The sequence below is a fragment of the Typha angustifolia genome, chromosome 15, assembly GCF_048772165.1.
Source record: "Typha angustifolia cultivar Huaian chromosome 15, ASM4877216v1, whole genome shotgun sequence".
In the NCBI taxonomy this organism is placed as follows: Eukaryota; Viridiplantae; Streptophyta; class Magnoliopsida; order Poales; family Typhaceae; genus Typha; species Typha angustifolia.
The window spans coordinates 20,411,292-20,528,148 of NC_133253.1; the positions used below are offsets into that span (position 1 = coordinate 20,411,292).

Genomic DNA, 116,857 nt, shown 5'->3' on the forward strand with positions numbered 1-116,857 from the left:
ATTTTTTCAGGAGGTTCTCTCTGTTCTTGATTCGGGAATTGGTAGAAAAAAAAAAGAAGAAGCAAATCAAACTTGCGGGATCTTCCACCCTCTCTGTCTTGCGTTCTCGGATAAAGAATAGATTGTCCATTTACCTAGAAAAAGAGAGAATAGATTCGTCGGCCGTCTATTTAATTCGAGAAAATTACATATGGCTTTCGTTTCTTCCACTGGATTTTCTTATAAAACGACAGAAGGCGGGGGGGTGTTTGTGGAAAAAGAGTTCTCTCTCTCTCTTTCTCTTTCTCTGTTTCTCTCTCTGCGTGTCTCTACTGTTTACTTTTTCTTCTTCTGATTTCAACATAAGGGATTTCCAACTGGCTCTTCTCTCTCTGCTTCCTCCTTGGCTTGTTCGAATTCATAAAGATCCATCTTTTTTGCGAACATGCTCTAGTAACAAGGCTTTTGATTTGCCTTCTTCGATTTTTTAGATTCGAAATCTGATTTGGGTCTTTGTTGGGATCTGCGGTTATGTGGGCTAAGGTCAGAATTGCTGGCTAGAAGGGCTTCCTTGGAGAGATTTGTACATTACCTTGTCGTACTTGGTTGTTGTTGAAGAAAGAGACTTCTTCTATTGCTTGGTTTGAAATACTCGTCAGCTTTAATCTGGGTCCCGATTCATTTGTGTCTGTGAATATAAATTCGTTAAATTTCTTGTTTCTGTGGCTTTAATTGATTTGGATGTGAGAGATCATGGAAAGTTGAGTTGAGTTGTGATTTAGGTCATCTGGTAGCGAATGATATGGCTGGAGAGGATTCAATTGAGCTCAAGTTTAGGCTCTTTGATGGCACCGATATAGGGCCGAGCAAATACGATCCTTCGACGACTGTGGCATCTCTGAAAGAAATTATATTGGCTCGGTGGCCCCAAGGTGAGAGCTTGATGGTGTTTGGCATATGGGAGTAGAGCTCATTTATTTTCTTTTCTCTTTCCATGATGCTTATTAATTTCAATTTCATTTTAATGTTCTTTGCCAGTTGAAAATTCTGTCAACCTTGGTTAGAACGGATAGGCCACTCCCTGATTTGATTAACTGGCTACGTAAATGCATTCTGCATAAAATTAAAGCTTTGGTATACCTTTGATTACACAGTTCTCTTTAGATTCTGAATGAGAAAGTCTGATATCTTCGAATTCTTTTGATGATCTTTATTTGCAGCCGTTACAATCAATATGCATATTTTCCTTTCTGCTCCATTAATATGGTTTATCTAACTTAAATTGTCCTTAGCTGCTTTTGTGAGATGTTGTCCCATTTGTTTTCTAAATATACTTGTAGATGGGTCAGCCATTCCTTCAGCTGCTTCTGAATTTGTTATGGTTCGTTGTGGCAGAGAATAATGGACCTTATCATTTTAGTGTTGCATCATAATTCCTATCTGTAGGTACATTTATATCTTCAGTCCAACTTCAGGTGATAGCTTTTCACTTAGGTTGGCCATTTTCTTGTCCTCCATTTCCTAACAATCGTTGCTAAAATCGATTGGTTAAAGCTCAACATCAACCTCAAACTAAATTATCTTACTATGAAATATATACTTTATGTTTATCCCATTGATGGTTTAATTGTGCATTATAACTAAAGGGGTTCATTTGCAATACTAATGACAGTCATCATGGTTGCTTGCTTTGTGGTTATTTTTCACTGCTCATATCTGAGTCATATTGAAATTAAATGCCTAGAAACTTACTCACAGTCAAAAGTAAAGAAAATGTTTTTCTCTGAATTTTTTGTTGATAGGAAAAGAAATAGCTCCAAGAACAATAAATGATTTGAAACTCATCAATGCTGGGAGAATATTGGAGAATAATCACACTCTTGCTGAGTCCAGGGTTCCAGTTGGAGAGCTTCCTGGTGGTGTTATCACTATGCATGTAGTCGTGCACCCTCCTCAGATTGACAAAAACAAGGGTAATTTCTTCACTTTCCATTTATATTTTGGGAATATTTTGCAACAGAGCACTGCATCCGTTGGAGTAAATAACATTTATCTAGTGTATGTTCAGTTAGATAATGCACCGAGCTATACTGAGAGATAAGTCATATTTGTGGGGTTCTAAAAAGTGAAGCAAAAATGGAAATTGATTCTCACTAGGTAGTTTGATTTTGACATCAGGTATTGCTCATCAAGCTATAATGTTGGTTAAGCTTGTTGTCCTTGACATATTAATTTATGAGAGTAGTGGGCATCTTTGATTGCTGGGAAAGTTGTCTTGGAATCAGCATAAGAACATTTCAGATTGCTAGTTTAAGGATGGAAGAGAAATTATATTCTGGTGGCCACAGTTAGCAGTGGAAATATCTTAGTTACTTCTTGAAAAAGACCTTCCTTTTTTCCCACTTTTGCAAAAAGAGGAACCAATAGCTCATAAGGAGGTTGTGTGGAGGACAAGACATTGGCAATCTTACACTCGTTAATGGAGACCTTTTTCTTTTCATCGCTTTTGCACATGACCACTTGAGTGCTGGGAAGCATGCCTTACCATAACACTTGGTAATGCCCTCTATATCTGACAACATTATAATGTCATAGAACTATGGTTTGCTTCATCACGTACTAGTTCTTTCGTTGCCAATAAGTTTTGGAGGTAACTGACATGTCAAATCATCGAGGTGGATTCTGTAAACGGTGTATATCTTACCAACTAAATAGTTTAACAAGTCTTCTGCCCCAAAAGTATAGTTGTCTCCTCCTTTTGAAATTCACTTAGTTTATGAGTAAAAGGAGCTTCTGTAGCAAAATTAACCCAGGTGCTCCAGTCAAAAAATATAATGGATTTGAAACAGGAAAATGATTTCTGGTCTAAAGTAGCCATTAGGAAGCATCTACAAATCTTTTAGCAGCACTGAAGGTAAATTTAAGACTATAGTTTTTTTTTTTTCCAGAAGCAGCACATCTCATGCTAAGGCATAAATGGATCCACTTAAAGAAGTTGTATGGTTTCAAGTCAATATGCCCTTATTTAGTAACAGAAAAACAGCTCAAGAAAGTAATTTTCTTTAGCTATAAGTAGGTCTTGTCCTTAGGAAACCCTGCTATGATTATAAAAATAGAATAAAATGTTGGAGGAGTAATTAGGTGGCATCCTGTTGTGCCCATGGAGAGCATGTAATATCACCAGATAATTAGAGTTACTATGTGTTGGATATGAACTGAAGCCTAACCCAAAATACTAGGTGGGTTTCAGGTATGTATAATATATTAGGTTTGACACTGATATCTGAACCAATTGACTGGCTAAATTGGGTATGATTTTGGAACGGATTATATTATATTTAAATGGAGATTCAAGTCTACTCATACCAAGAAGTGAACAACCATTAATGAGGATTTTGGAACTTATATGAGGAGGATAATAGACCACTAAATCACTAATATATCAGGGGAAAAAAGTTGTGGAAAAGGGAGATCAAATATTATAAATGAAGAAAAGGACAGAAAGGTCACGCTGATTTGCCTATCAAGTTGACATTTAGAGAAAGAAGAATTTGTTCACTTAGTATTGTGAGCATAGTTTCTCTTGTTTCTATTAATTAATCATGAACTGTGTCTTGTAACCTCCATCTTGTTGTAACAGCTCTCCTGATAGAATAAATCTGGTACAATTTTTTATAAGCAAGAATGCACTGCTTGATATTTTGCGCTTATGCATCTAAAAATTCTTCAGTGCTTATGGCATCAATGAGGTCTGCTCCATTAATATGTAATATTGTCTGAACTGGATGTAATGAAGGTTCAAGCCTCCACGGTGTAATCTAGCCTAAGATAATGTCCTATATTTAGGATTTCAAATGTTTGTGTCTACTTACTGATATTTTATATTTGCTAAACTAATTCCAGCATATGGTCATCTTCCCTTCAATCTGGCACTAATGTTGATATTTTTCTTTACAGAGAAACAACTGGCTAATACTTCAAACCAGAATAGATGTTCGTGCACAATCCTGTGACCCATAGGATTATTGTTCGACTAAGAATCTGATCCGAGTTGGCTATTGGTGTTTCTACTGGTCCTATTATGCTCCTGACCTTAAATTCAGTTGACAGCTTGCTCTTGCAGGTATCTGAAGCTTCTCTAAATGTGCTCATAGGTTGCTTTGCACGACTAAAGTTTTGCCATGGTCCCAGGTTTATTCTTCATTTATTTGTGTAGGATGAATTGGAAGAATATTGTGGTTGTGTAAATTGCAACGTTAACTGTACCTTTCTTTCTTGGCTACTTTTCTAAATGATGTGATTTGAATGATTCATTTCTCAAGGTCAGTACCAACTTCGTAAAACCACTACGATTAGTCATGTACAAAAACAGTTCAATTTTTGTAGCTTTGATAAAAACATGGATTGAAGCTGTAAGAAAGGGTTTCGAGAAGAGTTTTGACAACACTAGCAATTTAGGACAGGCAGTATTTTAATGGTGGTATTTTTTCCCCCCTCTATTTTGCATGTAATATGGCGGTTTAGATACTGCCCTTTTAGTATATTTTCAGTAAATTACTGAAACATCCTACTCAGGGTGTTCTTTTGCTTGCAAATTTAGTGACAAACGCAAGGCCTCCTTTGCTCACGGTGGATTTAATGAAATATATATATATATATATATATATATATAGGATCTAACTGAAAATAGTGAAAAAGACAAGGTGCAAAACACAATAAATACATAAAGTAGGGCTCTTAAAAGGCTATTTTATTTTCTCCTTTCTATGATGTTTAGCGCAAGCGAACTCCTCCTAATCTTATAGTCGTCGAGACAGCCAGACACGCTGTTGGGCTGTCCCAATCTACACACCGGTCCATCACGTGACATTAAAAGGTCTGGACAAGTAAACCCACCAACCAAAGAGATCAATAAGGGCTTTATTTTTCTATGTAAAATTTCCAAACCGTGGATTGCATACCGAGGGCACAGAAGATTCTACTAATTTAATTGTGAGATGGCAAGAAGTTGCAATGAAACTGATCAGTAGTCTACCAACCATGGGAAGTGGTAGCGAAGTTCATGCAAGGTTGTAGATAAAAAGGATATATCGCTCTGAAGAAAGGACAATAAAACATGATGATATCTTAGACTAAAACATCTTTTAAAGCCGAAAACAAACTTTTAGTAGTTCCTCTCTGATGCCATTAGATAATAGAACACTTACTCTGTAGGTGATCCACAGTGCCTCTAATTAAGAAGATAACTCTCAAAGGTAGGAGACTGAGACGAGGTGAAAGGAGGATGGAAGGATTCTTCTACTAGAACATGAGAAAACTAAAAAACTGGAATAAGAACCAAGGCCTTTCACTTCTTCCTCTTCTTCGGGGGTGGAAGTGCCTCTTCTTCGTCATCTTCTTCCTCTTCTTCGTTGTTCTCTTGATCCTCTTCCTCTTCTATTGCCTCCTCCTCATCCTCATCGCCATCGCCATCCTCATCGTTATCGTCATCCTCATCATTGTCGTTGTCATCATCATCATCGCCGCCATCCTCCTGGTCATTAGGCTCTTCACCCTCTTCCTCTCCATTCTCCTCGCCACCCGCATCGCCACCTGAACTTTTCTTGCCATTGTTGTTGTTAGGTTTCTCATATCCTTCTCCATCTTCCTCTGATAGGTCCTCCTCACCCTCCCCAAAGTCACCGTCTTCATCCCCATCACCATCTTCATTCCCGTCTTCCTCACCAGCATCAACAGGCTCATCAGTTTTCTCGCTCCCACCACCTCTGCTCACTAGGAAATCAGGCATATTATAGAGCGGATCCTGAACGATTATAAGACTCATAACGTCAGAATAACAAATTTTACAAACGAAAGCATAAAGAAATAAGCAAATTAGAGTAGACTCATCTAATTGTGAAACTACGGGCTTTAAATTTAAGTCAGGTAATGATAAGCTGCTGCTTGGCCAGGGGCAATTAATGGTATCAGTAAGGATGCATATATTTTTAAAATTCTTTCATTCTGTCAAAGTAGGTATTCAAATCATCAACTGCATTTGTACTACACAGACAAAATTTGGGATGAAACATCCTGAAGGCGAGCAGAAAACAAAGGTTCAGATTAATGAATCAATTGCAGCACGAAGCATATAATTTCCGGTGAGACTTGCAAATTTCCAAGTAAACAACGAAACCAGAACTGAACTTGGACAGCAGGGCTCACATCTTGAAAAAGGAGGAGAGAAAAGAACCATTGCCTTCCTCACAAGAAAGGGGGGCACGTGAGCAAAGTGACCGTTTGTCTTCCCACTCACGTGCAGAGGAATCCTTATTCTCCAACAGTGACGATATTTTATCCAGTCGTATATTTCCACTACTCGTCTACTCGTACTAGAAGAATCCGATTCTAAAGAAGGCCGAGGCACGTGTCGGCCAGCCGACGCGCCTAGCCGACCCGGTCAAAAGGCAGAGAGTTGTAGCAAAGGAGAGTGCAAATAATAAGAGTATAGATAATGGCGCATGCGCATATTCGCTTCCCCTCCTCATAACAAGTGCTATATGCGGAATGCTGCAATCCACATATAAACAAAAGGATGCTTTTATCCTCTTCGGAACTAAAATCCCGACAGATCCGTGACATAATCCAAGCTCAGTTCCGTAACTGATCCCCCACGCACCCGGCGTACAATAGCACCGAGCACGTAGAGGAGGGCGGAGCCTGAGAACGGAGAGGAAGAAATGTTTACCCGGAGTGGGAGAGCGGCGAGCAGCAGGGTGGAGATGGCGTCCCCGGCGCATGTTAGCGGGGTCCTTGGGAGCACGGGGGAAGGCATCGCGGTCTTCATTTGGAACCGCAGCTCAACTCTGTGTGGAGACCTGGGAGGTTGGAGGATGAGAGATGGAAAGAGAACCGAACCGCCAGATCTATCGTGTACGTTAAACAACAAAGCACGTAATATTTACTTTCACTTAAAAATAAAAATAAAACTTTATCCGAAAAATAAAGGAAGAGTAGCAAAGAAATCCAAGGGAGCGACGGAAAAAAAATTGAAATTTTCTTTCCGAAGAAAGCACAAACCCGCGAAGCAAATCGAATAGTAGGGGCACGGACGCACGGTGTAGAGAGAGGAGAGGAGGTACCTCGAAGTAGAGAATGGAGTGATCCGGCGAGCACTAACAGCTCATCTCCGACCGTCCGATCCCGATCTCTGTTCTCGGCTAGAGAGCAGAGCGAAGAAGAAGAAAGAAGAGGAAGAAGAAGAAGAAGAAGAAGAAGAAGAAGGGGAAGAGAAGTTAGTTGGGCTTCGCTCAGAGAAGAGAGTTTGGGCAGCTCGGGCAGGACGGGCAGAGCTGGACGGTAGGAATGCCGGGTTCCGCTGCCCGTAGAAATAGAGCGAGTTGGAGGGCAAGTGGGAAATTAGATTAAGAGAAATGTAAACTCTGATTAGAGTTAAACATGACGCCATTAGCCCTCGTAACTTTTTTATTTATTTATTTATTTAAATTAGCCCTCGTAACTAAGTAAGTCCTGGCTACGATTTAATGAGAGCAGTGTCGCATACAGACACAATGTAGGAATTAGCTGCAGTGGAGTACTACGCGGCCATTAGATTGGATGTCAGATCATTGATCTTTTTAACTCAGACAACCAATCACGGCTGGCTTCTGTAGTCGGGGCTGCAGACGATCTGCTCGCCTCTTTAATCGCTTTAAAGATCCACGGGTGGGCCCCACGTAACCAACCAATTAGTAGAGTGGATGGGAATAGGATTCTCCCTCCTCGCCATGACTCTCTTGTTTCGATGCGTGGTTAAGCCCAGTAAGTACGTGGGTTAACCAGACCCTAAAATTTTCCAACATTGGCCCTCGAAGAATGATGCCATGTACATAAATTTAACAACCCACTCAAAATTATGAATTGATTAATAATGAACTCACGAGTCACGAGGAATATCATGATACATAGCAGACCACCTCTCATCCTTGTGGTGATGTGGTCCCTTCCTGACCTGCTGTACTCAAGGGGCTATGTTATAACTTCCCTTGGGTTTTTTCTTTACATACGAATATGACTCACTGAAGTTAATAGTTGTACGTCTACATGCAAATAAAATACATATTACTTATTAGGGACTACTAAGAGATAAACAAGGTTGAAAATCAAAACATTCCGGAAACGTGACACTTTTCAAGTCGCCAATTTTTATTTCAAACTGTAGATGGCCATATGAAGGGACAGATCCATCTTGCAACCTTGTACAGGATCATAAGTTTTCGTACACTTTTGGTGGCCAAAATATCCTGTGAAAACTAATATTGACTCAGTCTGAAGAAAAGAAAGAAAACTAAATCAAGTTATACTTAAATTAGTTTTAATTTAAGTAAGGACTCGTTTGACTTTTGCACTGAACGTGGTAGTTACACTCATCCTTAAATTAGTTTTAAAAATTGACCACTTAATTGTAAACTAAAATAAAAGTATTAGTATTTCTTTTGACATGACAAATTAATAAAAATATAATTTTAGAGGGAAAATCGTTTGTCCACAATAGTCTACATTCATAAATAGCGATAAACATGACTCATTCGGTGAGTATTTGATTTGAAACTACACTTGGGATGAAAACCACACATGTTCGGTCCTCCTCTAAGTGAGTTGACTCTTACTATCTATCTCCCACTTAGGGAAGGACCGGATAGGTGAGTTTGGGCCCTACACCACTCAAGTCTGGTACCTTCAAATTAGTCTACAAGTTCCTCCATGACAGGGAGCCCTATGTGAACCCTCCTTAGAAGGGATGGAATAGCTATTTGGACCTTAAAGTCCCTCATAAAATCAAGTTGTTCATCTAAAAGATTTCGTGGAACAGAATCCCCACTAGTTTGGTTCGTCGAGCATAGAACTTGGCCATGCCAGAACGTGTCAAGTGTGTGGGTTGGTTGATGCAAATGCAATCATTGAGTATATGTTTCTTGCATATAACTTTGCTCGAGCTATGTAGGCCGCCCTAAACACCTTCTGGTCTATTAGGCTCCTCGAGCCTTCTTGGGTTGATGACCTGTTACCCTATGACATATATGAAAGCATAGAAGCACTATTTGCTTTGACAACGCTAGAGAACATGCCTTTTACCTTAGTTATTTGGGTAAGATCCCTAGCACTCACTTATGAATGTTTTGTAGTGTATACGCATCCTCAATGAAATTGCACCATTGCCTATCCGCTAGGAACCACCCAACTTAGGATTCCTTAAACTCAACACAAATTATTCATTTTCCATAAATAAGGATTGGTTTCTTCTTCAAGTCTCCTCAACCCTTGTCGTTGAAGCCATGGTGCTTAGCGAAGGTCTTTTGGCCATGGATGTTAGTGACGCCTACTGTAACCGTGGCGATTAATGAATCTTAATGCTCTCTTTCTTTAAAAAAAATTGATAACTATGCTTAAGTCCACAATAACTTTAATTCCATAATACTTAAATCTGCAATAGCTTGCAAAGAACAATTATTCATACTTAAGTCTACAATATGTAAATCCACAATAGCATGCAAACAACAGCTATACTTAAGTCCGTGATAGCTTGCAAGGAACTACTTTTAAGTTCACAATAGCTTTAGTCCACAATACTTATTAAGCTTTTGTTTGCGAGCATAGTAATAATAACATTAAAGTCTACGAAGCCTAACAGGGTTCGCAAACTTAGTGAGAATTAATATCTAATAAAGTTAGAAAATATATCATTTTATTCTCTTTTGTCCAATGCATTTTTCTAAGATAACAGCACTGACTTAGTAAGCATCTAAAGCAACAACGGTCCTTCCAAGATAGCAATATTGAGAGAAAACTTAAAATAAGAATGTCATTTATTACATTTGATATAATATTAAAAAAAAATCTTTCTTTTGGAAAAATATTGATAATATGACATATAAATCCACCAAAATGCTTTTTGTCGTTAAAAATGTGAACACCGACATATTATAATGAAGTTAAAGTTATCTTAAATATTGCTCTTTTATGAGTCAATGTGAGAAAGGAAAGAGAGAGGATATGGGAAAAAAAATTAAAGGTCGTGATTCACCTATAAATGAGTGACGCATACAATAAATGAGTCTGAATCAAAGACTCCTAAAGCAAGTCGTTTCTCCCCCGCCTCATTGTAGCCATACAAACCTACAAAGGAACCAGGCCTAAGGTCCTTAAGAACCCTGGCAGGTCAATTCAGGGTTTGAATTCTTCTAAGCAGGAAAATTAAAAAAATTGAGTGCGAGCAAATTATATCGGGCTAAACTTTGCAAACGCAGATGGTCCAGGTCCAGTCCGGCCCATTAGCAAAACAAAACGAAAGCAGTGTAAAGCACTTGCCTCAGAGTAGTATATTGTTCTAGAAAGCTGCCTTTCCTGTTGAACCTGAGTGTATATTACCCAAGCCCGGGCACTCACCTAAGCAAATTTAGAAGGAGACATTATCAGATAAACCAAAGCCAACAACATTGTCTCGGATGTGCAAAGGAAAACAAGAAGCTTACTTATGATCTGTAAACAATTGCTTTGGCAGCATAATCATCTGATGATATAAGGAAATCCTAGTGCATGCGAATTCAAGTCATTATCTCCTTCAGCTGCATTATCTAATGTAAATGTCATTCCTATCTGCCTTGATAATTTGTGAAGCAGCAGACATCTCCAAAGATCCACAAATTGCAGTGAACCAAAATCTGGGAGCTGTCAACTGTGTCAGAATGGGGATGACAAGAAAAACCTTGGCTCAATACATATTCCTGTTAATTTCTTAACATAAAAGGCTGCAGTACAATAAGAAGTCACTGTTTACACTACATATTTACATAAGAAATACATGGGCTTAAAAATGTGGCAATAAACAAAAATAAAAGCAACTTCCATTTATGATACAAAAGTATTACCCCTAAGAAGGGGTACGGAAATGACCTGACAGGATAGCGATACTAGATTTATGCTGTCATTTGGTTGGCTTCAGTCATCATTTATGGAAAATACCACATTAAATTATGCACTGGATTGATATAGAAAAATCTCTAATGAAGTGCAAGACTTGAAAAATATTTGGAACTACAAGTTCTAGATTATCATAATAAGCCAATGTTCCAAGACAATGTAAGAGTCCAGTAATTAATGATAATCTTGAATTAGAAGATTTAGGCAGGTTGAAGGTGTAATCTGGTCATAGTTCCTATGCACTCCGCGCACTTAGTATCCAGATGACCAACCATTGATAGTTATTTAAGGGAAACGAGAGCTATCTCAAAATGTGCAGCTGGTTCTAATTGATGTTATAATGACCAATAATAATGCTAATGAAATATGATAAATATGGTCCACTAGGATTACATCAAGTGTATAAATGTAGTATTCATAATTGAACAGACAGGTTAGCCTTCCTATTCAATACAAAGTATAGGCAAGTATACTTTGATTCATCACAATGGTGCCATCAGCATCCATACTTCAGACAACTATAAATCTTAGTGCTAATGAGGAGAATCATGTCCAAGGGTAGTTTGCATTACAAGCAAATAATAGCAAGAATAGTACTATTAACCAGCATCCAGATATTGAGGGAACAGTGGCATACAAAATTTGTATTGATATACTAAAAGGAATTGATTGTGATGAACCACCTAACAAATTAGCAAACATCCTTCAACAACAATGCACGCACTGTATTTACATTGTTAAAAAATTTGTACCTCGCCATGTCACGTTCATCAAAACTCCAGACCATACTGAAGGAGAAAATCACACTCATCGATCTCTTTCTCAATCATGATGACTTTACCTGCGCTCAAACTGCAGATGTCAATAAAACCCAACAAAGAAAAAGAAAAAGGATACTTAACAAAAGCACAAATCCATTTAAGGAACCAAACGACAATGCCAAAGAATAGAAGAACCCAGTGAAATCACTGGGGAGAGAGCCACGGCGAAGGGCAGGGCCAGCGGAGAAGCCACGGCGAAAGAGGACGACGACATCGCATTGTTCGATCTCTCCGTATCCTGCGAAGGCGGCGCGGAGGGATTCGGCGATGGCGTCGCACCCGAGGCCTTGCACGAAGAGCTTGCGATGCTCCGGGTAGGAATCGGCGAGGCCGGGGGGGGGGGGGGGAATTAGGAAGGGAGGAGGGAGATTATCTTCTCGCAGGAGAGAGCAACGACGGTGATCGCCGGAGCGCGCGAGGAGTCATCGGTGATGGGGAAAGAGAGGATTCTGGCGCCGCGCTTTGCGGGTCGTCGTCTTGGTCTGGCTTTCGCTTCCTGGACGCAATGATTTTGGAGGGAAAAAGCCCATTCGTCACGGGCTTTCGCACGAAAGTCTCAATTACGAAACGCCCAGTTCATTCTAGCAATACAATTGGGCTTTGGGCCATTCCATTGGGCCCAAAGCTAAAGATTTACAGCAGGCTGTACCTATGCCTATCCTCAATACAAGAATACTACCATTCAAAAATATAAAGCTACTAAATAAGCATTTAATACACACTGATTTACTTCTAAATTTGATAGCTGTATCAAATTTCGAAGATGACATAGGAGGTCACAGGTGGTAGGAAGCTCGAACCCTCCCTCCAAAATGGAGGCCAAGTCTTTCAAGTCAGTTTCCGAAGTGATCTTTCGGCGCTATCAAGTTAATAATTATTGGACATCCATATCACAAGGTCTTGTCCAAAGAAAAGGCGGGACACGATTAAGGTTCCTCTCTACGATCTTTAGGGCGAAATGCTACGAACTTGGATCTCTCGGCCAACTTATCCTTCTTTTGATTGGATCTGATTCACTTTAGTGGAATTGCAATACCTCTCCATAAATACGAATGCCTTACCAATGTTAGCTTTTAGGACAGCCATGAGAATCTTGTACAGCTAGCCACTTAGACAAAAGCACTTTAAAGGTCAAGCCATCTGCCATTAGTGGTGGGTTGCATGGCAATGGAGGGAAACGAACCTATCGATCAAAAAAGTCTCTATGATAGGCCGGCCATCATACCTTGTCTGGTCTTCTATCCATATTGGTTTGAATTTATAATTATTTGATTAAGGGGTCTGGGTTGTACTACAAAATGCTGCTCCATTTCGATGGGGGATGTAATATAGGACTTTGCCAAAAACAGCTCAATAGAATCAAGTGCATGCTCATCATTTGCACTTGTAGTCCTTTTAGCTACGGTAAGTTTGTTTAAATATTTGTTTAGGGAATTGATTAAGTGATCACCTTATCTACCACTTCTTTGTCTTTGGTGTGGTGCATCATCACCTTATACTACCTAATTTGCAGGACCCCACTAATTGAATCAATTCTATACAATATTTAGACGTATCCTTGAAAGAAGTTTTTGTTCCACACGGAACGCTTTCCATTGGACGGCATATCTGTATTACAATGATAGAGACAAAGTTATCACAAAAATTCACGAAGTAATCTATTATATTGATGCAAATCACTATTTTCCAATTTCATCACACTTAGTTTGATATATATATTATATGTTAATTTATGTGATTAAGATTTCCTATCGTTAAGCGTGATGATGATGTTGATAAATTGGTGACAATAATAACAGGCAAGCACTGGTCACGTGAGAATCTTAGTCACTCACCATTTCTAGCATTACCACTGAGTGCAGAGTGCCTCATACCTGGCCTGCCTGCCTTTTGGCAGTGGCTTTGCACTTTTCTTTGGGTCCAAGAAGTTGCATACCCTACCCACCAAGTAACTTAGATAGCTCTTGATGCATAAAAGAAATGGTAGATAATATGATGAAAAAGTATCAGCAACCATCTTTCGAATCAGAGGTCCAAGGAATCAACCAACCAAAGAGAGTAACATGATTGTTTATTTCATCTAAAAAGAAGGATAGGAGGGGCATATGCCTTCTTTAATTACGTTATAATTAACATAAGACCCTACATAAGACGCACTGAGGTTTAATAATGATGCATTATGCAAACAAAGTTAGTGCTTTAATCTTATCTTCTTTAAGCTAGCATGTGTAGCCTTCTAAAGGTCCTTCTCCTTTTGCACTAAAAGAAGCGGTAGAAGATGACACTTTAATCCCACTCAAGTGATCGGAGAGTTAGGAAAGATGGTAGCATTGCCAAACCATTCACTAAAGCTAAAAGAAGAAGAAGACAAAGAGGCTCTGATGGAGATGACGGTAAAGGAGTGTTCTTCTGTGGAAAGTTTCCTTACACGTCCATGAATCTAATGAGCCTTGCGTCATGGTATCTAAATCTAAACCTAAGTTTGGACAAGAATTATAGCTCACTATTGGATTCAATCTAAAAGACTAAACTGTTGCGATAGACTTATGGTATACATGCAATACATCGCACAGTCTATCTGCAGGCTTCATTGATTTCTTACATCCCGGACTGGGCCGATTCAGCTAAAATCTTCAGAAGAAAAAAACTCTGACAATAGTGTGGACATCTCCATTAATTTATGCACCATATATACTTATTACTATTACCAGTCCATTTGATTTGCATTAGTCTGGCTCTTACAGACATGCGTCTAATTTACGTCGAGATTTCAGTATATTATACAGTATTTAATTTGTAGAATTTGGAGCTACCAAACCCAGTCTACTTGCACCTTTTAGGTGGCAGTGTACAAGCACACTGAATTATTGTCTCCTAAGCAGTCTAGACTAATAATTAGTATCTTTAGTTTTATATAGGTAATTAAGCTAAGGGTTGCTGCTTCTCCTTATAAAACTTATCAAAGTTAAAAGCTTGGTGTACCTTGACCTCGTGGACATGGCCAAAGGCTTTATATCCAGCACTGTAACTGGTTCTTTTTTCTCTCCTTTGCTTCTCTAGGTTGCTTTGTCTTCCCTTCACCTCTTCCAAAACAAACACACACATCAAGATTAAGGCATCCAGGTACTTTTAATCCTCTTTCCTTTTCTTTTTTTTTTTCTCTCCAGGTTGCTTGAGTTCCATTCATACTGTCTCCTCTTTTCCCCATGCATGTCATATTCGGTGATTCTTGCTTTCCTCTCCGGTTATCAATGATTGTCATGAAAAACATCATGGTATTTACGATCATACATAAGATTTGTGCTTAACCATCATACTGTCGCTGTAGTCCACTAGTTAAGCAGAAATAAAGGTCTTATGGCATCTTAATGGAACTAACGAACTACTCTAAAATCCTTTATATATTTGTTATAAGCCAGCACTTAATAACAGGAAATTCGCGTGCTTATGTTCTTCATATTGCAATCATTGAAGAAGAAATACAAATTTTTATTATGTTAGCTGCATTCGATTAAGACTTTAGTTCCTCTTCCATTGACGTGTAAACTTTTGATAGCTCTACTACAACCGACTGTTCTCACTTCTAAGAACAACATGCATCTTTTGATGGTGATAAAGAACTGACAGTGACTGCAACGACAAGGTTTTTTTTTTTTTTGCTATTTAAGGAGAATTCAGAGCACAGAGCCTCATACTTTCAAAAAGAAAATTATTTCTTTATCTCCTTTTCCATACACTGCGTCTCTTTTCGCATCTCACCGTCGTGGAAAGAAAATGTACAGCAGGTTTGAGTGCAGAAGTAGAGCATCCATTTTAAAACCTTTCTGAGACTACTTACTTTGTGATTTCTCTTTAATATGAAAATATGTCAGTATCTCGAACTCGATAAAGTCGTGGTTTACGAATTCTTTTTTTTTTTTTTTTAATTCCTTTTAATTCCTTGGCACCTAATTTGGTGCTCACTGACAGAATTTAAACATGGTATGATGGAACTTTATCCTGGCTATCTCGAAGACCGTATCCATCAACTGAAGCCTAGGTGAGCAAGTCTTGCCTACTTTTTCTTCTCTTTTTCCTCAGAGATCATTTCTTGATAAGTTCCGATGGATAGAGTATGAGCAATGCAGTCAACTATTTTGGTACGACTTAATTCGCATTATTTCCTTCCCTTTCTAATTGCGCCTTCGCGTCGGGCCCACTCTGGGGCCCAGAGGCCCGAGCATAGAAGAGAGACATCGAGTGGGTGTGAATACCGCCCGCACGAGTCATGGGACTTTTTGGGCCTGACGTCATATCTGACGCCTAAACTGATATCACCGTCACTCCCCTCCACAAGATAACATTCTTTATTACCATTATTGGAGTAAATTATATTATGTTCCAAGTAGTGGCCGTCCGTGTCAAGTTTATGGTCACCGCAGGTGAGACAGACCGCAATAGCAAATGCGTGCTGGCGTAAGTACCCGTCTCTTTTTTACTTTCACCTCCTCTGATATAATATTTGTAAAATATTTATAAACTGTTTATGGGCATATTTATGCAAATAATCGCTTGATATTAACTTGGCTGTTTTTTTTAATTATTTTTTTTCGTACAAACTCTTTTTTCTCTGGACATTCAATTTTCGTGAAAAACAAAATTCCAATGAGTTTTGTTTTAGAAAAAAAGGGCCTTCAGCTGGGTCTTACCAAGAGGTATTTCAACCGAGGCGGTGATCACATCACATCCCAACCCAAGTGGCCCAACGCAACGGCCACGAAATGACGAGGGCTGGCGTCAACAGGACATCACCAGCGCTTTACTCCTGGGAGCATATTAAATGCTGCCAGGTGACTACGTGTAGTAATTTCGTGCAACCTGTCCTGTAGAAGATCCGATTCACTATTCAGCCTCCTCCGTTTCGCTAGCGGACGAGTGACGCAGTTAACCGTTGACGAAGCGGCGGAGATTTTCGTTCCAAGGCTATAAAGAAAGACCGCGAGAGTAAAAATTAAAAAGAACTGTCCAACTTTGCTCTTTGTAAAAAGAAAAGAAAAAAACTCGTCGTCCTCTTCCTCTTTTTCTCCCTCTTTTGCGGGGTTTTTGGACCGAGGAGAGCGAAGGAGGAGGTCGGGGAGGAGAGCCACGGAGTGGGCAGCGAAGCTAGGGTTTTGGAGGTCGTTAGTAGGGGTTTGTGGTGGATTCGTCTAGTTCGTGATTCTTCGTGGAGTCCCTACGCCGCGTAGCCATGTGCGAAGCCTCCGTATGATCTCGAGGTTCCAATTCTTCGCGATTTGTTTTCTTCTTGCGATGGACTTGCTTTATTGATCTTTTTTTCGCAATTCTTTTCATCTGTTCATTGCTGCGTGTGAAATCCTATCTCTTGATAGTTGGGTTTGTCGGAATTCTTTTTGGTAGTTTGTGGCATAGAGGATTTTTTATGGGTTTTGGAAGCAGTCAAAGTTGCGGTTCCTGTAAAATTAGGCAGTTAGCTCTGCGAGAGTTTAGAGAACTCGATGTTTAATACAAATAAGGCTAAAGGTGGTTTTGCTAGAATCAACCGACAAGTTTCAGTGGCCTCCTTGTTCTTTGTCTCTGTTTGAGGTGTATAGTTATAAGGTTTATAGAGTAAATAGGTAAATCTTTTATAAGCCTGTAGTTCACAAAGATTAAAAAAATATCCCCAAATTTGTTCATTTTTAACTTTATTCACTGGCATGTTATTCTGCGTTTACTCCTTGGTCTTCATGAGATAGAACTTGACATGCATGGTCTGATTTATCTGTGAGGAAGAGATTTCACATGAACTATGGGAAGTCTCCAATTTTTTCTTCCATCTCTCGTCTAAGTTTTGTGGTTTCAGCATACAAACTAATAAGTATCTGTGGACGGTGCCGTGAAGAGTAGATTATAATAAGAGTATTGGTAAAAGATGCAATTGGCGGTATCATTGGTTTGCTTCAGAAATACAATTCTAAAATAACAAATTTCTTAGTTTCTAAGCTTTTATCATGCAGAAAAGTGAAATAGTGCCTCTAGAAAAGATAAGATTTTGAAGGATCTCTCAAGTACCTGTAAAAAGCGCATAGGAATGAATGAATATGGAACTGTTAAAAGGCCACTGTGGGTTCATAGGTACTTTCCTAGAATTTTCTTCTTTTTTTTTTTTCCTCCACTGTGTTGATATCTGTTGCCATACCAATTATGCATCACTAAAAAGAGGGGCTTTTTGCTCCAAGATATGTGATCTTTATATAGTATCTGAAGGACAATCTTGCTAGGGATGTTTCTTAATCGGTCATTTCTATTTTCCTAAATATATTAACTTTCTAGAATACACACACTTTGGACCAGGGAGAAGTTTTCCTGCTATTCAAGATGTTTTCCTGTCAAAACAAAGAAAAATACCATAAGTCTCATTCTGATACTTAGCTCACTATTCTTTGTTAATGTTGGAAAACTTGGTTGATTTGCAAGTTCCAGAGCAGTTTGTAATGCAGATCACTTCTAGACTTTTCAACTGTTAATTTCTCCAAAATGTCAGTATATTACTCTAGAATATCATTCCCTTCCATCGTTCTTATTATTGTAACTATTCAATTTAGCAAGTACTCTTTCTTCTCTTTTTCAGTCCAGATAGTATGACATCTACGTCACCTCAATTTCCAACCTACAGAAGGATGGGAATATACGAGCCAAACCACCAAATTGGCATGTGGCATGACTCGTTTAAAACCGACAGCAGTCAAAATACAAGTGCATCAACAGTTGTGGAGGTAGATACAAAAATTGACAATAGGGTAAGGGAGTAGCTAAATTTTATTATGTTATTTTATTTGAAATTGCAAGCTATTCTTTAGCCTTTTATCACATGCTTATTTCATGATACTTTTGCAGTTGGAGGATGTTCCTCATGAGATGTTAGGACCATCAAAAAAGTATGACCAGGAAGCAAGCAAACCAGCTGATAAGGTAAAAAGAAACTTCGAATGATATATGTTTAATCTCTCCTCTTTGAGGCACAAATTATCCACTATAATAAAATGTTTCTCAATTATAATCCGTATCACTTGTATATTTACTATTGTTTCGGCACAAATCTCTTCATGTTTAAGGATTCTGTATCCATTTAATACTGATAAGACGCGGAAGATAATGTGGCTCGGTAACATGTTCAAGTTGGATCTTGTAATATAGGTAGCTTGCTACTGACAATACAGATAAAGATAGGATATTCCTATTTGGCCCAGAACCATGGAATTTGGATTGACTTAGGCCAATTTGATCTGGATTCTTAAATCCCTGATAATGACTTTCAGTCACCTGTTACCAATGGTTTTGGCAGCTCTTTTTAAAAAAAAATAAAAATTGGATGATATATTTTTGCTAATTGTCATGACATATAACATTTGGGCAGCGGTGATGGGACAGTTCTTTTTTATTTTGAACGATAAGCACATCTTTTGAGATTCATCATCAATAATTCAGTCATAGTTATGTGGAAAGTACTGTTTATGCCTAAATTCTAGATCTAGTTGCTTTTCATGTATGTTCTCAAAAGATAGTCATCTGAGTTGTTCTGATCTATATGTAGGTTTTAAGAAGGCTTGCACAAAATCGAGAGGCTGCGCGAAAAAGTCGTCTAAGAAAAAAGGTCTGATGGAAAGTTGGGAGAACTGCTATCCATTCTGATTGAATGTGGCTCATCATTTACATTGATCATCTTAGTTTCTTTAATAGGCTTACGTCCAACAGCTGGAATCAGGTCGTATAAAATTGGCTCAGCTAGAGCAGGAACTTGAACGAGCTAGACAACAGGTACAAAGACTGTCATTTCATAAATAAACTACTAACAGAACTTTCTTAACTGACTGGTGACATGCACTATTGAGTTGCAGGGTGTGTACATAGGTGGACATATAGCAGAATCAACTATTGGTTTAACAGGAGCTGTTAATTCAGGTTAAATACGAAATTATGAATCTTTTTTTGTTTCTTTATCATATCCTAAGTATTTTCTTTTTCAATGTTTGGTATGCCACGGTCGAGTGGTCATGCATTTAGATCTGCTCAGTTTTCCAGTAGGATTTGCAGTTCATACTCTCTTTGACTATTTAATAGTTATGGCAGCTGCTGTTCAACCTTTATTATTTCTAGTTAATATGGCTTTTGGATGTAACATTGGTACCACAAACTTTTTACCCTTCAAACATATATTGTAATCTTGTATATTCAACAAACTTGTGTGGTTGCCACTTTCTCCATTTGAAGTATCTATTTTAGCAAAAAATCAGAAGATCTATGTCACCAGTGTTAGATGGGAAAAGTTACAAATCTAGCTAAATTGATTGTCATATGAACAAGTTTTGAGTTCATTGGCAAGTATAGTAATAGATATATTTTTAATAGATTATATATAGTGATTGATTTAGAATGTGTTAGATGAATTGATGAATATAATGTTATTTACCTTGCACAAGGGAAATCATATACTGCTGTTGACAAGAACACAAAAATTAGATTGAAGTCTCACTGGTTGCACTATTATTCATGCAAATTACTATCAATCAGTTTAAGTATCATTTTGTAACAAATTAATATCAGCTACTTACACTTCAAATGCTACACCTCATTGGGTCTTCCAGGTGTTGCTGCTTTTGAGATGGAATATAGCCATTGGGTTGAAGAACAGAATAGGCAGACCTCTGAGTTGAGAGCTGCCTTACAGGCACATATATCTGATATAGAGCTTCGTATGCTTGTGGATAGCGGAATGAGTCACTATGATAACCTTTTCCGCATTAAGGCAATTGTTGCTAAGTCTGATGTATTCTATCTTATGTCGGGCATGTGGAAGACAGCGACTGAGCGCTTCTTCCTCTGGATTGGGGGATTTCGTCCTTCAGAGCTTCTGAAGGTGACCAAATTCGTTGTCAGATCTTCCATTTCTTGCATATAAATGAATTTTAATACTTGTTACTTCATGACGTCAGATTAGAGGTTTTCACTTTACCAGCTACTCTACCCTTCTTTTGATAATCTATTGTGTGATTGTGTCTTACCTTTATATAGTAGGAACTCTAGTAAAATGTATTTTCACATGTTCATAACATTAAAAAACTTATTTTAGTTTCTATATGTCGGATTGATGGATTCTGGATTGATATTCTTTTTGTGATGTTGCATAATATATGGCAAAATATGTTAAGCCTTTTTGGTAGTTATAAAATCGAGCAGATTACCAAGTGTGCCCATTTCTTCATGCCATATCATTTCATTTTTCCTTCTTTTGATTCACCAAGCAAGTTGATGTGCCCGACTCATTGAAGAGTTCTATGATACGTGGTCGTGATGCATTTTTGATGTGGACGTCACTATTCGTCACGTTTATTCTCATAAACACAAAATAGCTGCACTCGTGATCCTATGACTTAACAAGGGTTTTAAATAGCCTTATAAAATTATTTCGTCTTTTTATCTTTTACTTTGCTTTATCTATATAAAGATTTGGAATCATATTTTATTAGTTAATGAATATTTTGAGAGTTTTCACATATTGAATGTTTGTTGGTAGATTTCCAACGTCGGTGGATTTTAATACCCTGATTGGTGGATTCTTTGGATTTTGTTACTTTTTCGTACTTGTTTTTTTTTTTTTTTTCAAATCTGCAATTGAGAAATTATCCGGCATCAATCTCGAGTGTAGTTATCCACACCATCTATTTTACCTTTTGCGGTTTACAGGTTTTATCGCCACTGCTTGACCCTTTGACGGAGCAGCAAGTTGTGGCTGTCTGTAGCTTGCAGCAATCTTCCCAGCAAGCTGAAGATGCTCTTTCCCAAGGGATGGAGAAACTTCAACAAACTCTTGCTGAGACTCTGACATCATATCCCTTAGTTGCTTCTGATGTTGCAAACTACATGGGGCAAATGGCAAGCGCATTAGGGAAGTTGGAAGCTCTTGTGAGCTTTGTAAACCAGGTGATACTCCAATTCTGCTAACTATAAGAAGATTGTTGTGTTCTTTCTTGAGTTTCTTATGAAGTGTTTCTATAGTGCTATAACATACAATATACAAGCAATAGGGCTGAAGAATTTCCTAATAGACTTATTTATGAGCAAAAGAGAGGTGTCACTGGGAAGGGAAGGAAATTTTCTAAATAGTAGTTGGCTTATTGAGCATCATTACTGAAATTTTAACACGACAGCCTTTTTAATCATCAAGAACCCAAAGAAGAATTCTAGATGCATCCAAGTTGTATCAGCATTTGTATTTTGAATTTAGAGTATCAAATGCTTGATAGGGACATCTGATAGTTATCAAACGTGGACATGATTAGCATATAGAAGTGTTGTGCTTCACATGTGTCACCCTCACATTTCCTTGACTGCTAATGTCCCTGCAATATTCATTTTATTTTGCGGCATCGTGAATTACCCATTAATGAAGGATGCTTCTGCTGACCGGATATTATTCTGAGATCCTCATGTTTTTTTGTGCATAGTAATCCTACATTGTGAATTACCTACATTCAGATATTTGTTTCTTGACTATGTGGTTTGTGATATCTGCTTTATCTGACACCTGAGTAATCACTTGTGAGAATATATGCTCAATATTGCTGACTCTTCTACGTCCATCCAACAGGCAGACAATCTTCGGCAGCAAACTCTACAGCAGATGTACAAGATCCTAACTACTCGCCAAGCAGCACGCGGCCTCCTTGCCTTGGGCGATTACTGCCAACGGCTTCGTGCCCTTAGCTCCCTTTGGGCAGCACGGCCGCGTGAACCAGCTTAGTTATCTCTGAAGAAAAACTTATAAAATATTTTGATGCAAATCTGGCCAGTCATGGAAAATATGCTGCCAGCCAACTGGTAAATAACCAACATTGTGATCATTAAGACAATAATGAGATCCTTCCGATAGTGGAGATATGTACATATTTGTCTTAAGATTCATGAGTTCCAGTATCTGTAGGATGCCTTAATGGCTGTTTATAATGATGTATTTTGTATATCATCACATTCCTTACTTTCCTCGTAAGGACTGCGAATTTGTGGTCACGTACTATAGTGAATGAAGGCCCTTCTCCTGCAAGGCATTTCTTTCGCAGACCATCTAAATTTGTGATGGAAGAGGTATATAAGTATATTCATATATCAGGTTAATTGCTCCAGTGTCCATATGATATCAACAGATGCTCTAAAGAAAGCAGGAAACTATCTCATCAGAGCCCACGCCTCTTGCATGGTTTTTCCTCGATCATTCAAGGGAAGATGAGTACTTGACTGAGCTGCAGACTTATGATGTATAAACTGTAAGTCAATTTATTGGGCTTGTAGTATTGGTCAGCTGCTACTTATTTCCATGTTTCTTAACGTCTAAATGAAGCTCCCACCTATTGATGCTGTTCTATTGTTAGTTTGCTTGAGATGGGTAAAATACGAAAAGGGCATTTGACAAGAAGTCTCTCGAACGACCGATATTATTATGGAAGCTCCTGGGTTAGCCTAATTCTCACTTATTATAGAAATTACTTTGTGAGAGGAATTTATATATAAAAGGCTTACGTGGACCACGAGCGTGGATCTTACGCCAGCTGTGATCCCTCAATACACTGTACGATTGTTGCGCTCGTAGTCGTCTGTTGAGTAACTCTTATAATTCGATTCCACCGCATCTCTCTCGTACTGTGTTCTGCGCCTCGTTTATATACGTTTCCCTCGCTTCCTCTCACACTCGAATCGTCAGACTTTCCTCCTCGCCTGAAGCTCCCGTCGAGAAAAAGCGGTAAATTTCTCTCTCTAGGGTTTGTGTGGAACGTGCGTGCTTCCAGATAGATCGATTGGAGTTGCGATTTTTTTTTTTGGGTTTCTGGATATCTTTGTTCTAGATCATGACGTACCAGCAAATTATCGAGTCACCGATTTGTGGTAGAATCTTGAATCTTGAATCTTGCCGAGTTTTAATGAAGTACACGTAGCGTCAACGGAGTGCTTCGTATGAGCAATTATCTGTTCTTTCTGAAAGTAACAAACTTTGGAGCGAGTCCAATATATTTTTCGACATCTTCTGTTTGTCTATTTTCTCTTTTTTCTTTTTTTCTTTTGCCGCTTCATGTGAATATTAGTGATTTGTGTGTGTGTGTGTATGATCGATTAGGGAAGAGAGATGGCAAATCTTTCCAGTCTAAACCCTGCAGCGGCGAACCCAAATCCTAACAAATCTTTCGAGGTATATGAAATCATCTTTGCTTTTACCATTGTCACAGGGTTAATGTTTTCATTGTCGTTATTGATGACCCTTTTATAATTTGTCTAATTGTTCACTCAAAACAGTTGCTGCCCTCTCCCAGTGATTCTGTTTCTAGCCTCAGTTTCAGCCCTAAGGGAAATTATCTGGTGGCCACTTCTTGGGATAATCAGGTATGTTCCTATAAAAATTTAATTATCGTGGTAACAATAAAGGATTTGGTTGAGATGGTATTGTTATCTAGTAACATATTGAGATAAATACAGGTTAGATGTTGGGAGATTCTTGCTGGGAGTTGCCAGCCAAAAGCATCGATATCACATGACCATCCGGTATACAGAAGTGTGCTAATTATGTTTCCTTCACATATCCACTAATATTTGTGTACTAATTGGTTGATTTACTTCTGTAGGTCTTGTGCTCGACTTGGAAGGACGATGGCATGACCGTATTCTCTGGGGGCTGTGACAAGCTGGTTAAGATGTGGCCTTTAATGTCTGGTGGGCAGCCTACTACGGTGGCTGCACATGATGCTCCCGTTAAGGAGGTGGCTTGGATACCACAAATGAATCTTCTTGTAACAGGCAGCTGGGACAAAACTTTGAGGTGTGAAGACCTTTGACCTCTTCTCTTTTTGAAAATAGTAGCCTCGTTCTTAATGTTGAAGTCAAGCGACCACTTTGATAGGAATCATCAGCCAGAGGTAGGGGTGTAAATGAGTTGAGTTTGAGTGAGCTAGCTTATGCTTAGGTTTGGCTTAGCTCAATTCGAGCTGACTCGCAGCAGAGCTCAAGCTGAGTATGAGCGGTAAACAAGTCTGTTTTCAAGTTTTAAATGAACCGAGCTTAATTCAAGTTCATCAAGCCTTAAATGAGCCAAACATATTTTCAAGCATTAAACAAGCCAAGCTGAATAAAGCTTTGTTAAAGCTTGAAATTAAGATCTAATTTGTAGATTATAAAATCAATACAACTATAATACAAAAAAGAAATCATCAAAATATCAAAATAAAAATAGACATCACAACAACTTCAAATTTTAGATAGAACAAATTAATCATAATTTAGCTCAAAGCAACTCCAAATTTTGACATCCAAATTGTACGTTACTTGTCACTTGCCAAATATTATAATAAACATTCAAGACAACATACAACAAAATTGAAATCAACTGACTGATAGAGTCATAATCCTAAGACCATAATTCTTCTAGTTGCCCTACTCTTGGAGTCCTACACCAAATGCATACCGCATAGTTTAATAGTTAGTTTATGGACATTTTATGCTGTGCTTACCAGAGCTTAGGTGTGGGTATTATGAGCATTGGAGGAGGGTGACCGCGGGATGATAAATCAAAGATCACATTTAACAACCAGAAGAACACAAATATTTGAAGGAAAGCCATCATCTCTGAATGACGTCCATGCTTCATCCTCCATGCACCAAGACCTCATCTCATCATTGTGTTGTCTGATCATCCAACTTGGGTTGATCATAAACCTATGACAAAACCAATATTGACAAGTTCAATAACTACAGTACTTTCTAAGCTATACTTGATTATATTATTCCTTTGACTGATCCCAACACAACAAAGATAACCCAACAATCTCAATTTAGGATCTTGATGGTGCACACTATTGGAAAGTAATCAATCCTCAAATCTTGAAATTTATCATGTTTTCTAACCAAATAATCTTACCCTTTTACTCTTCAAACCATTAGTACTGCAAAAAAGAACTCAATAAAGATGGGAATCTACATATTTGAGCGAACCCAAGAAAGAAATTAATGGAAGCTAAATCTGGGTAATCAAATTAGGGAACAACCTGAAAGAAGACCAAACTGATGTAATCTAAACTGTGTGAATCAAAGCAAGGATGTAGGAGTAACTGGACGTAGGTACGACCTTTGTGACGAGGGGTCACAGAGCTGAGAAGCTAGCAAGCAAAGAAGCCCTTCCCCTCCTTTTCCTCTCCTCATCTTGCTCCTTCGTGTTGATAGTGGTGGAGCGTGGAGGTCAATTGCAAGAGAGATGAGCGTGGAATTTATGGTTTGACTGGGATTTAAGTATTTAGGATGTTGTCTCTCATATGGTAGTATTAGGCTATTAGGGAAAGATATGAGCTATTGGATTAAATATCTAATTATTATAAATATACATATAAGTAATATATATTAATATATTAATATATTATTAATAAATAATATTTTTGAACTAATTGAGTTAAATATGAGCAAGCTGGCTTTGGCTTAGGTTTCATGTAGTTCTATTTGAGCGAGCCGCAACTAAGCCGAGCTTGAGCTAAGCCATAGCTGAGCCTAGCCCGAACTGCTCATTTATTTTGATAGCACTAGCCAACAGGCAGCTATTTGAGAGAATTCATTACAAGATGAACCGTGTAGAAGAAATGTCTATTTAATGAAAAAGGAACCTGTGGGTACTCGGCCTGCTTATTGACAAATGCTGTATTATCAGGCATAATTCCTGAGTTGATTCTGTATTTTATACCATTAGACAAATAACTACATTTTCTATGTTTGTGCTCTTTCACAACAATGGCACCACAGTTAATACAGAACTTCCATGCCATAATTTAGTTGCTGATACTGACATAATAGTCGATATGTCTCTTCACGCCTTGCTTCATGCTATTGTGCTTAAGTTACTTTCTACTATTTATCTATTCTTACAATTGGAATTTTGTTTTGTCTGTTTTTTAATACCCAGGTAGTTGGAAAGCTAAATTTTTGTTGTTTGTTTGTTTTGTTTTTATGAACTTATTACCTATCTTTCTCATCGGTCTGCACTCTATCAGGTACTGGGATACTAGACAAGCACAGCCTGTTCATACTCAGCAGCTTCCTGAGCGCTGCTATGCTCTAACAGTGAGGTATCCTCTAATGGTTGTTGGCACTGCAGATAGACAACTGATAGTGTACAACTTGCAAAATCCTCAGGTGATTCGAGTAACCTTTGATGAGGAAGCTACTTTGTTGATTGATGTTATACTTTGTTATTTACATTGGGACTGTATGAACCAATACCATGGATTGAGTTTCATTTTTTGCAATTAATAGTTGCATTTCAGGTGTCACTTTGTTCTTTATCATATTCTAACTGAAGCAGTTAATAACTGTACGATGTCAAGAAAAGAAAGCATTTGACATTATGAGTTTCCTTTAGGATAGTCAATATTATAGGTTGTCATATCTAGTGCAAAGAAAAGGAACATCTATAATTTACTATTATTTGGATTTGGTTTTTATGACATGTATCTTCTTTAATGTTTTTCTCTTTTCTTCTTGCGCACTTAAACTGTTCTGTACTTCATCATTTTTCAAGAGAAGAATTTTTATTTTTCTGCCATTCTGTGTCTGTACCCAACCTGGTGATGCTAGCGTTGGCTAGACGGGAAGTTATAGCACTTTGGTCACTCACTTGTTCTATTGTGGTAATTATAGTTTATTTGTTGGATCTTTTGTAAGGAAAGAATAACATTGTTCTCAGTTAAATGTTGATGTTATTATCAATTCTCAGTTATTCAAGGAATATAAATGTCACATTGTTGATCTCTTCTCATGATGAATAAAAACTGCTTCAGTTAATAATAGCCATCATCTTCTTATTATTACGTAGTACATGTTTACTAGACAAGGATAAAATTACATGTATGCTTTACAAATAGTACAAGTAATTAACACAACCTAGGGAAACTAAGTTGCTTGGTAATTATAAACTTCTACTTCAGTTTATCTGTTATCTAGCAGTACCCTTTTCTTATGGCAATTTATTTTATCCATTTCAATGGAGCTCCCTTCTTTTACTACTACTACTACTACTACTACTACTACTATTTTATTATCCAACTTGTTACTGTGTTCAAGTTTATCTGTTATCTAATGAATTACTTCAGGTGGGTTGCTCTTCTTGTAACACCTTCACTTACCCTCCTCGTTTGAGATGGCATCTTTTGTAAAAATATTTGCAGTGTTTAATTTCTATGACCTTTGTATATCATCCTTTGCATGTTATCCTGAAGACAAATTTTAAGAAAATCATTCATTCACTTGTCGTGCTTTTAAGTTTATTTATGTAGATTCACTGGATTTAACACATTCATTGTTATATCAATAGGCAGAGTTCAAGAGAATCCAATCACCTTTAAAGTACCAGACGAGATGCGTTGCTGCATTTCCTGATCAACAAGGGTTTCTGGTAATGCTACTTATTTATATTTATCTATGCAATTGTGCATGAGATTGATGGTTTTGCATGGACTATTTCCAAGTATCTTTAATATCCTTAGAGTTGTCTTCTAGATTTGAAAATACATCGCATTGTCTTTGCTGTCTAGATTAGGGAGAGTTATTTGTTAATCTCCTTTTGTAAGACTAGGAGATAGAGCGGATCCTTTGTCAACGAATTAGCTCCTTGGCCATCTGGGATTTGGATGGATGTCATGCTTTCTGTCATCTAATCCTGTTTTTATCGCTTTTACATCAGAATCAGCTGCACTGTTTATATTAAAGTTCCCTCAGAAGTCAGAAATTAATAATGGAAGGAAACAAGATTCTTATTTAGTTTTATTTGTTATTATGCTATTCTACTTTTGGTCAGTCTTTTTTAGGCTTATAACGTTATACATATGGTACTACAAAGCATAAAATTTTGTTTGTAAAGTTCACTTCCAAGGAGTCACTCTGAATGCTTTTTTCAGTTCTGTCATTAATTACTATATTCCATAGTGCTAGTGCTAATGATGCATCATGCGTTCGGTATAAGCAACTGTTGATTAATGATATCAAGTAGTTTGATATGAAGAATTAAAGATTTAGTTTTTCTATGGATCTTTTATTGTTTGCTCCCAGAATAGTGGCATTTAATCACATTAAGGTAACAACTTTCACTTATGACTTATGAGTATTGCATGTATTAGATTTCATGTACTTGACTAGCACTTTAACTGTAATTTTTAGCTTATAAAGGAGGCGTGCATGTGTTAAACAATGTTGACCTTAATCTGTTGGTGCTCATGTTATTATATACTTTTATCATGTGCTTGTCATTTGGTTTTGCATTGCTTATGACTGTTCAAGCAATCTTCTGCAACCTGCTGTTAAGATTGTCAAACACCACTCATAATTTTTCCACGGTTCAGAAAAAACTAAAATTATATCTTTTTGGGTACTGTTCTTTCTACATTTTAGTGTATCATTCTCTTCCATTTTCAAGGTGGGTTCCATAGAAGGAAGAGTTGGTGTCCACCATCTGGACGATGCACAGCAAAGTAAGAACTTTACATTCAAATGTCACAGAGAAGGAACTGAAATTTATGCCGTCAACTCATTGAACTTTCATCCAGTAAGATTCTGTTCTTGCTTTTCAAATATGAAGTATGCCTTTTCTGTTCTATTTCTAGTTCATATATTTATTGGTTAACTGGAAGAAAATCAATATCAAGTGGCATGAGATTCATCTACTTGGTAGTACTCTGACCTATTTCATGCTCATCTAAGGTTCTGCCTGGTGAACTCACATTTCTACACGAGGATATTCTGTTGTTGTTGTTGTTGTTGTTGTTGTCAGTTTCTAATATATACAATTTGTCACAGGTTCATCATACTTTTGCCACTGCAGGATCTGATGGAGCTTTCAACTTTTGGGATAAAGATAGTAAACAAAGACTAAAGGTCTGCTAAGGACAATAAAAGTTATATTGGTACTATATCTTTGGTATTTCTCTACATAATGCATCCATCTATCACACAAAGTTTGATGATCATATGTTTTGACTTTTGAGAGTTCCTTTTCGCTTTTCTACTTCAGTATGTGTCTTCTCTTTCTAGGATGACCCACATAGATTTTTATAATAGTTAGTGTCAGATGAAGATGATGGTGACTGTGAAAGAAATGTATGCCTCGATATTGCAGTGACATGCTTACCATTGATGGACTGATCTGGAGAACATTTGGACCGTCTTCAGTTCAACATCTTTTGGCAAGTGTTTTTCTTGATTGTCCATAATCTTTGAATGCTATTTGCAGAACATTTTGACCGTTCAACATCTTTTGGCATTTTTTTTTTCTCTTGACCATCCATAACCTTTGAATGCTATCTAGTTATACTTCCCTAGTGCCTATGCTTCTGAAGTGCATTTAGGCTCCTCCTCCCCCTTTTAACTCTTGCAATTAGCACTGGCTACAAGTCAACCTATCATATATCAATTTATATGTTTATGTGGTTAAGTAATAAATGAAATAAACGAGCTACTCTTTTAGTTTCTGAATTCTTATACAGGAAATGACTCAAAAGTGATGTTTGGTCAATAGACTAGGATCTGAAAACTATGTTTATCTAACTTTGATTATCAAATGAAAGGGGAATGAAGGAAGTCAAAAGTACTTGTGTGATATGTCAAATCGAGCAAAGGAAGAATGAACTCGGTTTTGTTATTTGAGAAAAAAAGGAAAAATCTGCTGATTGATTTTTGGTAATAAGTCTTGTTCCCACCAGATTAGTTGTCTCTTAATAGGTAGTTGTGAAATACAGTATATCAACCATGTCATTTTAGTTAGAAAATTGTAAGTTGTAACTCTTATATTTGGGTCGCTAGGTGCATATTAATAGGTGCATTGCATCAGTAATGCCACAACCTAAAATTAAAATCATGAGCAATCATGTACCTCAATACACGAGATACAAGAAGTCTTAAGTAATACTTTTCTAAGTCCCAAAATAACACGAATTTAAATATGAACAATTAACTCAAATAAATATAATCCAACAATAAAGAAAATGCTAATGTCATCACTAATGTGTCTCCAATCAAATTAAAATAAAAGATGGTTTATAATAAAATGTCTAATACAATCGATGAATAAAATAATAAAATCTTAAGTGGAGGTGTGGTCCTAGTGCATCTCACTTAGTTGCCATGTTGACTATAACTTAAAATATTAGAAGATGAATTTTATGAGCTAACAATTATACCTCAGTGAGTAGAATCCACTCATAAGTCAATAAATTCGAAATTTATAACTTTAAATAAAATCTAAATCCAGCGATATAAAATGACAATTTTACTAAGCATGTTTTTAACAACAATAATAATAGTATAGGTAATAATAACGTATATTATAACTCATATCATGTCAATATGCTGAATTTATCTCAATATTAATATTAATACAATATATCTCAATTGGGATTGTGCCCGATAATCTGTATCAAACCGCAAGATATGCTTTAGTTATTTTCTTATAATTAATCTAATTAAGGTCACTAGGAGGTATCACTATGTGATAAATGCACTATGTCTCTTCCCCTAAAGATCACCAAGAGGTGTCACTATGTGATAGCGCAACATTTCTCTTCTACTAACTATAGAGAAATATTAGAGTCACCTCATAGAGATTTTCTGATCTAGCATGAGATTATTCTCTAATTGAACCAAAGGTGATTAAATAGATCATATACTAATTGAGAATAGGTCTGTCCCTTAGACTGTTCTCTGATCGCGTTAGAGTCATCTAAATGGATTATCAGCTGATCAGGTATAAGTCTGTACCCTGGACTATTTTCTAATCGTGTCAAAGTCACCTAAACGAATTATGTGCTGATCATGTATAAGTTTGTTCCCTGGACTTCAGGGTTCCTTAATCAAGCAAGGGTCATCTAAATGAATCATATGCTAATTAAATATTGGCGTATTTTCTAGACTTTAAGATAGATTTGAGTCACCACAGAGAGATACACGAAGAATATCTAGTCTGTGTCTGTTTTCAAAGTTATGACAAATATCAGTTATATTTTTTCCACTGATATTCACAATCATTAAAGTTTGTTAGTTGTAGAAATTATAGCAATGCACTGAGTCAAACATTTTGCACGCAGAAATATAATAATGTATTTGTATACCTAATTATATGTATCTAATAAAAAGCACAAAATATAAGATAAATAAATCGAATAAATAAGTAAATGAACTCACTCATCTGAGTCTAAATCAAATGATTGAAATCTCTACACCATGTGCTAAGAAAGATAAAATCACCACTTGCGATGCTTTTGGTGTGGTTTTCACTTTAGTGATTCCTCAATGTGCAAATTTGATGATGGTGTCTCCAATGAGGTGAGGATGTAAAAATGAAAGATTAAGAGAGTAAGTAGGAGTTGACCCTTCTATCTTTTTTTTTCTTTCCTCTCTAATCTCTCGTACAATATTTTTTCTTTCAGTACTGTAGCAATGCTACAGTTCCATCCCAACTCTCAATCTCTTAACTTCTCTCTCTAGGGTTTTCTCCTAAGCCTCCTCTGTTTATAGCTAAAAAGAAATATAATAAGAGTCATATTAGGATAACGATTCTAATATCTTTTCCTAGTTAAAGATATACCTAAAGAAATTAATTCGATTTAATCCAAATCCTAAAATATAAAGAATAAAACTAAATCCGTCATTATCTAAATGATTATCTCTAATTTCTTATTAATTTATTTATTTTTGAAATTCTGGGTTATCATATTAAATGGTGCTTTTTAATTGTGGATGGAGTTGTATGGTGGTTTGGACATGTGCTTTTGATTGAAGTCTTTTGTTCCGACTTCTGAGTTCTGAGAGGTAAAGCATATTCTCTCTTTTTATACTGTCAAGACTATGACGGAGGTTTATCTGAATGCAATTTAAACTGAAATTGTATTACCTTCTTTCAACTCTTTGTTCACAATATGCTTTCCCTCTCCTTTTGGTGTTATTGTCGCAACTAACCTGTCTTCATGTTTTAGGCTATGGCAAGGTGCCCCTATCCTATCCCCTGCAGTACATTTAACCAGGATGGTTCAATTTTTGCATATGCCGTAAGTCATATTTCCTGTCATTTGCACTGGTTTCACATCTAGAATATCTCACAAAAAGTTCAATGTTTCACATCTTGCTACTTTCGTATGTGATACCTATACCATGTCATATGTTTTGCTCGTTATGTACAACTAGTCATATCTTTCCATTGCGTCGGACATTGTTTTGTAATAGTGCTACTTTGATGTGATGGCTATTGATGCTATGCTGTTTGTTCCTAATTGGTAATCAATGCTTCAATTTCTGAATGAGATGATTGTAGTATATAGGTTTTTCATTCCATGATAATTTAGGACGAGACTTTGATGTTTTTAACTGAACACTATGTTATGCCTCCACATGCTTGTGAGTCTCTGTAGCTGTTCATGAGATGAAATTGCTGATGCCTCTGTAATGGACTCGGTCCTTAAGATTTAGGGATACTTGCTTTGCTTTGTTATTGTTTGTTCACACCTTGACTTTGGACTTTCTTAGTTTGATTATTGTATTTTTATTCTGATGGCTAAACATCATCATGAGTTTAATCTAACCTAAGAGCCACTAGCATAACAGCAAAACAAGGGAATTTTCGCTCTTTTAAAAAGTTAAATATGGAATTGACAAATGATGGTTAGTTAGGTCATTTTACAACTATAGTTAGATTCATCAAGGTTGATTGATTATACTGTGCATGTACGAATGATGAGAGGGTGTTTTGTGGGTACTAAAAGCAAAATACTGGTTGGACTGAGTAAATTCCAGAAGCAGAGTGAATAATAATTAATAATAAATGTTAAAATGGGGCATTAAGTAGAACTCTTCTCTGAGTATTTATTTATGTTCTACAATCTTTATATGAGTAATTTCATGGCGTGTTCCACTTCCTCATGCCCATGAGGATTGAATATCATGGCGTGTTCAACTATAGCAGATTGAAGAGTTTTATGGTTGGAGAAGAAATTTATATGCATAAGCGTTTATGCTCTGCAAGTTTTGGGGACAAAAATAGTTGGCAAAACTTCTTTTTTATTGCTGTGGATATGAGCAGCTCCTGACGTGAAGAGCTTTTTAGTTAAGTTACGATATGGTATGATCCTATGAGGCTGAATACAGTAATTTAAGTTTTCTGACTATTTGAATGATGTGATATTCTACTGCTTGCCCAGAAAATTCTGTATTACAACATGGTATTGTTCTTCTAGGATCACATTTCTTAATTGAAATGCACCTCTACTGTTTTTACCTTTTCTCTGATGAATATTTACTATGAATCGTGCAGGTGTGCTATGATTGGAGTAAAGGTGCTGAAAATCATAATCCTGCTAACGCAAGGTCATATATATATCTTCATAGTCCACAGGTCAGTTTTAGGTGTAATATTAATTGTTGTGACTTCATAGTCCATATTTTCTTTGCTCTCATTCTCATTTCGTATTCTCTTTTCATACGATGCCGACTTTTAACTTCTGGATTATATGGTTAGGATCGTCGATCATCATCATCTACTGCTTTGTTTCACTGGTTTAGCAAATATATACTGTTCTTTGCTGGTATCTTTAGATGCGTATGTATTATATCTTTTAGGGAAATTTGTATTTTAATACCTTGCCTTTTTAACACATTTGTGATACACCCTCTATTTTCACTATTTACGTATTGAATCGTATATTTTATCAAATATGTGCATAAAATTTATTATCTTTAACAAACTCTTATATTAAGCTAAATGTACTAAAATATTATGAAATTTTTCTCCGTTAAATTATACTTACCTAACCTATTATACTAAAAATTTGATGATGGCGGCATGGCGCAAATGAGAGGAATCTTATTAGAAACTTTTTTTAATGAAGTTGCTTTGATGGGGCTTAACAATCTCATTGTGAAATAATCTCTTTTTATGCCATGTGTCCAAATGGCGTTAGAATAAATTTAAATTTCGGCACATATTTGATAAAATATAGGCTCTATCTCCATATGATAAAGATGGAGGCTGTCATGGTGTTAATGTAAATTTGTCTATTTTTTATTCTCTTTCTCTTTCTCAAGCCTCTTTCATGCATTACAAGCAAAGCGTGAGTGGCCCATCAAGATCTTGCCTAAAGTACATACTTATATTATCATCAAATTATTATATAAATATCCGCATCTTTTTAAAAGCTTTTGTGTTTGCACATGCTAGCCATGTTCCCAGAAACTAAATGCCAAACTCGCACCCGTATAATAAGACAGGTATTACAGTTCTTGTCAATGGTGTTTTAAATTTAAAATATGTGTGTATCTGCTCTTCTTAGTTCCTGCTTTTAGTATTTTCTACTTAATGTTGTCTAACATTATATTTTCGGAGTGAAGTGCCTTCAATTGTTACGGTGCTTATGATTTTGTTATGATTATATGATTGCTAATACCCTGAACAGGAATCTGAGGTTAAAGGAAAACCGCGTGTTGGAACTGGTGGAAGAAAGTGAAAAATATTGAAGCGGTGAAAGATGAGAGGACGATGAAGCATCACCTTTTACAGGGCAAGCCTTGTTTTTACCACTCTTGTATCACTGCAATTTGAATCTTTGCACAGAAAACATGGCTGTTTTGTATATTGCAGATGTAAATGACTAGTGTTTCATTTTTTATAGACCTTTAATTAAATGGTTTGGGGAAGACTCGACGACTTTAGGAATATCCCAAATTCTACGGACTTTTCTAGTTATAACGTCCCATTGTCGATAAAGTACTCGTAACCAGAGTCAGCATTTGTTTCTCCCCTAGCAGGAATATCATAAATATTTATTAAGAAACTTTTGCTCTTGATTTTGTTACATGTATGATGGAGTATCTTCACAGTAGAATGTTGAGCTGTCATCGGATAGCATCCTGCTCATATTCCAGTGTACAACAAAACAATTCATAACTCAATCGTCAACTCAGAAACATATTAATTCAAAATCCTTATTCTTCACAAATTGCAGTGTACGTGACATTAGAAGTTGGCCTTTTATCATCCAACCTGCCCGATGTACTTCGAGTGCATCACCACAAGAAGGTTGATGAGTTGTTCCTCGATGTCTTCATCCTCGTTGTGCTTGCAAATAGTCGTCTTCCCACTGTTCGTGACAACGATGACTTCTTTTTTGTAGGTTGCCAACGCATTGGCTACGACGACATGCATCCGGTACTTCTTCAAAGCCATGTCCGCCTTCTGAAGAAGAATATTTGGATCCGTCTCCAACTGATATCCAGCAACAATGAGTTCACAAGGAAAGAAAACATTTGCATTAGAACAGATTCTATTACATCAAAATACGCCAATATTATTTAACAATTAACATGACCATTCGCAGAAAGTACAGGCTTAACTGAGATGACAGTGTAAACACAAACCGATATAGAATTCATTTTTACCATACCAAAGCTTGCAAGAAGTAATTCGTCGTTACTATTATAATCAATTCAAGTGGTTCTTTGTTACAACCGAAAGCATAAGAGTTCACTTTTACCATACCAAAGCTTACTGTCTTTTTTCACTAATCTAACACGTCAGCTCTTAGATTCACAAGAACCAAAGCTATTTTGCACAGAAACTAGGTTACAAGCTTCCCCCGACATACCACTAGAGGATGGAGCCAAAGCTCACAAAGGAAGGCTTTTCTTGCCAGCTGTTCTTCATACGAAGTTCAAAATATGATCTGTTCATCGTATGGTATCCATGCTACACATTATTTCTTTCTTCTCATTTTCATTTTCTAGATTGACATCCTGACCGTGTTAACTAATTCTAAACTACAGAATTATGTGGTGGGGACCACCATCTATCTTCAGTTTTTGTCTAATACAAAGAAGACTAACCTTGAACGATATGCAGAATGCCGAGGGAGCCCATTCTTTCCTCAGCACTGAGAGCATTTTAGGAACTTGATTGAGTCTCATGTCCAGAGGGCCACCTGCGGACTCGATCTTATGTTTTGCCTGTCCAATAATATACAAATGCATATAAGCAAGCTACAACTAGAATTCATGCAGTCTATACTTACGGTATGGATTTGATAGGGAAGAGGGAAGAGAGATTAAGTTTCCTCATTAATATGCTCAACTTCTGAGCATGTCCAAACTCCAGAAACATGATAAAACATGAAGTCTGGAAACAAGCTAAAGTTTGGAAGTTGCACTTCGAAGAACTTTAGCACATTTCTACCACTTCACTATGTAAGAAACTAAGAGTCTGAACTCTGACGTAAAAGAAGATGGCCTCCTTCATAAAAATATTTGACTCTGTTATAGTGGCCTACATCAACCATCCTGTCAATTTTGTTGCTCAAAGCAAATTTACATGTTACTTATAAGAGCTCGTGCAGTCATCTTTTCAGAAAGATGTTTATGTGTCTTCACTAAATGAAAACTCAAGGCTAACATAATTTACTCCAAATGTCACTTAGGCCTCATACTGATCTTAAATTTTCATCTCTCAGATTGGAAAGCTAAAACATGAAGCTTCAAATCCTTCGAACTTACTGTTATCTATATTCTCACTAAATCATCAGTGTCACAATGTTTTGTATGGTCTGGTCTAATAGTTTCATACCCGCTAAATATCTTCTACAATATAGAACTCACTACAAGAAAATGGGTGATAAAAGACTAAAGAGAACATTTGAGTTCATCTGAAAAATGATGAATGCATAAGATACTTCCTCAAACATACCATGCTCTCCCATGGAACATAGAAATCTGAAACTGCAGCAGCAAGATAAAACATCCCATGTTGCCCAAAAGAACTCATGGATGTAGCCACCATTTGTAATATCTGTTGACAAAAATTAATGACCAGAGATAAATTTAAGTGCTTACACAAAGGTAGCAATAAGTTTATTAAATATAAAATAAATACAGATTTCTTGTTGTAAATTGCAATGGGTCCAATATTAGATGTCAAAACAAATATGGTCTATCTTACATGGATGAAGACAAAGCATCTATGAGAGGTTTTCCAATTAAGCTCTGGTAAATGATCCTAGACTGCATTTGAGAGGTTCTAACTACTGATTTTCTTTTTCATGAAGTTCAACAGCAGGAAGGAAGAGAGGTCGACCCCTGTTTGGGTTGTTTGAATGCAAGTAGCTTAATGGAGGTATCCCTAGCGCAGTATGAAAAATGTGTTAACATGACCTATTCACTCCTGTTATCTAATGAACCACACATATGTAAATTGATAATCGTGAACCGTAATTTCAAATTGGACATGCCCACAGTTGTTCTCATTGTAATCTCTAGCCCAACTAGACTTGGCATTTGTGATTATGTGTGCATGAGTGTGAAACTATATGTTCTTATCAATTCTCGATCAAGTTTTGCATCTTTATCCAATCAATAATATTTTTACTTATATTCTCGTTGCAAGGAAGCTCTTGAGTCTTGAGATTCAACTAACAGTATGTTTTCTCAACAATATTCTAACATTTGTCACTTTGCAGTAAAGTACAAATATCTAGAACATATAATAAGAAAAATATTTGAGTAGCTCCTAAAAGAAACTACTAGAGTTTATTTTCCTTCCTACTGCAATCAACCATTGTAAATAATCAAAAAATTACTCCTAGTAATATCGCCATAGAAGTTTATTCCTAGGAGGTATAATATGCAATACCTGAAGATATTCAAAAATAGTCGTAAATGGGAGTTTTAGCAAAAGGCCTTCTTCAACTGCCTGCAATAAATGATTAGTCTACATCAACTGATCTTTTTCTTAATTGAATTCCTACCTATCTATAAAGGACCAAAGTACATTAACGAAATCAAACTCTGAGAGTGAACTACATAGTGTATTGTAATATAGCCTATACCTTACGGTAATCCCTGATTGCCTTCTTGACCACTGTAGCATGCGACTCCGACACTGGTGTTATACAAGGTAATCCAGTGAGAAAAGATCTTCTACAAACAATAAAATAGAGCTTAGAGAGACTAAACAGCCTAGAATACAGATGTATACTTAGCATGTATATGTAGTACATATAATTCTAGATTTCATATTTTTCATGATTAGGCTACTGCATTTTATCATAATCTTAGAATTGAACAATGAAGAGGGAAGCAAGACCTTACAATAGTTTCGCCGTGCTACCTAAATAGAGCCCTGGTAACGGAATTTTGTTAGTCGAAACTCTTATAATATTTTTGTGCTCAATGTTTTCCTAAAGAATTACTCATAAAAACCTCCTTTTCTATTTCCTGGCTAATGTTTGTACATTTATTCTCAAAATCTAATGTGTCTTTCTAGCACTCTGCACCAAGGATGGTTGTGACTATGGTATAACACAGCATGTCCCGTACCATGCGTGGCACTTGCTGTTCTGCTGCAAGAGTAGAGAGGCTCCACCCTGTCCCATACAAGAGAGGGAGAGAAAAAAGTGAAAGAGAAAGGGAGAGGAAAACTACCATGCCGCCTCCTCCAAGTATCATCATTGCCCTCCTTTCTCTCCTCATCGGTGCCATAGGTGGAGGTAGAGACCAAAGAAAACGATGGGAAATGGTAAAGGGTCAACTAATTAAAAGGATATGCAATGCAGATCATTTTATCTCGACCAGTTAAGAGCTTTTAAAAGCTCACATCTTCAACCTCCGTTAGGGCATGCAAGAGAGAGACAGGAGGGTGGCAACGGTGACAAGGAGAGAGGAGGGTGGCGACGACAACGTGAGAGGAGGGCAATGGTTTAGCAGTGACTCTCTCCATCGCCACTCGCATCCTCTGATCACTCCGCTTGATGTTAAGCGGTGAGAGGAGGGGTGTTGTGCGGCCCTTCTCGTGCCACATGCTAATACTGTGCCAACACACCCATTCTTGCTCTGCACTGTTATACTCTTGCAGCTTACATCATGGTGGCAACATGATAAATGAAAAGATAGAAATAGACAACATCTCATATGACATCCAAATTCAGCTTAATTAGCAATGAAAATATGATTCCTAACTTACAAATTATTATGTGCAATATGAGGTAAGAGCAGTAGCAAAAAATTTCCACTTCTCCAACGTAACTATTGTACAGATGCATATGAATAGTCAATTATTTGACAGACCTTGAATTGTTGATTCCTCATCGAGCTTGAAAAACTCAAGAAATGAATCTTCTGGAAGATATCGACAATAAGGTTGACAACTTCCACTGAAAAACAGAAAAGATAATATCTTTTAACTCCATCACTATCAGTGTCAAATCAAAACAAGACGACAATGAACTCTAAAGACAGCAATCCAATGAACCAACTTGAGGAGAGATGAAGACAATGTGAACAAAGCACAAACTTAAAAGAAAGTAATTTTCTAGGTGATGAACAAGAACACAATGTGAACAAAACCTAACCGTCGATAAACAAAGATAACAGTGTATCCAGCCTTTATGAAGTACCTATAAAACCACATCAATTGGTTGTGTAAGAGGTTGCAATCGCATGGAGATATATCAAAACTAAGGATACTAAAAGTAAATATACTCCGTAGATGCAGCTCCCCTGTGACCTGAGCTGAAATTATCAATATATCGCACACATCGTTGCTCCAAGGGGACAGTTGTTCCTCCAGAAGTCACACAGACAACCCCGACAGGTCTCCCACTCTCTGGGTAATATCACAGTTAATAAACTACATATGTGAATTAAATAAATTTAAGAATCAATAACTGAATAACGACAATATCAAGTTGTTGATAACAAACTAAATGGACACCCAATTGCCTGAGGATCGAGAGTTTCGCTCAATGAATTCTTTCAACCTCTCTGAGATGAGATCGCCATTTCGAAGAGGCGGGGCAGAGTCAAAGAAGGACTTCACGTCTGATCTTTGCAGAGCTGCTGACTCATTGCTTGAATCCATGAGCCCTATCCAAAGAAATCAAATAGTTGTATTAGAGTGAGAATGACATGGCATAGATTTGACAGATTTTCAATAAAAAAAGAACCCTTTTCCTACATTAACAGATTAAACTAGAAGCAAAGAGGCCATCACAAGCCATGCTGCACAAGACAAAGATCAAGAAAATCCCAAAGGAAAGAAACCATCAAGAATTTCCTTAAAACCAGTTCTTTCTCCAGACCAAGACTCAAGAATCTACGTATTTTTATAAACCTCAGGTGTAATTCCATTCCCAGTTAAACTTTCAATCATTTCACTAGAAGATAGCCATTAAAAACAGCACAAAATTCCTATCTTAAAATATAAGAAATAATAATGAAAGAATAAAATGCTACCTCCCAATTAACTGATCACAACCTATCACTACATTCCTTTTCTCAACCCTCAACATAAAAAATCCAATAACAGAACACACTCCACAGAAAGAGAGAATTGAATCTCGCGATGAAATGGTCGGTGCACACAACTCTCACATTCTCGAGCAATGCAAGCAAAGGCTTCTTGCTTATGGAGTCTTTAGAGTGGGATATGGCGGTGGAGATTTTTGGGGCAGGAGTAGAGCAGGAGAAATAAGAGGATTTGGGTCATGAACCATGAGGGATGAGATGAGTAGGTACTAGGGGTGAAAACATGTTAGATACGGATCAGGTAGTACTCAACACACATCTAATTCATATTTTTGCTCCGGATACAGATTCGGATATGAATATTAAGCGGTTAGCAAATTTTAAACCATATCCTAATTAAACTGAATATGGATACAGATCAGATCTTATCTTGAATACAAACTGGATCTTTTAATAACATCTATAGCATAAAAGAGTGCAGGAACAAAACAATAGTATTTACCAAAACAAGTAAATGGTGAACAAGAACAAGAAACCACTATCAAATAGTGAACAAAAACAAGAAAACGCTACTTAGAGACGGGTGCATTGCAAGATTCTGCTTTGGCTCTAAAACTTGATGACTACCGACTTCCTCCATTGGACTTTTCATGGAGCAATCACTGACAGATATCAGAGAGGGAGTAGAAGCTCTTCAGCTCGCAAAATTTGGAATGAGTCAGATCTTATGTACCATTTTACAATTCATTATTGACTACTGGTGGGCTCAAGAATAGTCAGATCTTGTTGTATAAAATAAAACTTCTCACTCTTTTCCAGAAACATGTATTTACATAATTGTCCTCTTTGGTATTCTTGTACAAAAATTCCTCCTCCTATAGGATGTTGAGACAAGTCCAGACATTGCTTCTAGAGGTTAAATTCTAATCAAGTTTTAGAACTTGATTATGGAAACTGGTGACCTAACCAAAAGGACAACAAATGAAATTCTTTGAGCTGTTCACTTCAGTCAATATGAGAGTAATTCATTGAGCTCTTAACTTTAGTCAATCTGAGAATCTCAAGAAGATAAGCAATGCCATGCAGTAATATACTTACTTTGTTGACCTCCTATTTCCAAGCATGCAATCCTCAATAGATGAGCAACTATATATATCCAGAATTATTTTAGCATAATACTGGTTACCCATAATCCCTAAATCTTATTTGCCAATCTTGTTATGTTGCCCAACCTCATCTTTTACACTCCCTTAAGCAGTAATCAGATCATACTCTGCTACTATGATCTATGGATTTATGAATATCCCATTAAAATTTAGATTTAATAATAATGCTAATATCAGATCCATATCTGCAATCTACCTAACATAGCATATCGCTAAGCAATCCAGATTCCAAGAATATCCTTAAAAAGTAAGATATAAGGCACGAACTAGAGAAATTTCCCTTGATAATCGCATTGTTTTGGTTGTAAAATGGTTATCCATTCATACTAAAAAAGATAAAAGAATACTTTCACAAGAGAACCAACATAGAGTTTTTGTAATTCATCTACAGCTCAGATAGAGAAGATTCTTCATCGTGCAAATAGGAATAATCATCACCCTATGCCGAGATGTTCAACATGAATTTTTCATTCTACAGCTTCCAATTGGAAACTCATGTGCCCAAACAGGACAATGATACCGGTGAATTTAGTGTTCTGTTATGTCTCATACAACGATGACATTCATTTTTCTACAGATCCAGAGGTTTCCCCATCTAGAGTTCTTCGCAAAAGATGAACACATAAACCTGAGGAAAAGCAAAAGACGGGCAAGGTAAAGGAAAGGTTCGCTATTACTCACCTACTCGTAAACAAGGAAATAATTAAATCCTCCTCTTTTCCCCACCCAAACGAACAAAACCCACTTCAGAGATCATCAAATATCAAAGAAAATTCGACCAAGAAAGGTTTTAAAACATAAGAACAAAACAATCAAGGACAGAAACAAGAAGATCAAATGTTCCCGAAGCCAGCGCACAGAACACAGAGCATAGAGCTTAGAGAGGATCGTAAAATGGAAAATAAGAAATGTTATTGGGGAGAAGAAGAACACCTTTTAGAACGAAGCAAGACACGTACGAGAGCGATGGAGGCGGTGGGAGAGAGCGCGAGAGAGAAGGGTAGGTAAAGGGCTTCGCGATGGCGGCAGGCGGCGGCGGCGGGAGATTGGTCGGGTTAGTTGCTAACGGGTTCGGGTACACGGGTTGGGATTACTACTTGATACTTACGAACTAGTCATTTGCAGTATGCAAGTAAACGGATATTCGCTATCCATAACTATATCCGTATCTGAGTTCAGACTTTTTCTTACACCACTATCTGTATTCGGCACGAAAAGCAATTTTGCATCGCATCTGATCCGATACGGATATGGATATAAATACGGACGCAGGTCCAACAAATGGATTACATCTGTCGATTCCACTCTCTTACTCGCCTATTGACTGCAACATGAAGTTGACTATTTTTTCCTATATGTTTATTAATTAATTTCATATTTATAGATGCGTACATTTTTTTTAATGCATGAATTATTTGACATCCAATTTATATTCCTTTTTAATATTAAGATAAGCTGTATTTCTATTAGCTCTTGCTATGTACGATTGTATATTTAGTACTTAAATATAGTTCCAAGAGGAGCCGCATAGAGTTTTCGTTCCTGTTGGTTAAATTTATAATAGACCTTCTAAACTATGATTTAGTATTTGTTTGAAAGAAAGAAAAATGTGATATTAAGGTCTCTCGAATATTATAATGTCTATAGGGATTACATGGGAATTTGATAGAGATTAAGAGCTAGAGAAATTGGGAGCTATTACTTGAAATTTGGGCATGAGATTGAGGAGAGAAGTTAAAAGGGAGAGGAAAATGTTTAGAGAAAAAGTGAGAGAAAAGAATTCACAGAGATTAGAAAAGAATGAGTATTAATGTTTTAAGAAAACAATTTCGAAAGAAAGAGAGCAATTTCTACACCAAATCCAGTTTTTGAACTGAAAAATAAGTTATATAGGATCATAATTGGTCTAAGTATAATTTAGCCAATCCAGTTTTTAGTCCTAAATTAGCATATAGCTAGATTACAGAAGAACCTCCCTAACAAATGGGCATCACTTTTTTCTCTGAGAAACATTACTTTCTTTGATGAAAAGAATAGAATAGAATATAAATGAAATAAATTCATTACAATAGACGTCCTTTTATGACTCATCAACTATGGACAAACCCGTCAACCCCATAGCTCTTCACACTTGGTTCAATATCCTACTCTTAATTCGAATGCGATCTCGAAATCCATATCATGAAGTGAGATTCTGACTAAGCTTGTCATGGATAAATTGGACCGTAATTTAAACATCAAAGAAATTTTGATAAGTTCTCAGGCCCACAATATCTACTTGAAGAACAGAGATCTTGTAGCAGCTTCACAATTAAATCTGCAGAGGTGACAAAGGTAGGCAAGCATTGAAGGCTTGAAGCACCCTATCAGTGTTTCAATGGGCTTCATTGAATCCAAGAGCTAGCTCTTACTCTCAACCCCATTAACTCCACCACCTCTATCTGCTAAACCCAACTAAGAGATAAGCAACTAAATGCACGTGAAACCCCTTCACTACTCCAGTTGAAGCTCCTTTCAAATGATAACAATAACTGCCTCCTCTCTCTCCTCATGACTACCACTCTCAGGGCCAGCCATGAGGCAGTCTCTTACAAATGACACCCATAAATGAAGGCCCTGCCATGGGATCAGTAGCCTAAGTCTCCCTCCATCTCTCTTTCTCGCTCTCTAACTCCTCTGCATTCTCTGACTTTGTTTTTATAATTTTCCTCCTTATTTTTAGAGGGTCAGAAGGATTCATGTGAAATTTTGGAGCAGATGCGTCGAGAATCATGTGAACCGCATCAAAGATCCTCCGCGCAGTTCATTTATGACATACTTCCCATGGATTCTTAATAAATGGCGGCAGTGGATGCTACGCTTCCTTGTGCCCTGTGCTTCTTTTTGAATGCTAAAAACTTGTCGCCTCTTCCCTCCCTTTTAGTGACTAACTGTTCTTTTGGGTAGACCACACTTCTGGAGTTGAAGGTTGCCGAGACTAATGAAGAGCTGGACCAGTCATAGAGTGGGCAACATAGTTCTTCTAGCCATTCTCGTGTTGCTTCCTATAATGAGTGAAGGCCTCAGATCAATCCCCAGTAAGTTTGCTTAATTACATTGCCTTCGTCGTCCCAGTGTGGCATTAATCTGATTGAGTCTTTTTGGGTAGATGATACGATGGACTTGAATGGCAAAGACAGCTTGAGAGATGATAAAGAACAAGTGATGTCTAAGGTATGACTCCGTCTATCGGATTTCTTTCACGAGAGAATATATGTTAGATGATTGCATTTTCCTATGAAGCTAAACATTCTTCAAGGTCAAAACTATTCATTAACTATAAGTGAGTTGCTCTGAAAACCGACTCTTAAGGCAATCTCACAGATCAGAAGCAACAAGAATAACAACATAAATGCCCATTTGATGTTATATTTGGTTCTTGAACAGGAGGGAGGTGACGAAGATCTAAAAGAATACTATGCAACTGGTTCGAGCTTGCCTGACTGTTCCCATGCCTGTGGGCCGTGCTTTCCATGCAAGAGGGTCATGGTGAGCTTCAAGTGCTCCGTCGCGGAGTCCTGCCCCGTCGTCTACCGGTGCATGTGCAATGGGAGATATTATCACGTGCCTTCTAATTGATGCAACTCTTATCCTACGTAAACCTTGGAAAAGTATACATGACACGGATAATTTTTTGAGTTCTTTGTCTAGCTGTAAGCTTGTTACCGTTTAGATCGAGGACTTATCTGTTGGGCTGTTGAGACCAAGCTTCTTGAATGAGACAAGTCGTCAATGTTTCAGGATGTGTCGTTGAGGATTTGTAAATGATGAGCGACAAAGATGTGTGTTTGAGGACATTAACAAGCTATACATTGTCCGTGTACCTTTCTCCTTCAAGTATTCAATCAAAATGATCAGTGCTAGTACTAGTGATATTATGTGTCAATGGTATATCCTAACCGTCCAGTTAAGAATATATATATATATTTCGCTATCTGGTAATTAATGGTTGCATCAACATTGCAGGGTTCTCAAGTAAGTACTATAGTGAGTCTGAACCCGCAAACGTCTCACGTAGGACTTCTGTTCTCATCTTATATAACACTAATTCAAACTTCCAATACATTAGTTTAACTGAACTATTCTTTTGTCGGGAATTCCAGTTTATCAAGTAAAACTCAATAGAATAAAATTTCTTGAATCAGTGATCCATGTCTTATTTAAGATATGCTTTCACCAGATTGAACGGTCTTCGAAGCTGCATCTTTGTTTGAATTTTTCTATTTAGAATCTCAACCTTCGTCACAAGGGACTACAAGTTTTCCAAACTCCTCTTTCCTATTTGCTTTGAAGTTTTCTTAGACTGAAATTTCCTCTCCCTAACACATTTTCCACATCTTAAAACCATTCTTACCAGATGATGCAATGGATATTATGATGTCAAAAGACTTGCAATGTATAGTCTCTGCTATGCAGGACATAGAATAAAGCCCTTACTTTAGTTGGTTGAGTTTATCACATACAAAAGATAAATACAACAAGAAATAAAAAATGAAATATACTTGGTCGTCGAAGATTTCAGCATCTTGCTTGAGCACATACATAAGGCCTGCCCATCATATCTGCAGCATTTGACACAGGATTGAAAATTTTATTACTCCACCCATAATAGCATGCTCATTATGAAATAAGAACAGTTTCAGATTGGAAAAGAGAATACAACCAGGCCAAGAGAGTTTCCAATTACACTACTATTGAATATGCAATTATGAGACAGTGGACGTTCTTCTCTCTAGACACTTCAATGTGGTCTACATAAAATGTCTTTAAGATTGGAAGATGATCCTAATTCATGGACTTTTACTTGGGAAATTAAAATCACCCACCACAACTGAATTGCATTTTTGTTGGTTAGACTAATTTGTTCGCCAACTAATCATCGCTCAAGTAAAAGTTTCCTTGTGAAGATTTGAGGTTAAATAGAACCAAGCCTATTCATAGAATCTTACGGCATGATGGTGGAGGAAGTAAACAGACATATATTCAATAATAGGGATATTTTTACCTTAGATCCTGCATGATTTTTATCAAATTCCTGTACACTCTGCCAGCTCTAGTAGCATATTCCTCTTTCAGTAGAATGGCTCTAATTTGTTTGGTTCATGAATACATCTTCTCTGTTTGTTAGCTCGAAAAGCTTGTGCTTCAATTATAAACGACTTTAAAGCTTTCATCTAAGTGTTATATAGGTATATCTTTATGTAAACTAATATTTGAACTGAAGTCATTAAAATTTTATTTCTCTTTTTATCTTAGCATGAAATAGATTTACTTTATTTTTCTATGCTTTCCAATAATCCAGTGCTCTGACATGATTATACACAAGGAATAAAGGAGCCAATGCTGCTGGATTACCAAAATGTAATCTTTAGCTTTTATTCACTGATAACCCCACAGAATCACAACATCGCAATACAATTTACTCGAGTACACAAAATATATTCAGATAAACTAATGGCATCCAAAAAACCATAATTTTAACAAGTATTCAAGGTTACTGACCTCGGGAATCACACGAGAGCAATGGAGGAGAAATCGAGCTGCGATGCGATCTCATCGAGCTGCTTCTTAACGCTCATGTCAACAAGCTTCGATCCAGAGTTGCCGTAGCGAATGGTGAACCCAGCAATTAAAGACGGGTCGATCACGGTCTTAATCCTCACATTCTTCGCCCCCGTGAGCCTTTGCACGGCCTGCGCGATCTGCACCAAATCCTGCGACTCCAACTTCACCACCGACGTCACCGTCGCCACCTCCGTCCCCGTCATGCGGTTATAGCACTGCTCGAACTCCTTCACGATCTCCGTCACGACGTCGATGCGCCGGGTGTCCACTAAGATGTTGAGGAAGTTGACGACATGGGGTTGGAGTTCCGAGGACTTGCCAATCTCGTCGATGAGTTCTAGCTTCTGCTGTGGGGTGATGGTGGGGTTGGCGAAGAAGGATTGGACCGATTTGTCGGCGAAGACGTTGTCGATCTTCTCCAAGTCGGAGATGGTGGTTTCTAATGTTCCGTTGGACTTGCAGACGTCGGCAAGGGCGGAGGCGTATCTGGAGGCGGCGGTGTCCATCATGGTAGCGCCACCGCGGGCGCGGCGTCGGGGACGGAGCTTGAGGGAGGGGAGGCGGCGGAGGGAAAAGGAGATGGAGGATGGAGAGGAGGATTTGGGGAGGATGGAAAGAGGAGAGAGGCGGAGAGAAGCCATGGTTGGAGCTTTCTTTGCCTTCACCTACTGGAGGAGATGGGAGAGGGCGAGTATAGTGAAGATTGAACGGATGAGATATGGTGGGTTGTGATCGGACAGTTAAGGCGAGGGGGTTTATCTTTTGTTGGATGTGAAGAGGAATGGTGGCCTTAGCCCTTACCTCTTGTGGATTAGCTCGACATGTGGTCGAGAGGTAGAGTTGCATTACGATGCTTACCCCCTGAAATGTTGCCAAGGAGATTTTATATATATATATATATATATATATTCATGTAAACCAAAAATTGCATATGCACTAATAAGAGAAAACCGGCACACTGTTATAAAAGTATGTGTAGGTGTAGAAAATACCAATCCTTTTTTGAAAAAAATTAATACAAATGCCCCCAAAAGTCATATACACATTATAAACGACTGGAAGCATTTCCCAAAATAAAACAAAAGAATGCACTCATCCAAAACGTCCATTCGATTCATTATCAAAATGACGATACAGCACATTAGATTTCTTCTCTATACGATTACTTTCACAACTCAATATCAATAAAATAAATACTCCTTCCAAAATCCATCATACAGTAGTACGAAGCATAGGTAAATAAAAAGGTTAGTAAGTAATAATTTGGGAAAAAAATCATGTTTCTTCAGGCAATTATGCAAGAATCATGATGCACTAATTGCTTCTTGTTTCTTTAACAGGCTCGCGGTAACATTTCACAGGTTTGAACAGACCAAACAAGAGGGCATTTATATGGTAAAAGCTGGAAGCCTCTTGTAGGTAGAATTACTGCAGAGAACTCTATAGGTGCGATTGTTTACAAGATCAACATCATGGCAATAGAAGACCATGCCGTTCGAAACTGATTAAAAGCTGGCATCTATATATGACAAATGTAACAGGAAAGGGAAAGAAAAAAAAAACAGACACAAAGATGAAGACGAGCTGCTGGCCTGCTGCACATGAGAGCCCATGCTATGAGGAGTTCGAAGCTTGTTAGTTCATGATTAAAACTACATGGACCTATAACCATGCCACCATCGTTGGTGAAACATAGCCTGCCATTTATGAAGTATTCTGAAACATCCACATGATTACTGAAAAAAATAAATGAGCAATGCAATAAATAATTTCACAAAGTAGAAATAATACCGGCAGGTAATACTAATTGGAAAACCAATAAAGTAGTCACCAATGCACGAACCTCTGTAGGGCTGGAACTTTACTCCCAAAGCTGGTGAGAATGTTTCGGTAGGTCAAATTTGTGTCCCAAGTTACAGGCAAGCTTCATCATCATACTAAAGGGATGTTCAATCAATTGGACGACTTTTTTTGGTTGTGAAATCTAATGCTATCACTGATGGAGCAGAGGCTTTCTCCAGGATAGACATTGGGAAGTAGGATTCCAACAGGACTTCTCAAGAAAATCCATTGATGTTCCTTAGAAGTGAAGCTGAATTGTTACAAGAACGGCAGATGTGCTGTGTCTAATATTAGCATCTCAAAACAAACAAAAAATGTCAAAGCCATCAGCTTCATTCTAATAAAGCATGTGTAAATAAATAACTCTTGCTCATATCATGAGTATGCTGCTCTGTATAAAGGAACAGAAACTAATTTACTTAATTGGAGCTCCAGGTTCCTGCTGACTGGAAGTGTCTAGACCAACCAATATGTACCAGTTAACAAGTAAGAGGATCTTTTTTGAACCAATTATGCATTCTTGTATGCATATTGTCAAAAAAGATAAGTTATGGCTTCAACGCAGTATGTATCTTACGCGCACGACCATAGGCACACCACAGCACAACTAGAATATGGCAGCCTCATAATGTTTTGATATGATATACAGATGAGAGCACTATGAATCTTGTGAGTTTTAACTTTTATCAAGAGAAGATAAGAACAGTGTATTGATTCTTCACGTACTAAAACATCTGTTAAATTACATGTTAGATCTGATTATTGAATTCTCACACGTTTAATGATTTCGACAAAACTGACACAACAAACTTTATCCACAATTTGAGATGTAATGGGAAACAATATATTTCCTTTTTTTGTTCCCGTGTAGAAAAATCCCTTGCAAAACAACTTTACTTGACAATCAGAAAGTAATTAACCTAAATCCTGCAGCACTGCAGCTCCTTAGAGTAGACAATATGTCTTAATGTAAAATGTAGTGAAGTTTTGCAAAATGCTATCTAACACATTGATTTTCTTGTAAGTTGAGACTGCAAAGTTCCCAAGCAAGAAATATTAGACAGGCTACTCTAAATTGATCCAATTAACCTCATTATATGCTCAATGAACTACAAGATTAGTTGCAATAACTGTAAACCTATTCTAAAACAACACGGAAATCCACTAACTCATTGCAGAAGGTTGATGTCTCCCTAACATCTTCCACAAGAATCATGAGGTATTAACACTCGCAAATTTTCTAGCAACCGACTGCCTAATTAGCAAAGCCAAAAATAACTTGCCTCTGGGGTTTTGAATGCTCATATGATTAAGTTAGCCTTATGTTGCCTCATACAAAATCAGCTTACGTCACACTGCTTGTTGAAGAAGCAAAAACCCAACTATCAATTCAGCATTTGCAAAACTCTGTTGATGGAACTCTGTATGCTCCGTGCTCCTTATGTGTGGTATCACATCAAACTGAAACAGTCTCAAGACAAGCAGCAGGATAGTACTTCCCAAGAGCAGGAACTTTATCTATATGCCGGACGACATATTGCTTTAGGAACCTCACCTCAGGCATGTATACAATCGAAAGCAGATTAGCACCAGCCAACCCTTCCGACTTCAAAATCTGATGCACTTTGTGTCTAGGCAGCAGCCTCTTCTCAAAACTAAACATCAGAAACATTGGGTGCTCAGCAACATATCCCGCCTCCAATCCAACTTCATTGACCAAAAAGCTCATTATAATACGCAGTTTCTCATTGGAACGAGTAAGAAAGTTGGGAGCTTTGCGGAAGGCAGCATAGAAATTATCCTCCGACCATCCGAAGCTCTTCATAAGCTCAAATTTCACCCGGAAAGTCTCCTTACTAATCCTGCTGATAGCATGGAGTGCATACAAGAACATCTTAGAGTCGTGGGGAACCCCGAGGCTCACAGTATAGTCGACGAGCTCGCGGAAGGAGTCGGCCTTACGTGTGAGCAACCACGGCATCTTGATTAGGGCAGCAGAGATCTTCGACTCCGGCAACCCGTGCTCCTGAAGAAGCGCGGAGTTGCGCACGACGGTCTCAGCGAGGTTGCTGTGGAGGAGGGTGGGGTCCCGCTTAAGGGCCTTGAGGAGGTCAGCCTTGGCCGGGAGGTGGAGCCGTAAATATTCGATCTTGGAAATAACGGTGGTGAGCCGGAGAATGGAAGGGTTCGCCGTGATGAGCTCGGCGATCTCCGAGTCCGAGAAGCCAAGATCGCGGATGGATTGGAGCTTGGGCTTGATGGTCTTGTCAACGTCGGCGGTGAGGATTCTAGGGCACCAGGTGACAATGTTTTTGATATTGGTTTGGTTCAATCCGAGGAGGTGGAGGAAGCGGAGGACGGAGTCGGGCTTCTGAGTGGATTTGAGGTGGGAGAGTTGCTTGGAAACCTTGGTGGCCTCGGAAGAGGTGAAGCCACAGTTGGAGACTAGGTATTCCGACATGGGTTGGAGATTGGGAGGTGGTTTTTTGGCAGCGGCGGTGGAGAAGGGGAGGAAGAGAACCCTCTCGGAGATGGGTAAGATCCTTGTGGAGAGATTTCGAGCTTTGCCATGTCGAAGGAGTGAGATCGAGAGGAGGCGGGAGGTTTGAAGAGGCATTGTGAAATACGAATTTCGTCGAACACCTTACCTGCTTAATAGGCTTTGCGAACTCGCACGCAATACGAAACCTGTATAGTCTAGTTAGTGGTTGATCGCAATTCATACAAACAGAGCGCGTACCGAAATAGCTTAGTTAAGTTGGAATATGGAAGACTTGGACTCGGCAACCACTCTCGAGTCCTAGCCTGGGAGGCCACGCCGGGGAACTCGGCGTTGCTAGCCGAGGGTAGGGCCCTACGGCTCGAGCTGACCCTGGCTAGGGGCAAGGACAGGTGGAGGTAGAAACAGACTCACTGGAGCTGGTGCGGATCATGAAGACGGAGCTCGGTTGCTCGTGAAAACTTTAAAATCTCCCGTGCGGCTTATACATGTATGTAGAGAAGTTGACTTATACATACACGTTTGACTTCTCTACATACGGAGCTCGATTGCTCGTGGAAACTTCAAAACCTCCCTTTGCTTAGCTCTTTTCCAAACTATCAACTTATACATGTATGTAGAGAAGTCAAACGTGCGGCTGACTGGATGGCCAAACAGGATAAGACTGCGTCTCAGGTCATCTTGTTAGGGTTTGAAGACCACATTCTCCCCGATCTTTATAACTGCCTAAATTTTAACACCTTAACTTTACCGGGGAGTTAAGCCAGCTAAATATAGCTCATATTTCGAAAAAAAAAAAATCACTCTCAAAGTCTCTAGCACAATGTATCTCGTCTGCCGGAGGAGCTTGAGGTCATGCTCTCCCAGGATAAGAGTAATTGTAATTGACCTCCACTTATCCAGCTGAATCTCAGCTCTTTAAATAAAATAGAAGAAAAAAGAAACACTCTCGAGTCCTTGACGAGACTTTGAAGACTGAAGGGTTTAACATCATCAAACCCCCCTATTTAGTTCACTGATGGTTAAACTATAGTACACCTGTGTCAGTTCTTCTTTTTCTCTTTCTTTTTTTTGAGGGAGAGAGAGGAAATAAAAATTAGACCCTATTTCAGTATATTATAATTAAAGTATATGATGTTTAATAAACTGAAACAATACAATGTAACGTATTTTTATATTTCTCCTTTTATTTTATTTTTGTCCTAATATATGTCATGTGCCTTCAATTCCTTGACTGACGCATAAAATGAAGAATCATAGAGGGGGTGGTCTTAATCCTTTCACTTATATTTCTACATCAATTTTTTCAACTTCTTTTTAGCTTTTAAGGTTTACTTTCTATATTTTCTATTATAATAATTATAATTCTTACAGGTTAAATAAATAGATTAATTCTCTTCAAGACATAAAGGATGACAACTAAATCTAAACAAAGCACGTCGCTGGGCCGATGATGCCTTTTGTTTTTATTCTCTATGCCTCAGTTCTTTGATATTTTTTGGGCTCCTTTTGGATTAGATTTCACTTTGTATAGAATATCTACAGTACTGAAAGACCCTCTTAATTATAACCAAAAAAAATCACAAGTTAAAATCATGCACATACAATATTTTTAATAATAATATCACTAAATATTATAATCACTAAATTAGGCCGTGCTTTGAGAAAAAAAAGAGAGCAAATACAGCGTATAAAACTTGCCAAATATGTAAAAAGAAAAGAAAACGAGAGGGGAAACTATAAAATTGGGGCGCGCCAAAGAAATATCTGTTACCTTAAACCCCTGCGGTCCTACCTCATTACCCCTCTCTCTCTCTCTCTCTCTCTCTCTCTCTCTCTCTCTCTCTCTCTCTCTCAACTATCCATTTTAGGGTTTTAGAAGTCCGTGAGAAGATAGAGCTACGCCACATAGGTATGCCGTCCCCCAACCTCTGAACCCTATCCAAGAGAGGTTCCTTGTACTTCCACGCTTCTACGGCTTGCCTCTCCCCTATCTCAAGACGGCGCCCTGTGGCTGCGGTGGTGTGAAGCTGGGGAGAGTCGTCGTCGGCTCCATGGCGACGGGAGTTTCAACCCATCGCGGCTCTCTCTGTTGCCGCTCATCGTCTTCTTGTATGTGGTTCTCCTCTTCTCTCGGCCGCTCCGTGGCTGTGTCGCCATGGTCATCCTTAAGACCCCCCTCGTGCACCAGAAGGTACCGTGCTCTTTTCTTGGGATTCTTTATGATTATTTCAGTTGAAAGATAGTTAACTATGTGCCTTTTTCTTCCAATATTCTTTCTTCTTTTTTCTAGTGCTTGTGTTTTGTGTTTGTCGACAAAGGTTGTATTGAGTTGTGAAGTTAGATCAATAAACTGGTGCAATATTTTCTGCAGTAGGAACCTAATAACTTTTTCAAGGTACCATATTTCATTATTTCTATTTCCTTCTTCAATCTCTTTTCCTTCTTGGTAACTGGCGGTAAAAAATTGTAATCTCGAGCAAGCCACCAGTAGGAGCCTTAGGGATGATGGCAAGCCTTATAGGAACTTTAATACATGTCTGGAGAGGAAATTGATGCTGCTATTATAAAGTTGTGACCCAAGGAGGTCCCTTTTGTCAAGGGACTGCATCAGGTTTTCCTATGCTAGCAAATAGCAAACAATATATGTATGCTGTTCTCATTGACCTATGCTCATGTAAAGTATAATGATTCCCTTCATTGTACTTGATATAATCTTGCAACACTTATGTGACATAGTGGACGATCTGATGACCAAATTGAATATAAGAATTGCAGGAAAGAAATTCATAAGATGAATTAATATTAGTAGATATTTTAAGAATAAATTACATCAGAATCTTTTATCATATGTTCCATGTATATCACGTTTTTGGAGTTGAAATAATTTTTTAAGTCACATCCTTTTCATGGTCGAGTCCTTATTTGAACAATACAGTAAGTTTCCTTATGATCATGCCCTTTTGCTGACATCATAAATCTTATTAATTTTGGAAGGAGTGTCTCCTTATTTTTGTTAATGTAGCCTGTTTGTTAAGAAGCTTTTAAAGGCTGTTGTTAGTATAAGTGCATCTCTGTGATACTCTATGTATCTAAAAGCACTGTGGATGACAGGCTGGGATTTTGTAGCCTCCAGAGGTCGGGTGCTAACAGTTCTGACATCGGAACTTGGGATCATTCTTATTTAAATTCTGTCTTACACTACCGAAGAATGGAACAGGACTGGGTTGATGAGAAAAACAGAGTAAAGCTTTCAAGAGTTGCTAATCAAGTTATTAATGATATTGTTTGTGGTCGTATTGTTGTGAACAACTCTGAACATGCTCAGTCAATGGAAAAAGGAAGTATGGAATCCCGAGCTTCTCAAGATGAACATGTTTATAGAAGTACCAATTTTCATCCAGGAGAAAATATAGGTAGGAGATTGGCATTTCAACCTTCCAAATATGATGGGAAATTGTTGTCTCAATCTGCCAATGGTCGTCGTACTGATTTGGATCTCGAAGACAGTCATCTTCTGGATAAAACTGCACATGCTGACTTATCCATGACAAGTGGTGTTAGCATAGATATAGATAATGGGGCTCAGATGGAGATGCCCCCAGATGCCCTTGCGGTGCCTCTTTTTGATATTGTCAAAACTAAACCTGAAGATGAAATTATAAGGTACTCCCATTCCAATGGAACTTCTAGCACTGATCGATGCAATCAGAATATTGTTGTTCAACCAAAACTTACCAAAAAGCCGCAAGAATCACAAGAGAAACTTGCTCACATATTTGATAAAGTTCTTGTTGTTGATAACATCCTCGCAGCTAAGGAAGTTGTGCAGATGCTCACAACGAAGTACAGGAGTTTCATTCATGCATGTGATACGGAGGTAAGCTAAGAAACCATATATTCAAGAATATTCCAGATCTGCCGTTTACTGTTTAAGATATTTATTTTGATCTTGGCTTGCTTGCATGCTGTTCTCTGTTGTTTCCGTCCTAGATCATGCCCATCTTTTAGCTTATGTTTTCATGTGTTCTGCTTACTATGGCAGAATATTTCTGGATTTCATGGTAATTTCATTCTGTTTCACCACAGAAAAGCACGTGATCCATGTTCATAAGATATTTGATATGAGTATGTTTAGAATTCCACTTCTTTACATCATAATTGGCTTAGTCAGCTCATTGACTACTCTCCTTGTGGTTCTAAAATATGCAGATTGATACTTTTAGATATCTGACATGGTTTCAGCAAAATATATCAATGTGAAAATCATCTGAGGATATCATTTTTTATTTTAGTATCGTTAAGTTTTATTTTCATTTTGGGTCAGTACATTCTTTTTACAGGTAGCAAAGATTGATGTGAAACAAGACACACCTGTTGGTCATGGGGAGGTCATATGCTTTAGTATATATTCATGCAAATCAGGTTCAGAAGCTGATTTTGGCAATGGGAAATCATGTATTTGGGTGGATGTACTTGATGGGGGGCAGAATGTTTTAATGGAGTTTGCTCCATTTTTTGAAGATCCAGCAATCAAGAAGGTATATTTGTTTCTTCTTATGGAAAAGTTGTATTTCACAGAGGGCTATGATAGCTTCTAGAATTTCATAATAAGCTGAATGACACCCATTGTTAATTTTATATCATTTTATTTGTTCTGAGGTTATTCATTTTGTTTTGTTTTGTTCTCCTTGTAAGGTTTGGCACAACTATAGTTTTGATAGTCATATTATAGAGAACTATGGGCTCAAGCTTTCTGGATTTCATGCTGATACCATGCATCTTGCACGGCTTTGGGACTCCTCAAGGAGGGCTGATGGTGGATATTCACTTGAAGCACTTACAAGTGACACTGTAGTAATGTCTGATGCTCAGACAGGTCTTAATGATGGATTGAATGTTGGAAAGATATCAATGAAATCCATTTTTGGTAAGAAAAAGGTTAAAAAAGATGGATCTGAAGGTAAACTTATTACCATTCCCCCAGTTGAAGAGCTTCAAAGAGAAGAACGAAACCTGTGGATTTGCTACTCTGCATTAGATTCAATAAGTACATTAAGACTTTTTGAGAGCTTAAAAAGAAAGCTTGAGGGTATGCTTTGGATTCTTGATGGTTATCCTAAGGGAACAATGTATGATTTCTATGAGGAATATTGGCGTCCCTTTGGTTTTCTTTTAACCAAAATGGAAACTGCAGGAATGCTTGTTGATCGTTCTTACCTTTCACAGATTGAAAAAATTGCTATTGCTGAACAACAATTAGCTGCAGATTTGTTCCGAAAGTGGGCCTCTAAGTATTGTGCTGATGCTAAGTATATGAATGTTGGAAGTGATGCACAAATCCGACAGCTGTTCTTTGGCGGCATACAAAACAGGTATATGCATTGCCTCAAAATGTATACCTGTGTTTTTTAGTCATAACATTTAGCTTTTCTCATATTTAGTATTCTGGTTAACTTTTTCATACTCTTGATTTTGGAAAGTATTTTGCATTCTTTGTTGAATGTTGTTGATATTGTCATCCTCTGGTATTGCCAATCGATAGTTATGCCATAGTGTAGATAAATTGACCTATAGTACAGTGTTACCTTCTATGTAGGTTATCTGCAATTCAGGAAAGCTTCATTGCATATTTGCTGTTTCTTATTATAGGATAGTGGTTCTCAATTGTTGAGGTAGATGTGTTACAAAAAGGGATGATGATATGAAAGTTCACTACTGTAGGCTGTGTTCAACTATTGGTGGTTCATCTCCATCTCTTTTGTTTATAATTTGTAGTTTTTACTGTATTAATTTCTTCAGATCTTGAAGTTTATAGAGTTCAATAGTTAGGGCTTTCTAGGAGAAAATTATATATAAAGTGCAAGGTACAAAGCTTACATGTCAAATAGTGAGGGCTTTCTAGTAGAAAACTATTTACTGTAAGGTACACAACTTACATGTCAAATTGTCTAGAAATCTCTTGTTTGATGCATGGTGCATGTAGGTAAATTGGCGGGCTAATGTTTAGTTAGAATCCCATTTGTATCTTGTTTGACAATTAGGAAGACTGAATTTAAGGGCCAAAATTGACTTTCTAGCTACTTGCAAGTATGCCCATCTTTTTTAGCTACTTGCTAGCTTGTGCTACACCTTTGGTTGAGAAGTATCCCTATGCTTGTGCCCCAATCTGTCTGAGAGGGATATATTTTGGAGTACTGCTGTATTTGGTGCAACAATTAGGTCAAGCTCCTATTATGTGATGAAATTAAGCTCATTCTCATTTGATTATAAGAAGTAATGGAACATAGAACATGGATGACCACATATTTCTTTTTAGATGCTTGAAAAATTATAAGATCGGGCTCTTTTAATTTCTGGAACATGAAATACATATCTTTATCATCTGGATAATCTTCTATAGTTCTCATTCAGTTTATAAAAATATCTAGTTGTGCATTATCTTTAAATGTTTTTATTATCTCTGAAGTATATGGAAACAAATACTTTTGCCTTTGGTCTTGGTTAGTGTTCCAAGGTGATTTGGTTTTAATTGTGAATATCTGTTAAAGATATAAATAGTTTGCTTCAGCAAAGTGAGACTACTAAAGGTTCAAACTTATTATTATATCAAGACACAAAACATGTCACATGAATGGAGGAGCTCAACTCCTTTTATACATATATTTGATGTTTTTTAAATCATGAAGTACAGTAAAAATGACCAGAAAGTAGAATGTCTTAATTCAGAGGTTGTTACGTCTTTTATTACTTACTCTTTCTATTTCATTTGCAGATAATTGTCTTGGTGGCACTATATATGCATACTGTATTATAATCATTTTTTAGATGCTGTACCTTTTCTTCTTTTTGCATCTGAATCTTGTAACTTGATATTATTCTCACATGTAATTGACTATTCATTGGTCACTAGTATGTCCTTATATGAAATTGCCACCTTTTCTGGTCTCTGCAGCAATTTATTTACTTTAAATCCTGATTTCTGACAGGAAAGATCCGAATGAAACTTTGCCGTCATCGAAAATATTTAAAGTGCCAAATGATGAGAATGTGATTGAGGAGGGAAAGAAGAGCCCTTCTAAATATCGTACTATTACACTTTGTAATCTTGGTGTAGAAATACAGACTGAGATATATACAGCTAGTGGATGGCCTTCCGTTAGTGGTGATGCTTTGAAGACATTGGCGGGGAAGATCTCAACAGATCAGATTTATACGATGGAGGATGAATGCGGAAGTGAATATGATAGCAGTTCAGAATGCGAGCACAATTCATTAGGAGATGAAGAGGAAGAAAGTCCTGACAAAATTATAGATGTCCAAGACACACCTTCATATGGAACTGCTTATGATGCATTTGGTAGAGGAAAGGCAGGGAAGGAGGCATGTCATGCTATCGCAGCTCTTTGTGAGGTCTGCTCTATTGATTCATTGATATCCAACTTCATTCTTCCCCTACAGGTGAGCTGACTCACATAACGTACTAATGAGAAAAATATTATACATTTATACATGATATTGCGGGTTTAGGTTATTTACCAATTATTATGTCATGTTAGTTATTCCTAGGAAGTCTACCATTCTGCTCATTGAAGCTAGTAATTTGAAACAGATCTTCAATTTCATCCAACTCATATGGTGTCTCTTGGTTCTTTCTTTTTCTTCTTTATCTGTAGGGAAATCATATATCATGTAATAATGGACGGATTCATTGTTCATTGAACATCAACACTGAAACTGGACGCCTATCAGCTAGGAGACCGAATTTGCAGGTTTTGATTTATTTGTAGTTCTATCGCATTTTTCTATTTATTCTGTCTTCTTTGAATGGAATATTATTTATTAAAAGGGTTATTGTGCCAGTGGCATGAGGAGTGCTGGTTAGCAATGGGCACAGTATGTTCTGATTGGACTGTTGTCATGGGGACACATTGTACCAAATGTTATGTGCTAATTTTGCACATGGTTGGAACGGGGAGCATGAATATAATCCCCATGTATCAGTTTAGGGAACCCACTGGCATGGTACATGCGGATTCTCATGCACAGTATGACAATCCATGGTTTGTTATGATATGAGAAATGTCAACATGATGGTGCTGCTCTTAGCTTTGTAGCTTGATTTCTATATATGGTGTCCTGGGGAAAAAAATCATACAATTAAGAGTGTTGTTGACAGGAGATACATAGAAAATTACTTTATACAGTAGAGCTCAAAGGATCAAAAAATATGAACTGTTGCGGTACTCATCATAGATCTTGTTGGTCACATATAAATTAGAATTACATCAACGTTTCAAGTTCCAGCTGGAGTCGATTTGTTTTAGCTGGAACCCAGGTTTTAAAAAAGACTTTTAAGGAGGTTGGTGGCAAACAAGGTACGATAGGTACCAACCATTTAATGCCTAAGCACTAGCTAAATCCTAGCTGAAATTTTATACCTTGGATTTCAACCTCTCTTTGACCAGGACAGGCTTTCTAGTATTCATGCTTTTATTACATTCACATCAATCACTTGTAGAGGTATGATATTTTCCTGTAACATGTTTTACAGTCAGAAACATCAGAGATGAACTACAATCCTATTGGTAGGATAGAAGTCTGCAAAATTGATTTTTGAAGGTTGAAATGACCCATAACATAGGTTATGATAATGTCATCTGAAACCACTGCCAAAAATCATGTTGATGGATATTTGTTTTACACTTGTACATTGTACAGAATCATTATATTAACTTAGTCCTTGATTTGCCAGGGGTTATTTTGGGACCAAATCCTAGCCTAATACCAAAGCTTTTCTCTTTGTGCTACACTTTTTCTAGAGGAACAACCAGTGCATTAGCCTATGTCAGATTGGGCTATCCTACTCTGAACATTTATAATACTCTTGCCCATTTCTGAATTTGTTGGTATCGTGCTCAACGCCTACAAGTTTGATTCAGTTGTTTATAATGGAGAATATGTGATATTTCTTTCAATGTTCTTGTCTTTATTTCCTGTTTGAATAGTTAAATCAATCAATCTTCATTGTTAATAAATCTTCTTCCTTGCCTCAGAATCAACCTGCACTAGAGAAGGATCGATACAAGATCCGTCAGGCTTTTATTGCTGAACCTGGAAACTCTCTCATTGTTGCTGATTATGGGCAGGTATTTTATTGGATGTTAATATCAATCGTTCCTATGGGAAAAAATTGTTTGACTGTGCATCCTAATTATGAAATAAATGATATGGATAGCTGGAGCTTAGGATCTTAGCGCATCTTGCAAACTGCAAAAGCATGTTGGATGCCTTCAAAGCTGGTGGTGATTTCCATTCTAGGACAGCTATGAATATGTATAAATATATCCGTGAGGCTGTTGAAGAAAAGAGGGTGCTTCTTGAATGGCATCCTCAACCTGGTGAAGAGAAACCTCCAGTTCCATTATTGAAGGTACTTGACTTTTTAATGTCTCGCAGTTCTAACGTATTTCTTAAAAAATAAAACGATTTGAACAACCTAGTGTAGATTCCAGGTCAAGTTGGGTAAGTTTAATATATGAGGTCTTATGTAACATGACTTGGTCATCACTCTGTTATGTGTTCTTAGGCATTTCTCCATGATGATTTATTTTAGTTAATTTATCACCATATTTATGCAGTCAAAAAGTCTACTTGTAAGTGGATCTGACAAGCCTTGGTCAACTAAGGAGATGGTTTGTTTGGTTTGTCTATCTGATGTTTTTACTGGGCTATAGATGTATGATGTCATCCATGATATACTTCTTGAGGCCAGCGAATAGTGCAGTTTCATCCATTTCTGCTTCCATGCTGATACCATATTCATGGAAGTGCTTGGTTTCAAAGTGACATATACTCTTTTCAGTTTTTTGTCATTCATTTTAGTATATGTCTTGCTCTTACATTTACTTGTTCTTGATTAATATTTTTTTTACCTTGTAAAAGTACACTAAAATCAAAATCAATTTGGTTTCAGTCGTCCTATAAATTGTTAGTGGCTAGTCCGAACTGAAAATTCGTTTTTCATTGGTTTTTTAAACTGACTAGTTTCAGCTAAAACATGCAGATAATTTCCCCCTATTTAAGTTAATCCAGCTGATAAGATAGGTTAGCCAGTTCTGCACTTCTGTCAGATCATGAATATGTATCGTGAACATCTGTAATAATGTCAGTCCTTCCCTTACGCTTATTTAGCCATGATTAATCTTTCCAATTTCTTCACTTCTATAAATCTTCTGCCTCTAATAAACCTATACTAAGTGGGTGTTGGTAAACTGTTCTTAATGAGTTCTTCTTTTCTGAGAATGAATAGCTGGAAATCATCGGTATCATTTTATCTGTCACACACATCTTGGTGTGAATTAGCAAGCTCAAGCACGCTGAACTCAACTCATCAATTCTGCATGATTAAACATCACTGGAGGGTCACCTCGAGCTTAGGTCTATTCAACACTGAAAAAAGTACCTGCGGTATGCGGGCAGTCATGTTACCATATTGTGCAAATGCAATCTAGCAATAAAAATATTAAAAATAACTAATATAAACTTTACTTTTCTAATGTATTGAATATTTTAACATAGTAAACTAATGATAGGTAAAAATTGTTTCGGTCAACTTCATGCCCTTTGGTATAATATATTCTTTATTGTGGCAATTAAACACTCTAAAAGAGAAGTAAAGTAATATAGTTATGGATAAGGGAATATGTAAAGCTGGAGGATAGGATATATCTCTGTTGCCTGTTACTATGTTTGAATAGTACCTTTGATTGTAGGATGCTTTTGCTGCGGAGAGAAGGAAGGCCAAAATGCTTAATTTCTCTATTGCATATGGAAAGACACCTGTTGGACTCTCTCGGGATTGGAAGGTACTTTCTTTTTACTACCACAATCTCAACAACTAGATTGTTTTGGAAAATCTTTGCTCCATTGTTCCTAAATTAACTCCAGCATATCCATGTCAGTTTCACTAAAACTGATCTCTGCAGTTGGGTAATGGAACAGTTTCCTCGTACTGATATGACCTTCTGACAAAGAGTTTCCTGTGTAACTTCATTGATTTTGTTTCAGTAAGGCACAATCTGTTTGCAAGATTTTACATGAAGATACCTAAGTCCATTATACAGTAATAGCACAGTTCCGGTAAACACACTAAGATAATTCCTCAGTGATGTCATATGATAATGGCAATCATGAATCTAGGTCAAAGTGACCTATCAGAAAATTATTGGTGTTTCTTGAAGGCTATTTTGACACTGAAGTGTGAAGAACCTGACACCCACCTGATAAAGGAAAGGAGTCTGCTTTGGAGTGGAACTCTGGTCCAAACAAAATTCAAACATAGGGTGGAAAATTAACTCCCATGCCATCTTTTGATAGTAGAGATATAGAATATGTTGGGGAGGAAAGAAGAGAAGGTGTTTGAGGCAAATGGAGTAAGGAGAATTGAGAGGTGGGTAATAGAAATGTATAAGCGAATGGAGTTTGAGATAGAAGATAAAGGCCAATGGATGTGGACAGAAAAGACAGGTGGTGTGAGGGACAGAGGGAGAAATAGAGAGTTTTAAAATGAAAGTGGAATAAAGAATTCGTCAAATGAGTTTGTACTTTTCTTAGTTAAACTTGCACTAGCTGGGTTGATACAATATGACTGTACTATGCTAGTTATGACTTGTGAGTTCAGAATTTTCCTGGCCTCATCATATTTAACATGAATGTTGCTTAGCGACTTCTTGAGCTTATCTGAAGCTTGCTCACACCCCCATCTGAGCCCACCTGTTCTACCAGCCATTAATCCTGTCCACCATCTTTCAAGGCGTGGCACCACTTCGGAGGTTTCCTAGAGTTGATCTGCGGATTCGAATCTTCCCCTTGAATCTGAATCGGATATTAAATTACAAAGGAGCAGAAGTTGGATTATATCACATTGTCACAAATAGTAGGATTCCTCTTCAGACCCCTTTGTAAAATTAAAATAGTGAATGAGATACAAAGAACTGAAGAAGCATTCAGAAATCCCTGTCATGATATGAATGATGATATAAGAGACAATCACCTAAGGACATAAAATTAGATCATTCAAGAACATTAACCTGAAAATTTGCATCTCAATTTAACAGAATGTACATTTTTATAGGTAAAGTTCCAAAAGATGGGCTTAGTGCTACACGCTCTCTAGGTCAAACTAATCCTTACCAATATTCTCTTTCTGATTCAATAGTTGAACTTTACATGTGTATCTCTATCTTGGAACTCTACTAATTTTATTTTCAGTATAAGTACAAGTTAATTTTTTACTTGAGAACAACTTATATTTCTTGTTCACTCTTACTAGTTCAATTCCAAAAGGATGTTGCAATTATAAATTATAAGTTACAGGCTTATTGTTAGATATCTATCATTCTGAAGTATAAGAAAGCTAAACAAGTCAACTGTTGTTGTGGAGACGGGAGAAGTGTCCAAGATGGTTTTTGAACATAGTAATGCTGCTGGAAGAGGAACATAGATTAGTTGTTGGGCAATGATATGGAAGAGACAAATTAAGATCTGAAGACCTTATTTTCTTATTACAGAGTCATCAACTATTTTTAATGTTATTCACTATTCATTTGAGTTTCATTTAAAAGAAAATCTAGACTAGTATGGTTGGGCTTGGGAAATGCACCTAAGATTATATATTTTTGGTTTTGAAGTTTGTTAATGAGGCACCTGATTAGGAAACAAGATGAGAGTTCTCTCTTGACATCAACTACGTTTTTGCTTTGAAGAAATAGAGCAAAAAAATGCTTTCTTCTTCGTTGTGTTCTTGCATGGATTGATTGATGAGTGAGACCAAACCTTGCAGATAATTTTTGGAGAGGGAGTTTTAGATGATACTTTTCTCTTTTATCTTGCTTCTCTTTTTCCTGATTTAGGATTTACAGCTGTTCTTCAGAAGTTCTCTTATCACTATTTTTATGTCTAGGTTTCTGTTAAGGAAGCTAAGGAAACAGTCAAACTCTGGTATAAGGAAAGAAAAGAAGTTCTGCGCTGGCAAGAGGAACGCAAAAAGCAGGCACAAAATGAACATTGTGTTTATACATTGTTAGGACGATCACGCCGTTTTCCTTCTATCGTTAATGCAAGTCCTGGCCAGAGGGGTCACATTGAACGAGCAGCTATTAATACTCCTGTACAGGTAAGTGCCTTTTTTTCCTTTGAATTTCTTGATATCCAATAGCAAATTTACTCTTGCTGGCTTGATTTGTTATTCATATGTTATATGCCAGCATTTTTTGTTATTATGGTATCTTCTGTAGATTCTACAACTGAGAAATTGCCTTTATATGAATCTGGACTTTCTTGCAAGAAATATGCATCTAGTAAGAATCAGAAGAGAAGTTTTACTATGCTAAAGGAGACATCCAATCTCTCTGCTATTAAAATTTTTAAGAATGGAAAATCAAAGAAGTTTTTCTTTATTATCTTTACAAAGGGTTTGAATGAGGAGAGAAGATTACTAGCACAGTAATTTGTTTTCCTGATCTTTTTCACCAGAAATAATGTTAGAGGTGTATTCTTAACATAATTAGTTCAGGGGTCTTCATAAACATATTCATGGAAAAACAATTTCTCTGTCGAAATTTATTTTGTGGGTAGCCAAATGCTCCTTGAATTCTTCAAAATATGAAGACTTTAGATACCTTTATTTTGTGTTTGAATGTCAAATTGAGTGTTCTGTCCGAAATGTTATGGTGCCTTGCATGGTTTCTGCTTATGGGATGACTAGAACCAGCAATACTTTTATAGAAAAGAGTGTTATGAAGTGTAAATAGTAGAGCTAAGAATATATCATGAAGTGAGTGCAGTTTTTTAGATGGATGAATGGAGATACCTAGAGGGCTTCATCGTGTAATCTGAGGTAGCAACACTATGGACAAAATATGCAACTGGTAAAGCGAAAACAGATTTATATCCCCTTAAAAGAAGTCTTGTTCTTTTCTATTTGTTGTTTTTTTGTTATGACAATCCATTCGCACCGTTTTACTAATAGATGGTTAGTTGTTTGAGTAGATGCTAATTGTCAATATGCTTACGAACTACTTTTAACAGGGTAGTGCAGCAGATGTTGCTATGTGTGCCATGCTTGAGATAGAAAGAAATCCTCATCTGAAGAGGCTCGGGTGGAGACTGCTTTTGCAGGTTTATTTCTTAAATGTTTCTTGGTTTTCTATAAGATAAACTAATTAGGCGCCTTATTGATTAATGGAATACTAGGAGATTGCTTGCAGTAGAATACTGTGCTCCTAATGTCCCTGATGGCAATTTTGGTTCTACAACCTCATGATACGAAACTTTCCATCTATGAAGGTTTTTTATGAAGGCTTTTTTTTTTTTTCCCTTCCAATAAAATCAATATCCTTTGCTAATAGACAAAAGGCTTTTATGGGTGTGGGGGAATGATCATTATGGAAAAATCTCCTGGCCCCTGCATATCGTTATTTTGGCATTAAATATTTCCTTCTTGGTAATGTTTGTTTTCATTATTTAGCATATTCACTTGTTGCTTATGTTATTGTAACCCACTTTTATATATTGGTAGTTATCTTTCAGTAATGAAGGTAGGTTGCATATCTTCCTACGAGACCCCATATCTGTTAGGAGGCTCTCATGCACTTAAGTACCTTTACTGATTACATTTTTGCCTAGGAGCAAGACAATGTACTTTTGCTCCGATGGAGCTAGAGAAACTGACACCAGCATTGACTTGTTGGCAGGTGCATGATGAAGTTATATTAGAAGGCCCTACGGAGTCTGCTGAGCTCGCAAAGTCTATAGTTGTCGAATGCATGTCGAAGCCCTTCTATGGCACCAACTTCCTGAAGGTTGACCTTGCTGTTGATGCCAAGTGTGAGCAGAGTTGGTATGCAGCCAAGTAAGAATTAGATGTGATATAACTGGTCCTAATTTTGTTCCTGTATGTGGCTTCATCTTCCATGATCACGTTCAGCCCTCCTTTATTGATAAGTGAAGCTTGGTCTGTCGGCATTTACATGGAAGTAACACTTGCATTTACTATTTGGTGGAGTCCAGCGTGGTGTCATATAAGCTCCTCCGTCTCTGTATATTAGTCTTCCTGTGAAAGAATGAGCAGTGATAGGAGCTGTTCAGATGGCTTTATCTGTGCCTTGTGATGGGAGCATTTAGAACGTAGCAGATTCTGTACCTTCAGTGAAATATCATGCCCAAGCAAGAAATCTCCATAATCTAGAGGCCTACTCTAATATGTGGTGAATTACTTAGTCTAAGCTGTCGATGACAGTTAGCTGCATCATTTAAGCTTTAAAGGGGCCTCATGGTCGGGGAAAAGAGTATTTTCTGTATTGGCTCGAAGAGTAGATTCAGGGTTACTCTACATTCTTGTATGTATATTCTTTTCAGCATATTAGGAATGGTCAGTTGACCTCGGTCGTGTAATATATAGTAGCAGCAAATGTTGATCTTGGGTATGTTCAGGGAGAGTTTCAGCTTAACTATGGAGATTTTCTTATTTGTATTATAACATCGTAACGGCATCTTGACATTCACTTCAAAACAGTGAATGTCAGAAAATCTCAACCTTCAAATGACAAGAAACGAGGAAAGATACATGACTTTTGTTTATATTGGTATCCATTTGACATTACATATACTACATATTGAAACACAAAATCAAACGAGACCTGAGAGATCTTTAACTATTTCAGCACAATTTGAACTATCTCAAGCTGTGGAAGGACTACCATGTGAAAGATCAGCTAAGCCAGGAAACCTTGAACAAAGCCGGATGACATTCATGTGGATCAATCTTTCATTAAATTTTCAACGGATGGCTTAAACTTGTAAGAGGCACACAAAAAAAATATGGTAGAGAATCTAATATGGAACTATAACATCTCCAGCTAGTGCTGAAACACGAAGTAGAACGTTGGTTATAGATAGCAACTTAATTTCTTGATAACATGAATAAAAATGACTTTGGAACTTATAACCTTGAAGGTCAAATCTTGCGAAAATCTAGATCTAATACAATGTAACCTCACCTAGAAGCTTAATCAGTTGAGATGATGTGCATTTGTATTGGCACAATATCGGTAGTACCAATCACAGAGCAACAATGTGGGGAAAAGGTATATTATAATACCAGAATGCTAGCTGGATGTTTTAGCAGATAAGGGATAACATTAGTGTAAGCATTTGATTGGATTGAGGAAATACAAGCTTATCAGCCATCATTATGCAGATATTTAAAGGAAACTAGCATTTTTTTTCCATTTGTAACTCGTAAAGGAAGATCCACTTTTATCAGACAGACTCCAAATGACAGCAAAGAAAAACGATAATAGTTAATGATAGATGTTAGATGTTATGATTTCAAGAAACATGGAACATATTTATATGCTTAAATAGCTTTTGACCATTAAGTTTTTGTTGGTCTGATTATTTTTATTGATGAAAAGGCAACCAATGTGAGATTATATTTTAAAACTATTTTGGAAGTCTACAAGACTACAACATCTTTTGTATTGTTACCAAATTTTCAATTATTTAGTTTGATGTAGATAGTGATAATGATACTAATATGCAGTTGCGTAATGCAGATGCACCATAGAGTACCTTGAAAAGTTAATGTATTATAACATTGGCATGTTTACGACAGAACCAAATGAAAAAAGCAGAGGTGAAGACTCCTACAATTTCTTCCTACCACTTGAATTGACTCAAGTTAAGACCAAAGACCTAGAATTCCTTTTAACTGGTTCAAGTCAACTATATTGATTCTGCACTTGGGGGTCATAGCTCATTAGGAGGATGACCATTGTTATTTGCAGACCAATGAGTTGTCTATTTGTAAACCAAACCTCAACAGTTTGATGGACAATCTAGCAAATTGTTTGCCTTATTACCAGTCAATTGATCAAATTAATGATGAACAAAATAATCAAAAATGACCATATTGACAAATGTACGTACACGGATAATGTCCAACAACATTCAGCTTGATCACAACTCACAGTTGGCAAATCCATAAGCAAATGACCTCTGTAATGGTATCTAACAAAAATGAGATTCAGGCAAGAATGAGACATGGAAGGCCCTTTGGTAGCACAATAATATGTCTAAAAGCAAGAAAAAGTCCAGGTATCCAGCTACTGATACAAAATTCATGTTAGTATTCTTCGAAGTTGACAGTTATACCTGATTGCATGAAGAGATATGAAGGAGGAACCAAGCCAGTTACATCTTAAGTCTGCTGCATCCGAGAACCAAAAAGTTACGTGCTACCTCTTCTACCACATTCAGCAGCATACATCTCTTGCAGCCATGGCACTTCCTCCTTGTATGGAAGAATAAAATTCTTCAAAAACATCTCATCTGGCTGAAGTAGAATAGTGGAGATCTTATATTTTCTGCTATGAAGACCTCTTGCCTCCAACATCGTCAACACCCGGTGACGAGGCAGCATCCTCTTCTCCAAACTATATGTCAAAAGCTGCGGATGCTGCGCGAAGTAATCCGGTTCACAGCCGATCTCCTTGACGAAAAACTCCATCTTTGCACGCACTGTCATCTCAGAAACCGTCAAAAAAGTTGGCGACTTGCGGAATGCAGCAAGAAACTGGACCTCCGACCAACCAAAACTCCTCATAGCCTCCAATTTGGCCTTGAATCTACTCGTACTTACAAAATTGAGAGTCCACATTGCCTGCGGAAATACTCGAGCATTCAGCGGAATCCCGAGCCCCTTGACACGCTCAACCAAAGCACGGAGCTTCTCAGGCTTTCGAAGGATAAAGGAGGGATTTCTTCTTGACAACAGAGTGATGCTTTTGTCGGAGATGCCGCAATCTCGAAGCAAGGCAAGGTTGGGGGCAACGGTTCGCTCGATGCTGCAGCTCAAGAACCAAGTATTATCCCTAAGAATCTTGGCCAAGCGATTGGTGCCGATAAGCCCTAACCAGAACTGGATCCTCGGGACAACGGTGCGAGCTAAGCTGAGATGGAATACTTGAGGATTGGAGACAAGGACAAGATTTAGATCGAGTCGGGAGAAGCCCAACTCCTCCAAAGCTTGGAACTTTGGAACAAAGGTCGTCTCCACATTGGAGCAGAGCAGCTTGGGCTTCGAAGAGAGGAGCTTTTTAAGTTGGGTTTTATCGAAGCCGCGGGATTCGAGATACTCGACGACGCAGTTGGGTTTCTCAGGGGTTTTGAGGTGAGATAGGGATTGGGAGGCTTTGGCTGCCTCGGATGGAGAGAAGCCGCACGAGCTTACGAGGTATTCGGCCATGAAATGGGGCTGGGAAGGAGATGGGCTGGCGCATGTAAGGGAGGAAGAGGAGGTGGTGGTGGCGGTGGCGGTGGCGGTGGTTGAGAAGTGGAAGAGGCATTGGAAAAGGCGGCGGCGCTGGTAGACGGAGGAAGAGAGCTTGGGGAGCATCTCCTCGTACAAATGCAAATGCAATTACCAGTTCAACCAAGTCTACTTTGTTTATTTCGGTCCAAACCCTATGTAAGAACTACAAATTTTCTGAAAATTTTGAGAAGAGATCGAACGCTTTCCTAGCCCACAGGCTTTAGTGCCCCAAAATTGTATAAAAATTTAACAAGAAACTAATCACAAAATTAGGAAAGAGAAAGTTCTCTTTAACATTTTTCTTCTCCAGATTAAGTATTCGTGTCTCTGTTAAAATAAAACAAAGAGAAATTTGTAGTTAGCACTTAGCATTGTAGTTTTGGGGATTATTAGATGGAAAAATCAAGACTAACGGATCATTTCGATTATGAGCAAAAAGAAGAAACAGGGTGCAAGACATAGTAAGTCTAAAAATCAGAGGGTTAGACGAAAATTAAAACATGGTTGACCAACCATTACACAAGTAAATTCGAATATCCTTCGCCATTAGAGTGAATATGTGAAGATGAGGAGAAACAAAAACTCGGCACTGATTCCAGTAAGACTCATGCATTCCACAGTAGTAAGTGGTTAGTAGACAAGAAATCTTTACTTTATTCTGGTGATGTTGCATGAAAAATCACACTCCAAAAATAATAATAAAACACCATATAGATTCAACTTTTCCACAAAAGGGGAGAGGAATCTGACAACCTCCAAATGTAGTATTACAACAATAAGATGCAAGTCTCAGTTGACTAGCATAGAGAGTTCGAAGTAGCTGTAGATGTGGGAGTATCAGATGTATCATATAACAATGCACTCATCTCCATTTCGACCTTAAGTGGCCAAATATGGTGTAATTGGGTCCACATCATCCTTTAGACATGAGCCTCAAGCTCAACATGGTCCACCATGGATGTTGTTGAGCACCTTATAAAGAATAGAGATCAAGTTTCAACTGCCCTATATAATCCCTGTTGAAATACTGGAGGTTGCATAAATCTTCAAGGAGTGCTCCGGAATGTATGTAATACCTGCTATATATTAGAAAATATTGTATATAAGGTTTTGTGAGACTACATTATGCATCTAAAAGACAGCTGCAGAAGCCTTTTGCTTTGCCATGACACAGATACATAAATAAACTGAGACTACCTCTAACAGGGATTTTCCTTAGCTGGAAGGTTAGAAAAACTTCAGGAAACTTTGAAAATAAGTAAACTATTCAAATTACCAGAACACCAACGAAATATTAATTCAGTGTATTAATATTCTAACACGATTTGAGTTCAGCTCTCAATAAGTACCTACGTATTTAAGTAATGGTCATAATTCAAATTTGCTTCATTCTTCTACAAAATATAGTCATCCGCTTCTACTGATGTCATAATATAGAATTTGATCATCTATAATTTGTCTATGACATCTTACTGAAATGAAACAGAAATATCAGATATCAAATTTAAATGGAGGAACTAATTATAAAGAAGTCATCTATTAACACCAGTAGCCGATAATGGATAGCAACACTAATTCATGTATAATTGTCAACTAATGCATATTGTAAGTACCTCAAGTTACATTGCTTAATTGTACCTCCATAACTGACTTTAGTTTTTGAAAGAAAAAAAAAAAAAACTCTTTCATTTTTTTTTTAAAAAAAAAATCAGATAGTATACTAAAGTGAGAAAATATAAACATTCATCAAATAAGAGAACAAAATGAAGAAGTTTGCAAGTCTATCATGGACCTATATGGCTATAATAACCAAACTTTATGACTTGGATGGTGGATGACGAATAAACACGTTTCGAAGAAAGTGCTGCGCTCACAAAGATATCAAGATATGTAAGTTGTACTAAAAATTGACATAAAGAAAAGACATAAACACAAAGTATAATCAATTGAGAGAGTGCCAATAAACAACCTTTTGTGAACTTGTCTGACCAAAACCACAATTGGGGCACCAAGTTCACAGATGATGTGAACAAAGAAAAATAAAATATATAGCCATCAGGTAAGCAGCAAAATCTTCTTGAGGTAGAGATGAATGGCAAGAAAAGATTACTAAAGCACACAAGATATAACTGGAATTATAAGGTTTGAAGTTGTTGTAGTTCAATGACAGTCACAAAAACTGATGGCAAATAAATTTCTCCTAAAAGGTTGCATAATCAACGGTAGCCATCTACTTATGCCCATAATATTCAAACCAACATGTTCATCTTATTCTAATTGGAACAACAACATGGGCTTTATCGATTCAAAGACTCGTAGTATACGAAATCATTAGCTATACCTTTCTCCTTGATAGCTATTTGCAGAGAATCAAATGTAATGATCCCGTCAGTTAACGGAAGTACCTCGAGCTTAACAGTAGCACTTGAACGTGCAGGAACACATCTAATTTAACCAGGCAAACAAAAAAAATTTGGTTAGTAATATTCTTGACATATTCTAGGTCAGATGAATATAAAGCACAGATCACTACCCGAGAGGCACAGCGCTCTGTAACCATAGATGTGTACAGCTTGATGAATTACTCAATTTATTTTCAGCACTATCACTTTCTTTAGAGTCAGTAGGGATTGGACTCAACCTTCGGATGCTTGTTGAATGTTTATCATAGGAGTTAATTGGGTTTGTTGGCGCTGAATTCAGAGATAGAACTGAAGGGGAAGAAGAATATGACTCTGGAGCAAGGACAGTTAAAGTAAGATCTTCAAATGTCAGATTTGTAGCTTCAAGGGTTAACACCTGAAACTCACAGGACCAAAAGTAATTAGGACATAGAGATTATAATATCTATTTATCTAGTCCATGAGAAAATAGAGACAGTAATAGAAAGGAAGAATATAAGAACCTGAACAGGCAGTTGGGGGACTCTTGTATTTGGTCCAACAGTTTGTTTGTAGGGTTCAGATGCTACAGAGATCATAAGATCTCTGGCAACACAGGGTCGCCAATTTGTTGCCTGCTTGAAAAAGAGTTTTGATTCTATAGGAATAAAATGTAAATCTGAGTTAGAATACTTAATAGAAATTTCTAATGAAGCATTTCATGTTTCATCCTTCAAATGGTACCAGTGTAATTGCAGCGACATGATACTAGAACTGCATACTGATCTGCAACTGAAGAGACTCTTTTGTGTTCATTAGCCCCTGATATCAAATGCATATTTGCACTTGCCTCATCACTCCTATTATCTCTATACATCACACCTGCTGGTTTAAGAATGAAAGAATGCTCCTCGCCCCTCCTGGATGAATAATTTCTTGTTATTAATAAAAAACCTTCTTGTCCTTCTACATGCAACAACTTAACCACTGCTTAAAGAGCCCAATTATTGGAATTGAAAGCTACTTCTTCAATCTTAAATGAAATTAATGTTTATTTTCCAATTACTTTAGTATTTTAATCTGTTCCCTGCCAGAACAAATACAGGGTATAACTTATAACTAGAAAGGCCTTGAATGCATTGCTTAAAAGACTTATTCAAAAGGTGAAAAGGCTCTTTAAATAGTGTAACAAATAATCAACAGTTCCACACGTTTAATCATGCTCACATGGATTTTCAAAAGAAACCAGAAATAAATTATGCGAATATATCTGAATGCAAATGAAGAAAGTTTTGCAAATAAAATGGATGAAATAGGAATTACTTCAAATAAGCATCAAAGCATGCTAATCTAAGTTGTGGCAGTATGAGATATTCTCTTTAACCAACATGCAAGTATATGAAGATCACTTCAAACAAATAATTTCTCAATGCAGACTAATATTTAGATGGCAGAGTCCTTACTTTATACAAAATATTGTTATTTTTGGTTCAGTTTTATCAGTAAATTACCTTTTGCAAGCTGATTTAAAAGTTAAACTTTTATATATCCTCAAAATGTTATCAACTTATTTATACAATATGCACAAAAAAAAAATCATTTTGGGGTCTTGTGCAAGTTCAAGTACTGGTTCAAAGCACTTCTCATGTGAGGAAAAACAATATCGGTAACAGTTTCTGCAGCAGAAGGTATTAGTTCCGGATGATGGGATTTGACATGTACCTGAGTGCAAGATTCGGCAAGCTGTGACCTTTCCCAGCCTCAATAGTGGCAATTGGTAGAGACAGAAGGGAACCTCCCTTTGATGCCTCCTCAAAGACAATAGTAATTGCATCCACGAAGATAACAATGTCTGCTACATGAGCTGGAGAAACATTCTGCAGGACAAGATATAAATGAAACACTGTTAAACCATTTTGTTATTTTTAATAGGGAAAAGAATAAAAAGTAGATAAATTTCACATCAGAAATATACTTTTATTTGAACACAGAGCAGATCCTCGGTGGTGCACCCTGCAGAAAATGAATGGATTTCTATTGGTTGAAGGATTTCAACCTTTCTCCGCCACCTCCTGCCAGGTAAATATATTCCTTCCAACCCACAGTGTACAGAATAGCGTTCTGGCTCCAGAGGCACACCTCTAAATGATAATGGCACATCATTTCCAGAATCAGGAGCCTTTGCCAGTTTCTCTGGTGAAAAGTGATTGAAGTCTTCAAGACCAAGCGCAGGTTTGGAGGTGGACGAATAAGAGCCAGTGGAGGGAGGTCCAGCATTTTGAGGCAATGAAGGCATGGAATAGCTTCTAAAGTGACCAAATGAGAAAGAAGCAGAGTAAGATGCCTTGTGAGATATGCTTGAACTCAAAGGAGGTGATAGTGGACGGGGGGGCGGTAGAGTGCGATCTAAAGGGAGCAACCAACTAAGAAGATCCCGGCATGGATCCTCGTGACTTTGACCGAGCGAGTTGTTCAGGTTCTCGGAAACAGAATTGCCAGGTAGCAACTTCTCAAATTGAAGAACTTCAAGTACAGGATCTTTTATATTGCTGACTCCAATATTAACTTGTAAAAGAACCTGCATCCTTCCAACAGAGAACAGGTATGACTAATCAATTTCCATAAAGATATATGGTGGTTGCAAGCATCTTAATTCAGATAAATCATTAATATTTCGTATAGTCAGAACTCACTAGAAATTACTTAATAAACCATAACCATGAAGCTTTGTCCCACCTACTTGTGGATCATTATATACAGGACATGTTTGCACTTAGAATTACCTATAAGGATGACTTGTAGACCTTACATTTTTAGGGGGCACGACCAAAAAGCAAATAAAATGAAAAACCAAGGATCGTATCTTTCAGAGACCATTTAAAAAGAAAATTACTAACTCACATAGTACGTATCTGTTGGGATGAAAAATGGTCGAATTAATTCCAGCCCGACTCGATTCAGATCGGATTCGGATAAATTTTTTTTATTTGATCCGGATACAGATAAGATTTTTGAAATCAGATATAAATTTCGGATTCGAATATGAATATCAGAAATTCGTTTACCCATTTTTGAATTATTTATGATTTTTAGTCTCATTTAAATAGTGAATATTGATATTATTACTAATAATGTGTTTTATAGTATTTGTAAAGATTAATTCTGCTAAATTTATATGTATTTGACATGTAAGAAATTTATTTCTTTTGAAACTCTTATTATTTTTATGTTAATTGTCTCTAAATAAAATATCATAATTCGTTTAAAATTTGATCAATATCCATTTAAGATCCGATTCTCTATTCAAAAATTATCCTTATCCATTTAATCTGAATATGATTTTAAAATTCGTTTTATCCGTATCTGAATCCATATCTATATCAAAATATGGATCCAGATGTGGATTAAGCATTATCTTATCTGTTTTTGCCCCTATGTATATGTCAATATAGATAGAGTGCCTCTCGGCACCCATTTAGGGTATTGTTTAGTGCTAATGCTAACTTTTACCTGATATATTCTATGAGTAGAAGGTAAATGATTGCAGTGCGCTTCTCCTATACTCCCCTTGTCTTCTCTACTCTACTAATCTCTATCTCTCTTGTAGTGAGATCCTCCATCAGCACCTATCCTTTCCATCCCTAAAGTTGCCCCACAATCTCTGACTCTCTCTCCTCTCCCTCTCCCTCTCCCTCCTATCATATTACTCCTAGTACAAACCTTTGGAAATGATCTCTGCCTCTCATCATGGCAACCATGAAACTTGGCATGAAAGTCCTTAGTTACAAGTTCCATCCTATGAGAAAGAATAAATTGTCTAATGAGATTCGCACTACAATTTCTCATGCAAACTATTAAACAACTAAAAAAATTAACAATTCAGAGAAGAGCATGCAGAAAATGAAGAATAATCTAATGCAACCCAATAAGAAACAAATATTTTATAAGCTCTCTATAAGATACAGGGATGATGCATAAATACTAAAAAGTGCTTCATCCGTACCACTATATCACCATTGCACAAAGAATAGCATCTAACAGAATCTCTTGCAACTCCACCAGAGGTATTGCCATCAAAAGATCCCTTATCAACAACAGCATTATAAGTATTATTACTTAAAGCCTTTTCACATCCTCCATCATTTCCTCCAGCCATCCCAAAAGCCACTGAAGATGATTCTACTGGGTTTCTTTTAGACCAAAGTGGTTCATCTGACTGGGCAATTCTGACAAAGAAATTCGAGTTTCTAAATCTTTCTAATATATCTTCTGTTTGCTGTTTATGGTCTTCCATACGAAGGAGAGACTCAGTCGCAGATATGTCCTGTCTCGGATCCATCTGACCATTACTTTCTGTACTCTGTTCAGCAGATTCTCTATATGTTCCATTGACGTCACCTTGCTCACTGATAGAATCAGATTTACTTGGTAAATTTTCCAACTGATTCTTTCCATTTTGACTGGATTTACCATTTTTAGACATCACCGCTGCTACCCTAAATGGAGTTATAATTTCCATATCCTTCTTCGATGCCGATAAACATACTACAATGTGAATCTGTTCACCTGAGAGAAGAGCAAAGCCAGAAACCTAAGAAGTAATAATTAAAATGTAGAATCAGTTTAACAGGAAAACACAGGAGATGGATCTACCAGGAAAAATGAAAGAACGGTCCAGAGACCGTAACTGTAGTATATCTGACACATCATTCCAGTTGTCAGGAAGTTCTTCTGCGAGATCAAGGTAATGAACTATTATGTATGAGATAATGATAACAATCAAATGAATCAGCAGTTATTTTGAACTGTATATCTTTAGTCGTTAACAAGTGAAATGTTCATTTAACAAGGATAAATTATGACAAGAAAATCCATTAGAAAAAGAATTTTGCCTTCAAATTTTGGCAACAATGCCTAAATTCAAGTCTGTCCAAGTTAATGGTGTGACATTCTGCGTAACTAAGTAGAGATATGCTGACTGCTAAACAATTAAAGCAAGAATAAAGGCAGATGTCTGAGAGGACAAACTGTATGGAATTGTGATCCATCCTTCATCTTCAGTTACATCAGTATGGTTTCCTCCAGAAACTTGGTTTTCTGAAGTTGAAACTACTGCTGCCCCAGCACCATGGACTCTATTGCTTTCATTATCACCATCTTCACCTGAAGCAGATGATTGATATGGGTCTTCAGAAATAAGACCCTCCAATGTGGTAGCAGGTTTTTGTGTAACACCCTTATGAGGTCCAGCTTCGGGGATAGTGGGTAACTCTGGGACTACTGGCTGCCCGGAACGTAATAAAAAGTTCATTGGCAATCCCAATTTCCTGTAACATCACAACATTTTTGGCAGAGAGAAAATTGTTTATTTGTGCACACTTACAGACCATAAGATTAAATTATAAGTTTCAATATCTCTGGCCTATGCATTAAACAATTTCACACAACTTAAAAATATAAGATTTTGTAATAAGAACCCAAAAATACATTCAAACCAACACAGTCATGTTTCAAATCAGATTTCATCACATGAGCATCAGAGCATGTAAACAATGAATGAAAGATTACTTAATCCAAATGCAGTTTTTGAGCCAAACCACATGGGGAAGGGAGCGCACTAACTTTAAAACCCTAGAATTCATGGTAGGAACAGGTGGAAGATACGTGGTACAACCAAATAATACCAACTGCTCCTATGTGTTATTGATGAAATCCCAATTCCACCACTAACATTCGTGTCTACTCCACGAAGTGTCGGGATCCAACATTAAATCGACTGATCAACGTTCATGCCACCTAGTTATAATTCATTCCCGACTCCATCACTCATTGCCGTAACTACAAAGACGATAACCTTACACCTTGTTCCTTATCAAACATCTCACAAAAGAGTTCATCTAGCAGCAAATCTAAGCAGGAGACGCAAAACTCCCTATTAAATTGAAGTATAAGATTCTAATTTATACAAATGGAAGAACCAAACCATCTAACAGCAAAGAAAATATAGTTGACGTCAAAATAACAACAGATCTAGAGTCCAAGAAAAGAGGAGAAGATTAGATCACCAAAGATTTTGATAGTACCTGATCCTTGGCAATCGCAACTTGGATCTTCAGAAATAATAGCGGCAATAGCAAGAGAGGAACGAGCTCGATCTACGAGGGCAACCGGTCCTTCTTGAGCTGCCTCACTTTGGGATTTTACGGTACATCCAAATGAGAGATCTCGAGGAAGAAGAGGACGGCAAAGCAGAGAGAGAGAGCGGGGTAGTTATCGGAGGATTACAACAATTTATCGATCAGAATACTGTGAGACCAGAGAAGCTGGAACTGAAGGCCGAAGGTAATTAGGCCTGAAGCCTAGCTCAACTAAGGCATTGTAGTAGGCCCGGCCCATATTTTAGACTTAAGTTCGTATCACGTTTATTTAATATTAATCATCTCAATTAATAGAGATAATCTTAAAATTTTGACTAACTTAGTAGATAGACAAAATTATCCCCATGTTCATTTAATATCTTTCCATCTTCTGGTGGCCTCTATGGGCCTTTATATCAATTCTCTAAATATCGAACTCTAAAAGCAAACCTTTTTTTAATTTCTTTAAAATCTACTTCTAATTATATGAGAGGAGAAAAACAGAAGGCATGTTTATCTATCTATATAGTTAATCAACCTTTTAATAGACGAAATGGATTTCTTTTTGTCCTTCTTCTTAAGAGCGTGAAAGTGATACCGAGTGATATTTAAGGGTTCAAAATATAATTAATCTTTATATATCATTGAAATTTTTTATTTCCAACCATGTATTATAAGTCCTAAAATGACATGATGAGCTCTCAGTCTCCCACTGAAAGTGGTTGTCTTGTGCTTGTGCACCCCTTTTTATCTTGAGCTAAGCTATATATATGGCTTGTACTTGTAATGCATTTTAACTTGTTCTATTTATTGTATTGATTTTAGCATATTATATGCTTTTTAACCCGCATTTTTAGTTAATTAGCATGCACTTCTCAAAAGAGAGGCAATATGTTAAGAGGTGCTTTCATTTTAAGAGAATACTGTGACTCCTTTCTTTCAAAACAGTATCTACTTAATATTCTACTTCATTTGAGATTTGGTTCATATCTGTTTAAAATTTAATTTGTACTTAGATTCATATCAGGTATTCATTTATTCAGAATACACTTTTAAAATTTACTATTCATCTAATATTTATATTTATATTTTATATCTAAAGAGAAGTATTTATTTACCGTTATCAATCTGTATACAATCAGTTTTCACCCTTATCTACTAACCCATGACAGATTTTATGGGTTCGATATATTAATTGTTAAAATCTACTATTTTCTTAATCCTCCGTTCACTTTAGAAATAATTTTTTTATATTATAAAATATGTTTTTTTTTCTAGAATTATAACTAAACATCGTAACAATCTTATTCTTGATTACAAATACTATTTATCAAAATTACATATTATACTATACACTAACTAAATTACTAATTTAATATTAGTATATATTCCCTCGACCTATTTTATATCAAATTAAAAAATATTTATGATAATTTTATTAAGAATAAAATTTTTTGTCATCTATTTTATATCATTTCAAATGTAATTATTATACGACCGCTAAACCTTTTATCTTAGTCTAAAATTAGCTTATATGTTCATTATTTATAAGAAAAGAAATAATAATAATATTATGATAACTCTTATAATTATTTGTAGAATTTTTTTTTTCACAACCTAAAATATTGTCCTTTTTTATATGACCGTTTAAACTTTTTTTAGTATCTGAACTATAAAAAGTATTTCATTTTACTCCTTCCATTAAGGAGTTATTACATATTAAAATAAAAATTTAGAGAGTTATTATAAAAAAATATTTTATATGACGGCGAAAGATGAATTATTCTTATTCATATTTATAACTTGCTTCCCAGCGAAATCCGTGCTCTAATATCGGATCCTTTCGGGCGAAGGAAGCACCTCCTAATCATAACCACGTCTAGCGTACTTTCCTCACTATGCGGAATGGTCTATCCACCGTCCATTTCTCCATCAAGCATATCATCCTCCATATGCTAAACTCGAACGGCTGACATCGCCCTAAGCGATCGGCAATGCGGACCCCACATCTCGCGTCCGTAGATAAACATCTGTGCGGACACAGGGGCCCGAGTCGCCTTCCTCAGTGAAGCAGGTATCAATACGGAGAAAGAGATCGGTTTCGTTCGTCATTTCCCATCTCTTATATCTCATCTCCTTATATTTATCATATATTGAAGAAAGATATTAAGATCTCTAACTGTCGTAAGGTCGACATCGATCTTAGCTTGGAAGTTTTTCCGATCCGTAGGTGTCGAAGTCCCCATGTCGATGCTCGATGCTTTCTTCAATAAGGTTGCCTTCAGGGGTGCTAAATGGTAAATCTCGGTCCTAAATTTTTGTATTATACTCCAAATCTTTGAGTCTTGATTCGATTTATCCTGTTTATTGTTTTGGAAGATACTAATGTTAGCTGCTGATTTATTAATTTGTGGGATCCGAGAAGTAGATTTCTGACTTTTGATGGCTTGGAGAATCTAGAATAGAATCTAATTTTTGTTTGTTTTCTCAGCAAAACGCTGCTGAAGTTGACGATTCCGAGAATAAAATTGTTGCGGAATCGGAGGGAGATCCAGCTGAAGCAGATGCGCAAGGAAATCGCCAAGCTTCTCGAGAATGGTCAGGAGGCAACTGCTCGGATTCGGGTATGATGCATTATTTCTGTAACTGTGTAAAATATATTATTGATTTGTTCTGACTTTTTCTATCACCTATGGATTGCTGTGGATCCGGAGGACCCTTAAATCCAAAGATCATGTAGCTCTTGTAGTTACAAGAGAGTGTTGATAGTGGGTATATTGCTTGCAGGTGGAGCATATCATTCGGGAAGAGAACATGATGGCGGCACAGGAGATTCTTGAGTTGTTTTGTGAACTTATCTCAGTTCGCCTTCCCATTATTGAAACACAAAGGTTGTCTAACTATACTGTTTGTTCTCCTCATTATATATCATATTTGCTGATGGTTTTCTGAAATGCTCATCTTGGAGTTGTAAAACTAATATGCAATCAAGACGAGAATATTGATGAGTGGGGACTGACTGACAAGATAGAATGCTAGATGGCTGTATCTGACAAGTTATGGGCAATTATAAGTTAGGAGGGAATAAGTTGAGGTGGTTTGGACATGTCCAACCTATCACCAGTATGAAGGATGAAGATTGTTCAAGTATTATGTTCCATGACAGAGAGAGAGAGATCAAAACTACCATGACGTATATGAAGACATTGTTGCACTTAATTTGACAGAACATATTAGGCTAAAAGAATGGAGGAAATTGATCTATATAGCTGATTCCAGATCGTTGGAACCAAATACTTTATCATCATTATCAGTTTTCTTTTTTGAGTTAGCTATTGTTATTTCTTGATGTGCTGCTTCTTTTCAGGCTTCATCGAAGTTTCTAGGAAAAAAAATTTGTTCCCAGAGACATTTTCACATATTGAATGATAAAGTTAGTTCCATTTTGTGGCTAAACAAAGGTTCCATTTTTAGTGGTATAAAAACTGCTTAATCTTTTCTATGTTGTGCTACCGAATGCTAGAGATATACGAATGTCAATAAGGCAAATGGATTGGGATTCCATCTAGGCTGTACTCGCACGGGTCGGTTCCGATGGGCTGCCCAGTGTGCACGGATGAACAAGGCATGGCTCTGATCTCATCCCTCACATCTAACAACTCATTATATTAGTATTAGGGCGTGATCAAACTGTTGGATGTGCACAGCTTATGGCTTATGCGTTGCCACATATTTGAAGGCCACCTTCATTGACCTACACGATGTCGGCCAAACCAAAATCAAGCTCTAAGGCACATAGTGTTAATCTTGGACATGTTGTAGTATGTGTTATAGATGTATGATGTAGTCATTATCATGCATATCGATGTAACATGACATTCGAAAATGATAAGCTATCCAAGTATAACCTATATTCTATTTAATTTTGGATTTTACCATATTTGAAAGTGAATGTGTAAAAACTGTAGCATAATTGGAAGGAACAATAATATTACAACCATGAAGGATAGTTATTGGTACCTCAATTATGTCGTTTAACTTTACATGCTATGTCAATTACCTGAGGGGCAACCTAGCATATTCCTCAAGCTGGAAATAGTCTAAACACATATAGCCATTGTGGTTATTTCTCAAAAAGTGGTTTATTGTAGGCTTTAATAGGTAAAGAGAGGTCGTAAATAAGCATATTCTAATGGTAAAAGTGTGGAAGTTGTCACTAGGTCTCATCTTATGCTCATAAGGCTATAGATCTAATTATCTTGTTTTTTTAATAATGATGGCTTATTGTTTCAGGGAGTGCCCTCTTGACCTTAAAGAAGCAATATCCAGTATTTGTTTTGCTGCACCTAGGTGTGCGGATCTGCCTGAACTACAGCAAGTTCAGATGTTATTTGCTGCCAAATATGGCAAAGAATTTGTTGCAGCTGCCACTGAACTTATGCCAGATTGCGGGGTCAATCGCCAGGTTATATGAACTGTCAATTATTAGCGATTTAATTCAAATCCAGTATCCCAGGCAGACCGCTTTTTACCATGAGAAGTCTATTATATATGCAGATAATTGAACTATTGTCAATTCGTGCACCTTCTGTGGAAACGAAACTGAAGTTGCTGAAGGAGATTGCTGAAGAGCACGAGTTAGATTGGGACCCGGCAGCCTCAGAGACAGAATTTCTTAAACCTCATGAAGATTTATTGGTAAGTTTGAAGTTATTATGTCATATTGAGTAGACAGAATTTCTTAAAACTCATGAAGATTTGTTGGTAAGTTTGGAGTTATTACAATGACTGATAAATTAAGTCTCTTCAGAATGGACCAAACCACTTCACTGATGGTTCTATGTTGCCTCTTCCCAAAGAGAAACATGAAGAAGAATTAGTGCCCAGCCCTGCGGACGAATCTCATGAAGAACCTGATTCAGATGCAGGCTTTGATTCCTTAGATTTGCCTGAAGTTCCTAAAGTTTCTGTCCGACCAAATCCTGACATTCGAACAGCTCCAGAAATTGGTCCACATGTATCCATCTCTCACTTTGTTGACCCAGAACTTGGTCCCCATGTCTCAAAATCTGATCAAGCAGAAAAAGATATCACAAGTTTTCCTTCCGTCAAAGCTGATGTAAACAATCCTGATCCTCCAATTTCTTTTCCCTATAATGCCTCTATTGCTGCTACTGAAAATAGACAGTTCATCCCATTTATGTCACCCCCATCCTTCTCTTCTGCTTCAGTGAAGCAAAGTGAGCCAGATCCCTTACCCACAGTATTCTCTTCTGCTTCAGAAAAGCAAAGTGAGCCAGAAATTGAACCGGCATCATCTTCCTCTGTTTCAATGCCACCAGAGCAAAGCGAAACTGCTGCTTTCATTCCATCATTTCGTTCAGATTCAGTATCCCCCAAACTAAAAGGGCAAGATTCGTCACTTTCTCAAACCAAGGGTGTGTCCAATGTGGACTTGCAAGATGTATTGGTTGCTGCACAGGCAGCTGCTGAGAGTGCTGAAAGAGCTGCTGCAGCTGCACGTGCTGCTGCAAATCTTGCACATATTAGAATCTCAGACCTTGTAGCAACGGGGAGCACTGTGAACTCTGCCAGCCACGATGTCAAATTCCAGGAGAATTCTCATGATACAAGGATGGTAGACAAGCCAGTATTTGACCAACAAGATTCATTTTCCTATAGGGACACAAGTGGAGTTTATAATCCTCAATGGACATCAGATTCTCCAACTCTCCCTTTGCAGGAAGTGCCTGCAGTGGAAAATTCACCTAGTCCAAAGGAGCAAATGCCAGAGGATCGCCCTTCTCATGTGCCTCAGCGGTTAGCTTCTTTGGAGGATGATCCATATTTCTCATATCCCAACCTTTTCACAACCCCAGAGTCGAACACTGGTATGGGTCTTCACCCGTCAGGTGAAGCTCCACGGTCTTAATTTGCAGTTTGGTGTTTGGAATGGCATCATGTTTTCTCATGCTTTGTTTTGAGCAGTACTAGCTTGGCTTAAGATATTCAGGAGTGTAATCAATAAAACATAAATTCAGTTGTCCTTTATTGTATTTATTGTTCGTAGACGAGTCATATATATAGTCTGTAAATTTCTGGTTCTTGTAGTTGGATAGCTGGATCTTTCCCATTCCAAATAATGTAGTTGAGTGCACAGTTTAAACACTCTAGTGAAGTATTTTACTTTGCTTGAATCATTTGCATGTATATCTCATGTTTCTTACACAATAAAGATCTAAAAATAATCAACTCAAGTCTTCTGGAGAAAAGAGAATGCTATGATTCTCCAATCTTCAAGAAAGTGTTCGTGGAAGCATGCATTCTCCCTAAGCCCTTTCTGCAGGGAAGTTAGAGCAGACAGAAGCAAACCAGCTCACTATATTCGTAATCAGCTCAGGTCATCAATTTCAAGTGCAAATTTCAAAGGTTAATATAAGCATTCAATAGTTTAAAAACATATACCATATTAGAGGTACCACTGTTTATACAACTCAACGTAGCAGGACTTAAAAACCGAGATTGTTGAAATGTGCATTTTCCCAATAACAATGTTCACGATCTGAGTCATAACTCTCTCTCTCATAATTCCCGTTTTGAAACACGAAAGACAAAAGTCAGGAGGATTTTGCCTGTTTGGTCAAAGAATATAAATGATTAATAGGACAAGTAGGGTAGTCTGATAGCTGAACTGTATCTATTTACTTGCAGCTGTTACCCTCAAAGGATTGTGCATCCCGGGAAGCCTGTCAAGCTCCCAGAAGTGATGCATGGATCTTTCACAACTTATCAGCCTTTTAATGAACGACAAAAGCTTATCGAATTTGCTCTTATGATCTCAATTCATTGCAATAGGCAATCATATTGGAGGCTTGAACAGTGTTGACACTTGATGCAATGTTGCAGGACAACGTCTCATGACTCATGTTACACTCACATCTTAAGGTTTTACTGGCCGCATATGCCTGTACCATCAGTATAGAGTTGAAATCTCTGTGTTCACATAGGTGACGGAACTACTATCTCTGAAACAGCTGGTTCATCATCCGGGACTTCGTTAGGAGTGCAAATCTGGAAGCTTCCATCCAAACTGTTTGAGTTTTGATCCAGAATACAGCTGTGGTTTTTCTCTGCATTTATACTTGATTCAGTGACCGGGAAAAGTGAGTTTCCTTCTGTGTTCTGGTGGGTGCTACTATTGTAGTTCTTTCCCCTCCACACAACTATTTGCTCCTTGTCAAAAGTCACAAGTACGCAAGGAACCAGATCCTGTATTTTTAATGCAGCAAAAAGTTAAATCAGATTTTACAATTAATACAAGCAGAATACAACACAACTATTTGCTCCTTTCAAAAGTCACAGGTACGCAAGGAACCAGAAACTGTATTTTTAATGTAACAAATGTTAATCAGATTTTAGAACTAGTACAAGCAGAGACACATCACATGAAAACACAAGCCAAATATGCATGTTGTGTTTGCTGCTATATTATAAGGAAGAAACTCATTATTTTTTATCACATGAAAAATAGTGTAATTTATTAAACAAGGTAGAAGCTTATCCTAATTTCAGACAATATAAAAGTATAAAGTCAAAACATATCTTTCAAATAAAAAAAGGATCTTGTCATATTGCACCATACTGATATAGCGAAAACCGATATAAGGAAACAAATCATGTCAATCTTGTCTGGTGATATTTTGTAACCTTCTTTTACTGGTACGAGAAAATTTGTTCTCGTGAAATTAACTGGAATGTCGATAAAATATTGTGTTTTCATACATAAGGAAGCAATTTCTGAGGCAGATAGTTTTTGTTATCAGGGTTCAGGCCCAGTTTTATGGGGAAAATATTTTCCCACTCATTATTCTACTAAACACCTTTTGGCTTGTCAGGCAGTTCATCTGAATGAATAGTTTAGACTAAAATATAGTAGCAAATTTTTGATAAAGAAGGAGCATGACAGCTAAAATGGAAAAAATTTGTATGTTGTATCTCTACTTACAAAAGATTGCTGAAGACTTTAACTCAACCTAATATTTTTTTTCCTTTTCACCCTAAGGTTTGAATAAGATAGAAGAGGAAACACTGAGTAACCGCTGCTAATATAATATATAATACACTTACCCTGAGCTTAACCCCTATCTTCTTATAGTCACTTTCTGGCAGTCCTTTGCAGTCTATGCGAACCAATTCGTCAGTTAGAAAAGCATCACGAACCATTGGTATCAGACTGGCATAATACCCGTTCTTGGCTGCCAAAAAGAGCAAGTGGTGAACCATTTATATTGTGAATATTTTAAAAATTTTAGAGTTGGAATGAGTATTACCAAGCTTTGTCAAGACAGGAACTGTGAGGCCTTTCTTCCTCATTTCTTTTGTCTCCTCAATTGTTAGGCTATCAATAACTGTCTTGATCAACCTTGGATATATCGGTTCATGAGGTTTCCACAACATTAGTGGAATAACAGGTCTTTTCTTGGGATTGTAATGCCTTCCTCTGTACAATATGATCTGACCACCATGCCTGTGAATGATTAGACCACCAGTCTTCTCCTGAAAGTACGTGTCAAATTTATTTATAACGTATGCGCCATGATAAAACTTAATTGGGAGCATGAAAAGACAGCCAGCTGAAATTATATAGATCAAAGTGTACACGTTTTGCATAATGAACTAAGAAAGTTTTGCCTAATAAATAGAACATAGAAGAACAGATGGAAAATGAACTACCTCAAGATGGGTGCAGACATTTTGCATATCAACAGTTGGCACACCAAGACACTTTATTCTAACAGCCTCAGCATTCTTCCAGTTATTATGAATGTCATTCAACATATTGTGTGTGAGGCCATCTCTCCCTGAAAAAAGAACAGAACACTTGTTACTGCAAATGTCCAATAGCTTCAATAAGAATGATTACACAAGGATAAGAAAGAAAGAAAGAAAGAAAGAAATGACTTTGTATCAGTACAGGTGCATATGGATCTGTAGACAATGTTATTATACACACCCAACTAGATTAGCAGCAAGTCCATACTCATCATCGGGAATCAAAAGATGATATGATTTCTAACATAATAAGTGGTTTAGCACTTCCGACAAGTTCAAGAATGAAGTTCACAAAGATGTTAACAACTACCAACATTTCACCTAGAAATATCCAAAAAAGCAATTGCTTACAATAAAATCAGATCCAGTCAATACGGATCCTAATTCAGTCCAAGAAGATGTGGAATGAGGAGAGATTATCAACCAGCTCCTAGAAGTTCACTACAACTGCAATCTATCCACAGAACATGCTTGCGGCTAAAAAGCATCCACAATTAGAACTTCTAGTTAGCATAGGTGGCACTTTACTAATTGCCCCAACCAAGAGAGTGCTCCTATTCACAGGAATTAAGTAGATTACAGAATCCATCCTGAAAATATAAACTTCAGTAAACTCAGCATTAGAATATCATGTGCCCAATCTATATAGCTATTAATGAAACCAAACATATTAATCAACTTATTATTATGTCATTCTGGAATCTATTATTTTCGCCACACCGCCGTATGGCAAGCCATTGGAGTTGTTGACATGTAGTAAACAAGCTCAGGCAGATTACAAGTCTTACAATTCTACTAATCGCATTTCTCTTTCTCAACCCAAAGCTCCCATACATATTGGGCAGCACAAGTAATCCTCTCAATTAACAAATGAAAAACAAGTCCAAAGTTCGGTTCTATTATAATCGGCCTACAGATTAAGATTAATCTGAATGAAAGAGAATATGAAAGAATAAAAAATACCCAGATTAACTTGTCGTTTGGTCCGATTCCTTTGGCATTTCTCGATCAGAAATGCTCTCTCCGCCGGCGTCAACGGCTCCCCAAGTATCTTTTCCCTCAACTTCTTCGCCTTTTCCAAATCTACGGCTGCCGCGCTTGGGTCATCTCCATCCACGGATCTCAGCGTGGGATCAACGGCGGGAGCACACAGCCCAGTCCAAGGCCGGTCGACTCGACCTGGCCCGAAGGGTGAATACTTAGGCTCGCGGAGCCCAATGGGTTTCACGTTCGGGTTACTCTCAGTGTAGCTGAACCGGAAGTCGAAGGGGACGTCGGAGTGGAGCAGCTTCTGGCCGGAGAGATCGAGGGATGAGGGTGGCCGATAGGGTGGCTTTTTCTTCTTCTTTATGGTCTTCTCGGAGGGGGACGAGTCGCCGGAGCTACGGTTAGGGTTCTGGGGGAGGGGGGAAGGAGGAGGAACGAAGCCGTAGCGTTCGCGTAAGCGGGAGAAGAGGGGGTGAGAGGAGGATAGGAAGCGGAGGGAGAGGAGAACGGAGGCTAGGGTTTGCTTTTGGTGGGAGAGTGGTTCGAAGACCATCAGGGGGTGGAAAGAATCTGCGTTCGTGTTCGCCGGCAGTAACTCCGGGCTGCGGCGCAGTGGAGACTTTGGTTATGGAACGGCCGAACAGGTTTGATATGACTGAAGGCTTTTAAGGGGGGCTACATAAATACCCCTGCATTTAGATTGATATTACCGCGTACCACCAAAATAAAATTAGAAATAAAAGAAGGATAATTCCAATTTCAGCGAACTATCATCTATTTTTATAATAATCCTTTAAACTTTTTTAGTATACTAAAACCTGAACTATCAAAAAAATCTCATGTAATGTAATGTGATTCAGATAATTAATTTTATTATTTTTTGCATGGTAGATAGTTGATTGCAAAAGTAACGTGAGAATATTTTATGAGGATAAGATACTGAGATGATGTATGATCCCATAAAATACTACATAGGTATATAGGTGATAAGATATCTTATTCTTTTATGGATCAAATAAAGATGTCGGTTATCTAATTTATAGATATAGCATTTCAATTTGGTTGCCCACCTACTTGCGAAATATATTATCTATTGTAAGGGATATAATTTGATGAGAATTTAGTGGAGATAGTTCATGATAAAAATATTCTTCATAAGTTTAATATAATTTTAAATTCATAAATTATTGATATGTACTTTATAGATAGTATTGTTAACGTGAAAGAGCTTTTAAGTCAAACTACCACAACATTGATTATTTTTACTGAAGAAGAACTATTAACTCAAGTCACTATTATGAATGAACCAACTATGAGTGAAAGTTGTAAATGACCTAACCGTGAATGAACCGGTTATGAATGAACTAGCTAGGAATAAAGAGAATGTGAATGAAGATGATGAAATGATGATGTTTATAATGAATATAGTAGTGATGATACAAAATATAATGACATCGCTTGGATAGATAGCTTAAGTAACGAGGAAAATGAAGAAGATAACAATAGTGACGACATGCATAGCTGGCATGGTTCTAATGATGAATGTGACAAGCCTAACATTTCGGAGTCTAGAAAAGAAAAGGATATGCAAAAATCCACGCTCTAAAATGGGATGACATTTGCCACACCCCTAAGTATAGGACTTTCTTACGGGAATATCATATTAAGAAAGATTATGAGCTTAAGCTTATTAAAAATAAATTAAGTAGAATTATGATGGCGTGTAAGAGAGGTTATACATTTAGATGTCATGCACTTCCTATTGGCAAATAATTACTTTTCAAATTAAAAGTTTTAGAGTCTTCATACTTGTGCTAGGGTGTAGACAAATCATAGTGCCACAAGTAATTGGCTTTCAAAAAATATTTTGATAAATTAGTGGATAGCTCAGAAAGGAGTGTTAGGTCAATTAAGAGGACAGTTTTTAAGGGATTAAATGTTGAATTATTCTGCTAAACAAGTATATAGGGCTAAGAGCAAGGCTAACAAGGTCATTGAAGAAGATCACTCTACGTACTATATGAGATTGAGAGATAATTGTAAAATGATAAGAGTAAAGAATCCATGAGTACTGCCATGTTAAAGGTTGATAAGGCTATCTTAAAAAATGTCACTATGTTTCAAAGATTGTTTGTATCATTTGCTGTACAAAATCAATGATTTTATTAATGGTTGTAGGCTCATTATAGGTCTAGATGTATGTCACTTAAATGACTCTATAGTGGCTAATTTATTCATGCAATTGGTAGAGATAAAAATAATCAAATGTTTACTATTGCAATTGCAGTCGTTGAAGAGATAGCTGAACTTGATTTTTGGAGAATCTGATTTCACTAATTGAGAGGCCCGAAGAGAAAATATGGTATTTTATTAGTGATAGACAAAATGTATAAGTTCACTATTTATTATTTTTATTTTGTGTTTAAGTTTATGATAGTTTTCTATTTGTTTTTGTTTAAGTTTATGTTGGTTTTCTATTTTTATTTTTTGTTTTAGTTTGTGTTAATTCTTTATTTAAGTTTTACTTTTCTATTTATATGTTACTGATACGTTAATGTTAGGCATAGAATTTAGAGTTAAAGATTTATGTTACTATTTATATGTTTACTTTAGAATTCATATTTCTATTATTGTTTATATGGTTAGTTTATATTAGATTTTGTATGTATGTTAGTTTTTACACGTATATAGTTACCGTATATGTTTACTATATATGTTATTTCTGTTATTGTTAATGAATTAACTGATTATATATTTATATTATAGGGCTTGGTCCAAGTATTTGAGAACCTTATGCCTATGTGGAGCATAGATATTGCATATATAATATGTATGTACACTTTAGTAAAAAATTTAAAGGGAAGGAATATAGGTATTTGATGTGAGGAGCTGCATCAGTTTATACAGTTTAAGAGTTTGAATATCAAATAGAGTTGTTGGAAAATAAAAACAATGATCTATGGGATTGGCTAATGGAATATGACTCATGCTGTTCGGTAAAGAGCATGTTTAGCATAAGAGTGAGGTATTCAAGAATTGTGAATAATTATAATAAATCATTCAATATTTATATTAAGGATGCTAGGAATAAATCAATTGTCACAATGATGGAGATGATAAGAAGATAACTAATGTCAAGATTCCAACAACTTTTTGAAGTTAGAAATTTAAGAGGAAATTGAGTGATAAAATTTAGAGAAAATTATAAGAAAAAAATAGAAGGCACTTGTAAGATATTGTCACTTGCTTTATTCAGAAAAGAAGGTATTTGAGGTCACAAATAATTTAACTCTTAAGAGTTATATTGTTGACCTATAAGAGCACATGTGCACGTGTAAAGAATGGAACTTAAGTGGTATTCATTTTTCTTATGCAGTAGCTTCTATTTTTTTTTTAATAGAAATCAATCAAAAGATTATGTTAATTTTAATTATCACAAAGACATATTTATTGGAACCTATACCCATATAATCACTCCTATTTCAAATCAGTCTGGGGGGACATTCCAATTGTGACCAAATATTACCATCAAAAATTTGAAGGCCACCTGGTAGGCCTAAAAAGTTGAAGAGAAAATGATATAATAAAAGTAGCAAACCTAAAAAATCTAAGTACTATTTAGAAAATACCACACTATAATTAAGTTTAGAAAATACAAGTAAGTTGGGCATTATGCAAGGACATAAGACTAACTAGTGAAGTAGCATCTTCATCAGCAGCAACATCAGTTCTAGTAGCTATCTCATCTTCATTAGTAGTAGTAGTTTCAGCACCATCTTCATCCTCACTTCTAGCAGCAACAGTAATACAATACCAATAGTAATATCTGGAAAGAAAATTACTGAACAAGGCAATATGTACCAAGCACAAGTACTTGTTTACATTAGCAATTTACTATTTACTTATAGAAAATAACTTAAATTTTGTATATATTTGTAGCATTTAAGAAGGAGCTTAAGATTTGGGAGTACAATATTTTCTACCCCAAGAATAGCTAACGAAGGACAAATACTTGTTTAATTTTAGCAAAATTTATTTGATATACTGAATTTTACGTCATATGTACTTGATACAATTTAATTGACATTGAACACTCATAACAGTAATACTAGAAAAGAGTCTGCTTGTGGTACGTGCTAATCTTGGAGTGAAAATATTATTTAAGTTTGCATTAGTGATGTTGGATATATTTTGGATGATATACTTGATATATATTTTAGATACTATTAATGTATTTTGGATGATGCATAATATCATTTAGATATACTTTGGGTGGTTGATTATATATTTCGAATGTACCATTGTATGTACTTTATTAGTACTTCAAATGTATGACATATATTTTAGATGTACGACAGATTGGCCATTAGTAGTTATTGTATGACAAGTTTGGATTGAATATAATTCTAGGGTCTTGTTTGTTGCCAATAATTTGAATAGTTTGGTTTGGATTGAATGTAATTGTTTGGCCTTGTTTATTACCAATAATTTAATAATTTTTGTCATTTTTAAATAATATAACCTAATGGCTTGTATAGAAATGAGATTTGCATATTGCATACCAACATCATATTACACATTTGATACATATACAATACCGACATCATAATCTAGTATTAACATTATATTACACATTTGATACATTTTAAGACAAATTTTTTTTTTACAAATTGCATGTCCAAAAACTAAAAGAACTATAAACAAGAAAATGATAGATATCCTTATTTTCTTTTTCTGACAGTGAGCAATCTTTAAAGATAATTTGTGTTTATCTTCATCGAGTCTCCTCAACTAATTATATGATTCATTGTTCTCCATTTGTATCTTTTCTACCTTCATTAGTATGTCTCCTTCTCTCTTTTGTAGCTCAGCATTCTTATTTAATAAAATCTTTACATTTTTTTTTCTCTTGAGCAAATAGGGGGATCAATCCAACAAAAAAAATTCACAATATGATCTCTGCACATATTTAAAATTTAGATGAAAACTTAACCTAAGAATCAAACTATAAAACTAAAATTTAACCTTGAAACGAACACATCAAAGGAGCTCCTGTCAAGTTCTTTGTGAAACTTGGTCAAAGTTCAGCTATCATTCCACAATGGCATACCACCTCAGTTAAAGGGTATGATCTTCTTTGATTATCAATGCTATCGGTTGGAGAGCTTGAAGATATAATAAAGGTGGGAGATGATACCGACAGGGAGAGAAGCTTGATGGTGAAGGGGGTGGAGGTGAGAGGGCGGAGCTTGAAGAATTAAAAAAAAAAAAAACTTTTTAGTGGAGGTAAGAGGTGGGGGTTGGAAAGATCGGAGAAAGGATAGGATGCAATACACTTTGGAGGAAAAATGGTGGAAATCATTAAAAAAGGAGAGTTTTAATTGGCTATCGGAGAGTATTTTGGTCATTACGAAAATCTATTTTAAGGTGTCACATGTATATAAGAATATTTAATTGTCACATAACCAACGCATGGTAATTTATGGACGGGAATAAATAACGGCAAGGATCAAATGAGATATTTCTGATAGTTCAAAAAATCATAGTGTACCAAAAGAATGTTTAGAATGTCATCGTGAAAATAGGTGAAAAAAAAATTATCCACTACAAAAACTCGTAATTGTAGGTGAACGCTCCTCAGAATCTCTGCTTTTTGCTTTAATACCTTTTACATTACATTTTTATAACCAATGACTAAAATTATAGTCTTAAATGCAAGTGTATCAAGCGTAGATAAGAGTATAAAAATGTGCAGTAAAAAAATAAATGGATTTAAATGTAAACAAAGGTCTTACAGGGGTATACATGTAACGAACCCTTTGATCAAGTAAAAGGGTACACTAAACCTTATTTGGAGAAATAAGAAAGGAGAGAAAGTTAAAATTTGCTGCCATTCAATCAGTGAGCTCGTCCTGCCCGGCCGACATACACGAGATCAAACCTGACGGAATCCCAAGGGAATGAGAAGTCTTGCAGATTATATTTTGACAAGTATAATATAACCCTTCATGAGTATGGGCACATTGGATAAAAGCTTATAAACAAGCTTGTCAGGTACCACTTTACTAGCATACATAACCTCTACTAGAACAACCTCAATGTCCAACAACCTATCAAATTGAGTGACAAATGGTGGTGCAGCATGTGGTATTATCTTCCTATTCTTGCATTCAACGATTGCTCTCCAGCATCAAGGTAACTACACCATGGATCAAAGTGATAAGGAATGGGAGAAAATGCATTACACATCATCAGCAAATTGCAGCAAATGATACATTTGGCCCACTGATTCATATGCACAAATAAGAATTTCACTAGGGTACAAAGATGTGCTTATACAAGACAACACAGACTCTAAATAATATCTCAAATTCCATGGTGATTGTCACCTTGGACCTGATATGTCAACCGCTTGAAGATTTTCGGTTGAGTCAACAATCCATTCAGAGTTGGGACGAGGAGCCATCTCCACCTCCTGCCGCACCTCCACTTTTTGCCATTCCTCCCATCTCTCAGCAAGGCCGTCACCTTCAAGCATTCTCACAACCTCTGACATTTTGGGCCGATCCATTGGGGATCCCTGTGTACATAGAAGAGCAACCTGGATGAGTGACTCCACCTCCGCCTCCTTATAGTTGTTTTGTAGATCTGGATCAACAAGCATTTCCAATCTTTTCTCCTTTAGTAGTCCTTTTACCTGAGACATATAGATAAATACAATTTAATCAAAATAATTGGAAACAACCTCTTTTGATACTTCTTAGCAGCTCGCAACACATAATGTCCACGTCAAAGGCCTTGGGATGTAAGATATTAGTCGGTTGAATTTCTGCTGCAAAGCTGTTTAGTTACTGATATTAATTGGTTCGCTATAGGAACTCTGCAAATGGACAAGATATTATAATGATTTGACAAGAGACTGAGAAGTATCTCTAGATAGGGTGCCTATAGTATCTGAGCTGTCAACAAAAGGAATAACAGAAAAAGGAAAAAGGACAACACGGTAATGTGATACAGTGTAAACAACGCTAAGCAAAAAATAAGACTTTCTTTGGTTTGAGGCTAAGCTCCGAACTTAATTAGTTAGTCTCATTTCTTAGTCTTAATTTTTTTAAGAGTAAACTTGATTAGATTAAAAAAAAATATTTGGTTACTGAACTAATCTAGAGGTCCTGAACCAGTTTAGAGATCCTGAACTAGTACAAAAAAGCAAACAAGGCCTAAGTGACAGGTTTTTAAGTCTTCTAATACTAAATTACACTAGGCAGTAGAGTGGTTTAACAAGAACCTTAGATTTTCTGAAGTTATTACGTGTCTGTCAACAACAAAGTATTTTCAGCCAAGATTGCCCAGAAGTTGTGATGGATGTTTCTTGTTGGGTATAGGTTCATGCGCACATATTGCAATTAAAAGCTATAGTACGACCAAAAGAATAGAGCTTACCCAATCTAGTAACATGACATCATCGTCATTTGCAAGCCGAGCAAGATCAAATGCCCTTTGTCCAGTAATAAGCTCCAAAAGCATGATGCCATACCCAAAAACATCAGTCTTCTCAGAGGACTTTCCTGTGGACAGGTACTCTGGAGCAATGTGCCCAATTGTCCCACGGACAGCCGTTGTTACATGGGTATCCTTGTAATCCATAAGTTTGGCTAAGCCAAAATCCCCCACAACAGCTTCAAATTCTTCATCCAATAATATATTTGCAGCTTTGACATCTCGATGAATAATCTTGGGATCACAATGGTCATGCAAATAAGATAACCCCCTCGCAGATCCCAATGCAATCCGCCTTCGTGTTGGCCAATCAAGTGGTGGTTCAGATGGAGGACGCTCTACAAAATGAAATCATATAAAGACAACTTCAAACCAATCTAAAATGTAAGAATTCAAGGCATTCTTCTGTGTTTAACTCAAATGTGATATGCCATACTATAATACTGTAGAGAAACTAACAACAATAAAAATTGGAAATCATCTTAAGCAGTAACTATGGGTAGGATATCTGTGCACAACTTGGAATGTGCATCGTACAGAAGGAACTAAGCAATTAGAGAGGTGGGGCACCTCGTAAGCATGAAGCAACACTTCCATTAGCCATATAGGGATAGACGAGCAACCGTTCAGTTGGTGTCATACAAAACCCACGAAGACGAAGTAGGTTTCTGTGTACAGCCATGCTAATCATCTCAACTTCTGTTTGAAACTGAAGCTCTCCACCAGGAGTGCGCTCTTCTTTTAGTCTTTTTACTGCTACTAATGAACCATCCGCAAGTCTCCCTTTATAGACCTTTCCAAACCCACCTCTTCCCAGAATGTTCTTATTGCTAAATCCATCAGTAGCAACCTGTAGTTCTCGCAGTGAAAATCGTTTAAGCTGGCCAAGATGAACTTCTGGATCCTCCTCAGCTGCACAAAAGATATCCAAATAAATATTAAAAATTTCCGTGATTTAGATCATGTACTACTATTGCGTCTCACATTATACAGACCAGGTACATCAAAGAAATGTTCTTGCGGTTTGCGACGACGCCACCATGCAAACCCAATAGCAGGAGCAGCAAATAGCAGAGCAGCACCTGCAGCAACTCCACCAGCAATTGCTCCAGTGCTAGAGGGGCTACTCCCTGGTAAGATAAAAGACAGCAGACACGAAATCACATAATATTTACAGCAATGTATAAGTCAGTGAACTGCTCGTAAATCACCACAATACCCAAAGCATGCTTGGCAAGCTATACATGATAAAAAAACATATAAACTTCATAAAACACAAACGGGATTGTCAGTAGTTGGCCCAAGGAAAACAAAGAGTAATCATTAGAAAGTAAAAAAGTAGACACCATTTACCCATTTGGACTAATGTAACTGACAGTAGTTAAAAAGATACATACATACATACATATATATATATATATATATATATATATATCTAAAATTGATTATGTTCTCCATAGCATAGAAATGTATAAAGAGCAAGATGATTTGCCAATTTCTAGAGCACACCATAACAGTTCCTATTGCACTTACTCTTCTGGCTAAGTACAGAATCATGAGGTTTCTTTTACTTCTTAATAAGAGGTATCACAAAAAATATTGGCAAATGTTTCTTCATTAATACAACTAAAAAATTACCCAGAATCCTCTGAGGACGAAAACATTAATTGAACCTTCACCTTGTGATTGCACTGGTGCTGGAGGACTATATGGAGGAGGAGGCGAAAAAGGCGGAGCACCCGGGCAGGGTTTTACGGTACCAGGACCACATAACTTAGGGTTGTTAGCAAAACTGCACAGAATATATATGGTAAGTACTCACATCATAAAAATTCACTGAAGATCCAAGCTAACCACCATATCTATAGACAAAGTACCTGATTGGAGTGAATAGTGAAAAAGAACCGGTAGATGGAACTTCTCCTGATAAGTCATTATTTGACAGATCCCTGCTTGCTTGTCACAAGTATTTATTAATTCAAGTTGATGAAAGCATACTTATCATTATGGAAGATGAGAACACTTACAGAACTTGGAGGGCAGTGATACTGGTTAAGGAATTAGGAATTGTTCCTGAAAGGCTGTTGTTGTTAAGCCGGCTATCCTTCCACATAAATTCCAAGACATTAATATTAGGTTAAAAACAAGACACAATAAATCTACATAATTATGAGTTATCAAAGAAAGAATTAAAGAATAAATTTAAGTATTTATAATAACATACTAACTACTCTAAAAGCTTCAGCATTTCTCTTTTTGTTGAGAAAATAGAACTTAAGAATGATTTCTTATATTTTATAGTCTAACCAGTGTTTTCAATGGTGGTTTTGGCAGCTGTCCTGCTTTTGCTAAAAGGTGCCGGAAAAGGCAGATTTTCATCCTGCCAAAGCACAGTTCAGCCCACCAACTTCGTAAGCAAGTCATATTGGATTTTCTTATCAGGTTAGATGGAGATAAGTTGATAAGTAACCGTGTTATATATATATATATATATATATTGGTTTGCTCTCTCAATCTTCTCAATCGCTCGATAAACTCTAAACCCATCTCCTCTCTTGCTCTCCTCTCTCCCTTCCATAGCCTACGATAGTGAGCGATAGTGGCCTTCTCTTGATCTCCTCTCTCCATTGCCACTTAGCCCTCTCTTGATTGTCCTCCCCAAGTGATTCTAGAGTATGGACAAAGACGGATGACTATGGACGGCTGCGGCAAGCAGCGGACAACTGTAGACAGTGGTATGATCTTTCTCCTTTCTTCCTCTCACTCTCTCAATATTGTTATGATAGAGGAATTAATTAGAGGAATTGCTAATTAGTTTGTGGAATGTAGTTTGTGAAATAATTGCTAATTAATTTGTGAATTAAGATTCCTGAAAAATGAGATTTTTTATTCTTATTTTTCATTATCTTAAACTCTCAATCATTGAATTACTCTTAATATGTTATGCTAGGCAGTTGATTGTTTCATACTCTCAATCATGTTATTTAGTGTTTGGTAGTATTAATATCTCTATATATAATATATACTATATTAGTTTTAACTATATATTATTTATCATATATGATTATTCATTTTTTTTTCTAACTATTAATAAAGCTAAACCACCTTGGCACCCGCATTTCGCATAGGTGGTGGGGGTGACACCTAGCTACCTGCGGCAACCTTTTCAGTACACTAGTTCTAAAATTTGGTTTTCTCAGCCTCATGAGTCTCAAATTCTTTCTTCATTAACTTTGGAAAGTGTTCCGTGTTCATGGACATGAGTTTCAGATTTGGAAGCATGTGCTGGGGTCAAGTTTGACAAAGGGAAAAAAGATAGGTAGCAAATCCAGTAAATGGAGAAACTAAACATATACTGTAGCTTATTAATACTCTATAAAGGCAAATAAAAAACCAATTTTGAAAACTGTTTCACCTGTGAAAACTAATCTTTGTATATGAAAAGTAAGATCCAAGGAACCAAATCACAGGATATGACATGAATATTGTGACAAACATAAAAACTACCAAAAATACAATAATCTCCTTAACAGAGAATTACTTTCAGCGCGAGATGAAGGTGAACAGAGGGATTGGGCGTAAGGGATAATAAGTACAGAATGCCTTAAATAGAACTGTGATAATGTAGCTTTCACTTATATTAACCTGAAGTGTGTGATCATTTATTTTCCTCAGTATAATGTGCAGAGCTCATTTGCAAACCTAACAAGCATCTAGATAGGTGATATAAAGAAAAACAAACCGAAGAACAATGTACAATGCCATGAGTAGCAGAATTATACGATTGACAAAATCGGAAGAGATGAGTATCCATACAGGAAACGTAGTTTCGACAGGTTTCCCAGCGTTTCAGGTATACCACCAGTGAAGTTGTTCAAGTACAGATCCAAGCTCACCAAGTTTGTCAAGTTTCCAAGTTCGATAGGTATTATCCCACTTATATTATTACTGTACAGTTCCCTGCCAGGATAAATCACTCTTCTACATTATATTAAGAAAGAAAGATCCAGTGGATAAAGGTTAATCATCTCAGAATAAATGGTTAAGATTAATAATGAAAAGAAGAAAAATAGATGCACATAACTAAGGAAAGAAATATATTCAAAACAATACTTGACCTATCGAGAATGTTATGATACTTTAAAAAGCTAGCTCTTAACATAACTATAAATATTCAATGTTCAAAGCTCAAGTTAAATTACAAGCAACAGGTACGTTACTTGGCACACTAAGAGAAAACATAAGATTGAGAAAGATAGGAAGGTAAACAAGAGCCAACCCCTTTCCATATGTGGAACCTTTCTGCATGCCATACTTTTAAGTATTGAATTAATCAAGTAGACATGTTATAGGGAGGAGTAAAACTACCCAGCAAACAACTAGCTTTCCAAGTTTACAAGTATTATCCCCCTTATGCTGCTACTGTTATGACAAAAAAAAAAAATAGCACTTCCTTAAAAATATAGTAAGAAATGCTAGCTGGACAGAGATCTATTATGTAATGCTCCACTTGGTTGCAGGTTAGGAGATTCCTAAATCTAGATTAGAGAAAAGTACTCAAGATTAGTAACCAAACATAGAATTATTTCTATATCAGCTTAGAAATACTGCAGCAGCTGGTATGAATCTTATTTCATACATAAACCTGATTACATTTTTACATTTGATTTGACTAAAATTGTTTCACATGTCAGATCAAAAATCTTCTATCCTACCACTCACCTATCTCATTTCAAAAACATAATTAAAATTAAGTGGCAACTTTTACTTTGAACACAAAAGTGTGCTAAACTAATTTTTCTCCCCATTTGGTATAAGTTTATTTCAAAGTGACTTTCTAGGCATTATGCATTGGGTGCCTACAAAGGCTGCACTGCTTATGTAGAGGTAAGTATTATGACCGTATAAACGAGGATTGTTGTTTAACATATGCATATTAAAGATATATATATAGGCATTATATACTTAAAAGCAAGGATTGCATTTGTGTAAGTCCACATTACAAAACAAAGCTCATAAAATTGGTAACACTTTAACTATATATCAAATAAAAATTTATTCCCACTACCAAGGATAGTTGCATCAATTCATATAGGACAAAGCAATTCCCACTTATTATTTCTACTTTCAGCTATACTTTATGTCACATCAAATATAGTTATTACACAATTATTCTAGTTTACAACCAAACAACCTATTTTCCTAAATCATATTAGAGTAATAATTTTAAGAGTAAGAAATAAGAATAACTAGACTATATTTTTCCTTAATCGGCAACCAAACACCACCAAAGAGATAAATTGTGATTTTAGTGATAAAAATGAATATGGTTTAACATGATTACTGCTAAAATTCATGCAAAAGATTACGTGAGCAACATCTTACTCTACACATCTAAACGTGATCATCGGGTGGGCTAGGCCCGGTTCTGGCCGAATTCTCCAAGCCAACCAGACTTAAATAATTGTTCACGGCCTGATCCACTAATCACTCGGGCCGAGCAAGGTTCGGACTGGGCTAAAATATTCTAAACCGTTACCGTCCACTAGCCCATTAGATGTTGGGCTTGGGTTTGATAATAATAATAATAATAAAATACTTGCTCTTCTTCCTCCTCCGCCATCCCATTTTTTAGGAGATTACGGCCATGGCGTTCCTCCGTCGCCTCTCTTCTTCTTCCACCTCCTCCATCCGCTTTCTCTCCGTCACTCCTAGTGGCTTCTCCTCCGCCTCCGGCGACGAAACCCTAACAACCGAGACGAGCGTCCCCTTCACCGGCAACCGGATCAATCCCCCCTCCCGCTCCGTCGACACGACCTACTTCGAGCTCCTCTCCTTCCAAACCATGTCCTCCATGCGTCGCATGGAGATCGCCGCCGACTCTCTATACAAGGCGAAGCTCATCCATGGCTTCTACCACGTCTACAACAGCCAAGAGACCGTTGAAGTCAACACGGAGGTCGTTATCACTAAATTTCTTATCTAACGCCATCATCACCGCCTACCGTGACCACTACGTCTACCTCGGTCACGGCGGCGATCTCGTATCCGTCTTCGCCGAGATCATGGGTCGCCGCAACAGGTGCTCCAGAGGAAAGGGCGGCTCACGGCAGGCAGCAGACGGCGGTCGAAGAGGAGGTGCGGCGAAATGTTTTTCCTTTTTTGGTGAGATGAGGCGGCTGCGGCTGGAGAGTGGAGAGAATGAGAGCGTAATTAAGGTTTTAGACTTTACCTTTTATATATATGGGTTGTGGGTTAACAGTTTGGCGGGTTGACCTGACTCAACCCAACCCATATACTTAAACGGGTCAAAACGGGTCACCTATATAAACCCGAACACGACCCGATTATTAAACGGGTTAGACGGGTTGACACGTTTATGACCTAAACCCGATTATACTAAACTCAAACTCGATTAAGAGTCGGGTTAAAATTTGTCACCCTTATATGAGAGTAGTAAATTGGTCTTTCGGACCGGGCCGGCAAAGGCTTATCCCATGTAGCCTATTACCATCTCAAGCTTGAGTCAGGTCGGGCGAGTTCGGGCTGGGTTTGGGTGGGTCGAACCTAATAATCATGTCTATACACATTGAGGGGTATGCATTGAAAATATTATGAAGTTGAAAAATGTCACATTATTTACATTGTGGCTAGGGGTGTAAACGAGCCAGCCTAAGCGAGCCGACTCTGGTTTAGGCTCGGCTCGTAATTACTTTCGAGCCTTATTATTCTGCTTAGGCTTAGCTCAAGTCAACTCAAGCCGAATCAGACCGAGCCCGAACCGAACTCGAGCCTAAAATGAGCCTATTATCAAGCATTATTCCAGCCGAGCCGAATCGAGCTGGACCGAGTCAAATCAAGCCCAAGCCAGTGGAGGAGGACGAGACGGCAGCTTGAGAAAGACGAGCACAGGGCAGCGGCATGAAGAAGAGCCTACTTGCCGAAAGAGAAGGCAAGTTGCAGTGGAAAATGACAAGGCGACAGGACTTGGTGAAGGAGAATGATGACGATGCAGCAGCTTGAGGAGGACGAGGCGACAGCTTGAGGAGGAATTTAGGAAGACGATCATGAGGTGGCTACTTGAGGAGTAGGACGAGGAGCCGGCTTGCTGAAAAGAAGAGGAGGCGAGTCGTGCTGGAGAAGATCAAAGCGACTGAGAGAGAGCTCCAATAGGGAGATAGGGGCTTGAGGGTTTGACCAGCTGTAAGAGAGTTGTTGAGTTGGGATGGTAAGTTCGGAACTAGGGTTTTGACTTGAGAATTAGAAATCCCTTTTATATTGAGCCTAATGAGTATAGTCTGAGCAAGCCGGCTCCAGTACAGGCTTGGCTAGAAATTATTTTCCAGTCTTCTAACCAGGCTCGGGCTCCGCTCAGCTCTAATCGAGCTGAGCCTGAGGCGCTCGTTTATTTTGAAAACCCTATGTGTGGCAGCTTATGCATGCCTTACTAATGTGTTGAACTCATCAGGTGCAAGTGGAAGTCTACACTACAAATACATAATTGACTCTAAAGTTGTAAAATCTTATCTTGCATACATTTAAACTAATGAGTCCTCCAACCAGTCTTCCTGAGAATGGAGGTAAGGTTGAGTACATTTTGCTTTTCATAAACTGTGCATTAGTAGGAGCTCATGCATTAGAATTGCCATTTTATCTATTCAACTCCAATTTAAGATGTTAACGTACAACCACAACAGATAAGCTATAAATGTAAACAAAAGTGCAATCTCAGATATACAAAAAAGGTCAAAAATCTCATCAGTACAGAAATAAATGGTGATGAAGTGGCCACTAATTATGTATGAAAGTTATATAGTTCCTAATGATCTATACAATGAGTCTAAAACTCCATACAATTTCAATGAAAATAAAGATTACGATCTTCCAAGCGTGTTATTATATGACATAAGTGAATGAAAGTTTATGCACAAGAATTAAAGGGGAATAAAACAGACAATTTGAACTCCATGGTACGTGGTTAAAGAATGGGCAACATATAAATGTAGATTTGTTTTTTTTTTTTTTGGTCTCGAATGAGTTATCAGCTAAAACAAGTTAGATATACAAGATATGGCATATACACTTCGATATTAATTCTCAGTCCAATATGATTTTGTAAAATTTGAGATGATTTGTAATTGACTAACTGTAGTCTCCAATTTTTTGGTCAAATGTCTAGAATAAAAGTATGCTAGTATTATGAAATTTTAGTTTACGTAGAAGGGTTCAGGAGTACGTAGGCTATGCCAAATAAAACATGTTTAATTGCTCAATTTCTAAAGCTAAATAATATCAGAATGCAAATACACACATTAAATAATATTAACAAAATGAAAGGATCTATTAACCATAAAGAGCACATATGTTTCACAAAACTTAAACTATTGAACATGTAAGCATAGGAGAACTTCTAATACCAATATATATATTTGATTTAGTATTGCCAAGTCATGTCATGTAAATGAGAAAACACATTCTTATAATGCACATATGTCTCATAGAGGGGAAAACATTAATGCACATATAAACCATCTAGTTATTCATCAAGTTTAGGAAGTTTAACCTTCACAGTTCCTCTGTACTTTCTCGCTCCCAAAGTGGAGAAGAAATGATCTCTAATTTGGGAAGGTGAAAATATATTACACCTAGTAAAAATAGCTACTGCAATTACTACAGCATGTAATGCAAGAAGTAACAAGTGTACTCCAGATCTCTGCCAAGCATTAGAAGGAATATTACACCTCCAGCTATAACTTGAAATGTGTTAGCTCTAAAGATTTCACAGGGTTTTGAACTCTGATTTTCATTTACAAAAGGAAGTAAGCTCTACATGTAACAGTATCATTATGCTTTGCAGGAAGAATATGGTGATGGAGGTTTAGCAGCAATTTTAGGTCTTCCAGAATTATTTACAGCAGTTGTTACTTGTTTGCACATCTCCTGGGATTATTCAATTCATAGATGGAAGAAAGACAAGGTAGTACCATCAAAGCTCAAGGAATTGCTCTTGGATTAAGATCTGACAAGACCTCAGAAAGACAATTATTTGTGGTGTACAAAGACAATGCTCAGTTGCCTTATCAATCGCAAACATAAACAATGTCCTTTCTACATGTGAAGTACAGAATAATCTCGCATTCTGACCGTTGGTGATTAGGACAATATTTTCTACTCTCTTCTCTAGTACCAATATTTAATAAAAACTACATATGTGTGAGTGTGTGCTCAAAACAAGGAAAATCACTGTCAAGTCTCTCTTTACAAACTAGGATATAGGAACTTCTTGTATTCATAATGAATACAAGAAGAAATTCAAGGGGGAAAGAGGTATAAGTTCCACAACCTGCAAAACACATAACAGTTCCCCTGAAATGGAAGTTTTCAGCACTTACAAATATTGCAGATTTTTTAGCTGACCAAGTTGTGAAACCAATGTACCAGATAATGCTGCATTTCCAAGATCGCTGAAAGAAAAGAAGCAATCATAGTGACAGCAAGCAATGTCATGAATTGTTCCTAATGAATGTGACACACTTACACAAAGAGCAAGATGGTCAACTTACACTCTGATAACACTATTATCACTGTTACATGTAACGTGGAACCATGTGCATGGATTAACCAGAGTTGGGTCCCAACTTTGCAGCACATTATTAGGATCATTTAAGTTGGTCCGCAAGTTATGTAAAGCATCACCTATTGAAGGAAGAATGGCATAAGAATCAGGATTCTAAATAAAAATTGAGGGAATACGCGGATAAAAGTTGAGAAAAAAATCAGGTGGTGAAATAAATTGAAATTTCTGTCAAATTATCAGTAATACAAACATAAAAGCTCAAAAATGATGAAGCATGATGAGAATACACCAGAAAAGTACAAATTTAATCATAACCAACCATGTTCTAACATATTGAGTTCATGGTCATGGAAATCCTCTCAAAAGTCTCCAAAGTACTAACCATCATGCATGTCAATTTATTGTTGTCCTTATCTCATGGTTACTGCAGGAAGTGCTCGATGAGGTACTGTTGTAATATTTAAACTGTCATCTCAGAGTACTTAATTTGCTTCACCATCATAAAATATTGCATGAAAAAGAGCAGCCTAACACATCTGCTTATTATATACTATCACAAGAAGATACACGAAGAGCATATAAATCAAAGGAACAAAAAATTGAAAAAAGGATAAATTATAAAGTAGAAACTGCAGTCAAAGAAAAGCCTAAATTGAGTTTCTTGCTTGTAGGCCGCCAACAAAATCCATCCAAAAGGTTATACCATAAGTCAGATGATAAAAAGTAACAGGGTAGATAAGGTTTCAAATAAGATAACTACTAACAAAAGTAATTACCTCAATCCAATTATCCCTAATTTTGTTTTGCCTAGTAAATTTATTCCGAATTTGGTGTTAGATCACAAAACAGAATATTCTAGAATCCCAAGTTATTGAGCTGATTAGACTTCTCTCCATTAGAAATTGAAATCTTTTGGGTTCTGATATCAAATAATTCGTTCTTTCTCAGTTTCACTACATGAGAAAGTTTAACTGAGCCAAGAATGTACTACAGGAGAAGGCAAAAAGCATATCAGTATTACTAGAAGAATCACAGATAACTTCTTTTACCTCACAAAAGTCAGTTGTTACCGATCACCTTAGCTATAATCCTGAGACAAAATATGCAATATCGATGTACAGAAATGATGAAGAAACAAAAAGAAGCAACCACATAAATGAACAGACGGGCTTCAAATTAAAGGTATATAATCGAGTATTATATCATCATTGAATCGAAGGGTATTCGCTCGCCGTTTTGAATTTGATATCAATATGGAACTCGATTGGCACATCAGATTTTGGCAGAATAAGCACTATAATTAAGGCAAACATGGGTGTTGTCAACTTCTACATACAATAGGCGATCTTCAACTGTCTATTTCTTGTGCTTCAGAAAGCTTACTGTAAAACACACATACAAGGGTACATGAAGAACAGCATAAGTCCTTTACCTAATGGAGACATATATTTACAAACATTATGAAATATAATTCATGTTAACCGAGCTTCTTCTTCAAGATCCAGCCCCTCTACCAAGTTGTATCCAGGTCTAGCAGCATGACTTCAACTTTTGTTTTGATACGCATAGGAGTTTTAAGTTACAAGGGCCAAACAGCTCAATTGAAAAACAAACTGGTCAATCAATAGTATCGACCGTCAATTAAGGAAAGAAGCTATCGACTGCCCAAATCATTTGCTAATATTAATTAAGTGATAACGAAACCCAAGAAGACATCGACAACTCTCTCAAACCCACATCTTCTCCATCAGCATAGGAACTTGCCAATCAACTGAATTGAAGCTTATTACACGAGAGTCCATCGATCTCATCCCCTCCTCACAGTGCTCACACCAAATAGATTCCATCAAGAAAATCCGAGGCAGCAAAAGATTTCAATCGGAACCAAAATCCAAAACAAACAAACAAAAAATCGCGTACCTTCCATGTTTGCAAGAACCCTAGAAAAAGGGTGGAATAGCAGTATTAATGAAAGGAACCACGAGGTCATTGCCGCCGCCGCCATTGTCTCCAAAAAGAACGCTCACCCCTCTACTCCACCAGATCCAACCCCATGCTCCGCCGCATGAACCCTAGGAGCTCTTCAAACCCTCGAAAGAACTCCGAATCCACCCCCACCTTCCCCCAAGAAAACTACCAATCCGACCGAAATCCGAGACCGAGCACCTTAGGGTCGGAAAGATCGGAGATTCGAAAGCGATCCGGGGAGATTCGAGAAGCCTTTATCCCCTTCCTTTTCCCATCTCTCTCTCTCTCTCTCTCTCTCTCTCTCTCTCTCTCTCTCTCTCTTACCTTCCCTTGTTCCTCTCTCTCTCTCTCTCTCTCTCCCCCCTTTTTTTTCCTTCTTCAGAACTAATAAATACGAATTCTTTTCTTATCTCCTCCTTTCCTTTGGGGAAAAATCTGAAGGCATCTTTTTGTATGTTGGCTTTCTGGTCAGAGCTCAAGTGAGTGCTTTGCCGCGTTAGGCGTGCAAATAGAATTAGTAGTAGACTAATAGGAGTAGTGTGTTGCAGCTGCCCGCTGCCCGAAGCCGGTCAAAAGAGAACCCCGTTGCGATCGAACAGCGAACACGTCAAAGTTCTACGGAGCCTCGCGTGGGATCCACAATTTTTGAACGGCGTATGAGGTACAGACGCGCCATGCGCTGTTCCGGACGCAGATAAGTGCGCTTCGAACTAACCGTGATCCACACGACGGACTGCGGGAGACAGACCGAGCCACCATGGTCAAGATCGCGTGTGCGGGCCCACTATGCCACGTTGGATTCAGTCAAAACTAATAAATTTCTTTTTCCAACACGTATTCAATATCCAACTGATGACAGTGACGATCAGAAAGGGAAATGCTTGTGATAGCAGAGAAGGCTATGTATAATATATTGATGCAAGCCGCGTGTAACGGGCCATTCTTATGACCACAGTAAATTAATATCTTTCTGTCTTTGTTTTAATTTTGACACAGAAAATCTTATGCATCGCCGTAGAGCTCGAATCCTACTCTTTATATTATCTAATTATGGCGTTAGTAGCTGAAACAATACCTTAAGCAATAACATAAGTGGATGCCTAATGCAGAAGAATATGATGAAGCTAATTAGGAATAAATCAAGTTTCTAAGATTTAAGATCACGAGTTAATTGATGCAGACGCTTATACTAAATCAAACTTTACGGAGGAAAATGATCCGCCGATCCCAGCAAGTCCAGTCTGAAAGCTGGATTGTTATTGGCACTGCCAGTCGTATTGTAAGAATCTGATTCACCCTGTCAATTTAGTTGACTTGACCCTTTGTCTAAATTTAACAAGAGATAACGAAAAAAAAAAAAAAGATACCCAGGATTACTACCACTCCACGGTACACGAAAAGTCAGCAAGACAAATCTCGTTAATAAATGGGTAACGAAAATGAAAGACAAACACAAGTATGGCCACAGGGCTTGCAGTGCTAGTGCCGAGATTAGTCACCGATATAGTACGTAATTAGTGACTACCAACTAATTAAACATCATTAAACTACACGAGGGAATAAGATCTTAATTAGTGCATGGTACTAACTCTAAACAATATTACTAACAACAATTGTTCACGAAATAAAAGAGTGATGTCATGCACAGAGATATGAGCTCGAAACTGGGCCATCTCAACCATGAAGTGATTTAATTGGCCGAGTCTAATTTGGCTCAAAGATATTGAAAGGCAATTATTGAACAGCTCACGACCAGTCGAGTACTCGAGTCCAGTCCAATCAAGCTTGGCCCAGCTGCAGTACAACAGGACAAGACAAGCTCGGAGAAGCAGATCCAGGTGTGGGGTATAAGTGCTAATATTCTCACGTATTAGTCTTGCTATTTATATAAGAGGAAAGGGACTTCCGACGACAAGATCCCTCATTCGTGCACGAGTCGTTTGGCCGAAACGTGGCAACCTCTATCACCGTCTATCATGTGATAATTGCCCACGGAAGTACACGATCAAATCTATTTATTGTAAATTTTATTTTTGCATGTATATATATAATATATATATATACATTTAAAATTTTTTTATTTACTTATATGGTCCTCTGAAATTAATATTTATATGTATACTTCTCAAACCATACAAATATTATATATTTTAAAACTCTTATTTGTTACATGAATATTTCTTCAAGTTAATTAATTGTTAACATTTTAAAATAATAAAAATAACCTAATTCTGGTTTTCACACATCACTCGTTAAAGAATCTTTTGTCAACTGTTTTGTTAAATTATTAAGATTAAGATTTATTTTGACAAAAAAATGTGTTAATATAAATTGGAGAGGTATACAAGTAAATCGGTATAATAATAATAATAAAATACTCCTTATTTTATCGCCTATATTTCACTATTTTAGCGTCATCGTCCACGTGATGTGGGGTTCCGATCTAGTGCCCCTCTCATAATTAATGCTTTCTCGATGACTCTCTTGACCGTCATACGTGTCCGCCAGGGACTGAATACGTTCTCTTCCAAGAAGATATTTTGTTCATCTGTTGACAGAAACAGTGAACCCGGCTACCTTGAGCTCTACACGTCGTACACGGATCAGTGATCCTACGGAGAGGAGCAGATCAATCTCGAGAGCACAATATTTTTACTTGGATATTTCTAGAAGCTAGGTTCGAACTCACTAAAAACGCCAACCAAAGCTTATCAATTCATAAAGATGAAGTTTTAAAAGCCTTTTCAAAAGATGCTTAAGAAAGGACCTATTTTACTTTTGGTGCAACTTATTCAACATCCATTTGCTCCATCATAAACAAAGTAATTCTTAAACGCCTCCATATGCATTCGATCAAGGGCCACCGAAATCTGAACCTTTCCTTCTTCCCTCGCACCGACCAAAACCACCTCACCGTCGCGATTCATCGAAACCAACTCCACCCGGCTCGGTTTGCCCCATCCGAAGTCCGACAGCTCGTACACTTTAAACCGCGGTGAAGCTGCCACGTTCACCACCCTCCCAGAAGGCAACCCAGCATATTTCTCCATCCAATCCTCGGATCCAGCCAACGTGACCTCTAAATATTCTCGGATTGCCTCCTGGATCGCCGAGCAGGCCACGGATAGTCCGTCCTCGCCTAAAAGATCCGCTACAATGGCCCTAGCAAAGCAACCTTTTACGCAATTACCGAAATACCTATCGTCGACCGGTGGGTCGAACCGGGCCCGGCAGTCGGCGAGGAAGGTGAGGTAGACGTCGTCGGTAGGTTTGAAGGATTTGGACCGGACGAACGCGATCCAGATCTTGGCGGAGATGGCGACGAAGGTGGAAGGAGGAGGGTTGTTGTGGAGTAGTATTCGTTGCTTTAGAGAGTGGATGGCTTCGAAGCCGACGACGAAGGTTCGACGAGATAGTTGGAAGCGGTCTTCAGCGGAGACTCCCGGATGCGTGGCGATCTGTTTATAGAGCATAAGATCACTTCACTAGATTGTTAGCAGAAAATTAGTGCATATTAATACTCAATATCATGGAATATCTTGAACCGTCTAAGAGGATGCAAGGCAAATTAAACCGGCGAGTGATCCTTGCAAATGAAATCCAACGGACATATCGTCCACGATGCGGGTCGAGATTTTGCTTCGTGTGACGTATTTGCGACCTCACTAAGTACAAATACAAACGAGGTGAGCCGATCATGGTGGATAGCTACAGGCCAACCACTCCACGTATTTCACTCTATCTATGCAACACTATTCGCCTGATAAATATGTCCTAACAGTATGAGTTAGCTAATCTAATCAACTGCATCATTGAGCCATCTCATCAAATCAAATCAAATTATTAAATAATTTTCTCTGTAATAATTATTTTTTTATATTCGAAGGTACCTATTAGAGTTTGTTGGTGATAGATCAAACTCTTTCAAAAGGAAAAGAAAAGGACTTTTGCATAATTGTTAAAAAAAATATAATTATGATTATATATTTTTTAAAGTATTAGGATTGCTATTAAATTTTTTTGACCCTTATAAATTGTTACAATTAATTTTTAACAGAATATTTTCTAACATATTGTTAAAATTAGCAAACATATATAAATAACTAAAATATCTTATCTTTTAAAATTTAGAATAGAAATTATTTATCAATATTTATACTTTGACATAAAAGAAACTATTTTTCGTTATACTATAGTATTGATTATTACTTTTAAATCATTTTAAATTATCTATGCAAGGGCAAATTAGTTTCTTTTTTTTTTAATATAATTGTGTTTTTATCATGATTGATGGAATAACATTTTTGAAATAAAACAATAATTTCGGTGTCAATTATGATATTCTAAATTCTTAGTGTCAATTATATAAAAATTCCAACAGATAGATAAACTGTTATCATATTTCTACACAATTACCATTTACCACTGAGAACTTCTCAAATGTTATAATAATCACTATATTTTTAAATTAATATAATGATTAATGGTATTATTGTGCTTTTTATTAAAAAAAAGCCAAAATATTATCTAAAATGTTCCTCGAGTAATATAAACCTCTAAATTTTATATATAAGAGAATATGAACTTTTATATTGTTATTTGTTAAAAATAGGGCTGCGAAACGAAAATATCTCATGCTTATATCACGTAACATGTGTACCTGTATATATGAGTATGCTTGTAAGGAAGTAGTTCGGAGTCCAGAGATACGCTTAAATTTTCTCTACATGCATGCGAACTTACCAGCGGTAAAGCCGAGCCGAAAGTACGCAATAACCGCCGCACGATCTCCTCCTCCCTCGGGTGTCTGACGACCGCCCTGTCAAACGTCGCTTCAAAAGGTGGCCCGCCGCGGCAGCACGCCGTCCATGCCTCAAGGAACCTCCACAAAGCCTTGCCGTCAGCTACCATGTGATGGACGGAGAATCCGAGGGCCACCCCGCAGCTGGCAAACCTAGTCACCTGCACGGACAACACCGGCGCCGGCAGCTTCCCCACGTCCAGACACGGCACGAGCTTCAAGTACGCCTCCACGTCCGGCTCCTCGTCGCGGGCGAGCCTGTGGATGTCGCCGTCGGCCTCTGCCTCGAGGAAGGCGACGCCGTCGCCGACGGCTGCGGCGGAGGAGTCGATGATGACGTCACCGCTGGCAGGGAGGTAGGTGATCTTACCGGCGAGGGGGGAGAAGTGGAGTAGCGTGGAGGAGAGGGAAGATTTGAGGGATTGGAGGAGGGAGGGAAAGGAGGGGAGTAGGGAGGTGTCGTCGTAGAACACGAGCCGTTGGATCGGGGGGAGTGGGAGCCAAGGGACGTCGAAGATTGAGAGCGCGATGCGGTCGTTTGGTGGGGTGGGCGATTCGGGGAGGGAGACGTGAGCAACGTTAAGAATTCTCACCTGGATCGACATTGCATACAATACTATAAGACCAAAAAAAGGAAAAAAGAAAAGAAAGAAGAGAAGATGTAAATAGGCAAAGAAGAGGGCGGAAGAAGCAACGTTGGATGTGTGAGAGCTTGTCTGTTTATAAAAATGTAGACATATATGAAATACGGCAACCGGTAATATCTAGCGTCAGAAAGCAAGAAAGTCATTTCAACGTAAAGCAGTGCACTTTGACACGGCACCACTCTTCCATCGTTCAGTAGCAAGTGGAGGAGCTTGGACGACATTATTGAATCAGGACCAAGTCTCTCTGATCAATGTCCTTTTATTTTATTCTTTTGTTACCAAGACACCGAGGTTGGTAGCCACTGTACGATGTCTGCGTCCGCTCAAATTTCGTGGTAATTGTGACGTGATTAGTACTTTCTTTTTTCTTTTCTAAAATACATTTGACAAATTGTTACACTTATTCAATTTAATTATTTATCGCTATTTATTATTTAATTTTAGTTTAAAATTAATCTTAAATTAATAAGAAATATATGTAAGTAATTAAAAAACAATTGAGTTGATAGAAATTTAATTAAATGTTTATATATATATATATATAGTATATATATCTTTGTTTAATAATTTATTAAGATAATATATTTATCATAAAATAACGTGAAAGATATATTCTTTCTTTTCATAGCCAACTAAATAGCCGTACGTGTTCAAGAAATGTGGCGGTTACTTTCGACACCGATCTCAATTCTACAATCCTTTGGACCGGTTACTTTCTACATGACTTTCCATCAAAATCTAGAATGCTCAATGATCTTCAGTAGTATATTTCAGTGAACTGTGATGTAAAACAATGACTCTTAATTTGGTCTTTCGTAACATGACATCATCTTAGTCGTAGTAGCAGATAGAAACCACGACGATGACTGTTCGACTGCATCCAATAAAATTTGATCATCCTCTGGTGAGAGAGGAGGGCAAAGCCCATGGCTGGGAGCTTGAAATCGCTAGGTTTCTATGCAAATTAAATGGGCTGAACATGAGTGGGCTTCATGTCTACAAACATTTAGTGGGTATATTATAATTTAGGGAAGTCTTTCAAAAAATACTATGTATTTTTATTATCATTTATGTTTTATTATATAGATATTTGTCATTAGACTCTTACATTTTACTTTAAAATGTATTAAGAGAATCTTATACTCTTAAATATGTTTTTAGTTTAACACACAGATAAATCTGAATACTAAAATGTTTAAGTCAAACGAGGAGTATTTTAATTTTTTTTAAGGTACCGGAGTATACATATTATTAAAGTAAAACTAACTCGTGATGTTTTAAGATATTAAAAGTAAAATATAGAGCTAAACGATTAATATTTATATAGTGAGTTATAAATAGTAATAAAAACAAAAAATAAGGTTTTTTATTTTAAATATTTTATATTTTAACACAAGCTTTGTTGCCGTCTCTCCTCTCACCTCCTGCTCTTATAGCTCAAATTTTGAAAGAAAAAAAGAATGAAGACACTTTTGTTCTCTTGATGCATGCCTACGTTATTCTTAATAACTCTATTGGGATGTCCAAACTCTTCATTCATCAGAGACAGCGTACGCTGTTAGATCTTCTTTATTTAGCATTAGAGGGGCAGTCTCAAAGGGACATGCCTACTTAATTAGCTAAATATATACACCCCCATAAATAAAATGCCATGGCCAAGACCTATTTAAGCAAATGCCTTCCTAATTGTAAGGCCAGTGGGGTGCAATGCCCACAGAATTGTGACTAAAACTTTTACCCAGAGAATTTGCAAGTACAGTTTTCATTATTTGAAAGACCTTCTTTAATACTTTTGGAACCAACTCCTGAAACAATTGTCTTTCCACAGCTTCACACCCATAGAGAGAGGGAAGGTTGCTCCCCACTTATAGAAAGATGCCCTAAATTCTAGTAGGAGTTGGTGGTCCCTCATATTAATACACAAACAGCCATGAGGTCTAAGACAGGAGAGACATACACAAGCTTGCTGGACTTTGGGATCTCATTTACTAGATATATAAAAGTTTTAGTTTACTATGATAAATAGCCCATAGGAGTATGGGGGACATGAGTCCTTTCGAGTTTGGATCATGCATCTAGTGGTATGTTGGCTGGACATGCCAGGTAGTTTCACCAGAAAGGTGTCCATAGTTTGTAAGTTGTAACACATAAAGTTGATAAAGATTCACCTCCGAGTTCCTTGACTAAATTATACATTAGCTATCTCCGTTATATTGATTGAATAAATGAGCTTACGCCCCCAAATTTTTGTTATAAAATTGACTAAATTGGTCCCAAGCAAAATGCTATTAATGCTATCTGAAGGGAAGCCAATATTTTCATGCTTATTGATATCCATGGTATAGTAAAACAAAAATGCAATAATACCCAATTAACATTATAGTGTGCATGATGTAAGTTTTTGTAACATGAGAGATTGAGAGAGAAATTAAGGAGAGGGAGAGAGAGAGAGAGAGGGGTGTGTGGCAAGTACCAATGCGTCATTGGTAAGCAGTGATTTGCGGGAAATGGCCATCATGGTCTTATCATGTCGAGGAAAACAAGGAGAAAAGAGACCCATAACCAACCATTAGAGGAGCAAATTCGACCATTACCTCCATTTATTAATCCTATAGTGGCCTCTGCAACTCACCTGCCCAACTCACCCTCAATACTTTCCAACACATAATTACCCACCTTTTGCCTCCGATTAAATACATACAAAAACACAAGACTTTTTCCCTCATAGAAATTTAACCTCGCTACGATTACGACTTTCCATAGTAGTGTGCAGAATCAAAGTGCAGATGTACTTATTATTAACAGTCTCACTACAGTTACAGCTCAACACCACCTGGATCCTCTTCCACCTATTTATATATACATATACAGAGAGAAACCCTACACTTCTTCATACTCCAAGAACCTCAAGATTTACATAGACATACCTAGATATCACCATAAGATATATGGCAGACATTCCTCAAGTAATCACGCATCGTAACCGGAGACGGCGTTCTAGGGCATCGAGCGAATACCTCGGCGTGCGACGTCGACCCTGGGGCCGGTATGCGGCGGAGATCAGGAACCCTTACACGAAGGAGAGGCACTGGCTAGGGACTTTTGATACAGCAGAGGAAGCAGCACTAGCTTATGATCTATCAGCTATCTCCTTTAGTGGGCTAGCGAGGGCTCGCACTAATTTCTACTATCCTTTCTTGGCTCCTCCTTCGCCGCCACCACCGCCGCCGCCGCCACCGCCGTCTCCTTCGCTTGAAGAGAGCGAGGGATACTTGTCCGAGATGAGCTCTATGGAGGATGGAGACGATGATTCGATGACCATTGCAGCCATCTTGCAGAGTTTTCGCCATTCGGCTACTCTTCCTTCGTCTTCTAGCCTTCTCTACTGAAGGAAAGTGGGTGGTGCTTTTTTAATTACGTACTCCGGAGGATATAGCAAGTGAGGTAAGTTACGTGAT

The 116,857-nt window shown here is 37.3% G+C and overlaps 15 protein-coding genes and 1 long non-coding RNA gene across 24 annotated transcripts; 6 read left to right on the forward strand and 10 right to left on the reverse strand.

The window, feature by feature from the left end:
• Positions 1–268: 268 nt before the first annotated feature.
• Positions 269–4,305, forward strand: LOC140779210 (membrane-anchored ubiquitin-fold protein 3-like). The gene is made up of 4 exons (XM_073124203.1): positions 269–665; positions 762–911; positions 1,782–1,952; positions 3,937–4,305. Exons 2-4 carry the CDS (start codon positions 782–784, stop codon positions 3,990–3,992), a joined length of 357 nt encoding a protein of 118 aa, XP_072980304.1. The 5' UTR covers positions 269–665; positions 762–781; the 3' UTR covers positions 3,993–4,305.
• A 770-nt stretch (positions 4,306–5,075) lies between these two features.
• On the reverse strand, positions 5,076–7,336 carry LOC140779245 (uncharacterized). 2 transcript variants are annotated; one of them, XM_073124251.1, is made up of 3 exons: positions 7,101–7,336; positions 6,707–6,884; positions 5,076–5,782 (listed from the first exon to the last, which is right to left on the reverse strand). In XM_073124251.1, exons 2-3 carry the CDS (start codon positions 6,803–6,805, stop codon positions 5,327–5,329), a joined length of 555 nt encoding a protein of 184 aa, XP_072980352.1. In that variant the 5' UTR covers positions 6,806–6,884; positions 7,101–7,336; the 3' UTR covers positions 5,076–5,326. The 2 variants fall into 2 exon arrangements, with proteins under 2 accessions (XP_072980352.1, XP_072980351.1); XM_073124250.1 differs by having other exon boundaries at positions 6,707–6,836; positions 7,101–7,334.
• A 2,571-nt stretch (positions 7,337–9,907) lies between these two features.
• Positions 9,908–12,611, reverse strand: LOC140779002 (uncharacterized). Its single transcript, XR_012107276.1, has 3 exons — positions 11,691–12,611; positions 10,491–10,693; positions 9,908–10,404 (listed from the first exon to the last, which is right to left on the reverse strand). It is a non-coding gene; the product is annotated as an uncharacterized lncRNA (long non-coding RNA).
• Positions 12,612–14,831: 2,220 nt separating this feature from the next.
• On the forward strand, positions 14,832–22,859 carry LOC140777578 (transcription factor TGAL6). Of its 4 annotated transcripts, XM_073121790.1 has the most exons (10): positions 14,832–14,882; positions 15,729–15,798; positions 18,370–18,538; positions 18,636–18,710; positions 19,333–19,392; positions 19,479–19,556; positions 19,637–19,700; positions 20,384–20,655; positions 21,483–21,719; positions 22,387–22,859. In XM_073121790.1, the coding sequence occupies exons 2-10, from the start codon at positions 15,743–15,745 to the stop codon at positions 22,537–22,539; spliced, it is 1,164 nt and encodes a 387-aa protein (XP_072977891.1). In that variant the 5' UTR covers positions 14,832–14,882; positions 15,729–15,742; the 3' UTR covers positions 22,540–22,859. The 4 variants fall into 4 exon arrangements, with proteins under 4 accessions (XP_072977891.1, XP_072977890.1, XP_072977889.1 ...); XM_073121789.1 differs by lacking the exons at positions 14,832–14,882; positions 15,729–15,798 and adding an exon at positions 16,705–17,001; XM_073121788.1 differs by lacking the exons at positions 14,832–14,882; positions 15,729–15,798 and adding an exon at positions 16,717–17,014.
• A 523-nt stretch (positions 22,860–23,382) lies between these two features.
• LOC140777580 (protein RAE1-like) lies at positions 23,383–35,480 on the forward strand. 2 transcript variants are annotated; one of them, XM_073121791.1, is made up of 12 exons: positions 23,383–23,532; positions 23,905–23,976; positions 24,081–24,167; positions 24,261–24,326; positions 24,407–24,600; positions 26,813–26,954; positions 28,132–28,212; positions 29,230–29,358; positions 29,610–29,687; positions 32,780–32,851; positions 34,111–34,191; positions 35,249–35,480. In XM_073121791.1, exons 2-12 carry the CDS (start codon positions 23,914–23,916, stop codon positions 35,297–35,299), a joined length of 1,044 nt encoding a protein of 347 aa, XP_072977892.1. In that variant the 5' UTR covers positions 23,383–23,532; positions 23,905–23,913; the 3' UTR covers positions 35,300–35,480. The 2 variants fall into 2 exon arrangements, 1 of the variants encoding a protein (XP_072977892.1); XR_012107040.1 differs by lacking the exon at positions 35,249–35,480 and having other exon boundaries at positions 29,610–29,716; positions 34,111–34,172.
• A 239-nt stretch (positions 35,481–35,719) lies between these two features.
• LOC140777582 (phosphopantothenate--cysteine ligase 2-like) lies at positions 35,720–43,430 on the reverse strand. Of its 2 annotated transcripts, none has more exons than XM_073121792.1 (10): positions 43,181–43,430; positions 40,557–40,700; positions 40,317–40,440; positions 40,187–40,231; positions 39,903–39,988; positions 38,666–38,718; positions 38,470–38,529; positions 37,528–37,629; positions 36,675–36,794; positions 35,720–36,057 (listed from the first exon to the last, which is right to left on the reverse strand). In XM_073121792.1, the coding sequence occupies exons 2-10, from the start codon at positions 40,693–40,695 to the stop codon at positions 35,827–35,829; spliced, it is 960 nt and encodes a 319-aa protein (XP_072977893.1). In that variant the 5' UTR covers positions 40,696–40,700; positions 43,181–43,430; the 3' UTR covers positions 35,720–35,826. The 2 variants fall into 2 exon arrangements, with proteins under 2 accessions (XP_072977893.1, XP_072977894.1); XM_073121793.1 differs by lacking the exon at positions 43,181–43,430 and adding an exon at positions 42,929–43,123.
• Positions 43,431–45,144: 1,714 nt separating this feature from the next.
• LOC140779408 (protein EPIDERMAL PATTERNING FACTOR 2-like) lies at positions 45,145–46,111 on the forward strand. The gene is made up of 3 exons (XM_073124450.1): positions 45,145–45,324; positions 45,396–45,460; positions 45,674–46,111. The coding sequence occupies exons 1-3, from the start codon at positions 45,228–45,230 to the stop codon at positions 45,863–45,865; spliced, it is 354 nt and encodes a 117-aa protein (XP_072980551.1). The 5' UTR covers positions 45,145–45,227; the 3' UTR covers positions 45,866–46,111.
• Positions 46,112–46,666: 555 nt separating this feature from the next.
• LOC140777462 (ATP synthase delta chain, chloroplastic) lies at positions 46,667–48,492 on the reverse strand. The gene is made up of 2 exons (XM_073121597.1): positions 47,789–48,492; positions 46,667–46,848 (listed from the first exon to the last, which is right to left on the reverse strand). Exon 1 carries the CDS (start codon positions 48,490–48,492, stop codon positions 47,797–47,799), a length of 696 nt encoding a protein of 231 aa, XP_072977698.1. The 3' UTR covers positions 46,667–46,848; positions 47,789–47,796.
• Positions 48,493–49,238: 746 nt separating this feature from the next.
• On the reverse strand, positions 49,239–52,434 carry LOC140777461 (transcription termination factor MTERF8, chloroplastic-like). 2 transcript variants are annotated; one of them, XR_012107028.1, is made up of 3 exons: positions 51,249–52,434; positions 49,695–51,154; positions 49,239–49,587 (listed from the first exon to the last, which is right to left on the reverse strand). XR_012107028.1 is itself a non-coding variant. In XM_073121596.1 (2 exons), exons 1-2 carry the CDS (start codon positions 52,308–52,310, stop codon positions 51,044–51,046), a joined length of 1,173 nt encoding a protein of 390 aa, XP_072977697.1. In that variant the 5' UTR covers positions 52,311–52,434; the 3' UTR covers positions 49,239–51,043. The 2 variants fall into 2 exon arrangements, 1 of the variants encoding a protein (XP_072977697.1); XM_073121596.1 differs by having other exon boundaries at positions 49,239–51,154.
• Positions 52,435–54,012: 1,578 nt separating this feature from the next.
• LOC140777406 (DNA polymerase I A, chloroplastic-like) lies at positions 54,013–67,784 on the forward strand. Its single transcript, XM_073121492.1, has 12 exons — positions 54,013–54,387; positions 55,308–56,073; positions 56,537–56,734; positions 56,892–57,568; positions 59,183–59,654; positions 59,870–59,965; positions 61,250–61,342; positions 61,432–61,626; positions 62,969–63,061; positions 65,158–65,370; positions 66,285–66,374; positions 66,950–67,784. The coding sequence occupies exons 1-12, from the start codon at positions 54,248–54,250 to the stop codon at positions 67,109–67,111; spliced, it is 3,195 nt and encodes a 1,064-aa protein (XP_072977593.1). The 5' UTR covers positions 54,013–54,247; the 3' UTR covers positions 67,112–67,784.
• A 1,106-nt stretch (positions 67,785–68,890) lies between these two features.
• On the reverse strand, positions 68,891–70,694 carry LOC140778566 (uncharacterized). The gene is made up of 2 exons (XM_073123356.1): positions 69,411–70,694; positions 68,891–69,266 (listed from the first exon to the last, which is right to left on the reverse strand). Exon 1 carries the CDS (start codon positions 70,651–70,653, stop codon positions 69,487–69,489), a length of 1,167 nt encoding a protein of 388 aa, XP_072979457.1. The 5' UTR covers positions 70,654–70,694; the 3' UTR covers positions 68,891–69,266; positions 69,411–69,486.
• Positions 70,695–71,203: 509 nt separating this feature from the next.
• LOC140778136 (uncharacterized) lies at positions 71,204–79,243 on the reverse strand. Of its 2 annotated transcripts, none has more exons than XM_073122701.1 (11): positions 79,034–79,243; positions 77,979–78,277; positions 77,604–77,681; positions 76,954–77,516; positions 74,926–75,528; positions 74,673–74,827; positions 73,695–73,870; positions 73,475–73,608; positions 73,103–73,368; positions 72,911–73,014; positions 71,204–71,645 (listed from the first exon to the last, which is right to left on the reverse strand). In XM_073122701.1, exons 2-11 carry the CDS (start codon positions 78,259–78,261, stop codon positions 71,575–71,577), a joined length of 2,433 nt encoding a protein of 810 aa, XP_072978802.1. In that variant the 5' UTR covers positions 78,262–78,277; positions 79,034–79,243; the 3' UTR covers positions 71,204–71,574. The 2 variants fall into 2 exon arrangements, with proteins under 2 accessions (XP_072978802.1, XP_072978801.1); XM_073122700.1 differs by having other exon boundaries at positions 71,204–71,648.
• A 1,919-nt stretch (positions 79,244–81,162) lies between these two features.
• Positions 81,163–85,284, forward strand: LOC140778587 (uncharacterized). Its single transcript, XM_073123379.1, has 6 exons — positions 81,163–81,384; positions 81,579–81,711; positions 81,875–81,978; positions 83,381–83,552; positions 83,645–83,785; positions 83,898–85,284. The coding sequence occupies exons 1-6, from the start codon at positions 81,332–81,334 to the stop codon at positions 85,017–85,019; spliced, it is 1,725 nt and encodes a 574-aa protein (XP_072979480.1). The 5' UTR covers positions 81,163–81,331; the 3' UTR covers positions 85,020–85,284.
• Positions 85,285–85,495: 211 nt separating this feature from the next.
• LOC140778066 (CRS2-associated factor 1, mitochondrial) lies at positions 85,496–89,549 on the reverse strand. Its single transcript, XM_073122597.1, has 5 exons — positions 88,883–89,549; positions 87,821–87,948; positions 87,418–87,643; positions 87,215–87,342; positions 85,496–86,356 (listed from the first exon to the last, which is right to left on the reverse strand). Exons 1-5 carry the CDS (start codon positions 89,457–89,459, stop codon positions 86,087–86,089), a joined length of 1,329 nt encoding a protein of 442 aa, XP_072978698.1. The 5' UTR covers positions 89,460–89,549; the 3' UTR covers positions 85,496–86,086.
• A 5,475-nt stretch (positions 89,550–95,024) lies between these two features.
• Positions 95,025–108,418, reverse strand: LOC140777676 (LRR receptor kinase BAK1). Its single transcript, XM_073121956.1, has 11 exons — positions 107,904–108,418; positions 105,970–106,102; positions 105,799–105,870; positions 100,223–100,366; positions 98,434–98,505; positions 98,284–98,355; positions 98,086–98,198; positions 97,402–97,536; positions 96,977–97,318; positions 96,350–96,744; positions 95,025–95,603 (listed from the first exon to the last, which is right to left on the reverse strand). Exons 1-11 carry the CDS (start codon positions 107,986–107,988, stop codon positions 95,292–95,294), a joined length of 1,875 nt encoding a protein of 624 aa, XP_072978057.1. The 5' UTR covers positions 107,989–108,418; the 3' UTR covers positions 95,025–95,291.
• Positions 108,419–110,648: 2,230 nt separating this feature from the next.
• On the reverse strand, positions 110,649–113,497 carry LOC140779927 (anthocyanin 5-aromatic acyltransferase-like). Its single transcript, XM_073125272.1, has 2 exons — positions 112,695–113,497; positions 110,649–111,409 (listed from the first exon to the last, which is right to left on the reverse strand). The coding sequence occupies exons 1-2, from the start codon at positions 113,355–113,357 to the stop codon at positions 110,744–110,746; spliced, it is 1,329 nt and encodes a 442-aa protein (XP_072981373.1). The 5' UTR covers positions 113,358–113,497; the 3' UTR covers positions 110,649–110,743.
• Between the last annotated feature and the right edge of the window lie 3,360 nt (positions 113,498–116,857).

Coding starts and splice junctions, on each gene's coding strand:
- LOC140779210 (XM_073124203.1), top strand. CDS start 782: ATGGCTGGAGAGGATTCAATTGAGCTCAAGTTTAGGCTCTTTGATGGC. Junction 912..1,781: donor ATTGGCTCGGTGGCCCCAAG/GTGAGAGCTTGA, acceptor TTTTGTTGATAG/GAAAAGAAATAGCTCCAAGA. Junction 1,953..3,936: donor TCAGATTGACAAAAACAAGG/GTAATTTCTTCA, acceptor TTTTCTTTACAG/AGAAACAACTGGCTAATACT.
- LOC140779245 (XM_073124251.1), bottom strand. CDS start 6,805: ATGAAGACCGCGATGCCTTCCCCCGTGCTCCCAAGGACCCCGCTAACA. Junction 5,783..6,706: donor TCGCCGCTCTCCCACTCCGG/GTAAACATTTCT, acceptor ATAATCGTTCAG/GATCCGCTCTATAATATGCC.
- LOC140777578 (XM_073121790.1), top strand. CDS start 15,743: ATGATGGAACTTTATCCTGGCTATCTCGAAGACCGTATCCATCAACTG. Junction 18,539..18,635: donor ATACAAAAATTGACAATAGG/GTAAGGGAGTAG, acceptor ATACTTTTGCAG/TTGGAGGATGTTCCTCATGA. Junction 19,393..19,478: donor AAAGTCGTCTAAGAAAAAAG/GTCTGATGGAAA, acceptor TTTCTTTAATAG/GCTTACGTCCAACAGCTGGA.
- LOC140777580 (XM_073121791.1), top strand. CDS start 23,914: ATGGCAAATCTTTCCAGTCTAAACCCTGCAGCGGCGAACCCAAATCCT. Junction 24,168..24,260: donor CCACTTCTTGGGATAATCAG/GTATGTTCCTAT, acceptor AGATAAATACAG/GTTAGATGTTGGGAGATTCT. Junction 28,213..29,229: donor CTGATCAACAAGGGTTTCTG/GTAATGCTACTT, acceptor TCCATTTTCAAG/GTGGGTTCCATAGAAGGAAG.
- LOC140777582 (XM_073121792.1), bottom strand. CDS start 40,695: ATGGATTCAAGCAATGAGTCAGCAGCTCTGCAAAGATCAGACGTGAAG. Junction 37,630..38,469: donor CTATTTTTGAATATCTTCAG/GTATTGCATATT, acceptor TTTTGTCAACAG/ATATTACAAATGGTGGCTAC. Junction 36,795..37,527: donor ATGTTCCATGGGAGAGCATG/GTATGTTTGAGG, acceptor ATTATTGGACAG/GCAAAACATAAGATCGAGTC.
- LOC140779408 (XM_073124450.1), top strand. CDS start 45,228: ATGAAGAGCTGGACCAGTCATAGAGTGGGCAACATAGTTCTTCTAGCC. Junction 45,325..45,395: donor AGGCCTCAGATCAATCCCCA/GTAAGTTTGCTT, acceptor CTTTTTGGGTAG/ATGATACGATGGACTTGAAT. Junction 45,461..45,673: donor AAGAACAAGTGATGTCTAAG/GTATGACTCCGT, acceptor GTTCTTGAACAG/GAGGGAGGTGACGAAGATCT.
- LOC140777462 (XM_073121597.1), bottom strand. CDS start 48,492: ATGGCTTCTCTCCGCCTCTCTCCTCTTTCCATCCTCCCCAAATCCTCC.
- LOC140777461 (XM_073121596.1), bottom strand. CDS start 52,310: ATGCCTCTTCAAACCTCCCGCCTCCTCTCGATCTCACTCCTTCGACAT. Junction 51,155..51,248: donor CGATTGTATACATGCCTGAG/GTGAGGTTCCTA, acceptor AGACTGTTTCAG/TTTGATGTGATACCACACAT.
- LOC140777406 (XM_073121492.1), top strand. CDS start 54,248: ATGGCGACGGGAGTTTCAACCCATCGCGGCTCTCTCTGTTGCCGCTCA. Junction 57,569..59,182: donor TTTGGCGGCATACAAAACAG/GTATATGCATTG, acceptor GATTTCTGACAG/GAAAGATCCGAATGAAACTT. Junction 66,375..66,949: donor GGTGGAGACTGCTTTTGCAG/GTTTATTTCTTA, acceptor ACTTGTTGGCAG/GTGCATGATGAAGTTATATT.
- LOC140778566 (XM_073123356.1), bottom strand. CDS start 70,653: ATGCTCCCCAAGCTCTCTTCCTCCGTCTACCAGCGCCGCCGCCTTTTC.
- LOC140778136 (XM_073122700.1), bottom strand. CDS start 78,261: ATGAACTTTTTATTACGTTCCGGGCAGCCAGTAGTCCCAGAGTTACCC. Junction 73,871..74,672: donor TTGCCGAATCTTGCACTCAG/GTACATGTCAAA, acceptor TTATTCATCCAG/GAGGGGCGAGGAGCATTCTT. Junction 73,369..73,474: donor TCCCCCAACTGCCTGTTCAG/GTTCTTATATTC, acceptor TGTGAGTTTCAG/GTGTTAACCCTTGAAGCTAC.
- LOC140778587 (XM_073123379.1), top strand. CDS start 81,332: ATGTCGATGCTCGATGCTTTCTTCAATAAGGTTGCCTTCAGGGGTGCT. Junction 81,385..81,578: donor GCCTTCAGGGGTGCTAAATG/GTAAATCTCGGT, acceptor TTGTTTTCTCAG/CAAAACGCTGCTGAAGTTGA. Junction 83,553..83,644: donor ATTGCGGGGTCAATCGCCAG/GTTATATGAACT, acceptor TTATATATGCAG/ATAATTGAACTATTGTCAAT.
- LOC140778066 (XM_073122597.1), bottom strand. CDS start 89,459: ATGGTCTTCGAACCACTCTCCCACCAAAAGCAAACCCTAGCCTCCGTT. Junction 87,343..87,417: donor TCCTGTCTTGACAAAGCTTG/GTAATACTCATT, acceptor TCTTTTTGGCAG/CCAAGAACGGGTATTATGCC. Junction 86,357..87,214: donor AGATAGGGGTTAAGCTCAGG/GTAAGTGTATTA, acceptor TTAAAAATACAG/GATCTGGTTCCTTGCGTACT.
- LOC140777676 (XM_073121956.1), bottom strand. CDS start 107,988: ATGGCGGCGGCGGCAATGACCTCGTGGTTCCTTTCATTAATACTGCTA. Junction 98,506..100,222: donor CTGTCGAAACTACGTTTCCT/GTATGGATACTC, acceptor GTGGAAGGATAG/CCGGCTTAACAACAACAGCC. Junction 98,199..98,283: donor TCACTATTCACTCCAATCAG/GTACTTTGTCTA, acceptor TATTCTGTGCAG/TTTTGCTAACAACCCTAAGT.
- LOC140779927 (XM_073125272.1), bottom strand. CDS start 113,357: ATGTCGATCCAGGTGAGAATTCTTAACGTTGCTCACGTCTCCCTCCCC. Junction 111,410..112,694: donor TCGGCTCGGCTTTACCGCTG/GTAAGTTCGCAT, acceptor CTCTATAAACAG/ATCGCCACGCATCCGGGAGT.